Below are 105100 nucleotides of genomic sequence, written 5' to 3' on the forward strand. Positions count from 1 at the left end.
TAAAAAATATGTTCATAATGTTTTAACACCCTTCCTTCTTTTGGAAGGAAGGACTGCCATACAAATGAAACACAGATTTCTGCACATCCTGAGAACTAACCAACTGAATGGAACCAAATTTGGCAGGTGAATATTTTTAGAGGTAACAAATATGTGCATAATGGTTTGACACCCCTCCCTTTTCTATGAGGGAGAGGTCCCATACAAATGGAACACAATTTTCGCACAGCTCTAGAACCAATCAAGAAAATACAATCAAATTTGTTATGAGAATGTTTTGAGAGGTAAGAAATATGTCCATAATGGTTCGACGCCCCTCCCTCTTCTGGAAGCACATGTTTCTGCACAAATTTCTGCACATCTCGCGAACTAATCAACTAAATGGAACCATATTTGGTGATTTGGTTCCATAATTGACCTCAGGCAACATTTTGGATTGTAAGATGGCAACATACGGTTTCTGGAAAACAGCCAAAAATGGCCGATTTCCACCCAATGTAATAATATCCGGATCTAGAATGATACACAGGAGCTCAAATCGACCACAGATACCATTTTGAATTCTAAGATGGCGACTTCCGGTTTCTGAAAAACAGCTGAAAATGACCAAATACCACTTAATATGAGTATCTACGGAGCCAGAATGTTGCAAGAGTTAAAAATTGACTTCAGACACCACTATGAATTGTAGGATGGCAACTTCTGGTTTCTGGAAAACAGCCAAAAATGGCCGATTTCCGCCTAACATGAGTATCTCCGGAACTAGAATGATACACAGCAGCTGAAATCGACCACAGAACCCATTTTGGATTCTAGGTTGGCGACTTCCGGTTCCTGGGAAACAGCCGAAAATGATCGAATAACACCCAATGTGGGTGTTTCTTCAATCAGAATCACGCTCAGAGGCCAGAAATTATCTTAAATACCATTTTGAAATCCAAGACGGGTTTGTGAAAAACAGCCTAAAATAACCAATCAGGCACCATTTTGAATTGTTTAATGGCAACTTCTAGGAAACAGTCGAAAATAACCGAATAATACTCAATATGGATATCGAGATGATGCATAAAAACCAAACATTGACCCTGGACACTATTTTGAATTTAAAGACGACCACTTTTAGTTTCTGGAAAACAACCAAAATAACTAAATACCTGTGTCAGATTGATGCCAGAAAATCTGCTGAAAATGACCGAATACCACCCAATATGAATATATTCAGAATTAAGGCGATGTACAGAAGCCAAAAGTCGAGGATGTTGTCATTTCGATAAAACCAGTCATTTCAAACGATTTGTTATTTGATTTTGATCATTTCCTATGGCCGATTCTCCGTGCATTTGCAGACTTCAAACACATCGCAAGGAATCAACGAATTTGGAACGTTCAAATAGTGCGATAACGCATTTAAATTATATTGAGGTCACAAATATCGATCAAAGCAATACCTGCTTTTAAATAGTCTTCGAATTTCTTTTCTTTCCATAACTTTTGAGCCACATATCAAATTGTTATGAAATTTGTTATTTGTAAGTTTCAGAGATGACTCGTTCGTATGACACTAGTTATGTTCAAATAAGCCATGTAATTTTTGAGATAATAGAATTTCGTTGTTTTATTAACAATTTTATAACGATTACGTAAGTTCGATTATAATCAAATGAAGTGGGAACGTATAGGGCAGCCAAACTTTGAAACCACGTGTTCAATCATAATTCATTAGTTAACGCTTAACTAGTCCGCTCGTCTGTTGTCTGTTGATTGTGTAGTTTCTGAGATAATGAAGTTTCGTGATTTTCACATTTCGGTACATTACAGACGAAGGTACAGTTCGATTACAGTAAAATTCAATAGGGAGTTATGAGGCAGCTAGACTTATCAATTGACATTAATTTTGTGGAAATCGGTTCAGCCATCTCTGAGAAAAGTGAGTGAGTCCAAGTAGTCTTCGGAATATGTTCCTTTTCAAAGCTGGATTTCACATTTTTAAACATAACAGTCAAAGTAATAGTCCGATTGCAAAACAAATCAATAGGGTCTTATGGGGCAACTAGACCTTCCATTTGACACTGATTTTATGAAAATCGGTCAAGCCATCTCTGAGAAACATGAGTGAGATTAAACTGTCCTTCGAACACGTTTTTTTTCGTAACTTCCGAACCACTAGTTCAATCTCTATGAAATTCAAAAGTTAAAGGTTTTCAAGGTAGCTCGTTCATTTGAAATCAATTTTGTTCAAATCGGTTGTGTGGTTTTAGAGATAATGATGTTTCATGATTTTTACATTTTGATACATAACCTCTAAACTAAAAATCCGATTACAATAAAATTTAATGGGGTTTTATGGGACAACAAGACCTTTCATTTGCAATTAATTTCATGAAAATCGGTCCAGCCATCTCTGAGAAAAGTGAGTGAGAATAAAAATCTGCACATACACACACACACACACACACACACACACACACACACACACACACACACACACATACAGAAAATGCTCAGCTCGTCGAGCTGAGTCGAGTGAAATATGCCATTCGGCCCTTTGGAGCACTTTAATATCTTCGGTTTTGCAAGTGATTGCTATACCTTTCTAGGAGAAAGGCAAAAAAGAACTTTTTCCGGATGGTGATAAAAAACCTAAGACAGATAATTGAGTTTGATAAATTTCCCATGGAAGGTAATTATATTAGCTTACTTGCAATTTCACGCCCTAGCGAACGGCCTTCCGGCAGTTAACCGGAACATTCGCCATTGCGGACAAAAACACATATATATATATATATATATATATATATATATATATATATATATATATATATATATATATATATATATATATATATATATATATATATATTTTTTTTTTTTTTTTTTTTTTTTTTTTTTTTGAATTCTTTCTTTGTTTTATTTATCCATTCCTCCTCATTTTTTGCTACAAAATTGTTGGAGTAGATTTTATGCTTCAGGTTTGCCCGAAAATTCTCGATGGGACGCTGTAGGGGGACGTTGGACCGGTTCGCTGATTTGGGTACCACATCGATATTCAGCCGCTCCATCCCCTCCAACGATCGCTTCGAGTAGCGGGCCAACGCAAGGTCTGACCAGAACACCGCGTCTTCGCCTTCATGGTATTTTTCCATGAACGACGCAACTTTCAGCAGGCACTTCGTACTATAAATATCTCCGGAACAAAAGGAGAACTGCTTTGACATCCCCTTCTCGCTGATTGTCAGCTACAGCAGCATCTTCGAACGGAACTTGGTATGTGAAATGAACTTTGTCACGGAGCACACTTCCTTCGTGGGGGAAGAAAAATGCGAAGTGCTCTGCCAGTCGTTGCCATCCATGGTGAGGTAGGTCTCGTCGTCTATCACCACTGCCACATCGCGATTCGTCGGGAAAATTCGGCGTCCACAAAATGCCCCACGATGTCCCTTTTTGGCGCGGCGGGGTACCGTTCTTTGAACGCGCACTCTTCTGAACAGAGTAGTCAAAGTTGTCATATTTTTACTGCTGACTCATGGGTTACTATGACTGATGCTGCTGCTGTCTTCAGTGCGTGTGAAGGCAATTTTTTGTTAATTTTTAAATGAAAATGTTATGATCCGTTTTAATTTCGTTTTTGTGCTTTTATTCTGTATATTGAATCATTTAGTAAGAAATTCAATATTGATACGTTTAACCTCACTTACTGTAAGTCAATTAGCGATACTATTACACTTATCTTCAAAATAATTATTTCACTTTTTTAGGTATTTAGGTTTATATAGTATATAGTTATATGAGGCAAATAACTAAAATAAATGTAACAATTTATCCTTCACTCGACTGGTGATTTCAGCACAATTTGTTTCCTATATATTCACGCTATCGAGTTGGCTCAATTTTTGACCGGTCATCTAGCAGATACGTAGGCGTTGGAATTCGAGACGTTGGTCAGCATGGTTGACGCGTATCCACGCCAGTACATCTCTGGAGTCTGGCCTGAAGATATGCATCGAGATTCTGATGGATAGTGTCTGATCTACGGAAACAGCTAGCCTCGATTCAATCTTCGCTGCTTCGAGCTCCGTCCTCGGGATTGTGAGACGCTTCAAAACTGTTACACGAGTCTTAGCGGTGACAAGCGAGCACTTAATGGTTTCTCTCTCCATGTACCGAAGGTACCTATATCAAACCTGCCATCCTTTTTTCACTAGCATCCACAAAAATGTTCATCTGCACCTTCGTTTCAGAACCTGCTGCCGTTTGGAATCTATAGCACCGTGAAAATCGTGAGTCCGCATCCCAGACGATTCTAATTTTGCCGGATGTGTTGGGGTTAGTGACTGGCAATACTGGTAAATACCATACACGGTCATGGCGCCAATTCCTCAACGGATAACTCACGAACATAATATTTCAACACCTGTGCTAACTCTGAGTCTTTGCCATGCGTCGCTTAAGACTGTCGAACCACTCTGAAGATATACCAATCAAACAAACCTTTTTTTCTTTTTCTGGAACCTGTGCAAAATTTCAGCTTAATCAGACATGATTTAGGAGTGCCTCAAAGCGCTCAAAATTTCAGTTTTTGACCCTCAAAAATTAACATTCCTAATAGAAAATCATGTTTAAGATACCTGATTAACATCAAAATGATTTACATGTTGTTTGGTTAATTGGACCATCTTCGCTACCATCCTAGTATACAGCTTATGGAATAGTGAAGAGGCGCACTTCAAATCGCTCCAACTTTCTGCCTAATACTCAAATCTCTATGGAAATTTGGAGAAAAGTTCTGAAGAAGTTATACTTTAAGACAAAGCAATGAGTTTTGTTTCGATTCTATTGGAAAATGTAGAGAAAGGGTAATCGCTCCTATATTCATCTCAGTACCTATATTCATCTCATCACGCCTTTTTGATCAATTTATCGTCAAATTTTACCATATTTTCAACGTAAAACTTTCAACCACTTGACAAAATCGAGAAGCAAATAGATTCACTTTAAAAAATTTGTAGAAATTTGACGGTAAATTGGACAAATGAGAGATATAAGATGAATATAGGTGCACCTATTTATTTTTATTTATGAAACAGTGTTTGTCTTTGAGCCGCCGGCTGTTGAGATGAATAATGGAGGGATTAACCTATATAACCCTTAATGTTGATTTTTTTTTGACAAAAATAAAAACTCTATTCTAATTCGACTGGACATTCGCCTTGACGACTATCGTCTGATGTGCGCTAAATCACCACTTTTCAGAATAATTCGAACTAATATCTTCGGAATATTTATCAGGGTGATATTTTCATAGATTAAGGAATATTTATCTCACTCGAGCTTGGATCAACGGGTTCAAATGATTCTCTTCGCGTACGTTTTGTGTTCTTCTGTTTCAAGTTTGTACCCCATAAAATTAACGACAATAAGGCGGCATCCATAAATTACGAAGCGCTCATAGGGGGGAGGGGGGGGTATCCCTAAGCGTTACGATTTGTGACACAGGGGAGGAGGGGAGCTGAGTTCAGCGTTACGTAACAAAAAATCTCTGGAGAGACTCTCCAAAAACGAGCATTTTTATCAAGCAAATCCTTCTAAGCGTTACGTTATTTTAATGGAGGGGTAGGTGCTGGCGTTACGTTTCGTTACATATGGGGGGGTGGGGGTCCAAAAATTGGCTTTTTTGCGTTACGTAATTTATGGATGTCGCCTAAACTGAAAATGTAAAAATATCTTGGCGAATCAAAAGCAAGATTAAAGTTGTCAAGTAAATTCAAACGCTTTTGTGTTTTATCTTGCTTTTAATTAGTTTGATTTTTATGCTGCTCTTAATTGGTTCCGGTGACTTTCTATGTTGGATTCAGCAGGTTTAGCTGCATGCGTACAGTAAGTGGGATATATTCGAAAGGAGAGAACTCTTTCGTTTCATATGAATATGATAGACTACAAAACAGAATATTCTGTTGCAAAAATTCCACGTGATTTATGTGCTTATTTCTGTTGGTTTCCATAAACTTCTGCTGTCCGCGATGTGGATGCTTTCTAGCAAAAGTGTCGGTGTTGGTATGTTTTGAAACGCAAGTTTTCAAATCTACATGGATTCTAACTGAATAAATTTTGGATATTTTTTGCATTTCGATGAATTTATTGAAGGAGTTCGGTTCCCTAATATCATGCAAAATTTTAAGAGCTATCTCTGGCTAAGCGAAGTTATGATTTTGGCTGCCAAAAATAAAGCTGTTGAAAAATTAAATTTAATTTTCCAACGTGAAGTTGATGGACAATTGCTATCGTACGAGTCGGTGGATTGCGTCACCAACCAACACAATGTTGTTGAGCGCTAACAATCCCATCGAATTTCCAAATTCGCTGGAATTCGCCCTCGTGATTTGCGGTTGTAGGTTGGATCGGTGATTAGAATGTTGTGATAAACCTAACAATGGCATTATCCACGCTTGAAAAGAATTTTCAAAGACAAAGATGTTTCAATTTCGCGCAAAATATTGAGGCAGAGTTGATCGCATATTTGTTCCACTTAATTTCCAGAATTGCGCTCATCTTCGTTGAGCATTCCGCTCAAGCTGTGTTAAAAATATCAGGGAAATTAATTTTATGTTTCCGTGAATGCGAAAAAAACAGGTTTTGCTGGAAATTTCTTTCGTCATCAAGATTTTTTTACTCTACTTGCCAGTTGTTCTAAAACCTGACTTTCACTCCGATGCCGAGGTCCGGGATGCCGACCTTTATGCATCATTTAATTCAGCTTGATGAAATCGGAACATTTCTACCTTTGTAATATGAAAACAAAGATTATAAAATCAATTAAAACCGCAAAATGCTACGTTACAATCTAAGAGATTCCGCTGGCACTTCTCAATGATTTACCTAGTTTTTTTGTAAAATATGGTCAAAAATAAACGAAGTTGCTCAAAGAGAATCACTTACCTACAATGAAATATGTTCCTGTCACTATTTGATAAAAAATTAAACCTAGATTCGAAATAGCGATGACTTCAGGTATTTTCGGCTTAAATAAGCATGTCTGTAAACTAAATCATCTTTCATGTATTCATCACTGATTGAAAATAGAGCTATCAACACTAGAATATGTATATTAAAAAATCTTTATTTATTCACAGGCCGAAATGCAAATCTTCTTGGCAAGAAAAAGAGAGTACAACTTTTCAGTCCATTATCACCAGACATGAAAATCCCAACTGATTTGGTTTGTTAGCTCTGGCCGTAAGAATGGGCTTACCGAAGCGGAACACTTGTTTGACATCGATTTACAAACGTTTTTCTTATATTTTGAAAGGGATTTCATGCCCCGGTTTGGTCCAGTTGCTGCCGCTGTCGTTGCTGCTGCTGTCGCAGTGATGCCGATACCTGTAGGCCCCTCCGTCATGGTTGACCGAACAAGGATGGATACTCCGAGAATTCCCTCCAGGAACCGCGAGCCGTTCGATGCTGAGCCGTGTTGGAGCGCTTCAGTGGTAGCAGCGATCCGGAACTTCGGAATATCTCTGTGGTATGAGAACAATTGGAAGGTTCACTAAACGCGCTGCAATATTCTTTTTCATTATGTGTGGGATGCAAAAAAAGACTTATAATGCTGTGAAACTATAGCAAATTGATTAAAACATAAATAATAGTGAAATTACATTAGCTCTAAAAAATTAATTGAGGTTATGAATATAACTATGAACATGAATATAAATATTAGGAGCCAAAATGATTTCTCTTTCGAAAAACAACAACTGAGTTTCGGAGTTAACTAATAGTTTCTGTCTGAAAACTAGATAATTTTTACATTTCTACCGCATTTTGACCGCATAACCATTCCCATAGATCTAGACAAAGAAATTCAATAAGAAACTCTATGAACTCCCTAATGTTCAGTATCATCGTTAACAGTACATGGTTAGAAGATTTTTTATTTTTTTAATGCCATATAATTCAACATATTATTCAATATAAACATTTCTGTATATTCTCTATGTTTTTAATACCCCCTGCTATGCTCCTGTGTGCCTAATCAGTCGGATCCATATGTCAGCACGAAGTTCTTTGTGTTCCGTGTTAGCGTTCAAATTGTTTTTTTTTTTATTTCAATTTTTCTTTTTCATTTTTCCATTTTTAGATCACAATCAATGTTTAGCTAATTTCTAGTGCTCAGTTTGCCTTTCACCTAGAAAGGTATAGCAATCACTGGAAAAACCAAAGGTATAAAAGTGCATCAAAGGGTCGAATCTCGTATATCAATCGACTTAGTTTGACGAGCTGAGCATTTTCTGTATGTGTGTGTGTGCGTATGTGTGTGTGTGTGTGTAACGCTCTCCCAATCTCACTCGATTTTCTCAAAGATGGCTGGACCGATCTTCATGAAATTAATTGCATATGAGAGGTCTAGTTGCCCCATAAGACCCTATTGAATTTCATTGCAATCGGATTTTTAGTTTAGAGGTTATGTTTAAAAATGTGAAAAACATGAAACATCATTATCTAAGAAACTACTCAACCGATTTTAACAAAATTGGTTTTAAATGAACGAGCTACTTAAAAAACCCTTAACTTTTGAGTTTGATGAAGATTGATCGTGTGGTTCAGAAGTTATTTAAAGAAACGTGTTCTGGAGAGTGTTTAATCTCACTCATGTTTCTCAGAGATGGCTGGACCGATTTCCACAAAATCAGTGTCATTGTGAAGGTCTAATTACCCCATAAGACCCTATTGATTTGTTTTGCAATCGGATCATTACTTTGCCTGTTATGTTTGAAAATGTGAAATCCAGCTTTGAAATTAAACATATTCCGAAGACTACTTAAACTCACTCACTTTTCTCAGAGATGGCTGAACCTATTTCCACGAAATTAGTGTCAAATGAAAGGTCTAGCTGCTTCATAACATCCTATTGAATTTCAATGTAATCGGTCTGTTACTTTGTTTGTAATGTATCAAAATATGAAAATCACGAAACTTCATTATCTCAGAAAGTACACAACCAATTTGAACAATATTGGTATCAAATGAACGGGCTAGTTAAAAGTTAATTGATAAATTTTATAGTGATTAAACACGTGGTTCAAAAATTGTGATAAGAAACATGTTCCGGTGACTTTTCAAATTCACTCGTTTTCCCAAAAATGGCTGAACTAAATTCAACAATCTTAGTGTCAAATGAAAAGTTTGGCTTTCCTATAGGTTCCCATTTTATTTAACTATAATCGTATTTTTATTCCAACCGTTATGTATTAAATTATAAAGAAAACCAAAGTCTATTATCTCAAAGATCACACGACTTATTTGAACATATCTAGTGTCGTTTGAACGGGTTGTCACTCAAACTCACAAGTAAGAAATTTCATAGCAATTTGATATGTGGTTCAAAAGTTATGAAAAGAAACGAAATTCAAAGACTATTTAAAACTGTAACTACATTGATCAAAACATATGGCCTCGACAAAATTTAAATTTGGTATTGTGCTATTCGTACGTTCCCGGTATTGCTCGTGATTGAAGTGTACGAAATTCAAAGTCATTTATTTTATTTCGCTATTTCTTCAGTACGAATATTTTACTCCTAATTAATATTTTTTTTAACTTTTTGCCTTTCTCTTAGAAAGGCATAGCAATCACGTGCAAAACCGAAGATATGAAAGTGCTCTAAAGGGCCGAATGGCATATCATTCGACTCAGTTCGACAAGCTGAGCATTTTCTGTATTACGTATGTGTGTATGTGTGTGCGTGTGTGTGTGTATGTGTGTGTATGTGTGTGTATGTGTGTGTGTGTATGTGCAGATTTTTATTTTCACTCACTTTTCTCAGAGATGGCTGGACCGATTTTAATGAAATTATATGCAAATGAAAGTGCTAGTTACCCCATAAGACTCTATTAAATTTCATTGTAATTGGATTTCTATTTTAGAGGTTATGTTTAAAAATGTAAAAATCACGAAACATCAATATCTCAGAAACCACACAACCGATTTCAATAAAATTGGTATCAAATGAACGGGCTATTTTAAAAACCCTTAACTTTTGAGTTTTATATAGATTAACGTGTGGTTCAAAAGTTATGAAAAGAAACGTCTTCTGAAGACTGTTTAATTTCACTAATGTTTCTCAGAGATGGCTGGACCGATTTCCACAAAATCAGTGTCAAATGAAAGGTCTAGTTACCCCTTAAGACCCTATTGATTTTTTTGCAATCGGACTATTACTTTGCCTGTTATGTTTGAAAATGTGAAATGTAGCTATGAAAAGAAACATATTCCGAAGAATACATAAACTCACTCACTTTTCTCAGAGATGGCTGAACCGATTTCCACAAAATTAATGTCAATTGAGAAGTCTAGCTGCCTCATAACACCCTATTGAATTTTACTGTAATCGAACTGTAACTTCGTCTGTAATGTACCGAATTGTGAAAATCACGAAACTTCATTATCTCAGAAAGTACACAACCAATTCGATCAATTGTATTATCAGATGAACAGGCTAGTTAAGGGTTAACTGATGAATTATGATTTAACACGTGGTTTCAAAGTTTGGCTGCCCTATACGTTCCCATTTCATTCGATTATAATCGAACTAAGCCACCGTTATGTATTAAATTGTTAATAAAACAACGAAATTCTATTATCTCAAAGATTACACGACTTATTTGAACATTACTAGTGTCATACGAACGAATCATCTCTCAAACTTACAATTAACAAACTTCATAACAATTTGATTTGAGGTTCAAAAGTTATGGAAAGAAAAGAAATTCAAAGGCCATTTAAAACTATACCTGCTTTGATCAATATATGTGGCCACAATATAATTTAGATGTGGTATCATACCATTTGAATGTCCCCGGTATCGCTCGTGATTGAATTGTTCGAAATGAAGAGTCATTTCTTTTATTTCGCTATTTATTGAGCATTTACATTACCTCAAATTTCATATTTTATACTTCTATTACAACATCATTATTTTAGAACCCAAAAAGTGAATACACATTTATTGGATTGAAGCGTTCATGTAAATCTATTTTTACAAATAATCAGTTTGAATGAGAAAGGCTGGGTCTGACCGCTAGGTGGATTAATTTAGGTTTTTTATGGAAAAAAATTATCTAAAACAAGAGGTTTTTGAAATAATTAATTTTTTATTTAGTATTTTTTTCTCAAAATAGTTTCATCTATGCTAGACAAGTTATAATCTACAACTTTGCCGTGAGCGTCACACCGATTAAACAAACCGTTCTTGCTCTAACAATATTTATTATCATCAATATTTTTTTTACATAAACCCTTTTCAAAAATTAGCCAGGGACTTCTATTCGGCACTTGATTATATAAATGAGCGATTTAAGCGCCACCTCTAGAGGGAACCGCTCACCGATGTAGTTGCCCGGTATAAGACCTAACCTCAGGTAGGTTCTGTTGCTAAAGGATCAAAGCGATCCGGCTGGCTCCAAATCCACCCTCACTAGATATTATTCAACTTCAACGACCATAATTCCAAAATCTACCCGAATCGTCTGTTAGCAAAGCCTTCCCCTTAATGCTTCCCCTCATCATCATGGGAGTTCACGTCTTTCTACCAGCCTACGCAATACCGCAGCGGTCGCGTGGTTGTCCTTCTGAGTGAAATTCACCACAAGCATGGGATGGAATTTTAAGCAAACCTCGCGAGCAGAAATCTTTCAGGGAGCTAATCACAACAAAAACTAAATATCGTAATATTTTGAGCATTAATCAAGTACATAGAATTCGGATTCCTTCACAAATCTTATTTCATCTATCAATTCTAAGATTTTAATTTCCCTATCGCTCTGTGCGTGTCTCACATTTCCACGGTCCAGACCATTGTTTATCGCCGAACAAAAGCATTGCAACTATGACTTCCTTATGGAAAAATAAGAAGAAGCAAAAATTTAAATTAATCAAAATGATTAATCAGTGATTCTTTAGCTCTGAATTTTGATCTAATCTATGCGGGCACAATTTATGCTATTGGTGACACATTTTGGTATCGTAAGGTAATTTTCCAAATGTTAAAGATTTTCTGCAACCACACCATTTGCGTTCGCTCGGCCTTAAAATTAAAATTATCCTCATCCAGGCGGTACTCGACCCCGCAATCTCCGATGTATCTGGAATGGTGTTTTAGTTGAGTGTTATAAGATGGCGATTTCCGGTGACTGAAAAACAGCCGAAAATGACCAAATACCATTCAATAAGAGTGTGTCTTCAACCAGCATGACGATCAGAGGCCAGAAATTATCTCCAAATGCCATTTTGAAATTCAAGATGGCGTCTTCCGGTTTCTGGAAAACAGCCGAAATTGACTAAATACCACCCAATATGAGTGTTTCTTTAACCAGAAAGACTGACTCTCAGAGGCCAGAAATTGTCTCCAAATGCCAGTCCAAGATGGCGACTTCCGGTTTCTGAAAAACACCGGAAAATGACCTAATACCACCCAATATGGCAATATGGGTATTTCCGGATGCACTGAAGCCACAAATCGACCTCAGACACAGTTTGAATTGTAAGATGGAAACTTCCGGTTTCTGAAAACCGCCAAAAATGGCCGATTTTCATCCAATATGAGTATCTTTGGAACCAGAATGATACACAGGAACTAAAATCGACCACAGACACCATTTAGAATTCTAAGATGGTGACTTCCGGTGTCTGGAAAACAGCCGAAAATGACCAAACGCCACCCAATATGAGTATCTCCGGAACCAGAATGATGCAAGGAGCTAAAAATTGACCTCAGACACCATTTAGAATTGTAAGATGGCAACTTCTGGGAAACTGCCATGGATATATGGATATTTCCGTAATCGAGATGATGCATAGAAGACAAGCATTGACCCTGAACACCATTTTAAATTCGAAGACTCTCAGTTTCTGTAAAACAACGAAAATAACTGAATACCACCCAATATGGGTTTTTTCCGGAGCAGATTGATGCAAGAAGAACAGATAAAAATAATTGAATACCACGCAATATGGATATATTCAGAATAAAGGTCTAGGAAAAAAAAACAAAAGCCAAAAGTCTAGGACGTTGTCATTCCGATGAAACCAATCATTTCAAACGATTTGTCTTTTGACTTTGATCATATCCTATGGCTGATTCGTCGTGCATTTGCAGACTTTAAACAAATCGCAAGGATTAAATGACTTTGAAATGTTTAGAATTATTAAATTGAACACAAAAATGGGCGAGACGAAGTTTACCGGGTCAGCTAGTTACGCATATGAAAGCACGCAGATTTATTTTTCTGGTATTTTTTCTTATAACTAGAAATAATTACCTTTAATTTGATACAAAAAGATTGAAAATCGATCTACTGGTTCAAAAGTTGGGCTTCAAATGGTGAGTCGACAACTTGGTCAAACTTAGCTCCGGTCCTCAGAAGTTCCTATCTCACGCCTCCACGAGCCATATGATAAATAGACTACCAGTTAAAACATGGACACAACTGGTTGGCGTTGCCTGGGCAATGTTGTCATCCGACAATAGCTAAGTGAGAATGTGCGACGCGATCGTTGGCGAGGTAACCATATCTCGGCGGTAGAGGAAATGCTTCGTCAACCCGAGCGTCTGTTCACGAAGATGGTGCGGCTCAAAACAGCGTCTGATCTCCATGTTAGGAGCAGCTGATCAACGTCCTGGTGTCAGTGTGGGACTTTAATCAGAGCTGACACGATGGCCCTCCGGCGAGAGAGGGGGTTGGGGAAGCCGCCCCGAAAACACCAAACGTTGCAAATATCGAAAAAGTAAGACGGATCGGAACAATCGGCACAGACCTAGGCGACGAAATAAGGACTACGATTGGAAACTCGGTACATGGAACTGCAGATCGTTAGGCTTTCACGGCTGCGACAAGTTCATATATGATGAACTAAATCCGCGCAACTTCGAAATCGTACGCACTGCAGGAACTTTGCTGGTCGGGACAGAAGGTATGGAAAAGCGGACAGCGAGAGGCTACCTTTTATCAGAGCTGTGGCACTACCTTCGTCATTCGTCATTGGTGATATGAACGCTCAGATAGCAATGTACAGACCGGTGATAGGGCCGAATAGCCTGCACGCCGCACCAAATGATAACGGCCAACGATGTGTGAACTTTGCAGCCTCCCGCGGTATGGTAGTCAGAAGTACCTTCTTCCCCCGCAAAGTCATCCACAAAGCCACCTGGAGATCACCTGACATACAAGTGGAGAACCAAATCGACCACGTTCTAATCGATGGTAAATTCTTTTTTGACGTCATCAACGTTCGCACCTACCGCAGTGCGAATATTGATTCTGACCATTACCTTGTTGCAGTATGCATGCGCTCAAAACTTTCGACGGTGCGAAACACCAGACCGATGTCATGGCAACAGTTTCCTGAAGCCGCCGCCGATGATGACGGCGCTACTGTTGGAAATATGGTCATAAGCTCCGTTCATTGTGCCGCATGTGTTACTGTACGGATTTTTTGCGTGCTTCTAACTATATTGAATGTAGGGCTATCCGGAACGTGTTGAAACATGTTTGAACGTGACCATTTATGTCCTGCACAAAATCCATGAATCGTTCAAAACAAAACAATCGTTTTTCGCTTTCTGCATTTCTTCACACCACTTGCAGCAACAGTTGATCTCGCATGAAAGGTGCTTAATCGGCTGTTTCGCAAGCACTGACAGCCTTTTGACGTATAATCGAGCCAGAGAGCCAGAGAAAAACGGCTTCAAGCGAAATGTATGGGGATGACGTTCGTGACAGGGATGTGCGAAACACGCGTCAAAGTCGCCCACCGCGACCAAACATCGGGCAACTACGGGACGCCGAGGTTGTACGGGAGTACGCGAAGCAGCTGGAAGCCGCATTACCAACGGAAGAGCAGCTTGGCGCAGCTACTCTTGAAGATGGCTGGAGGGACTTTCGATCAGCCATAGGTAGTGCCGCTGTAGCGGCGCTTGGTACTATGGCTCCGAACAGGAGAAACGACTGGTTTGACGACGAGTGCAAACAGTTAGTAGAAGAGAGGAATGCAGCATGAGCGAGAATGCTGCAACACCAAACGAGGGCGAACGTGGAGCGCTACCGACGCGCACGGAACAGGCAAAACTCGGTCTTACGGAAGAAGAAGCGCCAGGAGGAAGATCGAGATCGCGAGGCGATGGAGGAACTGTACCGTGCGAATGACACACTAAAGTTCTACGAGAAGCTGAACTGTTCCCGCAAAGGCTATGTGCCACAAGCCAACATGTGCAGGAACCTGGGCGGCAACCTTCTCACGAACAAGTGTGAGGTGATTGACAGGTGGAAGCAGTACTACGATGAGCACCTTAATGGCGATGTAGCAGAGGACGACGACGGAGTGGTAGTAGATCTCGGTGTACGCGCAGATGACGACAGAATCCCAGCCCCTGACCTCCAGGAGGTTAGAGAGGAGATCGGCCGGCTGATAAACTGCCAAACTGAGATCGGCTCCGGATAAACTGCCACGGTTAGTCAAGTCGACGATGGATCGGGTGATGTGCGTAGTTCGAGTTTCGGGGACACTCTCGAGTCCCTTCGAATCTCGAAGAGGGTTTCGGCAAGGTGATGGATTATCGTGCTTGCTATTCAACATCGCTTTGGATGGTGTGATACGTAGAGCTGATATCGACACGTGTGGCACGATTTTTAGAAGGTCTGTTCAGCTCTTTGGCTTCGCCGATAACATTGGTATTGTAGCACGAACCCTTGAAAAGATGACGGAGACGTACATCAGACTGAAGGCTGAAGCCGGACGAATTGGACTGGCCATAAACGCTTCGAAGTACATGAGAGGAAGAGGTTCCAGAGAAGACAGTGTTAACCTCCCGCCACGAATTCATATTAGCGGTGATGAAATCGAGGTGGTAGACGAGTTCGTGTGGGCTCACTGGTGACTGCTGACAACGACACCAGCAGAGAAATTCGTCGACGCCTTATGGCAGGAAATCGTGCCTACTTTGGACTCCGGAGGACGCTCCGCTCGAATAAAATCTGCCGCCGCAAGAAGTTAATCATCTACAAAACACTGATCAGACCGGTAGTCCTCTACGGCCACGAAACCTGGACTATGCTCGTGGAGGACCAACGCGCCCTTGGGGTTTTCGAACGAAAGGTGTTGCGTACCATCTGTGGTGGAGTGCAGATGGAAGATGGATCATGGCGGAGGCGGATGAACCACGAGTTGCATCAGCTGCTGGGAGAACCACTCATCGTTCAAATGGCGAAAATCGGGAGACTACGGTGGGCTGGGCATGTCGTTAGGATGTCGGACGACAACCCGGTGAAAATGGTTCTTTTTTTTTCTTCATCTATAGTTTATTTGACACGGCACAAATACAATTCAATGTTTAACGGCGCCAATTATATCTGGTAGCTTACTTTCTAAAGTATCTTAATAACTAAAAGCAAATTTTTTATCCTCGCTGCCGACTACGAGCTGTAAAATGGTTCTTGATAACAACCCGACTGGAACAAGGCGACGGAGCGCGCAGCGAGCGAGGTGGCTCGATCAAGTGGAAGACGACCTGCGGGGCCTCCGCAGATGATATGGCTGGCGAGCTGCAGCCATGGACCGAATTGAATGGAGACGACTTCTTCGAACAGCAAGGGACATTTCGGCCTGGAGCTGACTGGTAAGGTAAGTAAGGTTCAATAGTTGATTTTTTTCAAATTGAATCGGATTGATAAACGAAACTGTTTTAAACATGCTAATCCTTTCAACCGCTTTCCTTCTTAGGCAAGTAATTCGTGACTTTTCCTACGTAAAACTGGCTCAAATAGTAATTTTTGGAAGCAACACTTCTTTAATGTGTTGGAATTCATTCCAAGAATCGGAAAAACTAAATGGCTGAAAATGTTGTCGGAAGTGGTCCTTTTTCATATGCCGCACAAAAATAAATCGCACAAAAAAAAAATAATCGCATAATAAAAGTCGCACAAAATAAATTTCGCACAAAAAAGAGTTGCACAAAAACAGGTTTGACTGTATATAAAATTATTGAAATTTTTGTCATGTTTTTAAATTGAATTTACTAAAATTTAAAAAATAACATGTTTTTATAAATTCCTCCATTTATAGAATCAAATATGCCCTCCAAAATTCAAAAAAGAAAGACGAAAAAATGAAAATCGCATATTTTTTAATGAAAAACATTAATAACTTTGAGTAGAATTGAGATATTTACGATATCAGTAAATTGTTTCTCTTAAAAAGCTCTAAAAGTCGTACAAAGACAGTTTTAAGGTGAAACTTGAAATCAAGAAGTTAGAGCGCAAAATTTTGTTTTTTTTTTTCATATAAATCGGTTGTTTTCAAAGATAGAGAAAAAAAAATTTTTTTTCCAAATTTACTTAAAATTATTGGAGCTATAACATTGTAGAACAAGTTTTTCTGCTAACTACGAAGATAAAAAAGTTAGATACTTGATTGCATCGAAAATTTTGGTCACCCTAATTTTTGGTAATTTTCCAATAAGCGCTTTATCATATGTAACAACTTTGTAGAAGAAAGTTTTTCTCTAAAATGTGGCTATAGAGCTCTAGACCCAAATTTCCCCCTAAATTTGATTTCTGGACCATATTGTGCATTGGGTGTTGAATGCTACGACTTTTCTCCTAAGGAAAATCACTTTGCAGGTACGTAGTTTAATGTCTTACGAAAAGACATAGTGAGTATATTGTTATTGTTGAACTCATGTCATTAAAAACATCTCCAGAACCAGAAAAAAACGAGCTTGTTTTCGAAATGCGGTTGTATTACTGTTTAAAAACAACTTTAAACACAATATAATAACACAAGTTTTCAATTGCGCCTTAATACACTTATATGACTACTCTCGTTGTAAAGTATTTTCTAACATGTTTTGTGTGTTACTTGGGATATTTCCAGCAGAGTGATTCATCACTTTTGTTTCGCTCAGCTGTGGTATAAGCAGTAAGTGTTTTTTTTTTCTGCGGGAGGCAGAAACACAGCTCAAAGCAGAATGAAGAAGTTTGGTGCAAAATATGAAGTGAACGGTGAATATCCAAACTACTTTTTCCACAAATAAAGGAGAATATCATGCCCCATTGTCCGTTCTACTGAACTTGAAATGTAGTCGTAGCCAAAACAAAAAGAGACCATATCACAATCATACGATAGAATCCGAGATTTTTATTTTCTTTTTAATTTAACGTTCAAACGTTACTTAGTCAGCATATTCAAAAATAGGAATAACATATGCCAATTTGTTTGTATCGGTCCTTTCGTATGAGTATGCGATGCGGCCATGAAGAGAAATAAGGACATTTTTCCGAGTTGACGTTGAAACGCATACCCAACAAAAAGAACTTTCGACATCCTATGTTACAACCTCACCGACATTGTAGATGTTATGATGCGAATCGTAATAGTGTTATTCATTCTTAATGCGTTTGCTAGTTGTGTTCAATGTGTTGTCGAGAATATATCATTCTTTGTTGAGCTTTTCGAAGCGCTATGAGCGGTACTGCAAATGTTCAGATGTTCTCTGGTGTGTATTTCGATCAATGATTTTTGGTGGCTAGATGCCATCGCTCTTTATGCGTTCTGTGCTAATGATAAACAGACAGACAGACGCTGGAGATTTCAGTACGAATATTGAAGTTTTAGTTATTTGGGATACCACTGGGCGTCTCTTAAAAAATAGATAACAATAGTCCGACTGGAAATGATAAAAAATATAAAACATTTGATTAACCCATTAACCCATTCTTGTTTTCTCAGTTAATTATCAAAGTAACATCCCTTTTCCCTTTTCCGACAGTTGCCAAGACGTGGTCAGGATTCTAACAAATCTCTGGATTCATTCAAACTTTGTTTAGTAACATGGTATCAGACCCCAAGCTTCATGTCGCTCCACCGAATGGGAGTAATTTGTTCTCGTAAAGTTGTTACTATTACCAACTACAGATTTGTGCAACAGTTTAGCTATGCTAGTATCTAAAAAGCCACGGTCAGATAAAAAGCAATGATTTCGAATTTTGAACTGTATGAAATAAAAAAAAATGTAGTTAAAAATATGCTTAGCGTTTCTGAGAGGGAGAGAGAGAGAGAACAACTTTTTCAATAGCATCCATGTTGGCAGTTGCTAACTGGTGACAGGAATAATTTAATAGGGTCTGGTTAGATGAAGCATGATGGTGAATAATGAAACGGTGCATATTTGCATTAATGATTTAATACTAGGATTCATTTTCCATGCATTATTTAGAGTACAGCGCGTATTGAAAATAAATTCTGATATACTACAAGCGAAGGGTGTACGCAATTGTAATTAATTCCTTGCTTTCTCGTCGAAAATTCATGAAATATGAATACCTAAACTAAACTTTTAGCACTGTACACATACCAGTTTGCGTTCCACCACTGAACAGATCGGGATTCATTTTGCTGCGTCGCATTTTGACAAACATTTCAAGCACAGCTTTCCTGAAATGTATAGAGGCTCATTAAATGTAATAATAAGGTAAGCTCCATCTAGACCAGCAGCCAATTTAGTACCAACCTGAAGTTTTGGCCACTAATGCAGTACAGAATAAAATTTATTCCGAAGTTCGTGATGAAAAATAAGTAACAGTAGTACTGAATCAGGATTGTCCAATGGGACGGCTCTGTCTGGAAAAAGGAAAACAAACATTGAAGTGAATAAAAGTGCAGCCACTAAGGACACCCCAGCAGGAGCATGGTTCAATTGATTCGATCGGAAGATGTTTGCGAATAAACAAACAAAGAATAAAAACGTTAATTCCAATTAATTAAACCTCCATACGCGGGCATTTATTTTTTCCGATGTGATTTCAGTTTTTCTCCGTTACTTTCATTCGAGCTAAAAGCGCTGGGGTAACAAGCCGCAATTCTTCGCCACATGCCATAATTGCGCGTCTGGTGGCGGGAAGCACTGCAATAATTATACAACGCATATTAATAATCGATTGGAAATGGAGCGAAAAGAAGAGGATTCCTATTAATGCGGTTGTAATGAGTCTCCCGCGATTATGTTTCGTTTTGAGAATGTTAAAATTCTCTACCAAGCTTACACAGCGCTCTATTTATACAATTTCATCGGAAAACTTCCACACGAAATAGAACTTTAATGGAAATGGATGATGATTTATCGTTTGTGGGAGTTGCTTTTTCTTACATTTACCAAGATACCATATCTAGAAACTAACCGGGTCACATCTAAATATGTAAAATGTGCTAAAATGAACATTGAACAACACAGCGAAAACAAACTGCAACTGCATAGCAGTTGAGTCTCTGCCAAAGATATTAGCGGCAAGCTTCGTGGGGTGCACATTTTCCTTTGCGTCACGGACATGCACACGACCTACGGGAAAATTGCTTCCCACAAATCAGTGACGAAGCGGTGAATAGATGCAGTGGCGTTTGCAAAACTACGTATATACTGCTTGTCATGCTTTCGATAAGAACACAACACGGACGGGAGTTAGTTAGGGCAGCCCTTGCCACCGTCATGTGGTGCATTTTCCGCGCATATAGACTTGATTTGATTTTAATGCCTTGATGTGTATCACTTCGTGTGGTGTTCTTCATTATGCGCATTTTGCATGCATCAATCAGCGGTTCACAGATTATTTTGCACATCATTAACACGCTGGGGAAGGGAGACAATGTGATTTGTACCCGAGAGAATGTAGGGCCGTAAAATTTCGAAAAGAAAAAAAGATTCGATTTCATTTAATACATCCGGTGGATAATCATTACGTTACAATTCACGCACAATTTTTGTGCAAAATCAGATCGAAACTTGTGCGAATTGGGAGAGCACAATAAATGCCCAAGACTCGAACTTTAGTCTGTACTTTGTACGAAATCAAGGAAATTCATTTAGCTTTAGCCTTTATTTCCGTTAGAAGGTTTTTTTATTGGTTCACATTCTCATAACTGATTTATTTTTGTTTCCAGTGTCAACTTCAGACTTCGGAACGAAATCAGATTAGACCAAACTGAGAATGAACTTCTCCGATTTTCGATCGAGACTGACCGCAACCGGGAGTTAATCCAACGGGAGTAATCCAAAGCAGGAAAACACAAAACGAGGTTAACTCACAATACCATTGAATCAATTTCGACATGCTTACCTCAATAAACGCCCGCACCCTCATCAAGTAGCTCGGCAAATTTAGACAAACGAAAACCGAAGACACAATTAGCAGCATCTTGGTAACCTTCATCTGTGAATTGACAATACGACTCAAGCCTGTCAGGAAAAAGAGCAGAAAATGCCACCTGGATTAAGTTAATTAAGATCTTCATTTGACCACGAAACAAAGCTGACAGTCCTAATTCCGACACCTTCCTACCTGGCCGTTGTAGTACACTGTTGCGCCCCTTCGGATGGGAACAGGTTCTCTGCAAGCTCAACTGCCTTCGGATTTCGAAGCTCGATGATTTCCTATGACAAGTAGAAAATAGGAAAAGGAAAACAGAATAAGCTAAATGGATTGCCATCGAAATAGACACGAGTTTCTGGGAAAATAGTTGGAGATTTTTGATTATCAGACCAGATTGCAATTAACGTACCTTCGTATCAACGTCATATTTCTTCGGAGACCAGCCACTCGCCACACCGTGAAGCTCGTGATGGAGTTCAACACCAGAATGATAGTGAAGGGTACCAAGAATACGATTACGGTGTCGATGTAATTGAAAATAATCATTTGAGGCTGAAAGTAGACGAGGGATGAAATATACAATTGTACTCAGCTCTGTGCTAGTTGGGATATCTATAATAGAAGCAAAATGCTGTTTCATTAAAAAAAATAGCAGAATAAGATACAGGTACAATTGTGTCAAATTCATAGTTGAGCAACAGAGCATAGATTTTTTGGTAACTGACAATAGCAACAACTTTGGGAAAATCGACGTACAAAAGAAAGGGAGCAAAATCGCACCCAATCGTGTGAAAAATCCGTCATGGTTCGCATTTAAACTTCAGAATCAATGTTCCGAATTCACCGATGTCATCAAGCACTAAGCTCGATCCCGTTTATACGAGAAATGATACATTTTTTTTACGGTTTAAATAAGTGACCTCTGTCGAGTTTGGTTGTAAGCTATGAATACTCCTTTTTCTGAATCGTTTCATATTTTCAAAGCCATATACGCTTATTTGGATTCATCAGCTCTAATAACCTTCATCCAGTCAAGTGCCCATAAAACGTAACGTCGTTTACACATCGTACTTCGTAAATAATCATATTTTTTTAGTACCGTGTTATATTTCGGACCAAGTGCATTAAGATTTCTTGATGATTAAGAAGTCAGGTAGATATAATATTCACTCTCTATTTGTTTTGCAGCTTTGGGAAATCCTTAGTTTGTAGCACCATTTTTTATAACAGCGGCAGTCTTTATCGCTTTTGACGCTTCAAACATTCAATCTTTTGCATATATTAGGTGAGAACCGATAACAAACGAAGCTAGTCCCAGAATACGATCGAAAAATCGAAAAAGATATACATATTATTATTTCTTAATACTTTTTTTAGATCAATAGGCACTCTTTTCCTAGCGCATTTTGATGGATTCAATGCAATGTTCATAATGAGAGGCTGCAAACATGTGCTGACTACAATGAAGCATGGTTCTTCTGAAAAGAAAAAGTTTGTTTCAAGCAACCAACCCAACCTACGAGCCACACGAAAGCCTTCTATGACTTTCCTCGTGCGTAAATGTCAATACGACGATGCCAGAATGTTCCATTGTTAACAAGAAATGCGCACCAAGTTCTCACGTTTTTGCACAACTATTTCTCGCATTTTAGAGCAGGTTACACGTTTCGAACAGCACTAACGTTTTACGGTTTCACAATATGCAATTTTAAAATACTTGCAATGTAGTTTACCTATTATTTATATAGGGTATTTTATCTACTTTCGTCAGTTTAATTAGTTGTTAGGTTTTGAATTGACGTCCTCATTATTTTTATTTATATTAATAACAACATTTTATTTGATTGCAACAGATGTTTATAGTTCTCTTGTAAGTGATAAAGGCAGTACACACTGTTTCCAAAGCTGCAAAAATGTGATCGAAATTATTTTGACCCAAAAAACTGGATTTTAGAGCTGCAGAGCCTTGAGCAATGTTGATCCATTAATTATTCACCATTTTATGATAGTTGCAATTTTGTGATTAATCCACTTAACAGTAAGAAGCGATTTTTACTCGTTTACTGTAGTATAGTAGTGTGTAGTTTTACTGTAGCACATTTTACAAGAAATAACTTTGTCAAAGATACCATACTTCTAACTGCCTATTTGGATGAACTTTTGTGGAGTTTTCTACAGATTGCGACTAAATATCTTTTTTTTTTCAGTATACCATTTAGTATTGATTTTATATAATTTTTCAATGTTCTATAATATTGTTTGCATTGACGAAACAAACAATTTCATCAGACAGTTTATTTTCATCTCTCATATTTCTTTGGTTATTGACGATTTTTATTAAAACAATGCATGAGTTTACTAACAAATATCTTCAAAATCTGTAAGTATCTGCAGACAAAACCATTTCTATTTTAATGTACTATAAGTAAAACATAATTCAATCATTCAAACTTTCTTCAAAAAAATCGATTGTTTCGTTCGTGCAAACAATATTGCAGAACGTAGAAAAATTTCAGGAAATCACGATAAAAAGTTAAATTGAAAACAATTGATTTTTAGGAATGATCTATAGAAAACTCCAAAAAAGTTCAATTAAATTAATAGATAGAAGTATGATGTCTTCGACAAAGCAATGGAAATAAGTACAAAAAACCATTTTTACAGCGCTCCCATATTTATCTCATCACTTATAACACTGCACTGCGTTTTCAAAAAACCGAAAAAAAATTATTGCATTATCTTCAAATATAACATCTTGAGAACATTTTCACAAATTTTCATAAAGATCTGGGCAATAGGAAGAAAGCTAGAGCGATTTGCAGCGAGCCTCGCCACGGTCACATACACGCGATTATCTCGGAATAGTGTTTTTCGAAAAACGACTTTGCCGTGATCCTGATTGCGGGAAAACTACTGTGTGTGTATGTGTATGTGTATGTGTGTGTATGTGCAGATTTTTATTCTCACTCCCTTTTCTCAGAGATGGCTGGACCGATTTTCATGAAATTAATTGCAAATGAAAGGTCTTGTTATCCCATAAGACCCTATTCAATTTTATTGTAATCGGATTTTTATTTTAGAGGTTATGTATCAAAATGTAAAAATCATGGAACATAATTATCTCGAAAACTACACAACCGATTTGTACAAAATTGATTTCAAATGAACGGGTTACATGGAATACTCTTGACTTTTGAATTTTATAAAGATTGAACATGTGGTTCGAAAGTTATAAAAAAAACGTGTTCTGAAGACTGTTTAATAGGCTGTCCCAAAAAAAACTATGCTGAAAAAGTCAAGCTGCTCAGCCCTAAATTGAAAGATAATGTTATTTATAGCATTTTTGTAGAACATTTCGACTTTCTAAAAAATCGTTTTCAGGTTGCCCAAACGTGATTTATGAAAAAATGATTTTTTCAAGCTACAAAACCACCCTTTTGCACGTTTTTCAAATCTGTTCGATTCCTACATTTTTCCATAATTTTTTTTTATTTTTCTCGGGCTGTTTTTGAATATTTTTCATGATTTGTTTCAGCATCGCATTCAATTATTTGACTCACAGAGCCCATTTAACATCACAAAAAAGTGAATTTTTCTCATAACTTTTAGATAAAACCCTTCAGAACACATAAAAACATTTTTTTTGAAACATAACTTAAATTTTGTCTGCAAAGCGGGATTCAAGACGAAAATTTACGTGAAAAAAGATCCTTGGTATCTTATCGGGGGGGCTGAGATAATGGCGTTTCTACATGTGATGGAAAACTATGCATTTTCTCAAAAATGCCACTGAAGCTCAAATGATGATTATAGCCATAAGGTATGTTCGGAGTAGTTTCAGGATGTATTTTTGAATACATCTTTGAATGTAGAAAGAAGGGTGATCAATCCACCAATGAGTGAGATAAAAAATTTACTTTTTAATCAGAATAAGATAGACGCAAGGTGTCTTCGACAAAGTTTTAGGTTATCTTAAAACAAGAACCTTTACCGAAGACATCATGTTTCTATCTCTTATATATTACGTGCAACATTAAGTTTTCTATTAGAAGGCACTAAAATTCACAATTTTCGTTCAAACTTTTTTCGCAGATTTTTCCGAATTTTTAAACCTTCTACTAAGTTTTCAGCCATCCAAAAACGCATTTGTTTCCTGAGCATTGTTATTTTTATCTCCCAAAATAAAACAGTTACTAAACATATTTGTTAAAATGCATAGTTTTCCGTCACATATATAGATACCAATATCTCAGCTCCCCGATAAGATATCAAGTAGGGTAAACAGGTATAATACGCCCCCTCTAAGGAACATCGTCAATACTGTAGCTATGTTTATCACAAACAACAAATCTTTCATGCAGTTGGATACACTATTTAGTTGGTAATGCACTGCTATTATTTTGTTTTGTTATTACTGTTACACAAAAATGCCATAATGTTATTAAAAAATATGACTTAATTTCAAGCTTTCCAATCTACCGGGGCAAAACGCCCCAGATGCAGTATAATATGCCCCATGCAGTAGCTTCATATGCCAGCTTAGCATGCGAAGTGAAACAGCGCTTGAAGTCTCAGAAGCAAACGCTAAAGCAATGAACAAATCAGCCGGGCTAGCAGTGGGGCATATTACCCGGGAGCTGTAGTGTAGCAGAAAGCATTGAATACTTAAACAAATTATACAATTATTATCGTTTCTTCACTAGATACAGCTGCTTAGAGGTTCGTTTGAGATATATAAGTACAAAAATCAGGTAATAAACTTTATACATTAGTGAAAAAACGTTACGGAAACGCTGCAAGAAATTAGAACTGAAGCAGCTCAAATCAAAATTGATTTTTGTTTATTTTTTGCTGCTAGTGACAATTATCAAACTTGCACAGAAGGTTGGTCCTATGACCCGCTACGGACTCCCAATAGTCTCATGTCTTTCCGAATAAATGGACTGGGGCGTTATGCCCCGGGGGGGCGTTTTATACATATTTACCCTATCTTTTTTCATGTAAATTTTCGTCGTAAATCCTGCTTTGTAATGAAAGTTTCAGTTCTGGATTAAATTTTTCTGTGATGTTTAATGGCCTCTGGGAGTTAAAAAACTCAATGCAATGCTGAACTGAACCATGTAAAATATTCAAAAACAACCACACAAAAATAAAAAAATATATGAAAAAATGTAAGAATCGAACAGATTTGAAAAAAGTGCAAAAGAGTGGGTTTGTAGCTTAAAAAAGTCATTTTGGGCAACCTGAAAACAGTTTTTTAGAAAGTCAAAATTTTCTACAAAAATGCTATAAATAACATTATCTTTCAATTTAGGGCTGGCACCTTTTCAACATCGATTTTTTTGGGACACCTTACTGCTTAATCTCACTCATGTTTCTCAGAGTCGGCTGGACCGATTTTCATAAAATCAGTGTCAAATGGAAGGTCTAGTTGCTCCATTATATCCTATTGATTTGTTTTGTAATCGGACAATGGCCTTGCCTGTTTTGTTAAAAAATGTGAAATCCAGCTATGAAAAGGAACATATTCCGAAGACTACCTTGACTCACTCACTTTTCTCAGAGATGGCTGATCCGATTTCCACAAATTTATTGTCAATTAATAAGTCTAGCTGCCTCATAACACCCTATTGAATTTTACTTGATCGGACTGTAACTTCGTCTGTAATGTACCGAAAAGTTAAAATTGCGAAACTTCATTATCTCAGAAACTACACAACCGATTTGATCAATATTATTATCAGATGAGCGGGCTAGTTAAGGATTAACTTATGAATTACGATTGAACACGTGGTTTAAAGTTTGACTGCCCTATACGTTCCCATTTCATTTGATTAATTATAATCGAACTTAAGTAACCGTTATGTATTGAATTGTTAATAAAACAACTAAACTTTATTATTTCAAAGATTACACGACTTATTTGAGCATAACTAGTGTCATACGAACGAGTCATCTCTCAAACTTACAAATAACAAACTTCATAACAATTTGATATGTGGCTCAAAAGTTATGGAAAAAAAGAAATTCAAAAACTATTTAAAGCTATACCTGCTTTGATCGATATATGTACTATTTGAACGTTCCAAATTCATTGATTCCTTGCGATGTGTTTAAAGTCTGCAAATGCACGACAAATCGGCCATAGGATATGATCAAAATCAAATAACAAATCGTTTGAAATGATTGGTTTTATCGAAATGACAACATCCTCGACTTTTGGTTTCTGTACATCGCCTTAATTCTGAATATATTCATATTGGGTGGTATTCGGTCATTTTCAGCAGATTTTCTGGCATCAATCTGACACCGGAAATATCCATGTTGGTAGATATTTAGTTATTTTGGTTGTTTTCCAAAAACTAAAAGTGGTCGTCTTTAAATTCAAAATGGTGTCCAGGGTCAATGTTTGGTGTCTATGCATCATATCGATTACGGAAATATCCATATTGAGTATTATTCGGTCATTTTCGAGTGTTTCCTAGAAGTTGTCATTTAGCAATTCGAAATGGTGCCTGAGGTCAATTGTTATAGCATTTCATCATTCTGGTTCCAGAGATACTCATATTGGATGGTATTTGGTTATTTTAGGCTGTTTTTTACAAACCGGAAGTCGCCATCTTGGATTTCAAAATGGTATTTAAGATAATTTCTGGCCCTAAAAACATTCACATGCTAAATTTGGTTCCATTTACTCGGTTAGTTCTCGAGATGTGCAGAAATTTGTGTTTCATTTGTATGGAACCCCTTCCTTACAGAAAAGCGAGGGGCGTCCAACTATTATGGACATATTTGTTACCCCTTAAAACATCCACATGCCAAATTCGGTTTCATTTGCTTGGTTTGTTCTTGAGTTGTGCAGAAATTTATGTTTCATTTGTATGGGACCCCTCCATACAGAAGAGGGAGGGGTCTCAAACTATCATAGGAACCTTTATCGGCACCAAAAACCCCTACATACAAATTTTCACGTCGATTGGTTCGGTAGTTTTCGGGCCTATATGGATCAGACAGACAGACAGACATACCGGACTGCATTTTTATAAGTATAGATCACAACATCAATATTTTAAAACCTAAAGAGTGAATAAACATTAATTGGATTGAAGCGTTTATGTAAATCTATTTTTACAAATAAAAGTTTGAATGACAAAGGCTGGGTCTGACCGCTAGGTGGATTAATTTAGGTTTTGAAGTAGAATACTTCTCTCAGGAAGTTCGGCTACATAGGGATGTGAAATGAAAATCGAAAATCGAAAAAAGTGAAAAATATGTCCAATTTCAAATGCTAATAAATCGGTTAATATTCGATGGATTTCCTTCGTTCTTGCAGCAATAGATTGCAAAATCTTCTAAGATTCTTCCCAAAATAAGATAATTGTAATTTTATTATTCACACTATTGTACTATTGAAAATAGTCAAGCCTTGTCAAAACGAAAAATTCGACCTCTGATTGGTCGTTATATGGTTGCTTCCCAAGCACGGTCGACAGGATCATATACCTTGCAATTGAAAACATGCTATTTGGCCTATATAAGAGCCTGTTTCAGCCGAAGCCACTCATAATAGTTCTAGACAGCGACAACAGCAGTCGTCCTCCCTTAGCAGCAGCACTAGCCCTGTGGTTGGTCATCACGTCTCAGGAGCAGCGCGGTTTTTCTCAGCGTGTGTCGCCAGACAGCCATTATTCCCCCGTGTTGGGGCAGCATGATGATTGCCATCAGGAAATCCAATTTTGGAAATCAAAATGCCTTTTTGAAGGCAAATAAATAAGTCATTGAAAGTTAATAATTTTTGTCAACGCAAGCAAGCATTCTGTGTTGCATCCTAGCAATTCAAATTTGTCGCACCCGTCTAATTTACTGAATGTGAAATAGCTTCCACAGTGCATGTTGTCCGTGTTTCTTAATTCCCCCAATTTTAGGGCAGCTTAAAGGTTATAATTAGCAACCGATTTTGAACCGCAACATGATTTTTCAAGGCAAATAAAAAATAATTGAAGGTTAATAATTTCCTGGCATCAACACAATCAGACATTCTGTGCGGGATGAAATCAAATTCTGTTGTAGTTGTCTAAGTTTTACTTTCACTTTATTTAGTAAACCCCCCACTGTAGGGGCAGCGCAAAGGCTGCGATCAGCATAACCGACATTGAATAATTAACTGCCCTGTTAGTACGCATTAACAAAAGCCGTTAGTTCGACTATGCAGAGCTAATATGAAGTCGATTCAATCAATCAGCAGTAACAGAATTTCGTCGTCTCCCAGCTGCCAAGTTGCAACATGATGCAACACGCAACAGCGAGCAAACGAAATCGCTTGATGTTACAAACCGCAATAAGATACGGGTTAAAACCGTTGCGTGTGTGAGAGCACCATCGGTGTTTATTCGCTGGATACTCTATCTACTGTCTACTGAACGCCATTATCTGCTTACATGCGACACGGGGGCGGGAACATTTTCTTCAACCAAGCTGCACAACACGACACAAAACATGTTATTTTGTTGCTTCAATAAGAGTGCTATCGGTCCGGCTCGACAAGAAATCATTTTTGTGCATCCGTGCTACGAAACTGAGGAAAAACTTTAGAAACTGAAAAAAGAGGTGGAGCTTATCAAATGATCGCTCTGAGCCGGAATGAAGTCACACATATTTTTCAAGTTATATCATTCCACCACGTACGTAAAATAATTCATTCCTATTTTCATCCCTATATAAGAGCCTGTTTTAGTCGAAGCCGCTCATAATAGTTCTGAACAGTGACGACAGCAGTCCTCCCTTAGCAGCAGCGGGAGCGAGCAGTGGGTACCATCGATAGCAGATAGCGGCCACAACTGTGGCATGGCTGCGGATAAGCGTAGCAGTTTCAGCGGATCTCACCATCGATAGCAGCAGGTACAGCGGGTACCAATGGCGGCCACAACTGTGGCATGGCTACGGATAGCGTTGCAGTTGCTCAGCAGTTGGGCCAGCGTATAGCGGCCACAACTGTGGCATGGCTATGCATAGCGTAGCTGTTGCAGCGGGTATATCAGCATCGATAGTAGCAGGGTCAGCTGATGCAGCGACACTCCCTTCACTAAAATGCTGTTTCAGCGTGGTAGCGGGAAGCATCAGCAGCAGACTTGCATGAAGTGAATACAACAGCCAGTAACTTTCTCTAAGGTCTCTGCCATAGTAGACGCGAAAAGCGGCGCGAACCGATTCGCTCGGCCGTAGGTTTATGCACAGCTCTACTGATGGCTGTACATTAACCTACAGCCGAGTGAAACGGTTCGCGTCGCTTTTCGCGTCTATTATGGCAGAGACCTAATGGGAAAGTTGTATCATTTTGTTCAGAAGAATATTATTGTCGGTAATATTACAGAGATGCGATTGCGTAAATCCGATTTTGAATTGAACAATTGTTCTTTTGAGAACAAATAACAAACTTATTTGAAGAGTTAATAGCTTTTGGTACCAATAGCAGTATAGTGACAGCCTCAGCGGTAGATGCAGATGCAGCCGGTACTTCCCTGAGGCCGATGTAAAGGTAAATGGGAGCAGCACGGCGAAACAGTTCGGGTAATGCTTAGACGCGCGTCATTTCTCGTTCTTGATATTCCCCAAATGAAACGACGCGCTTTCGTATGATAGCGGTGGTATTAGCGGTAGATGCATTTGCCAACACTTCCTCCAGTAAAGCCGTGTCTAGTTTTCAATGTGAAAACACCTTTCTCACTGTGTTGACCGTGCGCCTTAGTCCTCACTATCAAGGTAACACAGAGATGTAAGATAAACACTACATCCTATGATAAATTGAACAATTGTCCTTATAAGGACAGCAAATGAATTAATGAAGATTTAATTTTGAATTAGAATACTTCTCTCAGGAAGTTCGGCTACATAGGGATGTGAAATGAAAATCTAAAACTGAAAAAAGTGAGAAAAATTTCAAATTCTAATAAATCGGTTAGTTTTCGATGGATTTCCTTAGTTTTTGCAGCAATTGATTAGAAAATCTTCTAAGATTCCTACCAAATGCATGAAATTGCAATTTTATCATTCGAACTATTGTACTTTTGAAAACTCTTAAGTCTTGTCAAAACACAAAATTCGACCTCTGATTGGTCGTTATACCGCGCTTTCCCAAGCACGGTCGGCAGAGTTATGGACCTATTAAATTGGGAATGCATCATTTGGCCTATATAAGAGCTTCATCAGATAATAAACAAACATTTCAACGGATATTAAATTGAACAACTGAAATTTGAACAACACGAATGATTATTTGAAGAGTTAATATTTTCTCGTTTTGCGCTATAATCCAAAGTTAATTATCTTCATCTACATGCATACTCTGATTATTATTGCGTGTTTGCGTCGCTTAGTGTTTGACTACGGTCATGCAGAACGCAAATAACGGCGCGATGCGATTCGGCAAGACGAAATCTGTTGAAATGTATAGCTATACTTCGCCTTAGAAAGAACTGTACATTTCACCACGGTAAGGCGAATCGCATCGCGCCGGCATTCGCGTTCTGCATAACTGTAGCTTTTGTTCCGTTCCCGTTTAATGCTGTCGTATTAAATGTGCATATTACAATTCGGCAGCACCTCAACTTCTCATTTGCACAAAATTTAAAAATATTCAATGAACTTCATTCAAAATATCAGACGAAAATAAATTACAATACTGCCAATGAACGGTCAACGTTTGTTTACTAGAAAAAATGACTGACACGCAAGCAGCCGGGTTATCTTTCTTGTAAAAGTATTCTACTTCAACCTTGCGGTCGTAGCTTTGCATACAACCTTCTTGTAATTTTTTTTTAATTTTTGTTATTAAATTCGCCGGTCCTTTCAAGGAGTATTTTTTCTCTTAAATCGTGTAAATCTATTTTAACACACAATAAGTTTGAATGAGAAAGGCTGGGTCTCACCGCTAGGTGGATTAATTTGGGTTTTTGATTTCAGTTGACCCGCTGAGTCTCTATCAGGATCACCGCAAGCCTCTGCAAACAAGCGTTTCGAGGAAACGGCCATCACTCCAGTAATAATTAGTATATCTCAAAATCAAACGTATTTTTTTGTTGTTGATAAACTGGAAGTACAGAAAAATACCACTTTGATGCAATAAAAATGGTGCCATGCACTTAAAAATAAATTAAAAAACTTCCCTCATTTTTCTCGACCAAAAAGGTGTATAACCCCTTAAACATTCATCTCACTTGCTTTCATACTCATCGTGCTGTTAGTTAGGGTAAGCATGTATAAAACGCCGATTTAATGCTTTCTGCTACACTACAGCGCTGGGCAATATACCCCACCGCTAGTCGGGCTGACATGTTCATTGCTTCAGTGATTACTTCTGAGATTTCAAGCGCTGTTTCATTTCGCGTGCTGAGCTGGCATATGAAGCTACTGCATGGGGCATATTATACTGCATCTGGAGCGTTTTGCGATTTTCACATATTTTCTAATAAAATTATGGCGTTTTTGTGTATCAGTTATTACAAAATAAAATAATAGCAGTGCATCACCAACTAAATAGTATCTAACAACATGAAAGACTTGTTGTTTGTGATAAACATAGCTACAACTTGTTTACCCTAATGGCTTTTGTAAAGGAACGTAGCCGCATTCCAACCGTCGTAGTAGGTTACCTAGGTATCCTGATGTTGTTTATGTACCTTAGTAACAACTGCAGTGCTGTCGAATTCAACAAATGTACAAAACTAATTAATTTTGATTTTGATGTAGGTATACGAAAATTTGAAGTGTACTCTCAAAAATTAAATATTCTGAGTGGTAGGTAATGTTGTTTGAGTGACTGATATAAAAAGCGGTTCGCTAAAGATCGAACAACTTTCAGTATTGCGACGAATCTGTTTTTTAAGGAAGGCGATTGAAAGAAAGAAATTTTTGGGTATAGATGCTAGACTATTATATAAAACTAGCTGAACCGGCAAACTTCGTCCCGCCCATTTTTTCTTTATTTAAATAATTTTCAACATTTCAAATTGATTGATTCCTTGATTTATTAAAAGTCTACATGACAAATCGGATATTGGATACGATCAAATCTAAAGAAAAATCGTTTGAAAGGATTGATTTTATCGGAATGAGAACATCTCTGCCTTTTGGCTTTTGTATATTACTCGATTCTAGGAATATCCATATTAAGTCGTATTCGGTCATTTTCAATTGTTTTCCAGAAACCAGATGTCGTCATCTTGAATTTCAAAATGGCATGTGGAGCAGGGATGTTACGGATGTGATCTTTCAGACATCTGCAGATGCGGATGCGGATGCGGATATGTGATTATGGATGCAGATGTAGATGTCATTCTTCATACGGATGTTCCGCGTTTGCGGATGCGGATATCCGTAGCATCCCTTGTGTTCTATTTTGCTTATTTCACATGACCATGTCCCTCTCCAGTGCAAAAGTTATTTAAGTGAGCAGTAAATACACCAAGGAAAATTTTTCTACAAAATTTTATGAAGCGATATTTTTTTTCAATATCCGCATGGTATGGTGCGGATGTCAATTTTCATGCGGATGTTCCGCATTTGCGGATGCGGATATCCGTAACATCCCTAATGTGGAATCAATTTCTGGCTTCTGAGCCTCAATATTTTTCCGGAAATACCCATATTGAGCAGTACTCAGTTTTTTTTTGCTGTTTTCCAACAACCGAAAGTGGTCATCTTTGAATTCATAATGGTGTTCAGGGTCAATTCGTGGCTTCTATGCATCATTCTGATTACGAAAATATTCATATTGAGTGGTATTCGGTAGCTTTCAGCTGTTTTTCAGAAACCGGAAGTCGCCATCTTAGATTTGGAGTCAATTTCTGGCCTATAAGCATTATTCTGGTTCCGAAAACACCTATTTTGAGTGATATTCGGTCATGGTTCAGCAAAGCAGTAGGGTCATTCCATCTCAAGGATGCACATCTCATGTCAATGACTTTTTCAGATTTAGCTTAAAATTTGAGAAATTACTAACACAAGGTCACTATGAAAAATACCAACTTTGGTGTCGATTGGACCACCCTTCGCTCCGTGGGACGCGTTTCTTTTTTGATAAAAGTGCAATTTTTCGTCAAACTCCCTTTTCAGTTATGGCCACAAAAGAATGATGTCTAGAAACAAACTGATACAAGATTTTCGAAGAAAATTAGTCAAAGTATCCAACACAAATATCGGTTTCTAGCGGCAGTGTTGCCAAATATGTTATTCTTTGTGTTTCAAAAATTAAATTGCATTTTCCGGCAAATAAATAAATTTTGATCTAAAATTTGTCAATTTCATCGTGTTTCTAAGAAAATTTCACATGAAAAACATCTATCATCCTGAGGTATTATGAGCAAAACTCGAGTAACAGTATTGTTAAGAAATAAAGTCACATCTTTGTCTGGTTTTTCGCTATCTATTTTATATTAAGATATTTTATATCAATAGACATTATGGAGATTGAATTCTCAAAAAAAATAAATAATCAAAGAATCAAACAAAAATATCAATTTTGAGTGGCAGTGTTGCCAGCAGTGTTATGTTTCGCATTTGAAAAATAAAATTGCGTTTTTCCGCATATGAGTATACTTTGATTTCAACTTCATCTTGTTTGTGAGAAAACGTTACACGAAAAGTTGTTTCGATGGGTTACAATCGGTCAAATAATGATAGGATTCTTTCTAGAACTGATAGGGAAATATGTAACCGACGACGTAAAGTCTCATTGCTTATTCTAAGTATTCGCAGGAGGCTCTGCTGTGGCTAACAATTATCGAAAAAGGAATTTCGAAACCTTTTTTCTTTTGCATAAGGTTAGCAGTCAATGCCTAAACTTACAAACAATGCATTTGCAGGACGTTGCCCGTTTTGTTCGGAAATACCATGCGAATGCCAATGTAGTCGTTGGGTTTGACCTTACATTATCCCATTACACGAAAAGATTTATGGACGGAATGGAGCGTCTTTTGATACCAATAGTACCTACCTAAGGATCAGAAGTGGATGAGACTCGGTCGGGTGAAGACGCTTTTATAGTTAAGTCCAATCGATCGTTTTGTTTCACTATTAAACCCGGGACCGAGGTCACCGGTTACTGTTTTACAAAACAAAGGAACAGTGATAATGGATCGTACACAGAAGAAGAATACAATTGGATTCGATTTTGGAAAAGGTGGCGTTATGCCTTCGCTTAAAGAGGTAATCAGCTTTATTGCTAGGGATCTCAAAATCAAGGACTTGGATGTACACTCGGTGTACCGGGACTCTGCGAAAACACGTTTTTCGTTAAATTCAAAGATGAGACGGTGATGAAGGAGACCACTCAGCGTTTACGGACAACGGAAACCTTTACATATGGCGACGGTAGGAAGGTTCAAGTGCACGTGGCAACAGCAGACGGATTTTTCCGTTATGTTCGAATCTTCAATCTCCCACCCGAGTTTACTGACGCGGACATTGCGAAGGTAATGGCCAAATTTGGAACAGTACGACAAATAGTCAGAGAGAAACTGCCTTCGGATCTTGGTTTTGATGCCTTTAACGGTACGCGTGGCGTACATATGGAGGTCAAATTGGAAATACCACCTGCACTGTACATCGGACATTTCAAGTGCCGTATCTTCTATGAAGGCTTACGTAATCGATGTTTTGTATGTAAGGAGGAGGGACACGTAAAGGCAGATTGTCCATCACGTCCTTCAGTACAGTCGAGAATTGTTAACACAACCATTATCAGTGATGAAAATCGCCAACCAGTGACATTTGCAACCATCATAAAAGGTATAAACCAAATCTGTGGTGCTCAATCTTCGGACCACAAGAAGAAACAGCCGTTTTGGAACAGCTAGAAGAGCTAGCTGACTCTTCTGCCAACGTAGCAGTAACTAGAAGGGCGACAGAGGCATCCCCCTGAGAACACTTACCCAAGAAGGAGGAGAATAGAAAAATGTGTCACCGAGGAGCAGTCGATAGTGACGGTAAAATTAATCAAAGTATCGATTCTCGAATCGATACTGGTATCGAGAAAAAAGACTGATACTTTGGTAAAATCGCTTCCAGAGTATCGATTTTGTTAAGTATCGGATCGTTCGAATAGTTTTTCAAGAACAATGTTTTGAATAACGTTTAAAATAATATTATTGTTTATTGCAACTTAAGTAACATATATTTATTCTAATTAAACCATTCGGACTCATCAATACTTCCCAGAAAACAAAGCTCTTGTAGATATGTCGCCGATGAACGGTTTCTTTTTTCCGTCATCAATGACCCAGCTTTCGAAAACAGGCGCTCGCACGGAACTGAAGTAATTTAATTACTCAACGGTAATTTAAGATGAACCGCTAATTCATCCCCCGCTTGAGTTTGTTTATTTGGCGTATCAAATGTTAATAGCTTGTGATGTTCCCAAAAGTCGTATGGTTTTTCATGTGATTTATGGTGTATCTACACTCGCGTCAACTTTTTTGGCTCCATCGCTTCGCTCCATGACGTTACGGATTTTACTCAGCGCTTTAGCACAAGCAGCAGAATCCTGAAAATGAATGTTTTTAAATCTCGGATCTAGGATTGTCGCGAATTTTCTGTTACCGCTAAAAAACGACACGAAGCTAAAGCATATTATATAGCCTGCTCGCACCTACACGAAACTCTATAATAAACCATGTACTAAAAAGAAGCATAAATGTTTGCCTTCCTTTTTTTAACACAAAAGTCAGGAGAACAGCAAAAGTGTTGTAGTCGCGAATTATTTTTTTCGATTCTTACAAAATGTATCGATATCTCAAAAGAATCGAGCTCGAGCATCGATACCAATTTGTCGTGCATCGTGAAAAAAGATTCGATTATGGATCGGTATCGGCAGAATCGTAACGTCACTAGCAGTCGATCAATGGAAACGCGAAGGACCAAACGACTCAACGCTGCAAATGCAGCAATTTTCGACAACAGTGGCCAGAACAGTGTGTTGCAAGGGATCGAGGATATAGCCAACAAAAGGAGCAAGTCGTTTTTGTTGAAAAGCACTGGTAAAACTCAACTTTAAAGATGTTGTTTAGTCGAGTAATCGTTAGCATTAATCTTAATGCTATACAAACACGTGTGAAGCTTACTCTCCTAAATGATTTTATTCGTAACACTGCCGCGGACATAGTTTTTTGTCAAGAAGTAGCCTTTCATAATTTTTCATTTATAACTACGCATTTTGCCATAGTGAATATGAACAATGGTCAGGGTACTGCGATTTTAAAACGAAAAGGAATTGAAGCTGACGACATCATTTGTGATCCCGACGGAAGAATTGTTTCTGTAAGAGTAGGTAATACGAATTATATTAATGTATATGGCCAAGCTGGCAACCAGTACAAAATGGAACGAGAAAAGTTTTACGCTAGCGAATTAGCCATCCATTTGAACAAGACATGTGCTCTAAACCACGTGATAGGCGGTGATTTTAACTGCATATTAGATGCAAAAGATACCAAGGGTTCAACAACAAAATACTGTAATGGATTAAAAACACTTGTTACAGGTTTAGGACTGAAAGATGTAGAAAGAGATGTTAAAGGAGATTCAACTCAGTGGTCCTTTGTGCGCGGGCCATCTGCCTCTCGTATTGATAGATTCTATGCACCACCAGATTTTGTAAGAAATGTTTTATCCTTTGAAACAATTGCTGTTTTTCCGATCATAGAGCTATTGTAATGAAGATCAACGTCAACCAAACCGACTTGGGGCAGAACTTTGGCAAAGGATACTGGAAGATCAATACTTCTTTGCCGACAATGTTTGTGAAAATGAATTTTGTTTTCAATATGAGGCTTTGCAACAAAGGTATGCTTATCGTACAAACCAATTTGGCTGGTGGGTTAACCATTTCAAACCGAAAGTTAAACAATTTTATAGAACTAAAAGTATAGAGTTTAACCGTAATATTACACAAAGAAAATCTGAACTGTACAGAACACTGTTCGAGCTTTCTAGTAGACAAGTCAATAATAGTGACGTTACTTTGGAAATGAATTTTGTAAAAGCTCTCATTTTTAAAATTGAAAGTGAAAAGATGAAAAACTTGGAAGACAAATTGTCCGGAAACAGTATAATTACTGATGAAAAACTCAACATCTATCAAATAATAGGTAGGCATAAAATATTCGAAAATCGAACAATTACTGAATTACTCGACGGAGATACCATTGGGAGTGGTACAGAGAATTTGGAAGGGTATATTTATGAGCATTTTTCCAAACAATTCAAAAATGACAGTAATCTAAAAGAGTGCAGTTCCCTCAACTATGTGAAAAAGAGCCTAAACGAAGAAGAGCCCTCAAGCTTAATCTTGAACATTACAGAAGAGGAAGTGAGACAAGTGATTTATAGTTTTACCAAAAAGAAAACCCCAGGACCGGATGGTATTAACTACGAATTTTATTCTAAACATTTCGATTTGATTAAAGACGATATGGTCAAACTTTTCAATGCGTTACTGCAGGATAATGTTAGCCCCCTTTCGTCATTTGCGAAGGAATCATAACATTGATTCCCAAATCTGGTATCTCCAAAAATATCTCTGGTTTTCGACCCATAAGTCTTTTAATCTGTGATTACAAAATTTTTGCAAAAATTCTCGCCAATCGCATTCAAAATTCAATGGGTAGCATTCTAGACAACGGACAGACGGCATGCGTTGCTAACAAATCTTGCATTAGCACTCTTGATCATATCAGAACAGTTATAGCTAAGGCAAACGGTTCAAAGTGTTTCAAGACCGCAATTCTAAGTTTAGACATGGAGAAAGCCTTTGACAATGTTAATCACAGTGTGTTATGGAAAGTCCTACAGAAATATAATTTTCCACCGCAGCTTATAAGTTGTATAAAAACCTGTACAAAGTGTCTTCTGCAAAAGTGATCTTCAATGGCATTTTAACAAGCGGTTTCAAAATAGAAAAATCTGTACGACAAGGCTGTCCCTTGTCGATGGCCTTATTCGTTATTTACCTAGAACCACTAATCCGCGAAATCTACCACTCTGTAACTGGGGTTTTGCTAGAGGATACCTTTTTTAAAATTGTAGCATACGCAGACGATATAACAATAATTATTAGATCCAATGAGGAATTTGATAAGGTCATTGAAATTTCAACCTACTATAGTGACACCTTTGGCATTAAGCTAAATATTAAGAAGTCAGCCTTCTTAAGGCTAAATAATTGCATATTGGGCCCTCAACTCATTCGAGATGAGAAACAGTTGAAAGTTTTAGGAATGATATTAGGTACTTGAAAATTGGAATGAAATGATAAATAAAAATTTTAATCATTCGATTGCTATGTGTAAAGCCACCATCAATGGTACTGGCATTAGAAATTTGAATTTTGTCCAAAAAACATGGATTTTAAATACTTTTGTGCTGAGTAAAATATGGTATATTGGACAACTTTTACCTCCGGAAAGACATAATGTTGATGAGTTGACTAGAATGGTAATGCAATTTTTTTGGCGCTCACAAATATTTAAAGTTAAATTCTCGCAGCTATTTTTGCCTTACGACAAAGGTGGTTTAGGATTGGTCGATGTCGAATCTAAGCTGAAAGCTCTCTTTATTAAACAACTATTATACAGTGGAAACGATCATGTCAGTAATAAAGTTCATTTTTTACTCAACTGGAACCGCATAGATAAATTGTCTCAAGACACGGTAAATTCAATTAACGCTGCCAAAGAATACAAAAATACAAATTATTTTAACACAGTTTCATTAATTTATAGCTCGCTAATATCTAAACGTAACATCCAAGCAAAGATAGAAACTAAACTACCTGATTATGATTGGCTCAATATATGGGACAATTTTGGCATGAATTTCTTAAGCTCAGAAGCTAGATCAAAGCTGTTTGAAATTTTAAATGATATTCTCCCAAACAAGGAGAAGCTAACCGCATATAAAATTCGAGGCCAATCTCAAAACAAATGCGAAATCTGTAAAATGTTGGATACTAACTTACATACAATTTACGAATGTGCAAAATCAAAAATAATTTGGAACTGGGTAGAAGAAATAGTAAGAAATCATATCAAAATTGATACGAAAAACATGATAAAAATTCTTGATGTGTATATTGGACCAAAGAACAAACAGTATAAAACAATACTATGGATAGTCTCAGAAACAATTGTGTATAATATGAAACATTACAAAAACTCGTCACTCTTTGTATTTAAAAATATCTTCAGGAACAAAAGATGGAATCAACGAAATTTGTTTTAAAAATCTTTGGAAAATATGCTTTCAGCTTTTAGTAAGTTGAATTATCACAAATGTTAAATAGTATTTAAGATGTTTAGTTCAGATTTTTGTGTTTATCTTAAATTGTAATTATTTTTGTAAATAAATATTTGTTATTAAAAAAAAAAGGATTCAAACCCTTTAATGTTTCCCAACTAAGCTCAATTGAAAACATTTTGGCAGATCCTAAACTAAAGATCCTTTTATTTTTTTTTGCAGTTTGGGCTCTAGGGCTAAACGTGTTGACCAAAGTTATCTCCAAACCTACTATCAAAATCTGAAGTAAATGCTGTTTGTTGAGAAAAATGTCCAATTTAAGGCTTAGAAATGTTTAGTAGTTAGCCAGAAAAACTTATTTCCCGTTTTTTGGTGACTGGGAAGAAGATGGGATGTACTGATGAAGATTAATAAATATTTTTGCTAAACACCTAAATATTATGCTTCTAAGTTGATATTATAAAGAACGCTACCATATGAATTTTCGTAATATTCGAACTGCCATTTCGACAATTCTTTTTACACCAGGTTTCAAAGTATTCATGAATGGTAGGGGCCATCCACATACCACGTTGACAGCATTTTTTTAGAATTTATATGGGCAGTTGTCCACGGAGGGGCAAGGGGGGGGTCAAAAGCGTTAAAAATCTGTCCACGTGGAATGTGGATGGCTCCATACCGAAGCAAAGGAATCTGGTCTCGTTAATTTTGATAAATGACCTGAAGTCACGTTAGGTGATTGTGATGTTGCCAATTGCAACCGATCTAAGTTCAACCACTGCCGGTACCTGTTCGATTTTCTGAGGAGAATGCCTAATGGCATGTTCTGAAAAGGCAAATCCGTTGACACCGATACGTTGTGATTGACGGGTCGTTTGTTATTTATAAGAGTTTTAGTTGGAATTTCTGAGAGCAAATGTTCGGCACAATAGCGTCAGAAAAGCTATAGCGAAGCCTTGATGCTACATCCCGATTCGGAACTTGACCTTCTGTTTATTATACACAAACTTCGCAGCTAACTGTTTAATGTACAAGACAATTGCGAGGCTAGTGCTACGATACTACTGACACCAACAATCTCTCCCGACTCGAGACATGAACCTACGACAACTAGCTCATTATGCCAGCATCATACCTCGAGACGAACTGGAAGATTCATCAGAAAAGCTGTCTATGGAAAAATATCCGAAAACAAACAAAATCCAGCACTTATAATCGCTATCGGCGGTGGCTTTGGGATCACTTTTTTCTGCTCTGCCCTGTTATTATTTAATGGAAACTGGACGTGGCTGAAAGCTTACACTTCACTGTACGCTCCCTAATAAAGACGTGAGCTGCTATTCAATCTCGCCCAAAAACCCCTAGACAGTATGGTACATAACCAACCACAAATCCTTTCTACATACCTGTTATCTTTTCCCGCCATGCTCGTCATCAATTCACATACCTATGCACTAAGCAAGTAGCAATCGACGAACCTCGATTTTCTAAGCGACCCACAACCACCTTAAGTATGGTCTTCTAATTTTCAATAATTTGCTATTATAATTTATTGTCCGTTGTCACGCCCCAGCATTTTCTGCCAACTCAGGGCCACGAATACCATCTTCGAGGAGTTAGCGAAAACGTGGCCATATTGGACATTAATTTTTCATCGACTTGCTTGTTGGCACGCGGGACTTAAACGCGAAACGCTGTCAACCCCACAATGACATCCGAATGCCTATTCATCAAAACTGACAGCAAAGGACGCGGTTTTTCGCTTTTCTTTCATTACGCCTACGCGGCGAACAGAACAAAGGTTTGCTACTGATGGGCAAAATTAATAAACCATCCATGAAAGCGCCCGTACCGGATTTGGATTATGCTTGGTTATGCACATTTCTATATAAAATGTCACCATGATTTGGAAAATGATTGATCTTTGATGTTGAACGATGTTATTATGTAGTTTACAGTGAAACATTGAAATTGAAAGTTTTATGTGCCATTCAAGGATTAGTGGAACACGAATAAACTTTCTGTTACTAAAAGACATAAAGCACTTCAAACCGGTTTGTGCTGCGCAAACTGAAGAAAATCTACACCTTCTGAATATTTCATGAAATGGTGTATATCTTTTCTACGCCACCCCTTTAAAAATAAAAGTTTGGCGAAAATTCTTTTACATAAAACCTAAACATAAAGCTCGTTTAATGCACCCTAATCTGCTTTGTCACTCGGATTCGTAAAGTGAAAAAAAATTCCCAGCATCTTTTCCCGCTGTAGTACAGATGGAAAGCGGTTCGAAAGTTGATGTTACGACATGGTCGTTTGAAAAGATATTCAATGCTTAATGAGATGGAAAAATATGTGTCATTATGGGGAAAATGTTTTTCGGAGTGAGTGCACCAGCATTGATTGCGGAAATTCCATTGTGCAAGGGAGTTTCCCATTTATGCAGCATTAACCATGACACATTTAAACACAATCAACAGGCTAGAGTAACTATGAAAAATACTTCATGATTTTTATTCGAAATTAAAGTGTTGTTTCCTGTCAAATTACGCCAGAACAACTTCTGACAAAAATAAATCCGAATTAGATATATAATCTAATGTTTTTTGAGTAAATTGTTCGTAGAGTAAATTTAATTGTTATCGCTAAATCTCATAAGACATTATTGCATCTCGCATCCGGGTTAGAAAAACTTGCATACCATTCAAAAACCGCACACGAATTGCAGCATCGGATTACCGTACCGTGGCAAACAAGATGGATCCCGAATGGCTGAAAGAAAAATATAAAATGAGACTGATTTTACCCTTTTTCAGCTGTAAATATCAGTGGCCAAGTTACGCGAAAATGCTTTCACACAATGACAAAAAAAAATACAATTACAGCGCTTTCCCTGATGAACACTAAGCGGCTTAGCCGTTTCTATGCGAAAAAGTACATCCCTTTTTGTTGCTGGTGGGTAATGGGTGAAATCTAACTGGACAGCAGTCTGGATGTCGGCGCCATAACAGACTGTTTAAGGGGCTGTTTGATGCTAAATGAGATGAAAATCTATGCGTCATTATGGTTGGAACAATAATTTACGATTAATTAAAGAATTAATTAAAAATAATCCAGTGTAACCATTCCTTTGATAATTTGTTTATCACGTAAACATAGTAACTCATTAAAATATTTTTGACTTCAATTATATACAGGGCCGGATTCAGACGCTGGAAGGCCCGGGGCAAATTTGTCTGTGAGGCCCTCTTTTCTTAAAATATTTAGAGGTAACGTTCTGGAAGGTGATGAGCAAAAAAAAAGGTCGCCCCAGGATTAGGGGGGCCCCTTGAATCGGGAGGCCCGGGGCATTTGCCCCATTTTCCCTCCTCAAATCCGGGCCTGATTATATATAATAAATCTATAATCACCTAATTGTAACCTTTTGGTAGACGATCAAGCTCTATATTACTTATAACTACTAATTATTGTTTGATACACATTGACTATGGGGTAACCCTGAAATGATTTGCAAATGCAATGATTTTTGCAAAACCCGCACTGCAGTGTTGCCAAACCGTTATGTTATTATCGGCCGCATTATATCATAATCTTTTTAAATGCAGCGGAAAGATGTGAAAGATGATCAATGAGAGCGAAACATAATTATATGCTAATCTATTTTAACTACTATTAAAGTAAATACGACCAAATCATCCACTAGGTGCATTAATCCACTTTTTGAGATATTTTATGCTCTAAATTCCTTCAAAAATACTAGTCTTATACTTCGCCAGATAAAATTGGATATAACATATTCCGCAAGCTTTTCTATTCCTTTATTTACCTATGTGAAAAGAAAACACTTTTCTATTGCTGCAACCAATTGCACTCGTCCAACCCATCGATATTTAAACCAGCAAAAAAAACTTTCGCGCTTACCGCGAAAGCGGAGGACAGTATTCAACTGAAGTGTAGGTAGCTGAGCATGGTTTATGGGCAATTTAAACGATATTAGGCAGTCCCTACTTTGTTTAAACATTGCTTTCCCCTGAGAAAAATGAAAAAATAAAATGCCTGCCTGCAAACTGCCGAGAAACGCAGCTATTGCAAGTTATAGCGAATGTCCTTATTCCCAGTGCCAACCCTAGATGCAACCTAACTGCTTTATTCGCTATGTTTTGACCTCTAAAGCGCACCATAAATTTTGTCAGGTTTAGCACACCTACGCATGGGCATATTCGTACTTGAACCGTAAATCGCAAAATCGTTTCTTTTTTTTTTCTTTGGGTAGGTTGTCACTGACCCAGTGGTATGAAGAAATTTGCTTTTACATATCGAGTTATTGTATCAATGACACTATAACTGCGTTTCACCACTTTTCAGTATGCAAAATAATTTAATTGTGTGTTCTCTCTAACTGGATTCCGTTTTTAATTTTGCTATGTATTTCATAATGAGGAAAAATGCTATTATAACAGGGATTTTATCTTCCCGTCCACTATTAAAATGATACTATTTCAATCTGCATAATACAAATATAGGCGATCGTATTGAACACCCTTAATGTTATCTATAATAGCGAACAATAAATGACGCAGAGGTAATCAGGTCGTAAAAAATTAGAATCAATGCGTAAATTTGTGCTAATCTGTTATAACTACGGGTTTCGTTTTCATTTTGACGTAGAACTACGTCTTTCTGGAAGCTCGGCTACATTGGGATGTAAAATGAAAATCTAAAACCGGAAAAAGTGAAAAATATGTTCAATTTTAAATGCTAATGAATCGGTTAGTTTTCTATTGATATCTTTCGTTCTTGCAGCAATAGATTGAAAAATCTTCTAAGAATCCTCCCAAACGCAGAAAATAATAATTTTATTATTCGAACTATTGTACTATTGAAATTCGACAAGTTTCGTCAAAACGCACATTTCGATCTCTGATTGGTCGTTACATTTTTACTTTTCCAAGCAAGGTCGACATAATTATAGGTCTAGTAGCTCAAAATGTACTATTTGGCCTATATAAGAGCCTGTTTCAGCTGAAACTGCTCATATTAGTTCTAGACAGCGACTACATCAGTCCTTACTTAGCAGCAGCAGTAGCAGTGCAGCGGATAGCAGCCGTAGCTGTGGCAACGGATAGCAGCAGCAGCAGATGCAGCGAGTATCAACATCGGTAGTGGTAGCGCCAGCTGATGCAGTGGCAATTTCTTTAGTAAAATGCTGTCATTGTGCGGTAGCGGGCAACATCAGTAGTAGATGCATCCAATGAAAAGTTGCCTCATTTTGACGACACCCAACGTTCTGGAAAGCTTGCGTTCAAAATATATGAGCCGTCACGTTTTAAGTGTTAAAACAGCTTTTCACTGTTATATATCACAAGGAATACCATTTTTCACTGTCAGTGATAATGCAAAGATTTGATCAGCAGCTTATCCGATATTGAATTAAACAACAAATTGTCCTTTTCAGGATAAATTAAATGCCTAATTGAAGAGTTAATATTTTCTCTTCAATTAATTACACTTTCAAATGATAGAACAGTCATAAATTTGACTTCACCTTCATGCCTCAGGACGTACAACTGAGTTATCTTCTCTTCCAGTTGATCTGATTGGCCGTTATATGATTGCTTTCCCAAGCACGGTCGACAGAGTTATAGACCCTAGTAATTTGAAAAGTGCTATTTGGTCTATATAAGAGCCTGTTTCAGCCGAAGCTTCTCATAGACAGCGACAACAGCAGTCCTCACTTAGCAGTAGCAGCAGCAGTGGCAACGGATAGTAGCAGCAGCAGCAGTTGCAAGTACAAAACGTGCGGTTGCAGCAGGTATCAGCATCGATAGTGGCAGGGCCGACTGACGCAGCGGCACTTTCTTGAGTAAAATGCTGTCTTTGTGCGGAAGCGGGCAGCATCACCATAATTGCTGCTGTAGGGCATCATTGCCGGTTGAGGGTTTTGGCCTTTCTCCGGTGAAGCTCTGCTTTGTTCTGGCAATCAAGTTGAAAACAGTTCTCCACGGACGTCTGCCTGATCATGGATCCTTAGCTAAGATGCCATTTATGAATTCTGAAACCACTATTTTTTCGCTGTCGGGGCATCTTAGCCGGTTGTGGCTTTCGGCCTTCCTCCATTCAAGCTCTGCCTTGTTTTGGCAACTTCACAAGCATTCTGGATTCTGGCAATCAAAACTTCTGCCGGCTGCCCAATTTTCAGTGTGAAAACAGCCTTTAACTTTGTTATCAAAGTGCCTGATTACGATTTGATAATATTATTTAAATCGAATGTTTACAAAATTTTAAAATATTTAACTTTCTCCCTTCCAATAGAACAGATAATTCGATGCCTTCGTCATACGCAAATTCACAATAACTTCCGCTTTCGGGGTGACACAGAGGTGCAATTAGCGTCATATCCGATTTTAAATAGAACAACAAACTGTCCTTTTTAGGACAGCCAAACAAATGAACTGAAGATTTAATATTTTCTCGTTTTGCACTATAACCAAAAGTTAATTGTCTTGCATGCACATGCACACTCTGACTGTTGAAGCTTGTTTGCGCCGCAAAGTGTTTGTTCCATTCCTGTTCAGTAAGGTTGTATTTATATGTGCAAATTGAAATTTGGTAGCACTTAACCTTCTCATTTGCACAAAATTTTAAAAATATTAGTAGTCTTCGGAATATGTTCCTTTTCATATCTGGATTGCACATTTCAAAACATACCAAGCAAAGTAATAGTCCGATTGCAAAAAAAAATCAATAGGGTCTTCTGAGACAACTAGACCATCCATATGACTTTGATTTTGTGGAAATCGGTCCACCCATTTCTGAGAAACATGAGTGAGATTAAAGAGTGTTCAGAACACGTTTCGTTTCATAACATTTGAACCACAAATTCAATCTTTATAAAATTCAAAAGTTAAGGGTTTTTCAGGTAGTCCGTTCATTTGAAACTAATTTTGTTCAAATCGGTGGTGTGGTTTTAGAGATAATGATGTTTCATGATTTTTATATTTTGATACATAACCTCTAAACTATTAATCCGATTACAATGAAATTGAATAGGGTCTTATGGGACGGCAAGACCTTTCATTTGCAATTAATTTCATGAAAATCGGTCCAGCCATCTCTGAGAAAAGTCAGTGAGAATAAAAATCTGCACATACACACACATATATATATATATATATATATATATATATATATATATATATATATATATATATATATATATATATATATATATATATATATATATATATATATATATATATATATATATATATATATATATATATATACACACACATACAGAAAATGCTCAGCTCGTCGAGCTGAGTCGAGTGATATATGCCATTTGGCCCTTTGGAGCACTTTTATACTTTCGGTTTTGCAAGTGATTGCTATACCTTTCTAGGAGAAAGGCAAAAACTAATTTTAAAGACAAGCCTAATATGAAACGTTATATATCCAAAACAAGAAGAGTTAGAAGAAAAGTGTGTTTGGCAAAGTTTTTTGTAAGAGCTTTATCTATAACTTTGCTGAGAAAACTATTTCTCTAAATTGTTAGACAGAAAAGTTAGATTTTGCAGCGCCACTAGCGGTTGAGTTTCGAACTAAAACTTTTTGTCATGATTTAAGCCTTTTTATATACTAAATATCTTCGGAAGATAGTATGTCAATAAAACCATTGTTTGAAGAGCAAATGAATTAATTTCACGTTTTTGAGCTTTCGTACCACTGTGCAAGGGCACCAAATCCCGTGCTAGGAAGCTGTATCGAGAGCGGTTAACGAAACCGATGTGTGTGGTTCTGGAAGATGCGAAGCAGATACCGCGGCTAAAGATCTACGTTGCCGAATCACAGTTTGATGCTCCAGAAGACATAAGGAAGAAGAAAGTCAACAAATTCGACCAAAAAATACTTGCTCTGTCAATGTGGTAAACTGAGTAAACCGTACATCACAACGGGTACGGTATCAACAGCGAAATTCACTGCACCGAGTGCCTCCAGAAGCGTCTATTGCCCTTCCTGCGGCCCCACGGAGGCAAGACAATATTTTGGTAGGACTTGGTATCATGCCATTACGCGCGATCGACGATAACAATAACGCTGTATTTTTACCAAAAACCGCCAACCCCCCAAATTCACCAGAGATTCATCCGATGGAAAGATTTTGTGCCATAATAGAGGCCAAAGTTCGAAAACCGTCCAAGGTGTTTAAGAACGAGTTGGAGTTGAAGAAAGAATGGATAAAAGTTACCAAAAATGGAAAGGTCATTGAGTAAAGTAATTACGCCGGAACATAATCCATATGTCTTAGTTCATTCCTTAAAAGTTTCAAGACGTAAAATTAAGTTCTGGCGAACACTTTTGTCTGGTACTTTTTTTTTCAGTACAGACCTTGTTATTTTCGATTTTGGTCTTAACTGTCTTTTAAAACGTAATTTAAATTTTTTAGAATAAATTTAGATATATTTTTATGTTTTAAAAAGATTCGAACTGGTTCGGGAAAAAATTATAACTACTTCTCTTAACGTGTTTCAGCCACTTAAATAAATATTTAGAATTATTTTCATTTCAATTTCTCCTGAACCTACAGGTATGTTTTACTGTAACTTATTTCTACCCTTTAGAAACGGTATAATATTTTCTAGAGTTAATTTGGTATAAATGTTGGATTATAGCTTTTGCTTCTCGGAACATTTTCATGCATTTTGAGATAAATTTTCTGTATTTGTTTTTATTACAAGTGATTGTGGAAAAAAACATTTTTTCAGCTTCTTTAGAAGCATCTAGCCCTATTGAGTTAAAGTTTGAATCCTCTTTATTTCTGGTCTTTTCCTTGGTTTCCTCGAGCGTTTCAAAACTTTATTGAATATCAGTTTTTTTTATCATTTCCAAGGCCCGATAAGTTCGACAACATTGTTGCAGATTTCAACATATTGAAATCTGAAAATGAAAAACTCAAACAGAAAATTGCTTTTCTTAGTAAATGCCATGGATTATTGAAAGGAGCCGTTCATAAAATAGAGAAACAAGCTAGTATCGCGGATAGAAGTACGATTTCCAATAACGCGATGTTCCTAGGTATACCGTATTTGTCAAATGAAAATACTCTAGAGGTGGTCCGCAAAACCACAAAAAGTATTGGAATTAACCCAGATGAAATGTCGTTTGTCTCAGCCTCCAGGCTGTATACAGGTAAAATTGGTAATGCCAATGTACCAATAAGAGTGGTTTTCAAATCTAAAGCCGATAAGGAGCTTATAATATAAAAAAAGAAGGAATACAATAGGCTAACATCCACATCTGTTGATAAATCATTCGTAATCAATGGTAAACCCACAACCATTTTTATTCGCAAGGAGTTAACGTCGTCGACAATTGAACTCTTGAAGGAAATATGAAGCATGCAACATAGATTGAATATCAAATATGTATGGCCAAGTAGAAGTGGAGATGTACTTGTTAAGAAAAATGAAAACTCTAGGCCTGAAGTGATTAAAAACAGATTTGATATAGATCGTCTTTTGAGTAGCTTATCGATAAATTAGTGTTCAAATTGTTTTATTATAATATTTGTTACTGCTTGTAAAAGCATAAATAAAAATGGATAATTTAAAAAATTTCTTCCACGATTCCGTTGATGATTTTAACGGTAGCTATTCCAGGAACAATCCCAAGCAATTTAAAATCTTGCAATGGAATGTTCGAGGTTTAAATGATTTGAGTAAATTTGATGAGGTACTGGAGTTCTTAGATAGTTTGCGTGTTCAAATTGATATAATTGTTCTAGGAGAAACATGGCTAAAAATCGATAACTGCTTATTGATTAAAATTCGTGGTTTTAGATCAGCTTTTTCTTGCAAAGAGTCTTCTTCGGGAGGCTTAGCTGTATTTGTGCGAAACCCAATAATGTTTACTACTGTTGATAATATGACTAGCGAAGGATTTCATCATATCCATGTACGACTTCATATCAATGGAACTGACTTCGATATCCATGGTGTGTATCGTCCGCTGTGTTTTGATTACAATCATTTTCACGTCATGCTGGAAAATTGGCTGTCATTATCGGAGATTTAAATGTTCCTGTAAACTTGTCTGGCAATAACGTTGTGGTAAGGTACAAAAATCTCCTTGAATCTTATGGATTTGTTTGTACAAATACTTTCACAACTAGACCAACTAGTTTGAGCATATTAGATCACGTTGTGTGCAGTTTTGATAACGCTTCTCAAGTACAAAACGATACAGTTTGTACTAACGATACAAACGAACTGTGTTGAGTACAGTCAGCGATCATCTTCCCATAACATCATGTTTTACAACGGCTCTTCTCGCAAACTTTGTTCCACTTACAAAAACCTAAATTAATCCGCCTAGCGGTCAGACCTAGCCTTTCGCATTCAAACTTATTATTTGTAAAAATAGATTTACAGAAACGCTTCAATCCAATAAATGTGTATTCACTTTTTGGGTTCTAAAATAATGATGTTGTAATAGTTGTAATCTTAATTTCGAACAATTCAATCACGAGCGATACCGGGAACATTCAAATGGTACCCCAAGTAACACACAAAACATGTTAGAAAATAGATTACAACGAAAGTAGTCATATAAGTGTACTACAAGCGCAATTGAAAACTTGTGTTATTATATTGTGTTTGAAGTTGTTTTTCATCAGTAATACAACCGCATTTCGAAAACAAGCTCATTTTTTCTGGTTTTGGAGATGATTTTTAATAACATGAGTTTAAGAATAACAATCAGTATCACTTGGTCTTTTCGTGAGACATTAGACAATCTAATAACAACACTACGTACCTGTAAAATGCTTTTCCTTAGTACAACAGTCGTAGCATTCAACACTCAACTTAAAAATACTTGATCAAATTAATATTTAAATTATATGAACGATTTCTATATTTATTCGAAGCGGGTCAAAACGTGCCATCAAAAGATAAACAAAACGCTTGCAGTGTAACCAATATCAATTCAGTTTTTTTGAAATTGTTTATCTAACAACGTTTTCTAGTTTTGTTAGATTTTATATCCAGACAACGTTGAAATTATGCGAAAACAATTTTAATATTTAAGCAAAAGAAACAACTCTTTTTGAAAGGTTGAAAATTATTCTTTGTCATCAATTTATAATCAATTAAAACTGCCACTGATAAAAGCTACTGTCGATCTAGTTGCACTGCGCCGACACAACACATTTGCGCATGCGCTGGTTAACAGTTGTCATAGCAACAGATTTGCGCATTGCCGTATTGGTACTCGAGATGTATTTTGCCACTTAATTCTATCAAGTTGGCTTGCTTTGATGCTGTTATCGGTACTTGTTCTATTAGCCTTCATGTTTTGCGCTTTTCTGGTGATAGAGATGGCATGGAATAGGTAACGTCAACTATTCTATACCAACGTGTGTTACTTGGGACGATACCACATTTGAATTATATTGTGGCCACCTATATTGATCAAAGCAGGTACAGTTTTAAATAGCCTTTGAATTTCTTTTCTTTCCATAACTTTTGAACCACATATCAAATTGTTATGAAGTTTGTTATTTGTAAGTTTGAGAAATGACTCGTTCGTATGACACTAGTTATGTTCAAATAAGTCGTGTAATCTTTGAGATAATAGACTTTCGTTGTTTTATTAACAATTTAATACATAACGGTTGCTTAGTTCGATTATAATCAAACGAAAATGATTCATGTTGAAATTCAATAGGGTGTTATGAGTCAGCTAGATCTTTCATTTGACACTAATTTCGTGAAAATCGGTTCAGCCATCTCTGAGAAAAGTGAGTGAGTTTATGTATTCTTCGGAATATGTTTCTTTTTTCAGCTAGATTTCACATAACAGGCAAACATAAGCATAACTCAGCTAGATTAAACATAACAGGCAAAGTAATAGTCCGATTGCAAAAAAATTAATAGGGTCTTATGAGGTAACTAGACCTTTCATATGACACTGATTTTGTGGAAATCGGTCCAGCCATCTCTGAGAAACATGAGTGAAACTAAACAGTCTTCAGAAGACGTTTCTTTTCATAACTTTTGAAACACATGTTCAATCTATATAAAATTCAAAAGTTAAGGGGTTTTAAGATAACCCGTTCATTTGATACCAATTTTTTTGAAATTGGTTGTGTGGTTTCTGAGATATTGATGTTTCGTGATTTTTACATTTTTAAACATAACCTCCAAAATAAAAATCCGATTACAATGAAATTTAATGGGGTCTTATGAGGCAACTAGAACTTTTATTTGCATATAATTTCATTAAAATCGGCCCAGCCATCTCTGAGAAAAGTTAGTGAAAACAAAAATCTGCACATACACACACATACATACAGAAAATGCTCAGCTCGTCGAACTGAGTCGAGTGATATATGCCATTCGGCCCTTTGGAGCACTTTCATATCTTCGGTTTTACAAGTGATTGCTATACCTTTCTAGGAGAAAGTCAAAAAGTTAAATAAATTATTAATTAGGAGTAAAATATTCGTGCTGAAGAAATAGCGAAATAAAAGAAATGGCTTTGTATTTCGTACACTCCAATAACGAGCAATACCGGGAACGTACGAATAGCACAATACCAAATTTGAATTTTGTTAAGGTCATATGTTTTGATCAAAACAGTTACAGTTTTAAATAGTCTTTGAATTTCGTTCCTTTTCATAACTTTTGAACCACATATCAAATTGCTATGAAATTTCTTACTTGTGAGTTTGAGAGACAACCCGTTCAAATGACACTAGATATGTTCAAATAAGTCGTGTGATCTTTGAGATAATAGGCTTTCGTTGTTTTTATAATTTAATACATAACGGTTGGAATAAAAATACGATTATAGTCAAATAAAATGGGAACCTATAGGAAAGCCATACTTTTCATTTGACACTAAGATTGTTGAATTTAGTCCAGCCATTTTTGGGAAAACGAGTGAATTTGGAAAGTCACCGGAACATGTTTCTTTTCACAATTTTTGAACCACGTGTTTAATCACTATAAAGATCATCAATTAAACTTTAACTAGCCCGTTCATTAGATACCAATATTGTTCAAATCGGTCGTGTACTTTCTGAGATAATTAAATTTCGTGATTTTCATATTTTGATACATTACAGACATTACAGACAAAGTAACAGACAGACATTGAAATTCAATAGGGTGTTATGAGGCAGCTAGACCTTTCATTTGACACTTCGTGGAAATTCGGTTCAGCCGTGTCTGAGAAAAGTGAGTGAGTTTAAGTAGTCTTCGGAGTATGTTTCTTTTCAAAGCTGGATTTCACATTTTAAACATAACAGGCAAAGTAATGATTCGATTGCAAAAAAATCAATAGGGTCTTATGGGGTAATTAGACCTTCCAAATGACACTGATTTTGTGGAAATCGGTTCAGCCATCTCTGAGAAACATGAGTGAGATTAAACACTCTCTAGAACACGTTTCGTTAAATAACTTCGGAACCACACGTTCAATCTTCATGAAACTCAAAAGTTTAAGGTTTTTTAAGTAGCTCGTTCATTTAAAACCAATTTTGTTAAAATCGGTTGAGTATTTTCTGAGATAATGATGTTTCGTGATTTTCACATTTTTAAACATAACCTCTAAACTAAAAATTCGATTGCAATGAAATTCAATAGGGTCTTATGGGGCAACTAGACCTCTCATTTGCAATTAATTTCATGAAAATCGGTCCAGCCATCTCTGCGAAAATCGAGTGAGATTGGGAGAGCGTTACACACACACACATACATACACACACACATACATACACACACACATACAGAAAATGCTCAGCTCGTCAAACTAAGTCGATTGATATACGAGATTCGACCCTTTGGAGCACTTTTATACCTTTGGTTTTTTCCAGTGATTGCTATACCTTTCTAGGAGAAAGGCAAAAATAGTAAACCACCATAGGCTAAATCATGAGTTTTCTGCTTACATCAACAATATTGTTACAGTCGAAGGTGTTAGCTCGTGCCTCGAAAATATAACTAAACGTTACAATGTTTTACTAGAAAAATACACTAGTACAGTAACCAAAAATGTAAAAATAAAAGGGCCACAATGCCCCTGGATGAGCTTGGGGCTATGGCAATCAATCAAACTTAAAAATAAATACTTGAAAAAAGTTAAACGAAATCCTTCGGACAATCATGCTAAAGCTCTATTTTCACACGTGTCAAAAAAGGTCGAAAAATGTAAGAAAAATAGCAAAAGAACGTATTATGAAAATATTCTGAGCAACACTACTCATAACAGATTATGGCAAAACATTAACGAAATTTTTGGGCGCAATAAAAATACAAGTAAAATAAACTTGAAAATTGATGAAAATATTATAACTAGCGATGCCGGAAACAGTGAAGCCCTTAACAATTATTTTTCCAGTATAGGCACCAAATTGGCTGAAACAATAACAATGAATGCACGGCATGACCCGTTTTCAAGTGTAAATGTTATTAGACAATCTATATTTTTACGGCCTAGTTCGCCTAACGAAATAACATCTATAATTTATGCAATAATGTTAATGGTTACTCAAAGATGCGCGAAAACCTATTTTCCATAACCTATCAGTATTTTTAAACCTTTCTTATGCTCATTTAGAAATATTTTCAGAAGCAAAAAAAAAATTTTTTTTAATTGATACAAGAGGTCAATCAAAGATGCGTGAAAACCTGTTTCCCATCACCTATTAGTATTTTTACACCTTTCGTACGCCCATTTAGAGAAAATTTCAACAAGCAAGAGGTCTAGTTGCCCCATAAGACCCTATTGAATTTCATTGCAATCGGATTTTTAGTTTAGAGGTTGTGTTTAAAAATGTGAAAATCACTAAACATCATTATCTCATAAATTACTCAACCGGTTCTAACAAAATTGATTTTATATTAACGAGCTACTTAAAAAACCCCTTACTTTTAAGTTTCATGAAGATTGAATTTGTGGTTCAGAAGTTATTTAAAGAAACGTGTTCTGGAGAGTGTTTAATCTCACTCATGTTTCTCAGAGATGGCTGGACCGATTTCCACAAAATCAGTGTCATTTGGAAGGTCTAATTACCCCATAAGACCCTATTGATTTTTTTTTGCAATCGGACTATTACTTTGCCTGTTATGTTTAAAAATGTGAAATCCAGCTTTTAAAAGAAACATATTCCGAAGACTACTTAAACTCACTGAACCGATTTCCACGAAATTAGTGTCAAATGAAAGGTCTAGCTGCCTTATAACACCCTATTGAATTTTGCTGTAATCGAACTCAGATGAACGGGCTAGTTAAGGGTTAACTGATGAATTATGATTTAACACGTGGTTTCAAAGTTTGGCTGTCCTATACGTTCCCATTTCATTTGATTATAATCGAACTTAAGCAACCGTTATGTATTAAATTGTTAATAAAACAACGAAATTCTATTATCTCAAAGATTACACGACTTATTTGAACATAACTAGTGTCATACGAACGAGTCATCTCTCAAACTTACAAATAACAAACTTCATAACAATTTGATATGTGGTTCAAAAGTTATGGAAAGAAAAGAAATTAAAAGGCTATTTAAAACTATACTCGCTTTGATCAATATATGAGGCCACAATATAATTTAAATGTGGCATCGTACCATTTGAATGTTCCCGGTATCGCTCGTGATTGAATTGTTCGAAATTAAGAGTCATTTCTTTTATTTCGCTATTTCATGAGCATGTACATTACGTCAAATTTCATATTTTATACTTCTATTACAACATCATTATTTTAGAACCTGAATACATATTTATTGGATTGAAGCGTTCATGTAAATCTATTTTTACAAATAATAAGTTTGAGAAAATAATAAGAATGAGAAAGGCTGGGTCTGACCGCTAGGTGGATTAATTTAGGTTTTTTGAAGCAATTTATAGCCCAAAAACAGTTACTGTATCATTTACTTTCAATTTCAATACATTTTAAAAAGTAACGTTATATCGAGGTAAAAGTTACGTTATATCGAGCTACGTTATATCGAGGTTGCCTTATATCGAGGTTGCCTTATATCGAGGTATGATTGTATAATGCTCGTATTTTTTCGACATCTTGAGTCAATGCTTCAATAGAATAATTGAGTCAGGTCAATATCCAGATTGTCTCAAAGTTGCTAAGGTTACACCTATTTACAAATCGGGCGATCCATGCTTACCTGATAATCATAGACCAATATCAACACTGTTCATATTCAATAAAATTTTCGAAAAACTCTTAGCAAGTAGGTTTTTGGACTTCTTTGGAAAAAACGACCTATTTTACAAATTTCAATACGGTTTTCGACAAGCCGGCAGTACGTCGATTGCAATTACTAAGTTAGTGGACTATATAATTAATAGAATCGATTCTAAGCAGATGATTGGGGCTTTGTTCTTAGATGTTCGCAAAGCCTTCGACACTCTTAACCATGATATTTTACTAGAAAAACTTTACAAGTATGGCATACGGGATGTTGCACATAACCTCATACAAAGTTATCTTGGTAATAGGAAACAATTCGTAAGTATTAATGGTGTTATAAGTTCGTTTAAACCTGTGTTAACAGGGGTTCCGCAGGGTAGTAACATTGGACCACTGCTTTTCTTAGTTTATATAAACCACCTAGATAATTTGCCCTTGAAAGGTGTTCCCAGATTATTTGCAGATGACACAGCAATTTTTTATCCAGATTCCAATCCACACTTTATTATTGAAAACATCAACCATGATTTGCGCGAACTCAATATTTATTTTTCAAGTAATCTTCTGTCGATAAATCTTCAAAAAACGAAATATATGATTTTCAAGTCATCGAGAAAAATTATACCCTATCATACGAATCCTAGGCTTGAACAAGTTCTAATTGAAAAGGTTTATTAATTCAAATATCTTGGCATCTATTTGGATCCGACATTTTCATGGGAAATATAAATAAAATCAATAGAGAAAAGAATAGCAACATTATATAGAGTATTGAGAAAGATTTCATACTTTGTTCCCCAACATGTTCTGCTTAATATTCATTCTCAGCTACAGTATGTTATTATAGCATGGGGACGTGCGTGTGAATCAAAACTTGCCAAACTACAAGTCTTACAGAATAGATGCTTAAAACTTATTTACGGTCTACCTCCATTGCATCCAACATTAGAGTTATATGGAAATAGAAACCACAATATATTACCAATTTTAGGGTTATGTGAACTACAGACACTTTTATTGGTACACGATATCCTTCACAATGAAAAAACACATTCTAATCTAGCAATCAACACTGGGAATCAATCTCGCAGTACTAGGCAAACTGGTAGCTTGGCAGTTATCAGAACTCACACAAATCAAAGTCAAAAGCAGTTTTCTTACATAGGACCTTCCAAATTTAATGCCTTATCTAACGAACCTAAAGGAATAGCGAATCGGAGCCAATTTAAATTCAAAGTAAAACTACATCTTAAAAGTAAAATCAATGAATTTCTTATTTAATAATTTGTTGTCTAGTTCCAAACAGTGTATATGTCTAACTATATAGCTTGAATTATTTGCATTGAAGGATCCCTTAAAAGGAGCTAAGCTCCACTGGGAATCCGATTTAGTAGTAGCTTAATATAACTTCACTCTTTAATATTCATACTCGAAATTTTCAATCTCAGCTTATTAGTTTCTAGCTTAAATTTTCAATTTTGTCTTGCAGTCGAGCTGAGATTAGTTGCGTCCACTACCAGGGGGCTCAAAAAGAGCTTTTCGGTGTGGGGAAGAGTGGCGAGGGTAATTAGAGAAAAAAAAGTCGTTTCATTGGAGATACACACAGTTGTACAGAATTTCTTCGGTAATCGTAAAACAGCCAACTGCTAAACTGTGCCGAAAAACAGACTACACTATCTGCACATACAAAAAATTCCAGCAAGTCGAGTTTTCAAATATTTTTGGACGTTCCTTGCATTTCTAAGACTTCCGGCTCTAGAAATATGTTGTCAAAACAGTTTATCACCATTGTTATCATCAATTAGTCTAATCTTTAAATCATCAGAAACGTAACGTTCCATAAATCATCAATATAATCAGCCATCTTCCCGCAACATCTGCCAGATGTATCTCAGGGTATTCGTTGTCTACTAACACTCTCTATGTGACATTTTTGAGGGCACGTAGAGTTAACCGCGCTTCTCTAGAGTAAATTTTGGACTGCCATTCCTTTTCCAATCCTAACAATCCTGATAAGAACGTGACATTTGATACTGGTTGAGCAACATGTAATTAGATACCAAGTTTAATATAGCTACTAACGAACGGGGTCGTTCTTTTAGTCAATTCTCAGTAGTCTCATTTTCATTCATTCGACTTCGAATCAACTGTAAATTGGTCTACAGGTCATTGGGCGAGGATCTACTCTTTGGTTTTAAGCTCTAGAAGATAAAGTTGAAACTGCATCCGAATAATTAAAATCAACTTCTTTGTAATTAGTTTAACGCTTAGTAACATTCATAAGCTTTCAAACCAAGTTTAGAATACGACGATTTACTTGCGACACTTTTCTAAGTAAGATTAAGAAACTCGTGCCATAGATATCAGCATGTATCGAAGTGTAATGTTCAACGAAAGGAAACCACACCAGAACATAATACCTCGAAAGCTCATTCTAATGCTTGGTTAACACAACACCACTTCATCCTGACTGCTTAGATACACACCACGATTGTTCTCCATTACAAGACTAACAGTTTCTAAAGCTTGTTTAACCACAAATCCACGGTTGAGCTGCGCTCTATATACAAGAAGGGGACTCACCTTGTACTCTTCCCGCACATCACAGATGGTGGAGTTATTTCGTTCGGAAAATTGCGGTCCCGCAAAGAGGATATACGGAGCACTGTGCAAGCCGCCAAGCAGCGTGAGGCTAACGATGACCAACTTTGCGCGGCGTACCGTGCACCAACTTTGTCGTTTCAACGGGTACAACACCACTATGAAGCGCTCGAATGTGAACGCAACCACATACCAAACCGATAGAAAGCTGGAAAGTCCACTGGAAAATGTAAATATCTGGCAGTACACTTCCTGCGTGTAGATATGTATCTGGAAAAAGCTCAACCAGGTCACGAAGAGTCCTAGCAAAAAGCACGTGTCACTGATCCCGAGCGCCGCCAGATAGTACGAAGATGACAGCTTCCTGAGCCGGGTGTTGAAGAAGACTAGCACCGACAGGATGTTGCCGACGCTTCCCACTACGACAAGTGCCGGCGTGTAATAGAATGTGAGAAAATCGCCAATCATATAACCCCAATCCAGGAAGATTGATGAATCCGTTGGGTAATCAATTGTGGTCGCAAAACTTCCGTTGCCGTTAGGGATCATCGGTCGAAGCTTTTCATTAAACGCACCACTGCTATCCAAACACAATCTTAGATTGAATTCGTTTAAATAATCGACATCTCCATCGCAGAATAACTCGAAGCTAACGTTCAATTTCAATCTGTTGTAAACGACGGAAGCACTTCTTCCGCCCGACGCAGAACCGTTCATACTTATCGGATCACCGCTTATACTTTCGATCTACGGGGTTACACTTGAACAACTTTAAGCAGGAACTTGGAACACAAACAACAAATATTGTTTAAACTCTTAATTTCACGCGTTAGCCGGAACATCGCCCTTTAGTTCGTAGTAGCGGCAGCAGCTACCCTATAAGCGAATACATTTATCGTTTCGTGGATGATGTTTTATGACGACCGGCTTATCACAAACTGGCGTGTTTCCTGACGGATGGCATGATAAATATAAGGTTTTAGACGAAGTTTGACGGCAAATGAACACGCTGAGTTCCCAACTCATTGCGCAAGATCCAGTCCCCTCCAAAGGCGTTCATTTTATCCTTCGGGTGACGTGGATTCATTCAACCATGCTTGCAGTTGGGCAATATGCTCGAACACCAGTTGCCATTCACAGTCCGGCATCGATGGTTGTCGCAAGGATTTCCTCGGAGCATTCTCACAGGGAACAACTTGTTGCTATGAGTCTACACCATCAGGATGTCCTTATCGACTCAACCGTTCGTGGTTTCCAGGTGCTGTCGGGAGACTATTGTCGGCTGTGCTGCATAACCGGGAAAATAGATTGTCCGAAGAGTTATGAACGGAATATTTATACTAGTTTCGTCGTCGGTTGTTCAATCGTTGGGCGCTCTGGTTTGGCGCAATTTTGACCAGATGAGTGCGGTTATAACGCCGCCGGAGGATGAATAATAGATCCACACAAGGAGCATTTTACGGAACATAAATTTTCTCCGATGGTATTTCTTCTCGTGTATGTGCGTGGCGTGGTCAATTGTTAGCAAAATATCTCTGGGTCAGCTGAACTTGTTCGGCAATTAATGCGGGAGGTTTTGTTTCGACCAGACTAAATTGCTGGAATTGATTTGTTTTTGTAGATAGCAGAGAAAAAAAACATTTGTCATGTGCCATTCTGAACGATGTGTAACGTGAAATTTATCAGATTCATCTCTATGGATTAACTTGTCACTCAATTTTCAGCAAATTTTATGTTGCCAGAAACGTATGCCGGTATTTTACAAACGGAATGCTAAATTTCATGTCAATCGTAATATCGAATTTGTTGATGGTAATGTAATTTTCGTACTGTGACTAAAGCCACAATTTACGACCAGTGAGAGTGAGAGCTGTGAATAAAAAATAGAAAAAGCCATAACTGACCCCGAGCGTTAGCGCAATCTATTACGAACCGACGGCAATGAACCGTTCTATTAGCGCTGGGAACGACAGGAACAGTCCGCTCCGAAAGGCACGTATTTTCAGTGAAATTGCTTTAATAAATTGGATAAAGACCTCTCTCAGGCTTCCCGCATTCGATTTAGGGTTTTGTATAGCCATCAAGATACTGTAGTCCTTCATCACACAAAAACGATGCGGGAGCAGCAGACACAGGTATAATTTTGTGGCCAATGGAAAAAAAAAAAGTTTCCAGCGAAAGAAGCATTCACAATTTGTAGTACCTAATCATCGCTTTTTGTCTCTTGACCCTAATTTATGTTTTTGTTGAGTTTTCAACTTGGGATTGTCTTTCAGGTAAATTGCTAATCAACAAACGAAAGTTTGTGCGTCATTCGGGAAAAGGAAAGTAATAAAGAAAGTCTTAGATATTAATTTGGCAGTAAATAAGTTGCAAATCTCAGGTTATTGATGTTTTTTGAAGGGGAAATAAATTTCAAACGATCTGAAAATTGAAATTGATAATACTTTGCGGTAAAAAACCAATAGAAAGAAGAAAAAATAGCATGGAAAAGTTGTAATAAACACTAGCTCTTGTCCCATTGCATAATTTTGGTTGATTGAGGTTTCTAATCAACATCTGTTCGATTGTTGGTTACTTCTTCATGATTATTCATACTATCAACTTTCGGCGTTATTAAGCGGTAGAAAAATGGCGGAACTGGTACTTCTCCATTGCCAATCGCTAACAACTGTTTTGAGGAAATTTCTATGATTATTGAAAAAATCAGAAGAGTTGTTGTGAAAAGCCACAACCCAGAGGCGTAGAACTACATGAAGCTGTTTGTTACATAAAATGCATTTTTGCATTCGAGAATGATCGCAGTGACAAGTGATGAGTTCCAAATAAACTTTCTCTCTTAAAAATTATAGACGCTAATATTACGATAGACGATGTTGTATCAATATGTTTATGTAAATAACTTTTATCTATCATTTATAAAATAGTTGTGGTGTTATAATTTTCGTCTTCCGTGCATCATCCTGATTACAGAAATGCCGATATGGGATAGGATTTGATAATTTCAAGTTGTTTTCTAAAAACTTAAAGTCGCCATTGTGGATTTCAAAATGGCACCTGAAGTCAATGTTCGATCTCTTGGCATCGTTCTGGCTTCGAAAATACCGACAGTGCCTCCACAATCATGGATCAGCTACAATTATGGGTCACTTTTACGCAAATATATCTATTCTCACGAAACTTTCATTGGCAGTGGTATTTTTTATAACTCAATTGTAACTCTATTCATACGATTGAAATGATTTAATGTTGAAAATGTTACTAAAAACAATAATTCTGCTTAATAATAATAATTCTACAATAAGTGAAGTGACCCATAATTGTAGTAATATCACGTTTTGCGGTGCACAATTGTGGGTCAGTCCATATTTTGGCTATTTTTATTACTTTTGCATGAAAATACATCACGACCTAATAAAATAACTTATTATTAAGCTTTTACAACAATAAAATAACTACTGTGATGGATTTTGATGGTTTTATAAACTAAATGATCTTGAAGGCCAAAAGTGATCCATAATTGTGTCTTTTGCTATGCAAGTACTATTTTTCTTCTTAACCGATTTACACACATCAGCTGCATTGAAACTAATTTTCGATCGAAAGTATACATCAGAACACAGAAATAGATAGTAAGACATTCGTTAATTTGTTCCGAATGAAGAAATGCATGCCAATTTTTGATATTAAAAGTTTAATTCTAGAGCATTGTTTGCTAATTTCAACGTCTCAAGGAATACTCGTATTCCAATGATGATATACGATTTAGAAGGTTCTTTCCGATCTAAATGCTTATTGTGATGAACTTCCTGAATTCATCCGTTTCCAAGTTATTCCTAACTCAAATTCATAGAATTAGAAAATAAACACCAAAATTTAAATTAAAACAAAAGAGATAAAATTTCTTATAATTTAAAATGTGCACTGTGTCTAGACACTGTACGCGTGCTACTGGTGTTTTCGGTACCGACTCTGTGACAACAAAGCAGTTCAGAGGTCGGTGCAAATTCCCCGCGCCACCGGGCACCGCTTATCCCCTGGCGGGGTACGAGGGTATACATTGTGTGCAGACGCTGCCGAAGGAAATCTCCCGCACCGCCAACCGTTGGTTAGCCCCAAGTGCCGGTTCATATGGAGGAGACTGTTTGCGTATCCTGCCAAGCCACCTACTGGATTTACCCAACTATTAGCCAGGAGGGAGCGTAGGCAAAAATACAAAAAGACTGGTGAAGTATTCACATTTGTTTTTATATTTTTTTCTTCATTTTTTTTTGTCAATATGGTTGTCTTTTTTTTATTCAATACTTATTTAGAAAAATTGTTTTTACGTTTTACGACAGTACGGAAACAAATGGGGAAAAGATTGAGATCCCCCCCCCCATCAATTCCCCTCTACCTTCCCCTGTACCACCTCTTTTACCTAGCCCTGTATCAAAAGTACCGGAAGTACGGGTGAAAGCTTACCCAGATGCCACGAAAGGTCCGTTCGTAGTTTTCTTTAAAGCCGTAAAGAAGCCACTGAACATTATTCGAATCGGCAAGGACCTGGCAAAACAGCTTTCGGACGTAACCGAAATTACAAAGGTTAGACCGAACAAACTGCGAGTTGTCGTGAGTAACTTGAAGCAAGCAAACGCAATTGCTAGCTACGAGCACTTCACAAGAGCGTACCGCGTGTACATCCCTGCCAAGGACGTGGAAATCGACTGTGGGGTTACCGAAGGAAACCTGACGGTCGATGACATTTTGCGTCACGGGGTTGGCTGTTTTAAGAATCCCCTGATTCAAAATGTAAAGATACTTGAATGCAAGCAATTGCATTCAGTATCCTTCGAAGAAGGGAAGAAGAAATTCCTCCCTTCGGATTCCTTCCGGGTAACATTCGTCGGATCCGCACTGCCGACCTACATCTCTTTGGGCAGAGTTCGTTAGGTCATACAGCCACCTACTGATGCAACAAGGCGCACTGCAACAAGTGCGAAGGCAATCAAGCTGAGAACTCTTGCAGTGAGGATACTGAAAAGTGTCTTTATTGCGAGGGAACTCGGCATGACCTTTCGGCATGTCCCACGTACAAACAGCGCGAGGAAAAAATTAAGCGTTCCCTCAAGGAAGCGCTCTTTTGTAGAAATGCTTAAAAGGGCTGCGCCACCCTCGACAGGAAACATTTTCTCTTTTTTGTCAACCGACGAGGGTACATCTGACGATCCCGCCGAAGGGTGTTTATTAGAATTAAAAGCGATGGTGTTATTTTTTCGCTCCCATGCACTTTTTGTGTTCCTTATGGATCCTATATCAACTGTGTAATTTTTCAGATCGATCGGTGAAACGCCCGATTTGCGCCCGATTTTTAAAGTTTCCATACGATTTTTTATGGGAAAATTCACTTTTTCAAAACTTATTCTCTATAAATTCATAGTTGGGTCCTAAAAATATATCGATACATGATATTTGTAGGAAATTTTCCTGGGAAAAACTCTTCTGTAGACCGTAAGGCGCTACGATGCTTGTAGAAACAGCTATTCACCCCAAACTGATTGAATTTCTGACGGACGGCTCACCATTGAATTTTACTAGCAATGCACCAATCGATTGGAAAATTTTCTACGAATTCGTCCAAATTCCGAAAATTGTAATTTGATTATTCGAATTATTACAATATTGAAAATGTTCAGTCTTGTTGGAACGCAGATTTCGACCTCTGATTGGCCGCTTATTGCTTCTTTCCCTAACACGGTCGACATGATTTTAAACTTAGTAAGAGGCGAACCAGCCAAAAGCCGAAAGCCTCTCTAATAAAGAAAAAAAAATAATCGGGAATGCACTTTTTGGGCTATATAAGAGCCTGTCTCTGAGCGAATCAATTATTTCACTAATGAATGATGATTAGTGACGTCAGCGGAAGGTGCAGCGGTAAAAGCTGCCTTTGCGCGGTAGCGGCAGCAGGTGGGTGTAGGTGCGTTGATCGGCACTTCGTCCAGTGAAAAGCTCTGCCGTATTTCAACAACACACACACATGTTTTAGGGATGTTGGCAATCAAGATTTGTCGGCCGTGAAGTTTTCAGTTTGAAAACAACTTTCCACTGTGTTATCAGAAAAATGCCTTATTTTTATTGTCGAGACAGCATCATATCTGGTTTTAAAGTAAATAACAAATGGTTCTTTCGAGGACGAAATAGAAACTTTATTGAAAAATTGATATATTTTCGTTCGTTCAAAATGTTGAAAAACCTTGACAAAAATAGTTGTAAATTGCGAACGATGTGTTTAAGCGGCAACGATCCGATTTCAAAACAAATATAAAACTGTCCTTCTCAGGAATTCAAAAACATGTGCCTTAATTCGACAGAGGATGAAATCATGTCCAATTCCAAATGTTTTAATTCAGTATATTGAAAAGTAGGCATTGCTTTGATCTATCTTTCTTGTTGGATTGGTCGTTAGTGGGTGAAGAAGTAACAGAAAGGTTGTGTGCAAAACCACGACCACAAGGTTGACGTAGATCTACATAAAGTTGATTGTTACATTACTTGCATTGTTGCATTTGAGAGTGATTAAAAACAATAACTTTTATCCAACACTAATCAAATCATCTAAAAATGATGTGATGACACTGAAAAGATTCGAAATGGCATCTGGGGTCGATTATGGCCGTAACACATTTTAGATCAGATCAGATCATTTTAGAGATGTTGATCTCCGATTCCTGGAAAATACTTCCTACAAAACTTAGATTAAATTTGTGCACCTATCTATCAGGTAATGGGCTAAAAGGCGAATTCCAAGACAGTAAAACTCAGAATTAACTGGTGCGAACTGCAAGATCCAGATATTTAAAGAGAAACTAAACGTTAGTCACACAGTGTCATATATTTTGACCTATAAATTGTTAAAACGTTACCCTAAAAGAATAGGTAAAGAATCTGAGAAATCTCATGTCTTTAAAATATTCAATTAGAATAATAATTTCGGAAATCTCGGTTGAATTAAATTCAACAACCAGCCTATATGAGTATTTCCGGAATCGGGATGATAATAACTGGCCGTAAATCGACTCCAGTTATCATTTTGAATCTTTTCATGACCAAAATATTTTTCCAGTGATTAACACTAATAAATACTTTTGGATAAAAGTTATTAACATCGAGTTGGGCTAGTCTATCGTAATTTCAGCGTCTATCATTGAAAGAATTTACAACCACTCCCAAATGCAACAAGGCAAGTCTTGCAACAAAAAGCTTTATGTAGTTCTACGTCAACTTTATGGTCGTGGCATGGCACACAACTCTTCTGTATTTAATCTTAACGCAGAAAGCAGTGGTTTTATAGAAAAACTATCCCCTTTGAAAAGATTTTTTAATTCAGTTTTGGTTACATATCATATTAATTCAGTTTCGCAGTGGTTCAGTATCCTACGAGGGGACTCGTCGATTGTTCACGGTTCGGCAATCACAAAAATAAAACTGGATCGTTTTTAAATAACTTTTGTTAAAATCGTGAAAAATGTAAAAAGGTAAGGAACGGATTATTTTTTTAAGGTCCACTATTATCATTAGTAACAAACGGGCCTCAAACTCCTGAATTGTGATCAATGTTGTCCATTTTGATAACGAGAATGAATTCTCTGTTTATTAGCCGTCTTACGAATATATGAAATACATCACATAAAAATCTTCGAATGAACATCAATCGAAAAAAATCAACATGTAACAATTTTCTAACTGCTACCTTTGAAGGGATTGAAATATTCTAGCTCGATTGGGAACTTTAATTTAATCTTGGGAAAGTGACTGAGAAAAAGATAGTGAACAAATTGATATACTTTTGTTTGTACATATTTCACACCTCGAGTATTTCGTCTCAATGCACAGAAGGCTTCATAAGCTGTCTAAAATTGACTCCTTACTCTACTTCAAAAATTAATTCCTTTCTCGGTCCGCAAATCGTTGGTTTGATATGACGCGACAGAAACCATAATGAATTGCTACAGAACAGGCCGTAAAATAGCTATCGAAAAACTTCGTTTGGATTTCCACGAAAGGATGAGTGAAAAACTCAAAATTTCCAGGAGGTGAAGATTAATTCAACATGGAAAACTGATTAATCACCATTTTTCGACCGAGCTGTTCGGCATCGAAGCATCGCAAGACATGATTGGATAAGATAAACTTGCGCGGAAGATTGTTTTAAAATACACCCTAGGTCAGGTCCATGGACCGCACCCGGTCCTCTACTCAGTTTCCTGTGAGCCACGTCAAGTTTGGAATATCCCTCATCGAATTTTTCAACCTCACTTATTTGACAGTTAGTCCCATTAGAACCATTGTTTAAATTTTCGACTAAATGCTTTTCTGGCAAACTCAGATGCAGAACGTTACCGTGCGATGGTCCGTTCGATTTCATTTTGTTGAGATAAGCAAAATAAATTGTTTTAAGTTTGAATTACACAAGTAATGACATTACAATTTTAGTATGTTAAAATCCTCAACGCGTTTTAACATTTCCCTTTATTATATTTCAAATGCAAAAATGGCACCAATGTTGATATTGAACAGTAGTAATTCACAGCAAAAACTGAGACTGAGCTAATTTGAACTTAATTTTGAATTACGTATGGAAACGCAAAAAAACGTATTGTGTGTTTATGTGTAAATTTTACATTTTTATATACCTAGAATAACTCATTTTTGAATTTGCAACTACATATCATTTTTGAGTACCGTAAACCGATCCGGGATTTGTCGTAATCTCCGGTGATTGTGTTAAGATATATCTACATTACTACTTTTAATGCATTTTCTGCTAATTAAAAAGTGTTTTTAATACAGAATATTGATTGAGAATAAAGTTAATTTTTAGCGATTTTGATTGCATACAAACAATTGGTTCAAGCAACACGCCGACTGGCTTGTTAGGCCATCCTACCTCGAGACCAGCTGGAAGATTTTATTCAATATACCTATTCTTGAAATATTCAAGATATATTCAAAAAAATTAAAAACTATCAAAGTCATCTCAAGCGAAAGACCACATATTAAAAAAATGACGCCCTGATTGAACATCAAAACTTGTTCGCCATCATTTCAACAGAAGCTTGTTGCGGTCATCAACACTTGGGTGGTAATTGCTACTGAACCTGATGAGGTAAATTATGTTAGCTTTTGAATCAAGCATCTTATTGAATCAAATCATTTCTAATTCTGTCATGCTTTCTCTGGCGTAATGGGGGTAAGAAAAAAGGACCTCACACCGGTTTAATTTATAATCGGATTCGTAGCACAATTTGCCGGTTGCCAGTAGACAACATAAATACAACCGAGGTCGGATATCTAAGACTGAATCCTTTCCATCTAATCTTAGTAGAGCGATTTCTGAGTTATGTCCTTTTAGGGGGAGTTAGTTTTGAGCTGTGCTGAAACCCTCTGAAAGATGTTCCAGATCATGTAAGCTTGATAGGAGTTTTGATATTTAGCAGCACTGCAGCTTTTGACAGTTTCAGAATACATTCATTTAAGAATAGATTTTACATGGAATCAAAAACTTAGTGTTTGCTGTCGGAACATTGCCGAAAGGACACTCTATCTGTTGGAGCAGTGCAGCATTTATAGAAAACATACGAGGCGCTTGGAATCGTGCTGAAATTAACGCGACAAGGAGGGATAATTCAGTAAACCCGAAATTTCCGTCGCTAGACATCGTAGAATCGATAGTTGTTTGTCAACTAACTGTCCTTACTTTCATCAGGAACCGAAATAGGAAGGAATTATGACACTTGCTGACATGTCTGTAGTCTTCTGGAAATATGTTTCATAGACGGATGAGAGTAAGTTTTAACTTTTCGGACAAAAACTACGTTCAGGAGTATGGAGAAAACCCGAGGATGCGCTGAAGAAACAATACATCCAAAAGACATGAAGCATTAGGGTGGAAATCGTTCACATGGTCCTGGATTCAGAAAATTGCCGCATATCAAATGGATAATGACAGCTGACATATAAATTGATTTGCTCTGCGAAAATCTTAGGGTTTCTCCTTCGAAAACAGGATTGCAGACTAGCTACATGTTCCAACAACACGACGATCTGAAACGCATCGGAAGGAAAACAACTCCATTATGGCTTACCTTGAACACCGTCGAAAATTCGTGGGGTTTCTAGTAAAAATTTATATTTTGACGTGCTCAAAATAGCATGGCAAATGAATGGTTCTGGATATATTTTAAAACTGGTTCAAAGTAAGCCCTGACGACTGGAAGCCGTAATTAAGGTGACTGATTGATGTTTTGCTATCGTCGGAAACAAAATAAAGTGTAGGTGTTCGGATGGAATCGAACCACTTTTTTGCAGCAGTGTTGATTTGCACAGCTCAAGCTAGAAGAGAGTTTATTAACGGAACTGTGACCATTAGTATTAAATCGTGTTCATTGAATTATTTTTAGTTTCCGTTTCAAATATTTTTTAAAGCTTACAATCAATAGTTTCGCCTATATTTGCCCTTCTTGCACTCCACAAGCTCCTCTATCAATTTTCGATCTTCCGAATGGCCTATCTCAGCGCACTGTTTTTGCCTGCTATCCGAATCATGTTATAGTGCACTTATTAATCACTGGTTTTTATTTTAATTGTTTCGATTTACTTATATTTATAAAATCTCACTGTACATGTATATACAGCAGGTACTTACAAGTAAATAAATCTTCGAATACTATTCCCGAACTACTTCTGCTTTGAAAACTAAACTATTTCAATGGTAATTAATTTAAATGATGATTAATTTGGAATATATATTTGTAAAATTTGGAAATCTTCGAACTATCTCACTCACTAATGAAACTGGTTGTTTTTTTCTCGTCTCGATTGTTTCTATCTCGCTGTCAGGCAGCTGCCAATCTAGAGGGCACATTCCGTCTTGCAGTCGGCGCTTACACCGTCGGGCCACACTGTGGGCGCAACAGTAGGATTTTTGTTGTTGTGCGCCAACAAAACATTTCAGCACTATCGTAACAATAGAAACATCCGTTTTGGAAAACAATTTTTTGACCGATTGAAATTTTAATCTTTATCCAAAACAGTTGTGTTATCTTCTACACTGTAAGTAAAACAAATCGTTCTTGAAAACAAGTTTGGAATTCATAACTTTTAACCAAGAACCAATAAGAATTTCATAATATATTTTTATGTATACAAAAAAAACATTCTACGCGATTTCTACACATGTAAGACATGGTCTTAAAGATAACAGTATTGTTTAGATGCCCTTTCTAGTGTTGATTTTTTTGTAACAGTCGTTTGATTTATGACCTCCTGTAACTGTATTATTATTCGGGGTAAAAATTCGGAGATTTCACAAATTAAAGATTGCCATTTAAATTTGATCGTTATCTAGTAAATCAACGGCACAAAACGTACAGCGGAAGGTAAACTTTCTGCTTATTTCTAATCAAACCACAATATTCGGAGTTCGCGATGCTCGTAGCAATAAAAACTTTCACGTGAGTAGGATTGATAGCTTTACTGGAAAAGCATCGCAGAGTGCATTGAGTGTATGGTAAGATGGGACAAAAATCAAAACTACACGAAAGTTGTCCATTACCTTTCGAGCTGCTAATTGCTTAAAAGTTTTTTTAAATTCACTGAATGGCGAATGTGTACCAAACTCCAACGCCCTAGTTTAATACCAGAAAACATTTGTTTTTCTGTAACAGTTGTTCATAGTAATGAAATATGAGGTTTATATATTATTCACTTTTATATAAATGCTAATGTGAATCAAATGCAATTATAACGAAAATAAAAGAAAATCCTTTTCTATTTTTTTATGTATATTCATTTTTTTACTACAAGATGTATCTTCTGACAGGGACAAGATCATACATCAAAGTCTTTTGCATGCCATTGCTCACAACATAGTGCATTTTCAACTGTCAAAACATCGTCTAAAAACAAAAATAGCGGTTAAATAGGCAAGTTTCGGTAACTGAAACCACTGTTAGCATTTAAAGGATACTATAAACTATCAGTGGTGAGGAAATCACTACTAAATACGCTTATCGATATGACGTTTATTTCCGTACGTACAATACGTAATTTATTGTAATCCTAATATTTTCCTAAAAACTTTTTCAACTATACAACAGCTTCCTCGACAGAATGCAACTGAAATTCTTATCTACTGTCAGAATTTCAATCGCATGAAAAGCCCAAATGAAAGAAATTCAGCAAAACCTATTGTCATCATATTTAAAAATAATTTCAGGAACTGAAAGTAGCTGGGACAAAAGCGTAAGAAGCGAAGAAGTATTTGGAAACAATTATAATGTATTTCGGTACGACCGCAATTTATCTACCAGTCGAAAAAAGTCAGGCGGTGGAGTCCTCATTGCCATTAATGTAGACTTTACTTCAGAAGAAATAATATCCGACAAATATAAAGAATTTGAATAAGTATGGACCAAAGCATTTATTGGTGGTGAAGAACATATCTTCTGTTCCGTGTACTTTCCACCGGAACATGCTCATAAACATTCATATGAATTATTTTTCAGAACTCTGGAATCTATTATGTCTAACATGAAACCAGAAGTAAAACTGCATGTCTATGGCGACTTCAACCAACGTAATGCAGACTTTATTGTAGACATTGAAAATGAATCTATCTTACTCCCAGTCGTAGGCGAAATCGAAATCGAAATCACTGCCGTATCTTTTTGGCAAATCCTCAGAACTCAGTCTATATCAAATCAATCATGTAAAAAACAAACAAAATGCATTTTGAGACCTATTGTTCACAAACTGCACTGAAGACTTCTGTGTAGATGCATCATTGACTCCCATCTGGAAAAATGAAGCATTTCACACAGCAATCGAATATTCAATAGTAATGAATAACTTCGTACCCTAGCGACTGCGAGTACGAGGATTTACCGGAATACCACAGAACTGACTTCGAACAAGTCAAACGTAGACTACGCATAATAAATTGGCGTAGTATAATTTGTAAAGAAGGAAATGTCAAGGAAGAAGTACCAAAATTTTATGAAATAATCAATCAAATTATATCAGAAAATGTACCACTAAAAAAAAAGAAGACGAACGAACACCAACAAATATCCAGTGTGGTTTAATCCACAATTGAACAACCTAAAAAATAGAAAACAAAAAGCACATAAAATATACAAAAAAGACAACAATAGCGAAAATCTTCAAAAGTACCAAGAAATTCGCTGTCAACTTGACGCAGCCATTGAAATTGCACATGAAGAACATAACCGTAAAATCGAACATCAAATCAAGTCTTGCTTTAAGAACTTCTTCAATTACGTAAAAACCAAACTAAAAAGTAACAACTTTCCATCACTATCTACACCTTTACTACACCTCTTTACATTCCGCGTCGAACACTCGACAGAAACGGACGTGCAAAGTGGTCGTTCTATTACAATCCGGTCCGTGTGTACGAATAGCCAAACAAAAGAGTGTATTATTTGGCTAAAGGCCAACTAGATTGTGAGTTGTGTCGCTACGTTCTGTACCCGGCTCGCAACTTTGGCTGTATTGGTGCAAAATACCAGCTGCAGTTTTGATCTGTGCACAGTGAATAGATCTTTCTAATTCAAGGCCATCAGTTTACAGTCGAGTCGTGTCGCTGTGCTGAGTGATCTCACACCCGGCTCACTGCTGGTGGCTGTATTGGTGCTGCTGTACTGGTGCTGCTGGCTACTTTGGGTGCAGCTTCGAACGATCGGACAACCACTGCTGGAAGGAAGAAGTAAATAGGTACGTGTTCTTGTCGGCACTAGTGCGCTAGTGCGCTACATTTAGCGCGATGGATATAGATCCCTCGCCTCCCGTGCCACCATACCCGAACCCCCCTGACCCTGACCCTTCTGTTACCCCCTCCCTTGTTCATTCTCCAGTCCCTCCTCGCCCCAGGCTTTACCCGGACGGATCTCAACAGGGCAGCTATACTGTTTATTTTCGTCCAAAGGCAGGAGTGAATTCAAAGCGATTAAACATACTGCAAATTTCTAAAGACCTGACGAAGGGGTACAAGGCCGTGACCGAAATTTCCAAGGTCCGACCTAACAAGCTCCGTGTCGTGGTCAGTGATCTGGCACAGGCCAATGCTATCGCTTGCTCTGAGCTCTTCACACGCGAGTATCGCGTTTACATACCCGCACGAGACGTGGAGATCGACGTTGTCATAACCGATTCGAGTCTGTCTGTCGAGTGTATCCTAAAAAGCGCAACCGGTTGCTTCAAAAATACCGAAACACAGGCGAAGATTTTGGATTGTAAGCAATTGCGGTCCAAGTCTCTCGTCGGCGGTAAAAAAGTTTACACTCCGTCAGACTCGTTTCGCGTTACGTTTGCCGGATCTGCACTCCCTAGCCACGTCTCGATCGACCGGGTTCGTCTGCCTGTGCGATTGTATGTACCCCGTGTTATGAATTGCACCAATTGCAAGCAGTTAGGCCACATAGCCGCCTACTGCTGCAATAAGGCACGATGTAGCAAGTGTGGGGAGACTCATGCGGAAGATTCTTGCAGTGTTAATGCTGAAAAATGTATTCACTGTGGGGAAAACCAGCATGAGCTCTCCACATGCCCGGTGTACATGCAGCGCAGAGAGAAAATCAAGCGGTCACTTAAGGAGCGTTCAAAGCGTTCTTATGCTGATATGCTGAAGAAGACCGTGACCACTTCTACCATAACATCGAACCCCTTTAATCTGTTGTCCTCTGATAAAACCGATTCTGACGATTCATCAGCGGGAACATCTTATGCCAATCCTGGGGAGTCTAGGAAGAGGAAAAATGTTTCCTCTCCTAAACTTCCCCGTAAAGGTCCTAAGATTTCCCGAAGTGTAATGAAAAGTACGAACAAACCAAACAGTGCTGCGGAAAAACCGAAGCAAACTCCTCCTGGGCTTGCAAATTTAAAGTCCCAGAAGGAGTTCCCAGCACTGCCAGGAACTTCTAAAACCCCAGTTGTTTCTTTTGCACATCCAGTTGATGAAACAAACTCTGGATTAGGAAATTTTCTGACATTGTGGACTGGATTTTTGAAAATTTCAATGTACCCGATCCAATTAAAATTTTTCTTACAGCATTCCTCCCAACAGTTAGATCATTTTTGAAGCAGTTGACTGCCCAATGGCCCCTCCTTGCAGCGATTGTATCCTTCGATGCCTAATTCAACTGCGTATATAAAGGATTCTATCTCTGTCTTACAGTGGAATTGTAGAAGTATTTTACCAAAAATTAATTCGTTTAAAGTTTTGATAAATAAAAACAAATGCGATGCATTTTCCCTTTTTGAAACTTGGCTTACTTCAAATATTGATCTCAACTTCCATGATTTTAATATTATTCGCCTTGATCGAGACACCCCATATGGAGGAGTACTTCTAGGGATTAAAAAGTGCTATTCTTTCTATCGTATTAACCTCCCCTCGATTCCAGGCATCGGAGTTGTCGCATGTCAAATGACAATACAAGGTAAAGAGCTTTGTATTGCCTCAATATATATTCCTCCCAGAGCACAGGTTGGGCAACGGCTGCTCTTTGATTTAATTGAACTTCTTCCCTCGCCACGTTTGATATTGGGAGACTTCAACTCTCATGGTGTGGCTTGGGTTTCCCCTTACAATGATAACCGCTCTTCTTTAATCTATAACCTTTGCGATGACTTCGACAAAACTATTTTAAACAACGGTGAAATGACACGTATCCCGAAACCTCCAGCGCGCCCAAGCGCTTTGGATCTATCCTTATGTTCGACGTCGCTACGGTTGGATTGCACATGGAAGGTAATCCTTGATCCTCACGGTAGCGACCATCTGCCTATTCTTATTTCAATTACTAACGGGTCAACTCGCATGCGACCAGTTGACATTCCGTATGACCTCACACGGAATGTCGATTGGAAGTTAAACGAGGATATAATTTCAAAAGCGGTCGAGTCGATTCAACATCATCCACCACTTGAAGAATACAATCTCCTCGCGGGCTTGATTTTCGACGCCGCGATGCAAGCCCAAACGAAGAAATATCCCGGCGTAACGATCAAAGAACCGACGCGTTTTTGGCCTTCCAGAAGGGAGGTTTACCTGGCGACTATTTACGGTATTCGGAGCTTAATACCAAGCTTAAAAGCTTGGCTAAAGCAAAGAAACGCGGATATTGGCGTCGGTTCGTGAACGAGACGTCGAGGGAGACATCGATGAGCACTCTTTGGAACACAGCCCGAAGAATGCGGAATCGCGTAACGGTCAACGAAAGCGAGGAGTCTTCAAGTCAGTGGATATTTGATTTTGCCAGGAAGGTATGTCCGGACTTTGTTCCTGAGCAAAACATTGTTCGCGATGCGTCTCCGGGCCACGACGCGATAGAATCACCTTTTACGATGGCAGAATTTTCAGTTGCCCTCCTGTCCTGTAACAATAACGCGCCTGGGTTAGATAGAATCAAATTCAACTTGTTGAAGAATCTACCCGGCAATGCCAAGAGGCGCTTGTTAAACTTGTTCAATAAGTTCCTGGAGCAAAACATTGTACCGCAGGAATGGAGGCAAGTGAAGGTGATCGCCTTCCAAAAACCAGAGAAACCAGCTTATGATCACAACTCTTGTAGGCCGATTGCAATGCTATCCTGTATCCGGAAATTGATGGAAAAAATGATACTCCGTCGTTTAGACCATTGGATCGAATCAAATGGCCTACTATCGGATACTCAATTTGGCTTCCGCCGTGCCAAAGGGACGAATGATTGTCTTGCGTTGCTTTCAACAGATATTCAGCTGGCGTATGCTCGCAAAGAACAAATGGCGTCTGCGTTCTTGGACATTAAGGGGGCTTTTGATTCCGTTTCTATTGACATTCTTTCGTGTAAACTTCACCGACAAGGATTTTCTCCAATTTTGAACAATTTTTTGACCAATTTGTTGTCCGAAAAGCACATGCATTTTACGCACGGCAACGAACCTCTCGAAATAATACAGCCGGTCCAGAATAACTGTAATTTTTCTGGTTTTCATCCTATTACTTTTGCACAGTTGAAAGATAATTGTTTTTCTCTTGAGAGATCGGCTGGTATCGACAATGTCAACGCAAAAGTAATACAAGATTGCTTCCATGTCATTGGACACGATCTGCTGGACCTTATCAATGAATCACTGCAAACAGGGCACGTGCCTCAGGTTTGGAAGGAATCACTTGTGGTTCCTATCCCCAAGATTAATGGGACGGATAAAGCCGAAGAGTTCCGCCCCATTAATATGTTGCACACATTAGAGAAAATTTTAGAACTAGTTGTGAAAGGCCAGCTGATGGATTATTTAAATAGTAATGATTTGCTAATCCCAGAGCAATCAGGTTATCGAGAGGGTCACTCTTGTGAGTCTGCTTCAAATCTGGTGTTAGCAAAATGGAAAGAAAAAATCGAGGCTAAAAAACTATTTTTGCGGTGTTTTTGGATCTAAAACGCGCTTTTGAAACAATTTCTAGGCCCTTATTGTTACAAACATTGGAGCGCTTTGGTATCGTAGGGACAGCATACAAATGGTTTGAGAGCTATTTGTGTGCTATAACTCAGAAGACTCGTTTTAATGATTCTGAATCGGATTCCATTGCTAATACACTTGGTGTACCGCAAGGAAGTGTTTTAGGGCCCATTTTGTTCATTATTTATATTAATGACATGAAGCGAGTTTTACGGTTTTGCGATATCAACTTATTTGCTGATGATACTGTTCTGTTCATTGCGGCTAAGAATCCTAATGATGTTGTGGCGCTTTTAAATCAAGATTTACATTATCTGGCGAATTGGTTGAAATTTAAACAGCTTAAATTAAATATTAGCAAAACAAAGTACTTAATCATTTCTTCTGCCAACTCCAGACCAGACGTAAATATTGCAATTGATGGTGAGACGATTGATCGCGTAAACGAAATAAAGTATCTTGGAGTGATTATTGATGACAAATTAACTTTTAAGTCTCACATTGACAATGTCATCAAGAAAATGGCAAAAAAAATACGGTATTCTGTGCCGTTTGAAAAATGAATTGACTGTTAGTAGTAAAATTAGTCTTTATAAGTCAATCATTTCACCACATATAGACTTTTGCCCATCCATATTATTTCTTGCAAACAATACACAAATATTGAGACTGCAGCGCTTACAAAATAAAGTTATGCGATTTATATTAAGATGTAATAGATATACTTCCTCGAGTTTTATGCTGGACGCATTGCAATGGCTTTCTGTGAAGCAAAGAGTATATTTTCTGACAATGGTGTTTCTATATAAAATTTTTAATAATATGCTGCCTCGATATTTGTGTAATCGAATTGATAGGGGAAGTGATTTTCATAGGTACAACACTAGAAACGCGGATGATGCTAGAACACCAAATTTTCTTTTTGGAAGATCACAGAGCTCTCTGTTGTACAAAGGAATAAATTTTTTCAATTCGATGCCAAGACAGGTAAAACGGGCAGCAACAATGGCGGAGTTTAAAAGGCTTTGTATTTCACACATAAAGTCTGTTTTGTAGACAGATTATATAGAATTTTTTGTAAATTAATGACGAAGATTGTAAAATTTATGTATTTTTTTTAAATTTATTGGGTAAACTAAGCTATTAGGTTCACTGATGATGATGGATTTTTGTTTGAATTAGTTGTATAATATTTAATAGTAGAGTTTAAAAAAGAGTCGACTACACATGTTTGAGCCACGCGCGCGTAGACTGACATAGACAATCTGGATATTGAGTACATCAGGATTAAACCCCTGAAATTGAAACAAAAAGCATATCGGGTTGGAAAGTTGCTTTTTGCATATATGCTGTTATTCTGATTTTTGATATTTATCTGTTTTTACGATTTTGAACTAGAGTTGGGAGACAAAACTGAAAAGGCTTGGGTTCGCCTGTGGACTGTAAAGCTCGTTATCGAGAACTATAGTATCACATGATCTCTCTCGTAGTTTTGGATCGTTATCCAGAATCAATTCTGATTAGTTAACACTCCTAAATGTTAGGTTCAATTCCTAACCAATTCCAGATAATTTTCGGGTTGGAAACGTTCTGGATGAGCCTTGGACCCATGATGGTATTGGAAAATCGTTTTTTTATACTCATTGTTAAATTAAGGGTATTCTTTTGAAGGGTTACTATGTCTGTATTAATAACCAGTCCGTTATTTGTTTGCCAACTGGTTACATTGTATGACTCTATATAATATCTTACTTAGATAAATCAACCAGCTCAAACCGATGTAGGGGTATGAGGTGGGACCATCATCAATTTTATTTGGCAACTTTTCGCATTAGCTACATGGGTCTTCCCCAGGGCTCATGTTTAAGCCACCTTCTTTACAACTTTTATGTAAATGACATCGACGAATGTCTGGCAAATTCATGCACGATAAGACAACTTGCAGACAACAGTGTAATCTCTGTTACAGGAGCCAAAGCTGCCGATTTGCAAGGACCATTGCCAGATACCTTGGACAATTTTTCTGCTTGGGATTTACAGCTAGGTATCGAATTCTCTCCGGAGAAGACTGAGATAGTAGTTTTTTCTAGGAAGCATGAACCTGCTCAGCTTCAAACACAATTAATGGGTAAAACGATTTCTCAGGTTTTGGTACACAAATATCTTGGTGTCTGGTTCGACTCTAAAGGCACCTGGGGTTGTCACGTGAGGTATTTGATGAAAAAATGTCAACAAAGAGTGAATTTTCTTCGTACAATAACCGGACAATGGTGGGGAGCCCACCCAGGAGACCTTATAAGGCTTTACCAAACAACGATACTGTCTGTTATTGAGTACGGGTGTTTCTGCTTCCGCTCCGCAGCAAACACACATTTGATCAAACTGGAGCGAATAAAATATCGTTGTTTGCGTATCGCCTTGGGTTGCATGCAATCGACCCATACGATGAGTTTGGAGATCTTAGCTGGAGTACTACCATTGAAAAACCGCTTCTGGAGCCTGTCTTCTCGTATTCTTATCAAATGTGAGGTCTTGAACCGTCCCGTGATTGAAAATTTTGAAAGGTTAATCGAACTTAATTCTCAAACCCGTTTTATGACATTGTATTTCAATCACATGTCCCAAAATATTAGCCCTTCTTCGAATATTCCAAATCGTGTCGACTTATCAAATACTTCTGATTCTACTGTGTTTTTCGATACATCCATGAGAGAAGAAACTCGTGGAATCCCGGATCATTTACGCGTGCAGCAGATCCCTAAAATTTTTTCCAATAAATATCGAAACATCAACTACGACAATATGTACTACACTGACGGATCACTTCTTGATGGGTCCACTGGCTTCGGTATCTTCAATAACAATTTAACCGTCTCCCATAAGCTCGATAATCCTGCTTCTGTTTACGTCGCAGAATTGGCTGCAATTCAGTACACCCTAGGGATTATCGAAAAAATGCCCACGGACCATTATTTCATCTTTACGGACAGTCTCAGTTCCATTGAGGCTCTCCGATCGATGAAAGATGTTAAGCACTCTCCGTATTTCCTGGGGAAAATACGAGAACATCTGAGTGCTTTATCCGAAAAATCTACTCAGATTACTTTAGCGTGGGTCCCTTCTCACTGCTCGATACCGGGTAATGAGAAAGCGGACTCTTTGGCTAAGGTGGGCGCAACAAACGGTGATATTTATGAAAGACCAATTGCCTTTAATGAATTTTTTGCATTTGTACGTCAGAATACGATCATCAGTTGGCAAAATTCTTGGACCAAGGGGGAACTGGGAAGGTGGTTACATTCCATAATCCCCAAGGTATCGACGAACCCGTGGTTCAAGGGGTTGGATGTAGGTCGGGATTTCATTTGCGTGATGTCCCGGCTTATGTCCAATCACTTTAGATTTGACGCGCATCTCCGTCGTGTTGGGCTCGGGGAGAGTGGTATCTGTGCCTGTGGTGAAGGTTATCACGACATAGAGCACGTTGTTTGGTAATGCCCTGTACACCGTGACGCCAGGTCTAGATTAATAGCTTCCCTGCAGGCCGAAGGTAGGCAGCCGGCTGTTCCTGTTCGTGATGTCTTGGCGAGCCGTGACGTATCCTACATGTCCCTTATATACGTTTTCCTGAAATCCATCCACGCCCCAGTTTAGTCCTATCCCCTTCCGCCTACATCCAACCAAACGACAAGAACACGTTAAGACCCCGGATCCGGAAACAGCAATCAGACCCGCACGATACTCTCAAGGCCCGATGGAAACAACCCAATATGCCAGTCCGTAATATCTTGGCCCAGCAGCGGAACAAATTTAATATGCTGCTTACCTATGGCAATGAAAACCATCAAACAGCAAACCTGTGCTTTTAATGCAAAATATTCTAGCTTTAAGTTAGATTTAGTTTCAGCTCGTAGTCGGCAGCGAGGATAAAAAATTTGCTTTTAGTTTTTAAGATACTTTAGAAAGTAAGCTACCAGATATAATTGGCGCCGTTAAACATTGGATTGTATTTGTGCCGTGTCAAATAAACCATAGATGAAGAAAAAAAAATACACCTCTTTAATATGTCTCTGAAGAATGGAATTTTTCCAGAACTCTGGAAAACCTCATATTTAGTGCCAGTTTTCAAATCTGGCGCTAAATCTGACATTCGTAATTATCGTGGAATTGCCATTACTTCATGCATTCCAAAATTATTTGAATCAATAATTAATGAAAAAATATTTCAGCAAGTGAAAAACCAAATTACAACTCAACAACACGGCTTTTATAAAGCCCGATCAACTACCACAAATCTTTTGGAATTCATAACTTTCACTTTGACTGTAATGGACAACGGCAACCACGTAGAAGCTCTTTATACGGACTTTAGCAAGGAATTTGACAGAATCGACATACCTTTATTGCTCTTCAAGCTCGAAAAATATGGAATGGAAACGAAATTTTTGGAATGGCTGCAATCATACATAACAAAACGAACACAAATAGTTCGCTTTCAAAATTCCTTTTCAAACCCAGTAAAAGTAACTTCCGGGGTTCCTCAAGGTTCTCACCTGGGCCCTCTTCTTTTTATATTATACGTGAATGACATTTCCTTTCTTCCTAAATCAATACATGTGCTTGTATATGCTGACGACATGAAGCTCTTTATAGAAATAATCAATGCAGAAGACTTCGAAATATTCCAGAATGAAATTAATGTATTCTACACTTGGTGCAACAAAAATCTATTGCAACTCAACATTTAAAAATATAATTCAATAGCCTTTAGCAGAAAAACAGTAACACCACCAACAGACATTTTCTTAGGAAACCAACCAGTAGAAAAATGCAAAATCGTAAGGCACCTAGGCGTAGTCTTAGACTCTAAACTTACATTCATAGAACATTATAACATAATAATCAACAAAGCAAATCATCGTCAATTAAGAAATCGTAAAATAGTTTCGGAAAACTCTCAAAGAACTAACTACTCAAAAAATGGCCCAATAAATCGCATGATGCGTCACTATAATCAGAACTGCGAAAATATCGGCATCACTATGGGCAGAGATCAAATCAATATATTTTCAGAATAATCATTGCGCACATGTTGTGATGAAACTATCTTGCAATATAAGCATGTAACAGGTGTATCAGTGATCTCACGAGGCTACTTATACACGTGCAGTATATTTCAAACATAAATGAAAAGCACTGCGTACTTTATATAGTGAAATATGAGCCGTTGCGGAACAGAGTGGTCTAAAGACCATTTTTTCATAAATGAGTTTTCTACATAAAGCGCATCTACTTAAGAAACTGAAGATAGGAGACTAAAAAAATTTCGAAAAATCGAACTTTAAAACTGATTTATACCATGTTGAACTTTCGTCCGAAACAAAATGGCCATTCTGTTTCGGAACAGAGTGGTCTATGTACATAAATCGAGGTAATACCATTATGTAACATGTGACATGTAACATATTACATGTGATATGTAACTTGTCACTTGCCCTGAAACATGTTACACGTTATGTAACACGGAAAATGTACCATGTCAAATATCATGTAATATGTAACATGTTGTGTTACATGTAATGTTACACGTCACATGTTACATGTGACATACCATGTACATCATATAACATGTGACACTAGCCATTTTATACGAGTTAACGTCATTTTTATTTATGTTAATGTACGTACATAGACCACTCTGTTCCGAAACGATACGAGGATTCCAGAGAAATATATAAGAAGTCAGAGCGGTCTATGTACATTGGTATGGTAAAATCACTTATTTCGCCAAAAAAAAAACGGTAATTTCATGTATTCACATGTTAAACCATTTCATAACCTTTATATTAGAACATTATGTTTGAAAGAATCCGTTAAACTGAGTTTTATTCAGAGATTTTTCGAAAATTGCTTCTCCTGACAAATTTGCTCGATGGCACATAGACCACTCTGTTCCCCAGCGGCTCATATAAAAGTATGTTTTTTTTTAATTTGTCTACGGTACGCTGCACTGTGCGTTCGTTGATTCCAATACTTCAGTATTCCTTTTAGATCTCAGTAGGTCCGTCCTGATTTAGCGTAAACGTAGAAAAACTGAGTGTATGTGAAATAAATAAAAGACTATTATATTGTGTTTAGAATAGTGTTCGACATCGGAACGAAAACGTTGGGTCCGCGTTCCGGTCCGGTAAAAAATCGGAACTAGCTCGTTCCGGTCCGATTGGCTTCGTTCCGGTTCCGGTCCAGAGTCCGGTCCGAAGTCCGGGAACAAAAGTTGCCAGTTTTTTCGAGAGCGTTATTTTAGTGAAAAAATTATCATAAAGACTTTTATGCATGTTGGAAAGTGTTTGACTAAATCAGAACAATACAAACTATATTTTGCAATTTGTTTTTCTACTTTTTATTATATTTGTTTCTAATTGAAAAATTTGGAGTGTAGTAACAAAAAAGCTGGTTCTACAATTTTTCTAGTTTTGGAACATTTATTTGAGCAGAACTGGTAGCGACTGAGTGACTCGAAAACAGGAACTTTAGAGACCAAATGTCTGAAAAAAAAAGAGACCAGAATGAAACCGAAAAGAGACCAAAATATGGCCATAAAATTAAATTTGTAAAGAAGAAATTCAGACTTAGAAGCGAAAAAAACTATAAAAACTAGTGTTATAGAACTATGAAAACTATTTCACCTTTAACGCTTTTAGTTGTTTGTCGACTTGAGCAAGTTCCTGCATAAAGTTCTGCACAACTTCCGCTCTTTTTAATTCCAAATCGTTTGCAACTTTCGCCTTCTCACGATTTCTTGCTTCCATAAATTAATCCGACACTTTGAATAAATGATTTACAGAAAGTATAATTCAAAATATTTCGAGAAAACCTAAAAATTGGCGTGATAAACCACAAAAATTTCAATATTCACGTTAACTTTACAATGATTTAACGCTAACGTAAGAACTAGCACAATAATCGCGAACACAGACGGAACACGACGAGTGATCAGACAAGACACTTATTGCTCTTACAGATATAAAAGGATAATATAATAATTACCTTTCGTCTACCGGTTTCGGGCTACATATTGCCCATCGACAGGACGAGATCCCATGTCCACATGGGATCTCGTCCTGTCGATGGGCAATATGTAGCCCGAAACCGGTAGACGAAAGGTAATTATTATATTATCCTTTTATATCTGTAAGAGCAATAAGTGTCTTGTCTGATCACTCGTCGTGTTCCGTCTGTGTTCGCGATTATTCACGTTAAAAAGGCGCGTAAAAATCACGCCAAAAATTTCGTGAAAAGGAAACGAAATGAGAGTTCGAAATGAAGAATTTGCTAAATCTGAGAAGGATTTCGCGTCAACTCGACTGAGGGGATGCTAGTAGCCTCTCAAAAGTCAATGAAACATTGTAGGTGTGAAACCTTCCTTACCCGAAGTAACTTTAGAAAATATTTGCTGTACTAACATTTGTAAAGGGCTGATGTTTTTTAATAAATCGATATTTCTGAATTACAACAAGAGATATAGAAAAGTTGTCAAGGAATGACTTTTAGAAAATTAACTAAGCTTTTAAAGAAATATATTGTCAACATTGAATTCAAGATTCTATGCTAATTTTTTTCAAACATAAAGTTATGTTAATAACGGAGTTTTCAGATTTATTTCAAAATAAATTTTTTAGATTGACAATTAAGTTGCCCAAAATTCATTTGAACAAAGAAAAAAGTTTTTCTAGCAATTTTTTTTGCGAAGTATGGTAAGGTATACGGAGGCAAGCTTAAATCCGGGCAAGATGAAATAAGAGCCATCATTTCGGTCATTGATGGTGTATCCAACTGTCAAAGTCGTTCAAAGACATTGAAGTTATTATGCGCACAATTCAGTGAAAACATTTTTACAAAAGTTTAAATTTGCTGGGGAAAGTATTATGTTATACATTTCTACCGAAAAACTGGTTGACTTCTAACGAATTGCCTGAACGTTCTTTTGAAAATATTGAAAAAAACATTTAAGATCCTACACTGAAAAAATTAATTAACACAAAAAGTGACCCAAAAAAAGTTGGTCATGTCATTTTTTTTCAAAACAAGTTTTTTAAATAGAAAATTCAGTTGCCTAAAACACTTCTGAAAAAGCAACAGTGGCCACTCTTGAAAAGAAAAAAAATCTCTGACAATTTTTTTTTCTTTTTTTTTTGCGGTTGCACGTTTTTTGCCTCTAAAACCATATCCTTTCTGAATAACAATAGTTTCTAGGGAATTTCTGAATTTTTATTTAACCCGTAAAGACCCGGGACGAAACTTTTTTTTAGAAAATGGTCGTTCTCAGCGATGCTGCGGCCGATTTGAGTAAACTCGGAATATTATTCAAGGGGAATAGTTGCTCTAAGTTTTAGAAAGGGTGCCACCCCTCTGAACCCCTCCCAGTTTATGTGAGACCCAAATATGTCTGTGCCTTTTTTATTTTTTCCTACTGATTGAACAAACGCATGGATTTATCATACGTATCAAATGTCCTTTGCATCAAATTATGTCGAGTAGATGAAATACGATTAACAAAAGTAAATTTTGAAGTTACCAAATTATTTCAGTGCAAAATCACATAACTACGTATTTTCATAGAAAGTCAAAAAAGATGTTCTACTGAGGGAGATTGTAGCTGTGTCCTTCAAGTTTTCTACTCTACATTTTTAGAAATAGGTCTTCTAAGTCCAAATATGTTAAAAGATTCATTCTAGCATATACAGATTTTGAGAAAAACAAGTTTGAATTCACTAAAGTACGAATTTTCATGGAAATTCGATTTTCTCAGTCTCTCACAGTAGGTTTCTATTTTGTTTTTCCATTTTTCAACTTTGCATTTTTAGAAAAAGGTCTCCTGAATTCAAATATGGCGAAAGATTCATTCTAGCATAAACAGATTTTGAGAAAAACAAGTTTGAATTCACTAAAGTACGAATTTTCATGAAAATTCGATTTTCTCAGTCTCTCACAGTAGGTTTCTATTTTGTTTTTCCATTTTTCAACTTTGCATTTTTAGAAAAAGGTCTCTTGAATTCAAATATGGCGAAAGATTTATTCTAGCATGAACAGATTTTGAGAAAAACAAGTTTGAATTCACTAAAGTACGAATTTTCATGAAAATTCGATTTTCTCAGTCTCTCACAGTAGGTTTCTATTTTGTTTTTCCATTTTTCAACTTTGAATTTTTAGAAAAAGGTCTCCTGAATCCAAATATGGCGAAAGATTTATTCTAGCATGAACAGATTTTGAGTGAAACATGGTTAAAATTATCAAAGTATGTACGCCTTAGACAAGTAATTATATCTGTATCTAACTAGATACCAGCAACTCGGTATCAAAGTTTTGGTTTATAGCATAGAGCAGAATTCGTATATTTATAAACCATACGGAATCTCGGGTTGGTTTAGAAATATACGAACTGAAAAAAAAATTAAAGCCTTTCAAGTTTTAAAACAAAAAAAAAAGAGTCACGTGGCTTGTGATTAGTCTTTAGAGTAAATAAAGCGGACGATAGAGTTTTTTTTTTGTTTTCTTGGACAATTTATACGGAGACTACGGTCGGAACTACGAATAACTAACCAAACCAACGAAGATAAAAAAAATCGATGTGAGCACTGGCACCGCAAAACGTTTGTGTTAAGGTATTCTTGTGAACAGTGCTGTACTTTGTACTGTGGTGGACAACAGAAAGTAACCCGAAGTTACTTTCGTCAACACAAGATTCGTGACCTGTATAGAAGGAAAATCGGGACTAGTTCGGCAGGTTTTCTTCTTATGGCACACCTGCCTAAGCAAGGTACGCGAAGTTTCTCTCATCTACACTAGACTCGCGATTTATCGTAGGATATCGTGACTACTTCAAGCGTTTTGCTTCGGCAGATTTTCTACGGTAGTCTCATGACATACCTGCCGAATGGAATACCGAACACCTGCCGAAAAGAATGCCAAAGTAATCCTATCCGCTATGCGGATTATCAGAAGCATAATCAGTATTCTAATAGTGGTGGCTATAGAGTAGACGTGTTGACAAACTGTAGTCAGAGCAAGTTCATTCGAATTCTGTTTGCGATATCGTTTTTGAAGAAACAGGAAGTTTTCTTGTGAGGATATAAAATGGATTATGATGAGGAAGCTTTTGAAGATGGCGTGGATAACGATAGTCTTTCAGACGGAACTATCTCGGACCTGGATACTAGCACAGATGACGCCGATGACGACTCGTTATAGTTAGTCAATATTATAATGCTCGGTGGAATTTCTTAATTTTTTATAGAATATTTCTATAAGCAGTGATACAGCAGATGAATATATAGGAAAAAATGGAATGCGCTGGACTTTTGAACCACCTACAGATCGTGAGTCAACCGGTGAATTTCACGAGTCTGTCGTAGGTCCAGCACCCCACTGCCGTAATGTGCACACTGTTCGAGAGGCATTCCAGATATTTTTCTCCAGTGACATAATAAAAGAAGTTGTTCGATGTACAAACTTAAATGGAGAACAACATGCTATTACGCAAAAAATCATCTGGAAGCCGGTTGATGAATTTGAACTCTGGGGATTTATTGCTGTATTGATTGCTGCTGGTCGAAATCATCATAATAATATGAATGTCGATGAGATGTATACAACATTTGAAGCATGGAAGGTACCGTTCTATAGTTATGCTATGAGCAAAAATCGGTTCAAGGAATTGCTCTATTTTATCCGGTTTGACGATCGAACAACTAGAGCCGAGAGGTTCAACAATATTCAACATATTTGTAAGGAATTGTCAGAAAAGTTACGTTCCACCTCGAAATTTAACAATAGACGAAAGGCTGTGTTTGTTCAGGGGTAAGTAACAATTTTAATAATGATTTAAATAATCAATCTAATGATATAATGTTTTTTCGTCAAAGGGCGTTGCTCTTTCCGTATTTATATGAAGAGCAAACCGGGAAAGTATGGTATAAAAATTTGGATTTGTTCGACCGCAAATGGTTATATCATGAACCTTCAAGTATACACTGGGAAAGTGAATAACACTCCCGAGAAAGGCCAGGTAATGCGAGTAGTGAAAGACTTGGTGGAACCTTTCACTAATACATGGCGTGAAGTGACCGCTGACAATCTTTTTACAACTACTGAACTGGCAGATGACTTATGGAAGTTGAAAACCCTCTACACTGGAACAATACGGTCGAACAAACCTTCCATACCACCCGAGTTTCTGAATGCGAAGGCTCGTGAACCAGGCTCTACTCTCGAAGGGTATAATGGTGTAAAAACTCTAACTTCTTTCTTGGAGAAGAAGAGAAATAAACCAGTCATCATGCTGACCACCAAAAGCTTCAAAAAAGTTACAAATCCAAGAGGAAAACCTGATGTGATTAAATTTTATAATGAAACAAAAGGTGGGGTGCTCTGTGTCGTGTAACAGCTTGCAATGAATGCATAATGTGCAAGAAGAGATACTGCAAAAATCACATTGCCGACAAATCTTTCATCAAATGCGAAAATTGCAATACATCCGGAACTACTCCAGTGCACCTCGTACAAAAGGCAGAACGCAAGCAACGTTGCCAAAAATGTTCAAAGAGGCGTGTTTCTTCTACCTTGGTAAAATGTTGCTGTTGTGAGGAGTATGTATGCAAAAACTGTTCAATTGAAACAACTAATACGGTGTGTTCCAACTGCACGAAGAAGAAACGGCGAACAAACGATATGAGAAGTTTTTTTTAGGAATAAATGAAATAACTCCGATGAATAGTTTTTCTACTGCACCTATCCGAATGTTTACATGAAAATTCGTACCTTAGTGAGTTCAAACTCGTTTTTCTCAAAATCAGTTCATGCTAGAATAAATCTTTCGCCATATTTGGATTCAGGAGACCTTTTATAAAAATGCAAAGTTAAAAAATGGAAAAATAAAACAAAAATCTACTGTGAGAGACTGAGAAAATCGAATTTCCATGAAAATTCGTACTTTAGTGAATTCAAACTTGTTTTTCTCAAAATCTGTTCATGCTAGAATAAATCTTTTGCCATATTTGAATTCAGGAGACCTTTTTCTAAAAATTCAAAGTTGAAAAATGGAAAAACAAAATAGAAACCTACTGTGAGAGACTGAGAAAATCGAATTTCCATGAAAATTCGTACTTTAGTGAATTCAAACGTGTTTTTCTCAAAATCTGTTCATGCTAGAATAAATCTTTCGCCATATTTGAATTCAGGAGACCTTTTTCTAAAAATGCAAAGTTGAAAAATGGAAAAACAAAATAGAAACCTACTGTGAGAGACTGAGAAAATCGAATTTCCATGAAAATTCGTACTTTAGTGAATTCAAACTTGTTTTTCTCAAAGTCTGTATATGCTAGAATGAATCTTTTAACATATTTGGACTTAGAAGACCTATTTCTGAAAATGTAGAGTAGAAAACTTGAAGGACACAGCTACAATCTCCCTCAGTAGAACATCTTTTTTGACTTTCTATGAAAATACGTAGTTATGTGATTTTGCGCTGAAATAATTTGGTAACTTCAAAATTTACTTTTGTTAATATGATAAATCCATGCGTTTGTTCAATCAGTAGGAAAAAATAAAAAAAGGTACAGACATATTTGGGTCTCACATAAACTGGGAGGGGTTCAGAGGGGTGGCACCCTTACTAAAACTTAGAGCAACTATTCCCCTTGAATAATATTCCGAGTTTACTCAAATCGGCCGCAGCATCGCTGAGAACGACCATTTTCTAAAAAAAAGTTCCGTCCCGGGTCTTTACGGGTTAAAAACATTGGAAAAATAAATTTTGAGATCCTACACTGATTTTTTTTTCTCCTCAAAAATAAAAAGTAGTATTTAAAAAATATTCGGTCATAACAGATTTTTTTCAAAATAAGTTTTTTTTAATTAGATAGACAATTTCGTAGCTTACATTTTTTTGCACAAACCAAAGCGGGCTATAAAGTAGTTTTCTTCCTTTTCGTGTGGCTACTGTTTGTTTTTGTTATAGAAAATTCTGAATTGACAGGAAGTGCTTGGTTGTAAAATGATACGTTAAAAATATTATTGGGAGGAGGAAGAACAAAAGGTTCTTTTAAAACCCCCAAAGTTGGCGCCTATGATTACAGCTGTTACAGCAGAAATAAGTTTGATTACGCAGGACTTTGGTTGAAACCAACAGCCAGCTTTTTCAGAACAGGCAGAATCAAGCCAATTGGCTCACAGGTTTTCACGTTGATAATTCCGTTGAAAGAAATGGTTCAATAAATAAAACTAAAGACATGCAGAAAGATGATTTTCTCGGTGTGACATATAATTTCTCGGTTTGCATGTCTCAGTGATTTAAAAATTTCGATTCCCATTTCGGTCTCAGTGATTTGAAATATCCATTTTTCTGCTTCCCCGGTAGAGTGGCCTGGCCTAAATTATATCTTTTGTCACATGTTTTTACTGTTCTCTCGAATTGTTCGAATAAATGCGTCAAAAAAACCTCCCAGTTGAACTCGAGCGCCTTGGCGCTGTTGTATGTTTGGATCCTGATTCAGGAGAAAGAGACTGTTTGAGTCAATAGAATCGCTAGCCTCGCAATTGTTCTGTACACTATAACGGTTGGCTGCGAAGTCTGAGCCGAATGAAAACAGATGGGCAAGTTCCGAAACGGAGTGTATTATCTGGGCTTTGCTTTTGATTTATAAAAGCATGGGCGTAGCCAGAATTTCAAATAGGGGGGGTGGGGGGTCAAGCTCTTCAAAATTTTAGAAGTAAAAAAATGGTACACTAAGGTCGCTTTTTACACGGTTGTTTTTACGCGGGTTTTTTACGCGGCTCTTTTGACGTGGATTCCGGAATTTACGCGGTTTTTTTTACGCGACACGTATCCCCCGCGTAAAAAGCAACTTTAGTGTGTTTTGAAAAATAGAAATAAATACTAGTCATCTACTAGTACTAGACATCAAGGCAACCAGTGAAAAGTTGTCCTTGACACCAGAGTGGAAAATTTGATTATTCTTTGTCCAAGCCGCAACCGAGAATTCAAGATATGATTCACAAGATGGCCCAAATTTTACAGCGGATAGCGGTCCAGCAGCAGCAGCGTCAGTATCAAACCCCGGAGCAGATTTTCGAGTCCCTCTCTTCGAACATCATCGAGTTTGTCTTCGACGAAGAAAACGGAGTTACGTTCGGACGTTGTTGTTTAACCGCTACCAGGACCTTTTCGAGAACGATGCAGGCCAGCTGAATGATGCGGCGAAGGTACGTTTACTTCTCCGGAAGCTGGACACCCATTCGCACAGCCGCTATCTCAACTACATCCTGTCAAAGCTTCCCAAGGACGTGAAGATTGAAGACACAGTCAATATTCTCAATAAAATCTTCGGGCATCAAACGTCAAACGTTGCGGAAGAGGTTCATTTGTCTTTTCACGATTGTTGTTGACCATCTGCCGATAAAGCAGAGAGCACTCAACCGCTGTTCAAATATTCTTGACCTCAGCCAGGTTTTCACCCGACGTAATGTGCTGAACGAGCGTTCAATCGTGCATGTTTCCATGGAAGAGCAAGTGCAATTTTAACTGCTTTCTCAGTCGCAGGGTAGAAAGAACGGGCTTTAGCTAGCAGGTCTATAAGATCCAACTCTTCCAAGTTCTTACGATCTGCTCTCATACTGCTGCAAAATTAATACAAAACTTCCACCTCTCCAACAAAATTGTCAACTTCATAAAAAATTACTCTTCCAACGACATGCGTATTACGTTAGCGGGATAGAGCAAGGACAACGTGTAGGCAGGTGCACTATCTTCATCGAACCGTGTTTCCAGTGAGGTTACAAGAGAATCAAGGTAAGGAATTTTCACAGTTCGGTTCCAATACTCCAAGCTAGTTGATGCAGGCGAATTTGCCCGGTACTTTTGCCGCTGCGATATCCTTGGTGGATCAACTGAAAAACCTGTGCAATTCCACGCAACATAGCGCAAGCATTTCAATCAATTATTTTTGATCTGGCTGTTACTTTACACAGATGTTTGTATGGGCTAAAGATGTCGTTTTGTGCTATTAGAATTTTTGAAAAAAAAATTCTGCACCAGTGTCAACATTTAGGGGGGGCAACGGCCCCCCTGCCCCCCTCTGGCTACGCCTATGTATAAAAGCAATGCACTCCTGGCCACCGGCAACTACTTTTTTAGTCTGCCTTTTTCAGAATATGTTGCTAATTTGTATCTGCCGTTTTTTCCCGATGTCATTTTCTGTTGCACAACAGATACCTCTTTCAACATCGCCTGATTATTTGAACGAGAAATGTAAAAAGAGACTTTTAGGTGAAAAAGAGACTTTAAAGACCTTTCGTTGATAAAAAAAACTTTTTGGAGACTAGCTTAAAAATAGAGACCAAGTCTCTAAACAAAAACCTGCTACCAGACCTCTTTGGGCTAATATTTTAGTAAAAGTAGCTGCCGGATTCTTTTCCTACTTAGTCTGTTTCTGCGTGATGTGACGACGTCCCGTCCCGAAGAAAATTTGTTTTCGAGTGGAACACTCGACGCAGAAACACATAGGACGTCTTAAACTGATTGAGCATGTATGCCGATGGCATTCAATTAAGCACAAACTCAGAACAAGTTGTGCGAGTCTATCAGTTGTTCACTAGTTTCGAAGTGATAGCAGGAGCAAAATTAAAATAGCAAAAAAAAGTAACAATCAATGTCTTTCTAATTTTATAAGAACCATGTGATTAATTAAAGCATATGTTACAGGTTAAAAATGGGTTGACTTTAATAAAAGCAGCGAAGAAAATCAAAAAGAATGAACAACTAGCTGCGTTCTATGACCTAAATTGAATAATTTTTGTTTTCATCGAAAATTTCCGGGGTCCGGAAAGCATTACCCGGTCCGTTCCGAAGTCCGGATGGCTCCGTTCCGGTCCGGTCCGGAAAATAATCGGACCTTAAAGGTTCCGGTCCGATCGGACTTCGGACCGGACTTTTACCGGACCCTACCCGGTCCGATGTCGAACACTAGTTTAGAAGGGTAAATCACATATTATGCTTTATATTTGCTCAAGAACAGAACCGCTTAGTCAAATTTGTGCTGAGAAAAGGTGTCCTGATTTCTAACTTCGACCAGATGGTATCCCTAGGTCTTAGTAACTTTGTGACGTGCGTTTTGGAGATGATTTTCTGCTGATACAACAGTGGGTGCGTTATGTAAAAAAAAATCTTTCTTTTCGCAAAAACCTTAACTGATACTTACCAGTCACCGTTACTAATCGTTAAAAAATATTCAGAGAAAATCTTTGCAATCTGTGAAGTCAAAGAGTTCAATACATAGTCCCGAGTCTCGACATAAAAATTTAAGTATTCTTAGCGTAAAGAGTGGTAGTGTTAAATGATGAATATTGCAAGTAGCTCACTTTTTAACGTAAGACTTCTTGTGTTGACCTGTGTTGACCAGTGTTATCCGGGCTGATATTTTACAGCGCTTTTGCTAAGGGTTTATAACCAAAATAGCCAAAGATTTCTATGATCCGTATTGCTCTTTAGTGCGACCCATCTTAGAGAATGCTTCACTAGCTTGGCCTCCACATCAACTAACCTGGAGTATACGAATCGAAAGAGATCGAAAAAGATTTGTCCGAATTGCTTTAAGAAACTTGTCATGGCATGACCCTCAGAATTTGCCTCCATACGGTGACATCCTAGCTTGACAGCGGGAGATTCGCTAAGCCTCTGAACAATGAAGTTGACTGTTATTATTACTTGATATTCGTGTCCTATCGCACTTTAAGGACTTATACTCTTCTCCAAATATGGCTTCATCACACAGCTTCTGGATTCAATGAGCCTAGGTCTTCGATGATACGTGCATTCACTTCTGTTTCGGCTTTATTCGAATTTGGTGAGCATTCCAGATGTTTTTTTAGTAAAATTTCTATATAACTCAAGAAGAAAACAACCAAATGAAACCATATTTGGAGACTGAGAAGTAGTACCACTACTAAAGCACAAACTAAAATTGATATATCTACAATTCAAAATATAGTTCTTGGGCTGATCATAATTTGGAATTATTCTTATGTCCTAGGTTATCAAAGTTAATTAAGGAGAGCAATAAATAAAAAGCATCACGAAAAAAAATGCGGTTTATCTTTTATAAAGAAAAATAAAAAGTTGTCTATAAGACACGACCGCAAGGTTAACGTAGAATTATGACTGCCTGACCTATGTCAATGTATTTCTTGCAACAGTTTAGTTTTCCGAAAACCAAAGGTCACAACCTTGTATTCTGAAATGGCGTCTGCAGTTGGATTTACGGCATCACCTCGAATCCAAAAATACTCGTTGTTGGTGAAATTCGGTCATTTTAAGCCATTTTTGAGAAACCGAAAATAATTATCTTATATTTCAAAATGGCGTCGAGTATCCTCTAGATAACATTCCGGTTTTGAAAATATTTATATTGGCCATGTTTTCTGCTCTGATTGGTCCAAATCTTTCTTTCATAACGAGGCTCTGCATTTTTGGTGAAATAAAAAATTGCACGACACTTAATCGGACTTACAAAGTACAAAAAATATTATTGAAAACGAGTTTTATGAAGAGAACAAACTAAACAACTAAACACTTGTTCTTGTTGTTGTTGTTATTTTTACCTTACATCATCACCGCAGATTTTCCAACTTAGCCAAATCCGTGCATTTGAAACTTAGTAGATTGCGCCAAAATACTTACAAAGGAAAAGTTTCTCAGACATCATGTCGGTAAAATGAAAGACTGCAATGCTAGTCGCGTTGATCACGTGTAGAAGAAAAGTTTGCCGCTGATGTGCACATCTGTAAAGTTTTTTATGTTCACAACCCCGAATGCGGTTGTTCGGTATACGTGATGGTAATTTTACAACAAGAAGTCGTCCAGGAAAAAAGTGATGCTGTGCAAACCGGTCGTCTGGTCTTGACAAAACTTCAACCGCGCTAGGTAAAGTGAGGTTAAACTTCTCAGCAGCACGACACGATCACAGAGAACAGACAGCCATTTTAGCAGGCGAATTCTATTGCAGTTTATTTGCGATTCGATGTCTGTTCTTTGTGAAACGGTTATCATTTTTTGAATACACATTCATAAAGCTTATGCAAAATTAAACAGGTGTACCAGCAGAATCTCACATCGTTGTTCTTTTATTGTTAGAAACGTTTAGGAACCTGTAGTCGTTTAAAATCTTTCCGGTTTCCGCTCAACATACAATTTCAAAAGCAGAAAACAGGAATTGTTCAATCTTACATCCGATTACTACGTCATATCTTAAGTAGCAAGCAATAATGCTGTCCGTTCTGATGATTATGAAACGAAAACATTATTCATGAAAAATCAGTCTCAACTCTCAACAATAGCGAACTTTCTCAGCTGATGGAGGAATAGAGAGTACAAAGTGGTGTCTATTCCTGAAAGATGCTCAATTTCCTGTGCTAATAATAAGATAAAAGATTTTACACCGCATTCAGCGACAACAACTCATAGCAAAAAAAAATCAAACGACAGATGAGATTATTTTCCTCTTTTCATTCTACCCCCTAAACACACAAATCACACCACACCATTTTCAACACTCGATGCAAATGAAGTCTGTTGTGAACATTTTGATTAATTACCGCCTGGCAAACCATTCATGAATCATTTCGTCGCTGCTCAAGCAAAAAGTGTAATAGAAAGGAATCAACATTCCTTGATCGCAGGATAACTGGTCACAAAACTCGAACTGGCTTTCTTTCAACTCTGAGCCCGGCAGACAGTCCCATACCTTGTTTGTACATGTAGAAACTCCTTGGTTTATTTGCCTTCAAAAATGGTAAATCTATAAATAGCATCAACTTGACAGATTCGAACGTCGCTGCCGACAACCTTTTTTGTTAGTTTTCGGTCTATGAGATCCGTGAGATATCCTCTGCCTACACGGCTATTAGTGGATTATTACGAACGGATTTACTTGACAAAATTGGTGATTTGATATTCGGTCAGCTCCCGCCAGGAACCATCCGCATCGTTGTTGGTTGCCGGGTTACGTCGCAGTTTAGACCCCGTGCGCAGTACGAACTCTGGAAAGAAAAATAGACGTCCAAATTGATCAATTGCTGGAAATAGCAAGCGACATTGGTATTTTCATTCATTTATTTGACGGTTGTCAATGATTGAGCAAATTGATATTTTATAAATTGATTTATGGGAAGCGGGACTAACGGTGCTTAGAGGTTGACTTCTTAAGCGAATGGCAGACAACCTTGGGTAGTTCCATGTAATTGTGTAATCGTTGAAACCTTCATATATCAACATTATACTTTAACGGGTGACAACTGAAAATTTGGATTTTTTTAAGCTCTTTTATCTCACAGCGAACACGCTCAAAGAGGAATTAGGGTATGTATGTGCAAGCTCTCTCTCCTCTTTATGTCATTTTTTTTCGTTTCGTTTATGCATGCCCAGCTCTGTTCAAAATGGCGTCGAAACAAGAAGCATTTCGCAAGCGCATTGTTCGCTATGAACTGCACAACAATTTTAACCATCTTGTAAGCAAAAATCTTCCGGTTTCGACTGTGTATAATTGCCTGCAAATCTCAACAACAATCCACCGGGAAAGTAGTGGGAGACTGACCAGAGTAGTGAACAAAAAAAGCCTTTTTCCTTTTTTGCCAAAATCATGATTCAAGCCTAGTGGTTTGGCTTTCAATCAAGAAGTACACCAAAACGAATTTTTGAACAAAATTTTGATTCCATTTCCTTAAAAACGCCATACCGATGAAAAGTATGTGTTTTGGCCAGATAAAACATCATCACATTACGTCAAAAAACACAAACGTTCTTGAACAACCACTCGACTCCAATTGTACCCCAAATACACAACCCAACGAATCTACCTCGTCCAACCGAAGATTTTTTGGTATTATAAGTTTTTTGGTGCAAAAATCATTGCAAACAGTTGATTAGTAATGTATCTTCATGACAAATAAATGAGTTTTTCGTTAAGGTCCTCCTCTCTTCATTGACAGCAGTAGAAAAAAATCCAAATTTTCAATTGCCACCCGTCAGTTTAAATTTCATTTCGTTCAAAACACTTATCGGAACCGAATTTCTGACATTTTGATTTTTTTTTTTCATTCTTGACAATATGTTATGTGTTATTTTAATAGTTATGCGGATGTTTTTTTTTTGTTTTTAGCTTTCTCAGTTTTTTTACAGCAAGTACATGACAATCTTGGTTAATTGCCTGACGTTTCGGCCGTTTTCAAGAGAAATTAGTTGTGTCGTATTTGTCTAAACGGTTGTTTTCCAACTATCAAAGACATTCGAGAAAAATATATACACTGTAAAAAAGTACCAAAATTTTCCATCCAATTGTCACAAAATATCAAATGTTTTGGATAGGTCCTTTTGAATCAGCTGTATTGAGTCAACATAAACAGCGGACAAGATAAAATGAGCTTATTATCAAAAATGAACGACTGAAAAAAGGTACAGCGAAATCCAACAAGACATGTTAAACAAATATTTATTTTCATTCATTTTCTATGGAATGTCTCAATTCCGTAACGCAGTTGATATTATTGATATTATTCCCTCCGTTTCTGAGGTGTACACTACAGTAGGGTGACAATGACTGTATGGAACAAATTTCCTCGAATTTCAAATTTCATTGTTCCTAAAAAAGATCCGAGTGGCGAATGAAGGGTTAAGAGGTTAAGACCACTAAAAATACATAAAAAAGATCTGTGTAACATTTCTGCTCAATCTGACATGATTTAGGGGTGCCTCGAAGCTGTGATTTTTTAACCTCGAAAATCTACCAAGGGAGTGTACATGAGAATAGAAAAAAAAAATCAATGCCAAATGACTTCAAAATGCATAAAACGTCGAGATCTGGCGTTATCTCGAAAAAAATTTAGACCCCATCGACCTTTTGGGATTTAGCCGTTTTCTCGGCAATCAAAGGCATAATATGGAATATTCTAGAACTGTGCTCTGAAATGACTTACTACGGGACTACAACAACGTATCTACAATAATAAGAAAGCTAGATGCTGGATTTCATCGAAACTTGTGTACTAATTTGTGATTACAGGAAAATATGCGCTCCACAATTTTAAAGAAGAAAATTTTTCTCTAGAATATTACTATCGAGCTCCAGATCCAAATTCCCCCCTGAACTCGTTCTCCGGAACCCTGTCAATTGGCCAAAATTCCAAAATTCACAAAAATGGGTAAATAGCTTTAATATTTCATTTTTTCTAGTTTGAGCGTTGAGGCTATACCTGTAGTTCTGTCTTGTGATTCAGTAAAATAGCTCTGAATAGGTTATTTTGAAAGAGAGAAAAAAGTCTTCTACAGAATTGCGCAAAATTGACCGGAATACAACAATTTAAAACATCGTTTAATTCAATCTGCAATAATAAGAAAGTTAGATGCTAGTTTTCATCAAAAATTTGGGTCACCCCAATTTGTGACTACAGGAAAATGTTGCGCATCATTATTCATTGCACAATTTTGTATAAGAAAGTTTTTCTCTAGAATATTACTATCGAGCTTTAGAACGGAGTTTCCCCCCAAATTCGTTCCACAGAACATTGTCGAGTGGTTAACCTAGCGTCTCCACCGCTTCCACAGTGAAAGGTGGCGCACGGTTAACGTTCGCATTGGAGTTGGTGAGAGCTTTTCACGCGTTTTTGAAATAACTAGGAGACCAAAATTCTCTAGAATGGTTGAATAGTTATAACCTTTAATTTTTTTCAGTTTGATTAACTTTTTCTCCTTTGTTGACCAGTATTGTCTACCTATAAATACACTCAAAATATTTTTAACATTATTGTTACGTGAAATTTCCTGTACTTATTCATTTTCTGTCATTTTGCATGATTTATGTGACAAACATAACATCAACGAGAAAATCGTATGCCTACTATGTTTTATCACGTAGCATCTACGTGAATTTGGCAACGTCAAACAGAATGAAGTATCGCGTGAACTCTCTGTGTGAAAATATATGAAAATCAAAATGGCGAAGTCTTCAAAATGGCGAAGTCTTCAAAATGGCGAAGTCGTTAGTCGGTGAACGTGAATTGGAAATTCTTGATGACTTGCCAATAAGTGAGCTTTAGGAAAACTCCAAGAATCCCACATCGAATCTTGAGCTTACAGGTTTCACACAGATTCAATTCAAATGGCGAGGAATTAGCTGAGCATAAACAGTTGCAGCTAACAGTACCTGATTATTGCCGGCGAATGTCGTAATATTGTTCATTTTTATGCTGTTTAATTTATTTACGAATTGGCGATTTTGCGTGCAGAAAACTACAATTGCAAATTATACGTTGTATAAAACGTTTAATACTATCAGACGATCAAATATACTTTTCACTTGACCAGTAGTTGAATCCTACGTGAAACTCACATGAAATGCATATGTTAACTAAACAAGATTCACAGGATAATTCACATCACCAGATTATGATAAACTCAAATGACAATCACGTAAAACCCACGTGAAAATGACACTGGAAAACATTCACATAACTTTTCCGGTAATTATAACGTGGAAAATATTTTTAATGTAAATGATTCTTGATTTTGACACCTTGGATCCCAAGCATAGCCTGGAACGTTTAACTAAATATATTTTCAAAAACTAATAACCTTCTATATTTTTTCATTTTTCCATCCTCGAAATTTTGAGAAAAACAAAGGTTGCTTTATAAACTTCAGCTCTATTTTCGTAAATTAAAAGAGTTTATTAAAAACATTGTTTGATGAAAAGTTAATTTTTTTTTCGAAAGCGTGTTCCAAATACGTGCGCAGAGTTTCATTCAAATTAAAAATAGTCGATACTCGACCATGGGTCATTTGGCATAAACGCTCATGGTCTTGCTATTTATGTCAATATTTTTGTCATTTTTTTACCTATTTTGATTGTTTTATCAGTCACTCTATTTCGAAAGACATTTATCTTCATTAATTGTATTCAGTTTTTCGAATCAAAAATTTCAATTCGTTCCAATAAAAAAAATATATTTTGCAATATATAATCCTTTTCTATTTATCAAAACTCTCCAATCATTTTACGCTATATTAGTTGAAATAAATCATGTTTTTTTCTTTTTTAATACCATTTTGGATCTGGTCATGTTTCCCTTTTTCTTGCTCATTTCGAAATCGTTTGTGCTGTTTAGGGCCATTAATTTTGCTTTTTTTTGCGGTTTTTAGCTGATCATTTGAAATAGTTTAGTAGATCCATCGGGTGAAGCTATAACCAGAAGGATATTCAGGGCCCTGGGTTGTATATTTCCGACCGAACGTTAAAAGCATTGAATACGAATGAATGAATTACCATTACCATTGAATGAAATTACCAAAGTCCGCTCAAACAAATGGCATGTTTTGGTGTCAAGCCTAGAACAAGCAAACCAGATTGCTGTTTGTGAGCTTTTCACACTGGAGTGCCACATGTACATCCCGGCTCGCGCAACGGCTGGAACAGGCCGTTTTAAGGATTCCAGCCTTCAGCCGGTAAAGATATTTGATTCCAAGTAATTACATCTAGCATCGCTTGACAAGGATGTAAAAACTTACACCCAATCAGTCTTGCTTTGTCGAGCCATGTGGACAAGGTACGTCTAGCCGTGCACTTTTTTTGTGCAGCAGGTTATAAACAGCCACAAGTAGCAGCAGTTGGGTCATACGGCCACCTACTGGGGTAATCCAGCTTTCCACGAGCGGTAATGGCGGACAATGCACGCATCCCATTTTGACATTTTCTGTAGGTCAGAAAATTTTCAATCGCAGTAACGGAGTAGAAAATATAACAACGTTGTAACGTAGCATAGCAACTTCAACAAACAATGGGTGTTATGTTATTTGAGTTTCGTAGTGCGTATGCGCTGATCAAAACAAACAAAACTGTTTATTAAATTTGCTATGCTACGTTGCAATTTTTTTATGTTTTTCACTTCGTTACTGCGAATGACAATCACCCGACCTACAGAAAACGTCAAAATGGGCTGCGTGCACTGTCCGCCATTACCGCTCGTGAAAAGCTTGATAAAGATCGCTGTGGAAATGCGGGGGGCAACACGCGGATGATGCTTGCGATAGAGGTGCTGAAAAGTCTTTTTACTGTGGGCAGACTCCGCATGAGCTGTCCGCATGCCCCGCGTACAAACAGTGCTAAGACAAGATCAAGCGGGCTTTCGCAGAAGTGCCTCGAAAGACCGCTGCCGCCAAACTGGTTTTCACGAATACTTTCGAGGTTTTGGCGTCCGATAACTCTGACTTTGACGATTCAGCTGGAGAACCTTCTTTTGATGAATCCGAGAAGCCTAGGAAGAGAAAAAACCCCTTCACTCCTAAACTTTCTAGGAAAGGACAAAAAAGATTTTCCTGTAGAATGACGAATACTATACAAACTAGAAGTGCTGTTGAAAATCCGAAGCAAACTCCTCCAGGTTTGGTAAAGCTCAATTCTTACAAGGAGTTTCCAGGAGCAACAAATTGCCCAATTGTTTCTTCTTTTTCGTCCAGAATCTGGGTTGCTGAAGTTTTCAGATATTATGGACTGAATTTTTGAAAATTTCAATATAACTGATTCCCTCAAAAGTCTTCTGTTGGCGTTTCTTTCTACAGTTAAAACGCGTTTGAAGCAGTTGACTGCCACTTTTTTGGCAGATTTTCGCCTATGTTTGTTTCTTTTAAGCTCGGGGTACAATTCAATGATTAACCTAAAAAAAATCGTTATTGCCTGCTCCGCTGTTATCCGATTTTGCGAAAACAAACCGACGTGCATTGTTTAAGCCCGCTTCAACATTCTGCTGCAACTAATGTCAGCTACACCACGTCTGTGTGCAGCGCGTGTTCTTTTGTTCTACTCGATGCTGGGCTGTGGAATTATTTGTCTGTTGTGAAGATAAACGACACGTTTGTAGCACGGCTCAGTAGCTGCTGAAACAATAGGCTGCAGATTAGCAGCAGAAGCATCATCCTGGTAGAGTGGCTATTAAAAGTAGTTTTTTTTTCTTGTTTTTATTTTTCTACGGTTCCGTGTTTTGATTTTGTCTTGGGGACTTGATTTTCTCGTCCAAAGTCAACGAGGTAGAGACCGACTCCTGTGATTTCGCTAAGGGAACGTTTCGATTCTGACGGGTATAAGATTCCGCTAGTCGGAAATGGAGCCCCACAAGAGCTGATCTATCGGATGATTTATAACCAGAAGGGTAACCAGGGCGCTGGGTTGTATATTTTATTGTTAAATCATTGAACGCAATGCCAATGCAATCCGTTCAAACAAATTGCGTGTTTTGATGTCAAGCCTCGAGCAAGCTGATTGTGATTGCTGATTGTGAGCTTTTCACACTGGAGTTCCATGTGTACATTCCAGCTTGCGCAATGGAGATCGACGGTGTGGTCACTGACTCGTCGTTTGACCGTAAAAGATCTACTGAAACCTGGAACCGGCCGTTTTGAGGATTCCAGCCTTCAGCCGGTGAAGATACTTGATTGCAAGCAATTGCACTCAGTATTGCTCGACAAGGGTTAAAGACTTATACCCAAATCAGACTCGTTTCGGGGGGCTTTCGCCGGGTCTGCTCTGCCGAGCTATGCCAAAAAACCAACTGATTGAAAAAAACATACTAACTTTAGCTCTAGTTTTAGTTTTAGCTCGTAGTCGGTAGCGAGGATATAAAAATTTACCTTTAGCTTGTAAGATTCCCTACAATAAAATTATCTGATTCAGTTAAACATTTTATGTACATATTGTGCCGTGTCAAATAAACGTTATGCAAAAAGAAAAAGTTTGGGATAGATTTTTGACGGTTGCCGCTAAGCACTGATTTCGGTATTCAACTAATTATCAGGAACACCATGACGTGGCATCACATGATATCACTTGATAATTTAATTTTTACTTTTTTTTGTTTCAATTGAAGAGCGATATCCGTTGATGAAAAATGATCAAAAAAAATTAGGGGTTTCTCTCCCAATTGAGAAGAACAAGCCAAACTCATAGGACTGTAGCGTAGCGTAAGCACGGTATATTTCGTAGATTGCAGACTGATGACAATCATTTCCACTTAGATTGTTTGAAGAACGAGTACCATTCTAAGCTGAAGTAGGCCTAACAGTCACCATCAGCGTTGCCAGGTCATTTTTTAAAAAATCTGGAAAAGGCAAAATAAAAATCTGGAAAAAATCTGGCAGTCATTTCGTGGGGTGAAAGGTTAATTTTTCGGATAAAAGTCTTGGTGTACGCAAAATTTGAGGTGACAAAATTGCAAAATTTCGCGCCAAAATTGAAGTGATGACCTTTTTGCGGAATAGAGAAAATAAAATCTGGATAAAATCTGGATCATCCATGAAAAATCTGGATAATTTGACATCAAAGCTGTTTACCTGGATACATGTCCAAAAATCTGGATAATCCAGCTAAATCTGGATACCTGGCAACGCTGGTCACCATGGCTGGCCACGCCCATCTTTACCGTAGCTTGAGGATAGTGGAAAGGTTATTGATGATGCGGTACTTTCTTAATAGAAGGGCACCGGCTCAGCGACACTCCTGTAAGTACTACGGAGTTGGAATGATCAAGAAGATTAGATAGAAGTAATAGAGCTTATCAAGCAAGCGTTTGTTAAGTCCATCCAGCGTTACTCAAGTTGCACCACGAGGAAGCAATCCCCTTGTCAAACTCAAACAACTGTGGCGCATGAATTTGCTTCTTTTTCTTTTCAGTAAATTCTCTCTCTCGTTCTGGCATTGATTCGCGTGACAAAATTTTGCGTCGCCTGCAAACCTTTTGATTAATTGCAATTTGGACAATCAACTCGTCTCGATTCGGTTCGGTTCCCCACGGGGATGCGATATAAAATTTCATTTCGCTGCTAAGGAAGTCACCCATGAAAAGCCACGCCAGCGGGCTGCCATTGAATAGATAATATTCGAAAGTGCCCATGAATGCGTGACAAGCTCCGGGAATTTGATTTGAATTTATTTTCAACTAGCTGACCCGGCAAACTTCGTCCCGCCTACTTTAGTGTTTAATTTAATAATTTTAAGCATTTCAAGTTTATTGATTCCTTGCGATTGGATTATATCGTTTAATAATAGTTGGTTTTATCGGAATGGCAACATCCTCAACTTTTGGCTTTCGTACATGACCTCTATTCCGGATATATATTGGGTGCATTGCAGTTATTTTCGTTGTTTTCCAGAAACTTAAAGTTGTCATCTTCTAATTCAAAATGGTGTCCAGGGTCAATGCTTGGCTTCTTTACATCATTTCGATTACGGACTTATCCATATGTAGTAGTATTCGGTTATTTGCGGATGTTTTCCAGAAGTTGCCATTTTTCAATTCAAATTGTTGTCTAAGGTTAATTTATAGCTCCTTGCATCATTCTGGATCCGGTGATCCGGAACCGTAAGTCGCCATCTTGGATTTAAAAATGGCATTTGGAGACAATTTCTGGCCCCTAAGCGTCATTCTGGTTTGAGAAACACCCATATTGGGTGTTATTTGGTCATTTTCGGCTGTTTTCCAGAAACCGGATGTCACCATCTTCGAATTCGAAATGGTGTCTGTGGTCGATTCTAGCTCCTGTGTATCATTCTGGTTCCGAAGATACTCGTTTTGTATGGAAATCGGCCATTTTTGGTTGTTTTTTAGAAACCGGAAGTTGCCATCTTACAATTTATAATGGTGTCTGAGGTCAATTTTCAGCTTAATTCTCGTTCCAGAGATGCTCATCATTTGGTCACTTTAGGCTGTTTTCCGGACATCAAAAGTCGCCATCTTGGATTCTGGTCATTCTGGTTGAAATGGTCTGGTTCTGGTCTGAGGTCGAATTGTGGCTTTAGTGCATCATAACAATCCCGGAAATATCCATATTGGGTGGTCATTTCGGCTGTTTTCCAGACACCGGAAATCGCCATCTTACAATTCAAAATGTTGTCTGAGGTCGATTTGTGGCTTCAGTGCGTCATAACAATTCCGGAAATACCCATATTAGGTGGTATTTGGTCATTTGCCGATGTTTTTCGGAAACCGGAAGTCGCCATCTTGGATTTCAAAATGGCATTTGGGAACAATTTCTGGCCTCCGTGCGTCAATCTGATTAAAGAAACGCTCATATTGAGTGGTATTTGATCATTTTCGGCTGTTTTCCAGACACCGGAAGTCGCCATCTTACAATTCGAAATGTTGTTTGAGGTCGATTTGTGGCTTCAGTGTATCATAACAATCCCAGAAATACCCATATTGGGTGATATTTGATCATTTGC

At 37.4% G+C, this 105100-nt stretch overlaps 2 protein-coding genes across 2 annotated transcripts in view; both read right to left on the reverse strand.

The window, feature by feature from the left end:
* Window positions 1-7038: 7038 nt before the first annotated feature.
* LOC129723472 (growth hormone secretagogue receptor type 1-like) lies at window positions 7039-60218 on the reverse strand. The gene is made up of 7 exons (XM_055677709.1): window positions 59271-60218; window positions 21595-21737; window positions 21375-21466; window positions 21153-21271; window positions 19553-19662; window positions 19397-19476; window positions 7039-7511 (listed from the first exon to the last, which is right to left on the reverse strand). The coding sequence occupies exons 1-7, from the start codon at window positions 60003-60005 to the stop codon at window positions 7390-7392; spliced, it is 1401 nt and encodes a 466-aa protein (XP_055533684.1). The 5' UTR covers window positions 60006-60218; the 3' UTR covers window positions 7039-7389.
* A 35381-nt stretch (window positions 60219-95599) lies between these two features.
* The window catches only part of LOC129724846 (growth hormone secretagogue receptor type 1-like), a 74694-nt gene continuing 65193 nt past the window's right edge, over window positions 95600-105100 (reverse strand). The window contains exon 7 of the mRNA XM_055680075.1: window positions 95600-95879. Within this exon, the coding sequence (XP_055536050.1) occupies window positions 95767-95879 (113 nt within the window). The 3' untranslated portion in view covers window positions 95600-95766. The remainder of the gene's footprint in view (window positions 95880-105100) is intronic.

This window comes from Wyeomyia smithii, chromosome 2 (assembly GCF_029784165.1).
Source record: "Wyeomyia smithii strain HCP4-BCI-WySm-NY-G18 chromosome 2, ASM2978416v1, whole genome shotgun sequence".
In the NCBI taxonomy this organism is placed as follows: domain Eukaryota; kingdom Metazoa; phylum Arthropoda; class Insecta; order Diptera; family Culicidae; genus Wyeomyia; species Wyeomyia smithii.

Bases quoted from the DNA above. Each gene is read 5' to 3' on its own strand.
- LOC129723472 (XM_055677709.1), bottom strand. From the start codon at position 60,005: ATGAACGGTTCTGCGTCGGGCGGAAGAAGTGCTTCCGTCGTTTACAAC. The intron at 21,272-21,374 runs GTAGGAAGGTGT...TTTTCCTGACAG, and splicing joins CAGTGTACTACAACGGCCAG to GCTTGAGTCGTATTGTCAAT. The intron at 7,512-19,396 runs GTATGTGTACAG...CTCATACCACAG, and splicing joins CAGTGGTGGAACGCAAACTG to AGATATTCCGAAGTTCCGGA.